Source organism: Seriola aureovittata, chromosome 21 (genome assembly GCF_021018895.1).
Source record: "Seriola aureovittata isolate HTS-2021-v1 ecotype China chromosome 21, ASM2101889v1, whole genome shotgun sequence".
In the NCBI taxonomy this organism is placed as follows: domain Eukaryota; kingdom Metazoa; phylum Chordata; class Actinopteri; order Carangiformes; family Carangidae; genus Seriola; species Seriola aureovittata.
In genome coordinates this window covers 8,671,958-8,812,668 of record NC_079384.1, presented here as the reverse complement: position 1 = coordinate 8,812,668, position 140,711 = coordinate 8,671,958, and the positions used below count along the sequence as shown (strand labels likewise).

At 38.8% G+C, this 140,711-nt stretch overlaps 12 protein-coding genes across 16 annotated transcripts in view; 8 read left to right on the top strand and 4 right to left on the bottom strand.

Moving 5' to 3' along the window:
- LOC130162300 (spidroin-1-like) overlaps positions 1-2,718 on the top strand; it is a 6,944-nt gene extending 4,226 nt beyond the window's left edge. The window contains exons 18-26 of the mRNA XM_056365988.1: positions 476-541; positions 632-703; positions 816-884; positions 973-1,035; positions 1,125-1,184; positions 1,272-1,310; positions 1,436-1,720; positions 2,103-2,159; positions 2,253-2,718. Of these exons, the coding sequence (XP_056221963.1) occupies positions 476-541; positions 632-703; positions 816-884; positions 973-1,035; positions 1,125-1,184; positions 1,272-1,310; positions 1,436-1,720; positions 2,103-2,159; positions 2,253-2,257 (716 nt within the window). The 3' untranslated portion in view covers positions 2,258-2,718. The remainder of the gene's footprint in view (positions 1-475; positions 542-631; positions 704-815; positions 885-972; positions 1,036-1,124; positions 1,185-1,271; positions 1,311-1,435; positions 1,721-2,102; positions 2,160-2,252) is intronic.
- A 648-nt stretch (positions 2,719-3,366) lies between these two features.
- On the top strand, positions 3,367-6,603 carry paqr4b (progestin and adipoQ receptor family member IVb). Its single transcript, XM_056366008.1, has 3 exons — positions 3,367-3,532; positions 4,624-4,842; positions 5,800-6,603. Exons 1-3 carry the CDS (start codon positions 3,367-3,369, stop codon positions 6,231-6,233), a joined length of 819 nt encoding a protein of 272 aa, XP_056221983.1. The 3' UTR covers positions 6,234-6,603.
- A 77-nt stretch (positions 6,604-6,680) lies between these two features.
- On the bottom strand, positions 6,681-13,253 carry pelo (pelota mRNA surveillance and ribosome rescue factor). The gene is made up of 13 exons (XM_056365994.1): positions 12,859-13,253; positions 12,315-12,407; positions 11,419-11,569; positions 10,899-10,989; positions 9,673-9,836; positions 9,061-9,121; positions 8,654-8,815; positions 8,525-8,571; positions 8,335-8,408; positions 8,171-8,242; positions 7,762-7,836; positions 7,622-7,653; positions 6,681-7,213 (listed from the first exon to the last, which is right to left on the bottom strand). The coding sequence occupies exons 1-13, from the start codon at positions 12,897-12,899 to the stop codon at positions 7,119-7,121; spliced, it is 1,158 nt and encodes a 385-aa protein (XP_056221969.1). The 5' UTR covers positions 12,900-13,253; the 3' UTR covers positions 6,681-7,118.
- A 187-nt stretch (positions 13,254-13,440) lies between these two features.
- LOC130162310 (serine/threonine-protein phosphatase alpha-2 isoform-like) lies at positions 13,441-20,225 on the top strand. The gene is made up of 7 exons (XM_056365998.1): positions 13,441-13,816; positions 15,036-15,167; positions 15,876-16,106; positions 16,837-16,941; positions 18,214-18,437; positions 19,103-19,237; positions 19,356-20,225. The coding sequence occupies exons 1-7, from the start codon at positions 13,762-13,764 to the stop codon at positions 19,449-19,451; spliced, it is 978 nt and encodes a 325-aa protein (XP_056221973.1). The 5' UTR covers positions 13,441-13,761; the 3' UTR covers positions 19,452-20,225.
- An 8,786-nt stretch (positions 20,226-29,011) lies between these two features.
- atp2a1l (ATPase sarcoplasmic/endoplasmic reticulum Ca2+ transporting 1, like) lies at positions 29,012-40,052 on the top strand. Of its 2 annotated transcripts, XM_056365982.1 has the most exons (24): positions 29,012-29,278; positions 30,293-30,310; positions 30,687-30,769; positions 31,829-31,933; positions 32,784-32,922; positions 33,681-33,761; positions 33,857-33,942; positions 34,079-34,376; positions 34,472-34,638; positions 34,741-34,829; positions 34,966-35,068; positions 35,165-35,296; positions 35,433-35,549; positions 35,650-35,868; positions 35,951-36,062; positions 36,517-36,740; positions 36,866-37,086; positions 37,213-37,415; positions 37,506-37,591; positions 37,695-37,828; positions 37,998-38,115; positions 38,252-38,369; positions 38,703-38,748; positions 39,728-40,052. In XM_056365982.1, the coding sequence occupies exons 1-23, from the start codon at positions 29,161-29,163 to the stop codon at positions 38,705-38,707; spliced, it is 2,976 nt and encodes a 991-aa protein (XP_056221957.1). In that variant the 5' UTR covers positions 29,012-29,160; the 3' UTR covers positions 38,708-38,748; positions 39,728-40,052. The 2 variants fall into 2 exon arrangements, with proteins under 2 accessions (XP_056221957.1, XP_056221956.1); XM_056365981.1 differs by lacking the exons at positions 38,703-38,748; positions 39,728-40,052 and having other exon boundaries at positions 38,252-38,377.
- A 49-nt stretch (positions 40,053-40,101) lies between these two features.
- On the bottom strand, positions 40,102-46,422 carry sult1st6 (sulfotransferase family 1, cytosolic sulfotransferase 6). Its single transcript, XM_056366002.1, has 7 exons — positions 45,686-46,422; positions 44,741-44,869; positions 43,267-43,364; positions 42,885-43,011; positions 41,943-42,037; positions 41,541-41,721; positions 40,102-40,756 (listed from the first exon to the last, which is right to left on the bottom strand). The coding sequence occupies exons 1-7, from the start codon at positions 45,861-45,863 to the stop codon at positions 40,644-40,646; spliced, it is 921 nt and encodes a 306-aa protein (XP_056221977.1). The 5' UTR covers positions 45,864-46,422; the 3' UTR covers positions 40,102-40,643.
- A 4,518-nt stretch (positions 46,423-50,940) lies between these two features.
- Positions 50,941-55,120, top strand: LOC130162298 (tectonic-3-like). Its single transcript, XM_056365986.1, has 14 exons — positions 50,941-51,440; positions 51,657-51,771; positions 51,856-51,953; positions 52,157-52,269; positions 52,384-52,492; positions 52,690-52,802; positions 52,890-52,928; positions 53,311-53,385; positions 53,475-53,594; positions 53,671-53,769; positions 53,875-53,978; positions 54,071-54,218; positions 54,419-54,553; positions 54,648-55,120. Exons 1-14 carry the CDS (start codon positions 51,161-51,163, stop codon positions 54,891-54,893), a joined length of 1,794 nt encoding a protein of 597 aa, XP_056221961.1. The 5' UTR covers positions 50,941-51,160; the 3' UTR covers positions 54,894-55,120.
- mto1 (mitochondrial tRNA translation optimization 1) lies at positions 55,052-60,872 on the bottom strand. Of its 2 annotated transcripts, none has more exons than XM_056365984.1 (13): positions 60,685-60,872; positions 59,767-59,972; positions 59,392-59,591; positions 59,153-59,270; positions 58,403-58,701; positions 57,817-57,929; positions 57,529-57,719; positions 57,154-57,284; positions 56,532-56,736; positions 56,037-56,208; positions 55,789-55,898; positions 55,446-55,603; positions 55,052-55,306 (listed from the first exon to the last, which is right to left on the bottom strand). In XM_056365984.1, the coding sequence occupies exons 2-13, from the start codon at positions 59,954-59,956 to the stop codon at positions 55,136-55,138; spliced, it is 2,058 nt and encodes a 685-aa protein (XP_056221959.1). In that variant the 5' UTR covers positions 59,957-59,972; positions 60,685-60,872; the 3' UTR covers positions 55,052-55,135. The 2 variants fall into 2 exon arrangements, with proteins under 2 accessions (XP_056221959.1, XP_056221958.1); XM_056365983.1 differs by having other exon boundaries at positions 59,767-59,969; positions 60,685-60,871.
- A 361-nt stretch (positions 60,873-61,233) lies between these two features.
- Positions 61,234-74,091, top strand: LOC130162293 (ataxin-2-like protein). Its single transcript, XM_056365980.1, has 23 exons — positions 61,234-61,957; positions 62,926-62,965; positions 63,503-63,559; positions 63,969-64,040; positions 64,163-64,322; positions 64,750-64,871; positions 65,139-65,230; positions 66,301-66,549; positions 67,208-67,659; positions 67,766-67,852; positions 67,964-68,077; positions 68,268-68,348; positions 68,500-68,561; positions 69,521-69,879; positions 69,981-70,050; positions 70,832-70,963; positions 71,369-71,432; positions 71,778-71,959; positions 72,099-72,240; positions 72,411-72,520; positions 72,800-72,979; positions 73,099-73,270; positions 73,381-74,091. The coding sequence occupies exons 1-23, from the start codon at positions 61,833-61,835 to the stop codon at positions 73,428-73,430; spliced, it is 3,174 nt and encodes a 1,057-aa protein (XP_056221955.1). The 5' UTR covers positions 61,234-61,832; the 3' UTR covers positions 73,431-74,091.
- Positions 74,092-74,100: 9 nt separating this feature from the next.
- Positions 74,101-81,163, bottom strand: adprh (ADP-ribosylarginine hydrolase). The gene is made up of 8 exons (XM_056365996.1): positions 80,970-81,163; positions 79,976-80,099; positions 79,596-79,704; positions 79,116-79,214; positions 78,926-79,031; positions 77,372-77,638; positions 76,051-76,265; positions 74,101-74,773 (listed from the first exon to the last, which is right to left on the bottom strand). Exons 1-8 carry the CDS (start codon positions 80,975-80,977, stop codon positions 74,625-74,627), a joined length of 1,077 nt encoding a protein of 358 aa, XP_056221971.1. The 5' UTR covers positions 80,978-81,163; the 3' UTR covers positions 74,101-74,624.
- On the top strand, positions 81,154-85,690 carry LOC130162311 (glycosyltransferase-like protein gnt13). Of its 3 annotated transcripts, XM_056366000.1 has the most exons (5): positions 81,154-81,288; positions 82,139-82,231; positions 82,884-82,998; positions 84,003-84,047; positions 84,164-85,690. In XM_056366000.1, exons 4-5 carry the CDS (start codon positions 84,008-84,010, stop codon positions 85,087-85,089), a joined length of 966 nt encoding a protein of 321 aa, XP_056221975.1. In that variant the 5' UTR covers positions 81,154-81,288; positions 82,139-82,231; positions 82,884-82,998; positions 84,003-84,007; the 3' UTR covers positions 85,090-85,690. The 3 variants fall into 3 exon arrangements, with proteins under 3 accessions (XP_056221975.1, XP_056221974.1, XP_056221976.1); XM_056365999.1 differs by lacking the exon at positions 82,884-82,998 and having other exon boundaries at positions 84,164-85,689; XM_056366001.1 differs by lacking the exons at positions 81,154-81,288; positions 82,139-82,231; positions 82,884-82,998 and adding an exon at positions 83,367-83,441.
- A 12,710-nt stretch (positions 85,691-98,400) lies between these two features.
- LOC130162304 (double C2-like domain-containing protein alpha) lies at positions 98,401-136,349 on the top strand. The gene is made up of 11 exons (XM_056365993.1): positions 98,401-98,787; positions 102,684-103,042; positions 103,475-103,554; positions 104,436-104,510; positions 104,734-104,843; positions 107,621-107,747; positions 109,876-109,935; positions 114,122-114,321; positions 132,747-132,828; positions 133,104-133,200; positions 134,855-136,349. The coding sequence occupies exons 1-11, from the start codon at positions 98,756-98,758 to the stop codon at positions 134,989-134,991; spliced, it is 1,359 nt and encodes a 452-aa protein (XP_056221968.1). The 5' UTR covers positions 98,401-98,755; the 3' UTR covers positions 134,992-136,349.
- The last annotated feature ends 4,362 nt before the right edge of the window (positions 136,350-140,711 follow it).

Sequence of the window (140,711 nt, the reverse complement as noted above, 5' to 3'; positions counted from 1 at the left end):
GGGAAATACACTCATTAGCTTTCTTGTATGGTAAATATGAAGCAGCTGGCTAACTTAACTTTCTTAGCTTTTGTACAGATTAAATGAACAAGATCCAAAATGTCAATGAATGAGCTTCAGAGATGCTGGTAGGTGGATTTTATTACCTTTGTATAGAACCAGACTAGCTTTATTCCCTCTGTTTCCAGTCTTTATGCTAAGCTAAGTTAGCCAGCTGCTGGAGTAGCCTCATATTTACAAGGACAGACCTGAGAGTTGTACTGATCTTCTCATCTAACTCTCAGCAAGACAGCAAGTATATTTCACATAATGTTGAATAGTTCCTTTAATAATGAGTCCATGAAAATGTGAATTATGAAATAAAATATTTTTTTTGTGCTGCATACAGACATACTCAAACCAGAGTATACAGCATGGATGCATTTGTTATTATTATATTTTGTAATTTATTTAATTAATTAAGTATTTTTTCCAGGTCTGGCTGTGTCACAATATCAGCCTGAACCTCTTGGACTTAATGGACAAGTACCAAGCAAATATGGTAAGATCCAGCAAACACCACATCTACCCATGACATTTGTTTATTCATTTGGTTTGACTTGTCATCTATGTGTGGCTGTTTCCTGCTAAGGTGGCAGTGAAGTTCCCTATGCACCACAAGCTCTTGGTTTCGGGGGTGACGCAAAATCTTCTGGGAAATATGGTACATCCTTTTATGTGTTTTTGTTTTTTCTCTTCTTGTCATATCAGTCTTTTTTTTTCCTCTGCATTTCTTAACATGCTTGCTAAAAGATTTCACATCAACCTCTCTGCAGGTAACCAGGGAGCGTACCGGTCGCAGCCCCTTGAATCTGCCTCTGAAGGCAGATCTGCTGGAGAATATGGTATTTTGTCATTATTGGTACTATTTACCAGTCTGGTTAGAAATGTGCAAACAAATTGTACATTTATCTTTATTTTTGCCTTAAACAGATCCAGCTGGTTTACCTTATGAGTCTCTGCCACTTGAGCCAGATTCACCTGGAAAATCTTATGGTGCGTCAGGGAAAGAGGTTTCACAGCACTTTATAGACTGTAGACCCCAGTCTCTTCTCATCTTACCTGTTTTTCTTCTGATTTCTTAGTGAAGGGAGAGCTACCGACTCCGGCAGTCGAAGGCGAGGGGATGTCTGTTGATAGATATGGTAAGTCTAGTGTGTATTACTGCATGGTTGTCTCTTGTGGATCCATTGATTTCAGTTAAATGTTTAGCTGTTATTTGTCACTTTCAGAAAATGTGGGCTACATAAATGGACATGTGCAACCCGAAGGTAAAACACGAGACATTTTATCTGCATAAATAATGAATTAGCAATAAAAACAGCATTGAAATATTTTACCCCATTCACTTATTTTTTCTCTCTATTATGTCTACCTATTTTCCTCTCCTCAATAGCTGTTGCATTTCCTGCAGCTCCCACTCCTAGCCCCACCTTGGCCTACCCCTCTGTCCCATCCTATCTGCCCGTAGAGTCCTTCACTCCTGATGTGGTGCCTGGAGCGGGTGTTGAAGACCTGCCCGATCCCGCGGGCACTGCCAGCCTCGGCCTTGGTTCTGCACCTGCCACAGAGACGCAAGGTGTTGTTCAGGTGCCTGAGCAACCCGATGACCTGCCACAACAGCAACTGCCACGTCAGATACACATTCAACAGCATCTCAAACTTCAATTTCACCCACAAGGCAAGTCATGGAGAGCTAAAAGCACTGCTAGACAGATCATCTGTAGGTAAAGTGGGAGGAAGAAATGGAGGAAGATGAAAGAGAGGATGAGCAATTCATGAAAGGCTGCATTTATCATTTATCTTCTCATCTAACTCACAGCTAAAAAAAAAAAAAAAGCCAATAGATGAATTTCCAAAAATTAGGGACTATTGCTTTTATTTAAATATGATTAAATTTAGCAGGAAGCATTAGAGATAAACACTTAAATTATTGGTCATTTGCAGGGACAGCTTAAGTTTACCAACATTTGAATCCAGGAATAATATTTAATCAATGTAAATAAGGATAAATATTAAACTTCTGTGTAACACTTTGCCTTGTTTCTTTTCTTTGTCTTTAGGAGCAAAGAATGGAAAATATGATTTGAATGGCTTCTTTGGGAATAGTGGCTATCAAGGTAAGAACAGAGTCAAACTTAAACATGGTTCAGTGTACTGACTTTCCTCAAACCTGCAACTCATCTTTGCACTGTACTCTTTTCTCCACACAGGTTAACTGTGCCGACAACGACTGGTATAACCTCTTTTTCTGCCATTGTATATTATTTTTGATTGTTTCCTAATTGTATATTATTTTTATTTTCTCCTGTCTGTCAAATAGTCCTGGTAGTCATATTTTTATGTTTTCTTGTAAGTCTAGAGATAAAACAACAACAATTTAAGCATTTTGAGTTGTTAGGTTTTAGTGTGAATTACCTTTTTGTCCTGCACTTACTCTTCACTGTACATGTAAAGAAGTGGTTGTTGAAGAAATGGAAGTACGGCTGCTGCATGTTTTCAGTGATTTCATTGAATCTGTCAGTTTTGCCTGGATGTTCTCAACTCAAAATGTTTCTATAAAACCTAATTCAGTCTAATTTATTTTGCACAGGAAAGGGTTTTTTACTACTTGTTGCAAGCATCTGTTTATTATTGTACAGTATTTGATTGAATAAAACCATCAAAGAATCCCAACAGTGAAAATGTTGCATGTGTGTGTTTCTCCACATCTATCATGTAACAGAAAAGGCAAAATGCATTTAATATATTTAAATGTACATTATAAGGAATTACCAGTACCAACAAATCTATGTCATTAAGAAAAAATAACCACCTGTTAAAGTGTTGTAATCCCCAGATCATCCTGTCTGCAGTGCAGTTATAAACAAGTGTAGGTAATAGGAGATTGTGTGCAGAGTACAATAAGAGAAATACAAAATATATCTATGTTCAGGATGAAGTTGAGGTGTGTGCGTGTGTTTGTGTGTGTGTGTGTGTGTGTGTGTGTGTGTGTGTGTGTGTGTGTGTGTGTGTGTGAGAGAGTTATGAGCTGCGACAAGGAGCAGCTGTGGCATTGCACGTGGCTTTTTGTGAGGATTACTCCAGCTTAGGAGTAAGAGCCGTTTGGTGATTGGTCCTACTGAAAGCATGCCACTTGGCCAGCTAAACAGGTTGCTTGCTTGGAATTACACCTGTCCAAATAATGGGTTTCAAGGACCATAGTTTCCGACTAGTTGTGGTCATGACTGCCGCAGAGTCATGAGTGTGGCCTCTTTTAGTATGTAGATGTAGTGAGGAACCTCTACTGTCAACTAAATGTAAGGACATTGGCTGCAGGAAGTAGTGATGGTGCTTAACAAAGGACCGCGGCTGTTGGACTTTGCAAAGACCCCTCCACACCTTCAGTTCAACAAATATGTCCTGACAGGTTACCGGCCTGTGTCCACGGCTCAGGACTGCCTCAGGAGCCTCTTCTATATGCACAATGAGTTGGGGAATATTTACACTCATGGTGAGTCCAGAAATTAACTGTGCATTGACTTTGCTTTTTCTCTTTCTTTAGAAATGTATGGCAATACGTGTCGGTCTGGACTAAATGTAAAATATCAATAAAAGTGTTGCATCTGCATTTCCATTAAAATAATCTGTTAAATGCATGGAGCAAGGTTTTCCCACCTTGCACCAAATCAAACCAATCACAGCATGAACAAACAAAACAGGTCACAAACGTCCACTACTCTCACTTGTAGCCCGTTAAGAACACTTGACAAGGCTGAGTAATAAGGATATAGGGTATTAGCTGTAATCTGCCCTGGGAATCTCTGTCCTGGAAATAACCTACTGTTAACTAGGTCTTTAAAGGTGTGTATTTGGCTGACACTTTTCAGCTGTGAATACCCATAGGCAAGTGTCTTGAGCAAAGCATCCTGGTTACACACACACACACACACACACACACACACACACACACACACAAGTTTGCATAGATGATGTGCAATTGCAGAATTAGTTTGTCAGCATCTTTGTTTTTAAATTTTGTGCTTTTAATGTAAAACATCTGAATTCAACCATGACCTCAGTTGTGAAAACACAAGCGAAGATGGAAACTTAACTGCGTGAGCCAAACTCGTGCAGCCTTAAACTTCCGAAGGCCTCTTCTTCGTGCTCCATTTTCACCTCGCCTATCCTATAAGATCATTAAGACTAACACTCTTACGAAGGTTAAATGAAGGGTATTAGTTGGGTTGCTCTATGCACGTAGCCAACAGCCATATGTTTCAGATTGTTCCTGATGAAAAACAGTGGAACAACTCTCATTAAATTCCTCATATTCATCTGCAAAAGGTGATATATGATTTTAACTGCTGTAATTATAATGTCAGGCTTAAATTATCACTAAGATGCCATTAACCAAGTCAACATCAGCATCCACCCAACATACAAATGAAATTATGTCTGAATCAGGCCAATAATGACTAATTATGTGTAAGTGTATCTATATCAATGTAGTAGATTTCAAACAATTTCCAGTTTCATGTCTTCCTTTCTCTTCCTCCTTTATCTTCTGTCCCCTATCAACTCCTCATCTTCCTGTCACCTCAGGCATCCCTTTTTTCCTTTTCTTGGTGCTACTGCCCTTCAGCATTCCCTGGATGGAGGTGGAAAGTTTCTGGATTTGTGTTGTCCACTACCTGGCCTGCCTCTGCCCCACCATAGGGTCAGTGGTCTACCATGTGTTCATGAACCATGTGGGAGGAGAACATGTGTACGACACCCTGCTCTCCCTGGACATGTTCGGGGTCTGCCTGGTTAACACCCTGGGTAGGTCGTTGAAGTCCTAGATTTCTCAGTGAGTGCAACAGTTTAAAGCGTATTCACTAAAAATGAAAGCAGTTTTTAAGGATAACAAGACTTCATGGTGTGCAAAAACCTTTTTGAAATTATGAAAGGCCTTTCTATCTCAACAACTAGCAAAGGCTCCCACTGTCAAGTTCCTACATGTTTGCATTTCTTATTTGAACATTTTGGGAGATGCACTTATTCACTTTCTAGTCAAGAGTAAGATGACACTGTCGATACCACTCTTATGTCTGTATGCAAAATATGAAGCTAGAGCCAGGAGATAGCTAACTTGGCTTAGCATAAAGATGGGAAGGGGAAAACAGCTAGCCTGGCAATGTCCAAGGCATCAAGCATCTCTTGAGGTCATTAATTAACATGGTATATCTCATCTAATTCATTTGTACAAATTCCAAATAGTAAAAACAAGTTTTGTGGAGGTTATGTACCAGACTATTTCTTGGCTGAAAGTATTGGCTACCGTAGTTTTTCACCATGAACTAGCCAGGCAACCTGTGGAAATCACTTCCAGCTAATCCAGCTTTTGTCATCTTTGAACATACAAAACTAAGCTAACTGACTGCTAACTGTAGCCTTATATTTACCACCCATTATACGAGCTTGGTATACTGGCCCCTTTATTGTTCTGATGTTACACAAAGTCAAAACTTGAGGCCTGTAGATTTTAATGTTTTTGCCCTCAAGTCTCAAATCAAGTCTGTAGAGATTCAGGCCAAGTAAGTCATATCACATATCAACAGTCAAGTCTGAGCCAAGTTCTGGGTCTTTATTTTTGTGACTTAAAAGTCTGACTCAATCCCATGTCTCACATCTACATGCTCTGCTAAAACCCTGACAACAACCAAGTCAATAATATGTGACTTCACTTTCGGTGACATTTTCGTCCATTCATCAGTACATCTTCCCTTTTCTCTCTAGGTGCACTTCCCATCATTTACATCACTCTTCTTTGCTACCCAGCCGTGCAACAGGTTGCCTTGCTGGCTTACATCCTCCTGTCAGCCTACGGGATCTACTGTGCCACCACAGCCCGCACTAACATCCTACGCCTGCGAGCTTTTGTCTGGCAGGCTTTGTTCCGCTTCAGCCTCTTCCTCTTCCGGGTGTATGGCAGTGGTGTGGGTAGCCCAAACTCCCTGCGCCTCTTTCTCATCATGGACTCTTTAGCTGTATTGGGAGGGCTGGTGAACATCATCCAGATTCCTGAGCGCTTCAGCCCGGGCCTGTTCGACAACTGGGGCAACAGCCACCAGATAATGCATGTCATGGTTATTTGCTCGATTGTCTACCTGCACTGGGGCACACTGGAGGATTTAGCCTGGATTAAGACGTACCAGTGTCCTACTGAATGATGCCAAGTGTATCACAGTACAAACATGCATGCACTTAAGGCCACGCTGATAGAAATGAGATTTAGGTATCATTGAGGCAAGAGGAGTATGAAAAGAAGGCAAGCTGTTTAAAAATGCACTTTAGTCCTAGCTGCTGAAATTCTTCACAAGGGAAGTTTGTAATTTGACATTTTACCAGAGAAGAATAAGAGGAACTTACAGTGTTGTAACTGTGAAACTCAAATATCACCATATCTTATTAAAAATCCTGAGTACACTTGATTTTTAGTTTGCTGAAATGCAGTAGTTTTGGGTCTTATTACCCATAACCAAAATAGTTTTTAAATGTAAAATGTAATTATTATATGTAATAAATTATATATTTTTATATCTTGCTCCAATTTTTATTTCATCCATGCATGATGTGATGAGAATGGTTTATGTGACAGAGTAAAATAACAAAAGTGGTTGAATGCTTCTGTTTAATTGCAAGAAAGATAAACTGTATATACACTTGGAAAGAAAAATCATTTTTTTCTATTGCTTAATGTTTCTTAAAACTAACAGTTTTCATTTGAAACTTGGCAACAAATTACATTCCTTTTGTTTGGCATTCTTATGAAGAGCTCTCTGGCATTTGCTTAACATGCCCCATCTCAAAGACACTCACCTCAAAACAAAAACTTCATCTAATTATGTGATATTATGGCCACTTTAGAAAAGCAGGTGTGTTAATTAGGTCTGAGAGATGTGTGGATATTGCAGAGGTGGAATACATAGACCATAACACAGCAGCTTTATTGTTTTATAACACACTGAGTCAACGCAGTCTTGTGTTATCTGCAACAATGGACGACCACCTTCTTTTCTCCAAATGATTTTTCCTCTGTGGTCCAATTCTGGGGATCAGTCTTCATCTGAGCTACTGTCATCCTCGCCCTCTGATAGGTCGGCGATGGGAAACCGCAGGATGGCAGCCACTCCGCTCAGCTGAGTCAGTTCTGATGAGACAGTGGAGGATAAATCAATAGGTGACAACACAGACAGTAAACAGGCTGATTTCATGTCTAAGTAGGGAAGTGTAAAGAGTGTGGGTGTAGTTGAGCAATTGTTTCTGTTCACTCTTCACTTCCTAAAGTGAGGATGTCATCAATAAAGAGAAAGTCAGGGCTTCACTCAACACATCGTCAGTGAATTCCTCTTGGGGCCACAGTCATTAAACATTTACAGTGCAGGCGTGACAGTATTATGTTGTGATTTTAACTCATACCGGTCATTATATATTAATCAGATTATAAATGATTTTGCCAAATAAATACTACAGATTGTGTAAATCTATTAAAAAAACTACTACTAGTGTCTTTTTTCATGTAGAATTAATAAAAAGCAGAAAGGTTTATGTAACTTACGTTCACCAGACACATGAAGGCTTGAGAATATTCTGCAAGAAAAAAAAAAAAAGATGGAGAAAATCATAAGCTTTATGCTTGGTAAAGGATATTCAGCCAGCTCTGGTGAATGTTAAAGTATTTTCAAAGTTGATTGGTACCTGACATTGCCGCCATTGTCTCTCACGCTGTCCACCAACCGAACGTAACGACTCCTCGTGGGGACGTCCTGATGTCTGGACACAAAGTGTAAGTGTGTTTACATCACAAGGAACCCTTGTCTGATAAATTTAAAGCCTATAGAGTTGCGGGAATATGTGAAAGAATACGTAAATAACAATTAACACCACTAAATGTGGATTTTTCATGTAATTTTAATATCTTAATCTTATTCTGAAGTTTGTGTTTATATAAAAAATGAGACAATCCAGGAGAAAACTGTTGGAAATGTTGGTTGGTGGCAGCTAAACAGTTTATCCAGCAGCTCTGTCTGTAAAAACAAACTTGTCAACTGCAGCCTAGACATAGATAACCTTAGGATGTCTGATAGGAGAATCTCTCAATACATACCTGAACAGCTTATCACTTATCAGCAAAGTGTCGATGGCAAGGGCATCAGCAGCTTTCTCCACATGAGCCACTCTGTGAGGATGCAAAGAGACAAAGGTTGTTGGATTATCAGAGTTAATGAACAAAGCTTCTGTGGGACACTGCCTGTTTACATCATCACTCACCCATAGAAAGCTCTGTCAGGCTCATGCTGGAGCATCTTATAGAAATCCTCTAGGGCTTTCACCTCTCCTGCTGCCTGGATGTTGCACATAAACAATATATATTAATAGTCACTTTCATTCCAAGTTTAGAGCATTTGCTTACAGGATGATGTATAAAGCAAGCTCCCAACTCACAGGGTGCATTACTCACCTTTGTGTCAGAAAGCCTGCTTGTCACTGTGGGATCAGAGAGGATTTCTGCAAAACACAAGAATTTTACAATGCTTTCACTTTGTGATAAGATTTGATTGTTTTATTCTCAGAATCCACCAGCTCCTACCTTTGAGTGAGTACTTATGACCCGAAGACGAGTGGACCAGCATGAATTTGGGGCGATTCTCCAGCAGGATCTTGTTGTCCTGCCGCACTGCCTCTTTAAAGAGGTAAGTGATGAACTGGTCCCTCACAAACCCTGGACTGGCAATCAGGAAGCACTTCACCACTAGTGGAAGGCAAGGAAGACACATCAATACCTTAACTTGTCAAGTTTAATTTCGTGAAACAGCAAACAAGCAAAGATTGTGTGGTAACAACAATAAACCACAATGGTACCATAAAAACATACAATGCAGTAGATGTGATAGGAACAACAAACTAAAAAAAGGAGAAGAGTGTAAAACAAAACAGGAACATGCTCCGTTTGTGTATGCAAGTGTTCACGTGCCAGTGTCTACACAGCAGCCCTACCATCAAAATTGATGTGCCGAAGAATCGCCTGCATCACAGCCTCATAGAACCTCTCCAGCGCCTGCAAACAGAGACAAATACACCAGGTGCAAGTACTGAGAGATAAACTTCACACTTGAAAGAGGAGTAATCTTACTCTCATGACTGTTATTATGCACCCAGCACACACACTCTGTCTCTCTGCCTCTTGCCATAATGCTGATTCTCTTTGTGATGGTAAGCTTTAGTTTGATATGTTCACTGAATATTGTTATATGACGTGATTTTAAAACTAGATTATATTTATAAATGCATTTTACTTTCATGATTTTACTTACTGTAAACGTGGCAATACACTTATAACTGTTAAACATGTGTAAATGTATATATCTGCTGACCGTGTTCTATTCAAGATGCTTCTTATGCTAAAGTAGTCTTCATCCAAAAACACGTGTTGCAAAAGGAGGAGAAGGGGGTGGGGTGGGGGGGTTGCATCTTGCAATCAGGGTTGTCACACTACCCAGATTTGCTGACTTTCTTCTCCCATCAATCCACCCTCCATTCAGTGGTCTATCTTCATAATTTAATATTCACTATTAAAAACAACACTCGTCTTTCTGTGCAGTGGGGTACCTTCTCGTGCTGAGTGCAGCTTCCTCTTCTCTTGCGAGGAATGGTGACCTCCACTTTTGCACGGAGCAGAGTCATGGCGGGTGTCACCAGCACCAGGTTGGCCAGACCCTCCTGCATTACCACAGCTGCCACATCTGCCTTCTGGGTTGCATCACATGCCTGCTCTAAAGGGTGGACAAATCAACAATAAATAGATCATCTGAGGGGTTGGGTACTTCTTGCAGTTATCAACAAATATGTTATTGCAGTTTTAATTTTAATTATTGTATTTCACTAATAAGAGGATTAGTTCTAAATTTGTGTAATTGTGTTGAGTTATTGCTAAGTATTTCAAAGATACAAATCTCTCAAATTAAATTCACATAAATGTAGTGAAAATTACTGCAGCAACGACTCAATGGACCACCACTCCTTTAAATACATGAACCCCATCTGTCAGCTATGAACTTCCCTCCTGTTTCTCCGTAGTCTGTTTCCATGGCAACACACTGTCTCTGTTTGTTATCTAAATAAATTAACAAGAGGACTGTGCATTTTCTGTAAAAGTCACCCTGTCAGTCAGGGTATGCAGACAGAATTAGCGTTGATATATTTAGTTAACTCGTGATTATTGCTTTCGGGAATAAGCTCTTGCGGCCTGCAGTTGAAATAGTAATTTTAAGTCAGTAGCTGGCATAAAAAGAGATACTGTTCGACATCTGTAAGCATTTTTCTGACATTTGGACTCCCTGTGCTCTTTAAACCATATTGGCTCACTTCATTTAGTTGTCTGACAGAAAGGGGCAAAGAAGGTCTGTGTTTTGTCAGAATGAAAATCTGAATTCATTTGGTAAAATGCTTAAATTGTCCAAGACTACAGTGGCTAACAGCAGCATTAAAACCAAATGCACTGTCCAGAACAGTCCATGTGGAAAGTAACCCAGAGTCATCAAAAAAAAGCAAGCTTCTTCAAATATCTGAAATGTGTTTCTGCTGGGAGTCTCTAACATGCAGCTTCTTGGGTCTAAGGAAACAGTGGATGAGATTTAGACAGCTGCGTGTGCAGTTGCTAAAGCCTGTGAAATTCTGACTAGTAAACAAGATACTTGTGAATCCATGTGACTACTGTTTACAGGTCTGGGTTGATGTGCAAGTGAGAAGTGAGAGCTTAAACTAACCAAACACAAGGATGAGACAAATTGACAAGTTAAACTAATTCAACAAATTAAACAGTAGCACCTGCTTACCGATTCTATCCAGCACAACACTGTCCCAGTTTTTTTTAGCTAAAGTGAACTTCCTGTTAAGCTCAAGCTCAATAGTGTGGTAAGCCCCCATCTGAAGAGTGAAGAACACAACATAATCAAAACCTCTTTTCATTTCAAACAGGAGTTAACATTAAGACCAACTAGGTAGAAAAAAAAACCTGCAGCAGAGGAGACAGAGTATACTGCCTGCAGTGTAATACATTGGTGTATACTCTTCACATTTTCGTGCAAGAAAAAACAAAACAGTTCTGCTTAAATTAATAAATACAAATAAAATATATGACTGCCCATAACCCTGTCTTAGCTACAAACCCTAAAAAAACTGTAAAACTGACTACTTATCAGACATAATTTACATGTGTAATGATCTTTAATTACTCCTGAAATCTTAATTTCAATCCTTACTTCACTAATTTTATTACTCTAGTTCCTGCTCCACTTTAAAGCTTCTAAAAATATGTCAAGGCTACATCTGTCAGATTATTTAAACATCTCAGACCTTGACATACTGGTTCTCCTCTATGTTAGTGCCCTTTACTCTCAGCTGGCAGGCCTGGGAGTCAAAGTCGATCGTCTCCACACATATAGTAAGAGTAGTGCGAACTCTGGAGCTGCCCACGCTTCCAGTGGTGGACTCTGTCTGCACCTTCCTGTGGGAACAAGGGAAAGGGACTTTAGCAGTGACTCAAATGAAAAGTTGTGTGTGTGTTTTTCAGATCAAAACACTGAGACGCAGACAGAAAGAGTGACAGAAAAAGACAGACTGTATGCCTTTAACGAACAAAGCTTTATTAAAGCTAAACTAGACACAGACCTACGAGCTTCACTGGGGTATTGGAAACATTACATCTTCATACTTGTGTTTGGGTTGTGGCAAGACATAAAGTTGATCTACAGCTAAATCAAGAGCGCTCAGTTGCTAGTTTTCTAACATTATGGTGTCTGTGCCTATTGGGTACATAGTGAGGCATTTAAAGAAATATTTAACAAATATATTGTTTACTGGTCTTAACAGAAATTGCACAAATCAAAAAAACTGTTGGGACTCCATTGCAGATCTGTACCTGGCTGCATTGATTATATTGGGTGCATATTGGATGTCTTGCAGTGACTGTAATGAAGTGATGGAAGCTAAACCTTGCCTTGATACAAATAAAAACATTGACAGAGTAGCAGATTTTAATCCTGATCGACTACAATTAGAAAGCTTTTGATGTCATTGTAAACTCTGTGTACATCGTAATTAGGAGGAAAGTAGCACTGATAGATGATAAATGAAACAATTTGAGAGAGATGCTGTGTTGCCAGATCTGCAGTGATTCAAGATCACAAAGCAAACATCCTTCTCCATAGGGCTAGAAAACGGTCAGATAGATGGGTGCTATCACCGGTTACCTGATAGTGGAGGCTCTCAGGCTGTCCCTCACTTGCAGCAGGTTGTAGGTGTGCCACATATCCTCTGCCTCCTCTGGCATCAGAGTCACCTGACTGAAGAAGTGTACACAATCAATATTATAGCTGACTATAGATATGATCTTACTGTATGATGTCAAGCCATTATTGGGGGCAATGACATAGATGGTGCAATGATGCAGGAGCAACCAGTAATTATGGAGGCTACATCAACTATATCACAGTCAGGGGATTGTTTGTTTACTCACTAAGGGGTCGTAGCTCAGTCATTAAATGTAAAACTGTATTCACAGAATCTGAGTGAGTGCCACAATCTATGCCCACATAGTAACGTTTCGTGTCCAATGTTATTACCGCTACATGTTAACAATATCCGTACTAAATCAAAACTCCCTGCGTGTCTGCTGATACAGGTGAACGTAACTCACATATGGGCATTTACTAAGACTAAAATGACACATGTACAGTCAGCTGTAAAGTGACATGCTGTTTAGCTTGCTAACTTTAGCCATCGCCAATCACTCACCCGGCATTATCTTTTTCAATGTCTTTATGGATCAGCTTCATGGTTGGATGGTTGTATGATATAAACAAGAGTATTATGAGCGTAAAATAGATAGGTTCACATTTATCCGAGTCGGAGTCATGTTTATCATAGAGTAAACTAGCAAACTAGCTAAGCCATCTCTGTGGTTCAGGATGAATCACTCGGCGTATGTTGCCAGGCGCTGGGACATTGCGTCATGTCGTCAATTCTTCCCATCTTGATCACTTCCGTGGGTGTCGCTCTACTGCGCAACAAATACAGAGCGATACAGACACGGATATTTGACTAAATATGGATAAAGGCTATGTATTCTGCATTGTTTGATAAAATTCTCAACTTAAGACCAACAAAACGTCAAATATATCCGAGAATGGTTGTTCTTTTTACATTGTGGTTTGAGATAAGTAAATGCTGACGGACGTTGCAAACAGCCAATAAGGGAAAACAATGGGTCCCGCAAATACCGCCTACTGGCAAAATTGACTAATGGATACGCGGCAACTGTCGGGCCACTTCCGTTCATCCTCGCTTTGAGCTAACGCTCATCTAGCTTTTTTTTTGTCGATGGCATGGTGCTACTAGCTACGGCAGAAAGAGCGTTCACACGAGAAAATACGAATACTTAAAGTAAATTTGGATATGTAATGGAAAATAGCTGATTAATGCTAATTTCTGAAGTACATGTTAGCCATCCCATCTTCAACAATTCAGCACCCAGCCTCAAATTTTGAGGTTGCCTATTCTGCCCCAAGGTTAGCTAGCTAGCGGGCTAACGATAGCCGATTAACGCTAAACTAGTTGAGCTAACGGTTACTTAGTAGCTAGTAAACAGTTACGACGTTTTGAATTCGCAGAAGTTGTAAGAAACCGACGAGGAATAGCATGGCAGAAGCCGATAAGTTGAACATCGACTCCATTATACAGCGTCTGCTGGAAGGTAAGAGTATTTCGGTCGATATTATTCACCGAGGTAGCCATCTTAGCTAACAGAGGAGGCTAGACAACGGTAGCCAGTTCTGAAACGTTACTGATTTAAGTTCATCTCCAGCTTCTTCTTAACGAAACACAAGGGTTTAAATTGTGTAGGTTATTTGTAGCAATTTAACCGTCGTTGTTCCTACTCCCCCGCAATAAATATATATGTTGTATTCTGCTCGCTAAATATCCACACATTACATTGAGAGTTGGTGTCGATAACCCTCAATTATCATTTGAAAAATAAAATGTGAAGCAGTTTGCATCTGAACTGATGTTAAACTGGAAATTCGAACATCAAAGGTTGTGTTTAATACTGTACATCGATAGGTGGTATTGTTTGAGTTACACTTCGTTGTCCTGTTGTTTATTTTGCTTGTTATTTACACCCAAACGAGTTATATTTAAAGGCGGGCTGAGAGATGCAATTTTGAAAATTCCCCATATCCCAGTAAAAGCACCTTGGGTGCTATCACGAAGTCATGAGTTATTCCAACATTCACTATTTATAGGGCAGCGTCAGGATTTTTCTCTAAATTACTCCCTTTTCTCCTGTTATTTGTTCTGGCTGAGTTTCGCGCTTAGGACAATTCTTATAACTTTGTGACTGTTAACAAAACTTAACATCATATATTTTCCATATCTGACAATGGTTGCAGATGAATACTTATATTTTCTGTTTACTTAGTAAAATTCTTCAATCATCCTTTCGTCCACTTTTCAGTATCTAACTGAAACACTTTTTTAGAGCTGCAATGCTTAGCTGAATTGATTAGTGGATTGAAAATGGATTGGATATTATTATTTTTTTGCTTTTGACACTTTGTAGGAATAGTCCTTACTTACAGCCCTACATATTTTATATATTTATGTTGGCTCTGTTGATGGAGGAAAGTTCATGATTGAATACTGAACAGCATGCAGACTCCAAATTAAAGTGCCAACTGTCCATGGCAGTCTGCCATGTTTTGCACAAAATATGTCAATTTTATTTAGATATAAAATGCAATATCTCCTTCTGTTCTCAAAAATACTTACATTTTCAAAGTATAAATTTGCAAACTTTTTTTGAACAGCATCGTTCTACTGTCTACTGTTTTACTTTACAAATGAGAAAGAATAATAAACCTTTTTGTTTCCAGTGCACAATTTCTCACTCTCGTTCCATTTTTCCCTCACAGTGAAAGGCTCTAGACCTGGCAAAAATGTTCAACTGACAGAGAATGAAATCCGTGGTCTCTGCCTCAAATCCCGGGAGATCTTCCTCAGCCAGCCAATCCTGCTTGAACTTGAGGCGCCCCTCAAGATTTGTGGTGAGGCTTAGTTGTGTTCTTTAGAGTCAAGGGAATTCTCAAATGTGGTCACACAGCATTTACTAACACTCTTAGATGGCTGTTGTAGCCTAGAGTGCTGGGGTATAATGAGAAAGCTTACATTCACATTATGCTGTGTATTCTTACTACCTAATGCTATAGAATTTTCAAATCTTAGTTTAAGATCTTGAGAAAATGTTTAAATTCACAAGACAGTATACAGTGCATGGTTGTGACCTTACCACATAATTACAGAACTGAAGGGATAAACAGATAATATAGGCCTGCCAGTACAGTGCTGTTTTGCACTTATATTCTCCCGGGAGTTGCCCTCCTGTGTCATACTGCTGATGCCAGTTAATGAAGAATTCTAATTTAAAGGAACACCTTGCAAATTTCAGTTACTGACCAATTTTGAACTGCAATGTGAATCACCAGCATGCTCACACTAAATGCAAGCTGGCACATTCAATTAGTTATCGTGTCATCACAAAAAATAAGTCAAGCAACACAAGAGTAACAGTGTTCATTTAAAATAATGAATGGCCAATCATCATATTCAGTGTTGTTAATTTGCAGGGTGCCAACTGTTGTTGTACCTCTATCCAAGTCCCTTACCTTTTGTTGTGCTCATACACACACAGAATGATAATCATAACTTTGACCAACATTGCTGTGTCCACTGTTTAATACTGTTTGTCTCACCAGGTGATGTTCATGGGCAGTACTATGATCTGCTGAGGCTGTTTGAATATGGGGGCTTTCCACCAGAGAGCAACTACCTGTTCCTGGGGGACTATGTAGACAGAGGCAAGCAGTCCCTGGAGACCATCTGCCTGTTGCTGGCTTACAAGATCAAATACCCAGAAAACTTCTTTCTGCTGAGAGGAAACCATGAGTGCGCCTCTATTAACAGAATATATGGCTTCTATGATGAGTGTAAGTTGTGTAACATACACAGATAGACACCTTACCAACCTTCCACTGCTCATTGGTTAGTCTTTAGGCCTCAGTGTAGTTAAGATAATACAGTCAATGAGACTCATCTTGATGATCATTTACTTTTTTTCAATATTAAAACTAAAAAAAAAAGAAGAAAGTAAAGCAAACACAGACAAAGATGGATGTGTTTTTTTAGGATTATTTTTTATCAGATATTCTTTGTAAAATTGATGTTTGTTTTTGAGTAATCCAAAAGTGTATCCAACATTATTTTTTATGACCCTAGATATTTTATGACATTTGATATGTATTGTCTGTAGTAATCCACTTCTTTATACAGATTACACTGGCTGATATACATCAAATTCCCTCAACGTTTTCATTAACCATTTATCCATTCATACTCAGAAAATCAAAAGAAACATTTTTAATAAATTATGAATCTGATTTGGAGTTGTTCTTTTGAAGCTTATGAGGAAGCTGGCTTATTAGCTGTAACAAAATCCAGAGCTACAACACAGATAACCTCTCAATACACCAGGCTTTGGGCTAAGGAGCATGATCAGGCAGAATGGGTCGTGGTTAGTCACATGCCTTTCTCTGCTGTTCACAGCCAGGATTATGTAAAACGTTGTTTCTAATGTGATGCAATGGGTGCAGCAGCTGTTAAGATTTTATAGGCCCCAAGATTAGATTGTGACCAAGTAATTGTGGTTTCTTCCCACAGGTAAAAGGCGATACAACATAAAGCTGTGGAAGACCTTCACCGACTGCTTCAACTGTTTGCCTGTTGCAGCCATTGTTGATGAGAAGATCTTCTGTTGCCATGGAGGTATTCTCATCAAACAATTCATTTGGCTTGTATCCAGAGCGCACACACACAAACTCGCCTCTTCACTGTTGTTACTATCAACATAATGGCCAAAGGCCTGCAGGACTGTGGGATCTTAATTTGTTCGAGTCTATTTATATTTCCTTTCCCTGTATGAGCAGACTTGGCTTTAGAGCCAGGCTGTTATTTCTAATCACATGCACTGATAACAGGTAGAAAATAATAAAACATTTTATTATAGCTTTTATAGTAGATTGGACCTATGACTGTAACATTGCCAGATTAAGTGTGTACCAAGTTACCATAGTGCTTCTGTCCAATACATTTAGTGGTTTCTAATCATGTAGGCTTTAACACAGTTCATGTCTCACAAATTAATATATTATATGTGAGCTGGTAATGGTCTTAAACAGCAAGATTTCAAAGTTTGTTCAGCTCAGAAAGAAGCAAAACTACAAGGAGTGATTTTGATTGTAAAAAAGATGCAGATTAAAGACAAAAAACAAGCACATTCGATTAATTAGAAAGAAAAATTTAAGTAACATGTTATTTTTGTCATCATTTTGCAACTAGTTTTGCAACACTTGCAATACAGAAAATAGCATAATGAAATGGACCTAAGAGTTCAGACAAAGTGACACCAACAGTCGGTCACAGCTATCTGTCTGAGACGCACTACACAAAATATGTAAACATGCACTCATAATCATGAGGGTAGACACCACCTCCCTCTTCGAACATAAAGTTACATAAGAGAAAGCACACAGAAAGGATATTGTATGTGTGCTTGAGTTATTTGTTCAGCACACTGCATTTAAAGCTTCAGTCCAACCTTTTTTTTTTTTAATCACAGCAATGTTAAGTATATACTTGAACTTAAGAAGTTTCTTTTATAGATTAAATTATCTGTATTTTTGTGTCTCATCTGATCATAATGTACATATAGGCCTGCTCCTCTATCTAGGGCAGTACATAAAGTAAACAATTTTGTTACCTGTTTGTTTACTTTTAAAAGATCAAAAATATTTCTTTTTATCATGGTATTGGTTTCAATCATATTGTTCAGCCTTATTAAGGCCTAATGAGAAGTTTGTCTTGGGGTTTGGTGACATTTGTCTCAACCAAGTAAATTCTTCCATTACTAGTAATGTTGTTGCATGTCAGATTAACCCAGGCTCCCTTCTAATTGCCCATATTTAGATTTTCTCCTATAAATCCTAAAATAAAAGCGAAGAGTCGACCTGCTTTCTAATGTGTAACTCTCTTCTCCAGGCCTATCCCCAGACCTCCAGTCTATGGAGCAGGTGCGAAGGGTCATGCGCCCCACTGATGTGCCTGACCAGGGCCTCCTCTGCGACCTGTTGTGGGCTGACCCGGACAAGGATGTGCTTGGCTGGGGTGAAAACGACCGTGGCGTCTCCTTCACTTTTGGTGCCGACGTGGTCACAAAGTTCCTCCACAAACACGACATGGACCTCATTTGTCGGGCCCATCAGGTCAGTATAAGACCTTGCTTCTGAAGTTAATGTTTTTTGAATGGGATTACAAAGTGGTAAAGATGAATAAAACAAGCAAATAAACTAAAAGGTAAACCACCCCTCTTTGGTACATCTTGTTGGCAAAGTTTGATGTGGAACTCAGGGTTAACTTAGACCAATGTTATGGGGGGATAGGAAGTGTAGTTTTTGTACCTAGTTACATTAACAAGTAGCCAATGGTTACTAGATCTATTAAACATGGTTTCAGTTTTCCTAGTTTTTTTCTGTTGTGTATCTTTACCTCCTCTATCCACAAGTGCAAAACTTCTTGAAGGTAAAAGAAGGGTACAACTTAAATCAACAAACCCTTGTCCAGATGTTAGTGAATATTTGAAGGTGGATCTGCTGAAGTACTTGGATAGCATCTATAGTGCAGTGGGACCAGCTGAAAACCTGTTAACCATTTCAGCGCAGTTGGATTCAGCTCAGTTTTACTGATAACAGGTAGGCAGTGTGAGCAATAGAAATGTATTTGTCATGTATTTTGTCGTTTCATAAGTCCACGGTAAATTATTTACAAATGTATGGTTCTGTTTTTTACCCTGATTTATTGTATCCAGGAAAGAAATGATGAAAACTGGCCAAATTCAACTTGCAACAACATATCATGTATGTGTTTTCAGGTGGTTGAGGACGGATATGAATTCTTTGCTAAAAGACAGCTGGTGACGCTGTTCTCAGCCCCAAACTACTGCGGTGAGTTTGACAACGCCGGAGCCATGATGAGTGTAGATGAGACCCTCATGTGCTCATTCCAGGTAAGCAAGAGCCCTCCAAGCCAACATTTTCAACCTGGCCCACCAAGCCAACATTTTCAAAAATGAAAGATTATGATTTGTCATGCTAAGTTTTGTCAACTTTGTTTCACTTTCACAGATTCTCAAACCTGCAGACAAGAAGCTGTTCTATGGCGGTGGAGGGGGCATGGGCTCTGGTCGCCCAGTCACCCCCCCAAGGAAAGCTAAGAAATGACACCAGTAGTTTGCCCTCGACCTCCGACCCATCCCTCCTGCCCTCTCTACCTCTCTTCTCCTTTCTTTCACCAAACAGCCAGAAATCAAACCTATACCCAGGGCTTTTTTCCTTTTTTATCTGTACTTCTTAAAACATTTAATGTTACGAATTGTCTGAGTGAGTGCGTGCGTGCGCAGATGACAAACGCGTCTCGTCTGCCGGTGAGCATTAAAATCATGTGTGCACGTGTACATTTTGTGTGAGAGTATTAGAGATTTATACTTTCCCCTCTCTTACCACTCTTCCCGTGGAAAGGTTGAAACCACAGTGTCTGTCTGTACAGTAATTTTGACTGAAAAAGCAGGGTTTGGGAGACAGTGGGAGAATTGCTGACATGATGAATTTGGCAGCAAACCCTGCCTGCAGGTTGTGTGTGTGTACTTGTGGAGGGGGGGAGTATTTTGTTTTCCCTGTCCTCTGTACTGTAAAATCTCAAACACAGGTATGTGCATGTGAGCGTGTGCGTGCATGCAGTGTCTTGCCCCTATCTGCGTGTGATGTCTCAGTATCCTTAAACAGGAAGGAGTATGTCACCTTGTCTCACAAGAGCAAGCACATGCTTACTCACACACACACACACATGCATATGACTCTTCAGATTCATATGAGCCAGAGCTGTAAAAACCCCATACAGTTTAGGTTTGTACAGATTTGATTACTTGAAAGAGATTTTTTGTGAATTCGTTTTGTAGTCTTTCATCAAGTTGACCAATAAAGCGAGAATCTGAGCTACACTGTCTACTTCTCATTTTTTTATTATTATCCGGTATCAGATATAAAAGATAAATGTGTTGTAATTAAGCATTTGCAAATAACTTGACAGCACAAGTTGTATGGAGACCCTGACTATTGATATTTAATCTAAAATAGATAAATTAGATTGTGAAATTAGTCATAAATGCACATATTTGAGTTTTGACAATTTGTAAGATTGAATTGTTAAATGTTTTTTAATCCTCCCTCTTCTCACAATGACAGTTTATTGCAGTCTCATTTTGTTTCTTCTTTTTAATGTTGTTTTTTGGCCATTTCTTGACTTTATTATGACAGGGACAGTGAGAGACAGACAGGAAAGTCAGGGGATGACATGCAGCAAAGGGCAAGAGTTACATTCAAACCCAGGCTGTTGCGGCAAGGACTGAGTCCAAATGGTCTGCACTCTACCAGGTGAGCCACTGGGGCGCCCCATTCTGATTTTATTTCATGACCGTTAATACACAATTTCATATTGGGTATTTTGTCCACATCTGTTCATATAATTATTAGCTTCATAATGACTTATTTAATAGTGGCCGCTTTTTTGATAGTGACAATACACATTGATTGTCACTGTAAATGTGGCAGTGCTATCCAAAAGGCCCATTTTGATCTGTTGTCCCGTGGCCAGTTAACTAAACTAGATTAATGAACTAGTCAGGATTTTTGATGATTTAGTGATCAAATGTTATTGTGCGAAATTATTTGATCATAAGTTTTCAGTATTTTTCAAAGCAACAAATTAACAATTTCTTATTTTATCAAGACTCGAACAACAAATTAGTCAAGAAATTTACCAAACGGGTAGTTTAACCTGAATACTCAGATAGGAGAGATAGACAGGTTTGATATTCACCTTCCAAGCAATATGCTTTTGAGAACAATGTAAATTGACATTCAGTTTCAGTAATTGCTGCTGTCAGTCATTATAATGTCCAGCTGTTGTCCACAGGGAGGCAGTGTTGCGCTCCTTTGACACCATGAGTCAGAAGATTCTCATTACGACGAGGCAAAGACACATAGGAGAGCTGTTGTTTAGGACATGATCATTGCTTTACATTTCCCCAAGGCAACATTAACATTTCAAGTATTTGCATAAAATGTAAGAATACTGGTCTGCTATTGCTGTAGTTGCAATATTTTGTATCAAATCCCATTTCCATTACTAAGTTGTCATCAATGTAAATAATATTTTTTTAATAAGAGTAATGTTCACCTCCTTTTGCTCCACAGGGCCTGTGTTTAAAACTGTATCTCTCTTTTATGTTCTTCAATCTATATTTACCAAAAAAGGATCAAATTTCTTTCTTAGGCATTTCTCAGGCTCTTTTTGCATTCATTCATCTTCCTGTCATCAACACCCTTTTTCAAGACGCACTGTCCATCAATGTGCCTTCCTTTTACAGGACCAATGAGGTGAGAGGTGAAGGGTATAGCTGAGTGGGTTGAGTGTGGACTTAAAAAAAGCCTTTTAAAATGAAAATTGATTTTCTGTAATTCTCTGTATTGTAGGTTGATATGAATAACAGTAATAACAATAACAATAATAGTTTCAGACAGCATGATTTCCAGATAAATATTTGTCAAGAATTAAGAAAAAAGGAAATTCATTACAAAATTGTTAACCCATTTATTTCATAACATCCTGATGCTGAAACCATTGTTACCTTTTTCAAACCTCAAAACATACTGTGGTTATGATAAAAAGATGTTTATGAGGCTTAAATATGTATGGGCCACATTCATTGCAAAACTGCTTTGATATCTGGCCAGTGGGTGGGGGTGGGGTCCAGCGTCATTCTACTTCAGGAGTACAATCCTCTGTACATTTATAGCAGGTCGATGGAGACTTAAGGTCACCCGTGGTCGTCAGGATTTGTCAGTGGCTATGTGGTCTCAAATTCTTACTGTGGCACTTCTACAGGATTATGTTTCTCAATCTTGTGTTGGTCAGTGAGTCTTGAGGACTCAGACGTGACTGTGTTCCTCGTGTGAATAGACTTGCTGTATTCCAAATTTTTAGAAGAGGGTAAAAAAATGTTTAAAATTTGGACATAGATTACTGGAATCTGTCCAATTTTGTGACTGCCACATTCACTTCAGTCACAGTAATCAACCCAAAAATAGTGTCTCGGTTAGATAAGCTTACTCAAAATAGACAAGACATTGAAGATGTAGTATATTTCCAAGAGCTCATCTTTCAGATGATACCAAATACTGTACATACTAGTTCATACAGCTATGCTGGCCTGAAACACTAAACTGTTGAATTTATGACTGGCTATTATGAAGCTCCAGACTGATTTTGTTCATGTGCAGACATCCAAAAAAAAACTTACAACAGTAGTTTTATGAAACATCATTGCCTTAATAGGTGGAACTGTGCCAGTAGCATACGGTTGATGGTGTGGTTTTGTATTGAATGCTTGATGATTCATCATTAACACTAGAATACACAACTTAATTTGGTTGCTGTGCATTTAATTTGTTAATCACAAGAAAAAAGTGAACCCAGATGAAAGAATTTTTACTAAGCAAGCAAGAACCCGAGGTAAAAGGAGCATCTGTATAAGTATCTACATACTTAAGTATCTGTTGAAAAAACTGCTGCAGAAGTGAGTATCTTCGCTTGTGAGAAAAAAAACACATTAAGGTAAATAATCTAACATACACTAGTGTTTGGTTTGAGAATTGGTGAAATATATACCAACACAAAAATCCCACTCCTTGTCTCATTAGTATGATCACAAAATTCCCATGTAGAGGCTATATCAATATCATTAAAAAATTGAATAAATAATAAACGCATAAATGTAGCACGATAAACGTAACTAACTAAAAGTACAGCTTTTTCACCAAAAATGTGTTTGACTAAGAGCAAAAAGTATCTTCAACATGCACAATTTACTCAAACTGTTACTTGAGTACATGTAACACAGTAAATGTAACTCATCGCTACCAACCTCTGTTCATACTAAAGTAGAAATAACTTCTCTGCAATCTTAATATAGAAATGCCTCTTGCTGCAGCTAAGTAAAATCGGACTTTATCTGATCCAGTAAAGCGAGCGGGATGCTGCGCTTCACTCCGCAGATGCTGAGTTTCCCAATAAGAAGTCTTTGCCTGTATTGACAGCGCTGGCCTTTAAAAATGCAGACCCAGCTAAGTAAATGACACTCCATCAATAAAATGAAAGCTACTTTTGATCAACAGGCTCACTTTCCTGTCAGCTCCCCTGTGGCTTATATAGTACAGCCCTAAGTGTGAGGAATGGTGTGAACAACCCGGAACTCTTCGGCCCAATGTACCACACCGATATTGATGACACTGTGGAGTCAAATGTGTCCTCCAGCATCCTATCTTATTTTCTGCCCATAGTTGAAAGTTAAACTTGCGAGCCTGAACTAAAGGTCCAGCATTCTGAAATAAAAACGCTGCAAAGCTGTCGTGGTGCCATGCCCAGCAGCCCAGTGTCACCTGCTCTATTTATATCTCGCGAGGAATTCTGGATTCAGAGACTCAGCTGCCACTTCTATTATTACTATTAGCTAATGCTGTAACAAGTACCCCGCTAACACTGACGCTGTAGCTCCTCCATCCATTGCCTTATTGCCCAGTACTAATTATGTCCTTACAACACGTGTCCTATGTTATTAGATTTTATGTTGGTGCTCCGTGAATGTTTTGGCATGTGGATAAAACTTAAGAATTGTAGGAAACCTGCAGTTTATGGATGCAAGTTAGACTAAGATGATGCTATTGCAGTTTTAACTTGTTGCTTAGAGCCAGTCTGAGAGTTTTATTTTAAAAAAGAGTTTTAAGTAATATTATAATTTGTTACTTAGACATAAGAATTACACTCCCAGATGAGCATATTAGTTGTCTTTCATAATACTAGAGAAATTTAAGTGTGTTCATGACTAACAACTGTAAATGAGGGTTCTTTCATTTTACCATCCACCCTGAAATTTATGATTTTCATCAGCTGGGCAGCATATAACAGTATGCAACCGACAAAATATGCTGTTAATGACAATAACCTTCTTTAGGAAATATGTCAGTTTTTCCTGGCTCCATGTCTTTAAGTGACAAATGTCGCCTTGTCCCTCTCACTTTGCTTGTACTGTGCAAGTCAGCAGAGACAGACTTAGTTGCATAAGATAGCTGTGTGCGTACAGCTGCACTACCACAGTACTTAACACTTGTACAGAACTGGGAACATGTATAGAGTTCACGAGCAGAGGAGGGAGGGCTCGATGGGTTAAGGCGGCACATGGTGATCCCTCAGCCTGGCACGAAGGCGTGGCATGTTAGCGACATGGTGGGAGTTGGAGGTGATGGGTGTCCCAGCTTGCAGGGGTTTACGCTGTAGTAGTCCCTGCACACACGGGCTCCTGACACTTCAGGGATAGACAGAGGCGGAAGATGGAGGGGAGTGAGGGAGAAACCTTATCCTTCTGGGATATTGAGTTAAATGTCACTGCTCTGCCCTGAGGGAGACACTGACAGGCCGACCCCTATCACAGCCCCCCCAAATCTCAGAGGTCAGAACGGCTGTACAACAGCTGAAGCCTGGAGAGTGGCTGGGTGAAACAGAGATGGGGACACTGGCAGAACAAAATGAGTATAAAATGTTTTATCATGTCCAGGAACAAAAAAAAAAAAACTACTGTCAAATGTTATTCCTTTTTACAGGTAGGCAAATTGGACAAATCATTTTAATATAGTTACACATTTGGCTGGTGAGTAGATATTTTGCCATCTGTAGTGTGGATTGTAGATTCACATGAGTTCATCACACTAATCACTCTCATTATATTTTAAATGACAGTTGAATGAAAAATTAAAATGATACATACACTAAATACAGTTCAATATTTACTCAAAGCCTAATAAAATGTGCTACATAAATACGTTTACAACATAAATGTTTATATGATTATATACACACTCTTTGTAGCACACTCTTTTCAAAAGATCTGGGATGATTCCATGGTCTGTTTTCGTACGATGCCACCACTTAAAATATGCATCAAAGCATTAAGAGCTTTCTGTGCTTGTTGGTTGCCACGCTTTTCTCCATCATGGATAATTTACTGTACTTTTTGGGGAAGGAATTGCCCCTCACCAGCAGGCCAGAGGGCTGAGTCAGTTGGTCACCAGCAGCTGACTGGAAACTTGAAAGCTGCCACAAAAACAATTTCACATTTTAAAGATTCCCTGTGAAGGAGCAGCAGAAGCATGTTTGTGTTACTAACAGGCCAATACTGTATATGTCCTCATAGTATATTTACAGTAAGATACTCCACATGTACTGCAAATATCTGAGGTTTCGATCCATGGAATACATCTAAACATTTATGCTATATATGTTTATGTAATAAATCCAAAATTATTGTGTAGAAATGTATCTCATTTGTTTGGGAAGACACTCACAAACACAACAAAAGAGAAAAGAATACTGATGAGTCATAAGGATCTTGTAAGATAACACAATATGCAATTAAAGAAAATTACATAGTTTATCTCACACACGCACACACACACACACACACACATATATATATATATATATATATATATATATATATATGTGTGTGTCTGTTGCCTCTGAAGTATATATATATATATATATATATATATATATATGTGTGTGTGTGTGTGTGTTCATGTACATGTGTGTGCACGTGCATCTGTGTTTAAACTTTTCTTTCACTTTTTCACTATTTCCAGACAAACTACTGACACACTCACTGACAGTCAATGAGGGACCTTCTGATCAGAGAGACTGTCCTTCAGCTGGACAACCTGAGTTACGACCTCTATTACTGGAAGCATCCACTCTGCTGGAGAGTCCTTGAGCAAGTCAGTGAATCTATTTCAAGACTGCCACTGTTTACATTCATTAATATTGTATAAAACAAATCAGTAAAAGCAGCATTCTTTTACAAAGATTGAAGAAAACAAACAGATCTGTGAGCATAAGAGAAAAATCTCACTGAAACTCTGAAGGAAATAAATGACATACCAAGTTGTAAATAAATCATCCATTGGAGTGATGATACGGTTAGAATTAAAAGCACATTTCACCATTCATTCTTAAGTTAACCGGCTAGAAGGGAATCCTACACCTCACATTATGGTCGTTCGCACCATGATGTGAGTTGTTGAAGTCATGTTACTTGGCTGCCAGGTAGTTGTGAAGATCATCATTCAACTGAAGTTTAAGTTGTTGTTTAAGTCTAAATAAATAACAGTTACAAAGCTGGATCATAGAGGAATAAAATTAACAGTGTTTGTCAACTATAAAAGATAGAAGCTGACATAGTTGATTAAAACTGATGTGATAAAGATAAAGAGTGTAAATGATAGTGTTGTAGAACGTATCAAAGATTTGAAGGGCTGCATTGTTACTATGCTACTCAGACGCAGTAACTGTGCCATGGGTGATACTCTGTCACAGCTCCCTGTTGTGGGAAAAGCAAAAGCAGGACATTGCAAAACTTTACATTATTCACTGTAAAGTCACCTTTCAATTGGTTCAAATTTCACAAACATGAATAACGTATGTTGTTAGTTTATGCCATACATCAAACTGCAATTTTTTTATTCTGTAAGAAACTATTATTTTCATGTAAATTAATCCATTAATAATTTTTCCAGTTATTTTTTTTATTTTTTTTATCATTTAGGCTATAAAATGATTAAAATAGTAATAAATGTAAATTTTACCTGACTCCAAAGTGATTTCTAGTTTGTTTGGTGAACAGTCAAAAAACCTGACACTATGCAATATGTTTGACTTTTATTTATTTTATTTATTTTTTGATAATCAATATTTTTTTTTATTTCTGTAGACCAAATAATTCTACAGTTACTGAAAGTTATGGCAAGTGTGAATAATGTGTCAAAGTAATGTACACAGTTTACAGTTTACTCTCATTAAACTGTGAACCTCACATAACTTTTACTGAATGTAAAGAGACAGGTGGCTTTCTAAGGACAAGAGCAGCTGTTTTTTCTGTTTCCATTTGACCTGATTTGTTTGAATTCGCTGGCTATCTAGTCTATGATGGCCACATTTTAAGTGACAGTGGCATTCAAGTGAAATATGACGCAGTAAAATCAAACACCAACATACAGTATAACACTAATGATGATCCAGATGACTGACACTGAAAGCAGTTACATTTTTTTAATAGGAGCATTTTGACCAAAAATAACCTTTGAAGAATGCAACTTGTGCAACTTTAGAGTAAAGCCTGTTTCACACAGAAAAAAAAAATCTTTTGTGGGCTGGCACTGTGCCACTGCACAACAACTAACCCAGTAATAAATAGATTGCAGCAAAATGTGTCCTATAGCTGTCAAAAGTGGCGAGCAGAGACCACTGCTGTTCTCACAGGAACACCTGTCAGTTTATTGATTAGCAACAGCAACTTGAATTCCTGTCTACAGAGGACTCAGCACCACCCAGCAACCTGTTTACTGCTCTTAAAACAAACAGTAAATCATTGGAGTCTGTGCTCAGCATTACACCATTCAGCTTTATTCTGAATTTTCAAGCTCTATTAGTTTTAACTAAGCGAGGACTTCTTGATATGCTGTTGTGAGAAATGAGAGAAAGAGATCAAATGACAAGTGATCAAAACAGATTTAAGACTAAAGATAAAAAAGACTGTGTCGAACCATTGAGCCCATGTATACAAAATAAAAATTTTATTTTCTCTGTTAAATCATGTGGATATTTGCTTTCCCAGTATAACAAATTCAATGCTCTGACTCCACCACAAGAGGCCATTGTGCCTCGCTGAATGGCACTTTGTGGCCGGATCATCTGTCGTACATCTACTTAGACCGCACCATATCCCCTTGCTGCCTTCCCTTCCTCATAAAAAAAGAGAAATAAAACTTGATCCTCCTGTATCTGCAGCCGGGGCTTCTCCTCTGTGGTGCGATAGTATGACAGGCTGGCTGTCCTCTTGACATTCCTGTCCCCCCAGCGATCATTCCTCTACTACAAACTCACTTTCTTCTTTCCTCTATCAATCCCATGTCTTACTTAACTCTGGTGTCTCTGTTATTATGAGTAGTTATTGGTTCTGTAAAACTTGAGATATATGTAAACACATTGATGAAGGTAGAAGATTCAGCTCTGTTGCACAAAGCTCTTGTTACTGGTCTGAGCTTTTTGTCCAGTCACTGAGATCTTCACTTGCCTATGTGCTGACATGTCTAACTCACATTGTTCATGTAAAAAAAAAAAAAGCCAACTAATTCCTGTACTGAATTATTAGTCTACTATTTCCCTCATACTTTGTCTCACTCTGTGTGTAGTTCACTCCTGTCTCTGGCTCAGCTACCTTCCTCAGCAGAAACCAGTTGAGCCATCAGTCAATGCCCCCCCCTCCTCTGGATGATCTTCTGTCTCACTCTCTCACCTTCTCCCTTCGTCTTATTCCACTGACCATGCATGTTCCAAAAACAGATCTCATTTTCATCCGCAGTACGACCCCCCCCCCCCAACTCAGCCATTGCACCACCACTCTCCTGCACTACCTCCTTTCCAAATCCAAGCCTTATCCTCAGTTCCTGTCCAAGTCTACCATCTCACCTCCCCATTGCTCCACCTCGAGCCCCACCCTCACCTCCCCCCCACCATGTCCTCCCATGCTGGAATTTGGGGGCGTGTGTCGGTGGGGTGTCCACCAATCCTGAGCCCTTCGGGGGTATAAAACCCTGTGCATGTATGAGCTTATTCGCTCTTTCTGTCAGTCCAGCACTCCTGAATTGGAGGGTGCCACACTTTAAGGTGAGGGTGGTGGACCAAGATCCTGCAGAGAACAACAAAGAAGTAAAAGAGCGCGGATAGGCACGGTTAGACGGCCAATCCCTTGTCTATCCAGAAAGGATGGAGAACGCACACACAAAGGTTCCGGCAGAATGCCTGACTTTCTTCGGGGTGAATGAGGCTACCGGTCTCTCCCCTGACCAGTTCAAGAAGAACCTGGAAAAGTTCGGCCACAATGGTGAGAGAGTGGGCATCAGGGATGGGGTGGGAGGCCTTTTGAGAAAGACTTTGTAACATAGAGAAACTTCTTAATTTACAGTTAAAGAAGAATGTGAATGTTTGCATAAAGATATTCCACAATGTGCAATGTGACTTTTGCTAAGATAGCTACTGGAAGTTTTTTTTTCCTGAGGCAACACCAGTGCAGTTTCCACAGATACTTGTTGAGTCGAGCTGGGTTGAGATTTTGCATGTGATGCTTTTTTAGAGAGGAGTTGCAACAGCTGGTAGAAATGCAGAGACATTGAGAAGCAGAGACTTTGAGGGCTTTGAAGGGCTATTTAAAGATAGCCAAAGAAGATGGCTGGAGAGCGAGAGAGACAGGTGATGGCTCAAGAAGCTTCCTGGGTGATATATGGGGCGGGCGTTAACAGGAGAGGTGGATAATTTTAGGCCAGGCAAAAAAGGGAGGTCCTTAGATAGCTTACGCTTAAATGATCCCTAACATGATTGCTAATCAATAACCAATGCAGTGGTTATTGATTAGCAATCATAAACAGCAAAGGCTTTGTGATATGGTATTATAGTTCAGAAGCATCAACGTTCTTGGTTTCACACTGTTTCTGCTGCTCTTTAGTGAGCTGCTATTAAGCATAACATTTTGTTTTGTTTCAAAGTGAAGGAATTTATAGAATGAACAGCCACTTCAGGAAGGCTTTAGGCCTAGATTGGGAATCAAAGGAGGCTATGACGATGTCAAATAATAATACAATACAATAGCCTACAGCATTTAAATTCAGTATGAAGTATGAAGCCTCAGGACATTTTGAAAAGGTGGATGTTAGGGAGATTGAGAAACCAATGATCTTGTGATCACATTTGCTATCTTATAACAGCAAGGAATAACTTTTCTCCCAAAGTTTTGTGAATAATGTTTCTCAATGAACATGAGGCATTTTAACTAACCATCTTTTTTTCCTGTCTTTCTGCCTCCACATTCTTCTACCTCCTTCACCTTTGTGTCCAACTCCAGAGCTGCCCGCTGAGGAGGGTAAGTGTTCATCCAGCCACATTGACAAAATGTGTAAATCTTCCATACACCTGGCATGATCCAGAAAGGTTGTCCACCATTACTACTCTGAATTGGCCTTCCTCCACAGAGGGGTTAATAAAAACACGCTGGCAGCATTTTGATTGTGTGCTGCCCACACTTCATTGAAATTCCACTTGCTACTGGACATCATTAATCAGTCACTTGTAATGTCTATTATATTTGCACCATCGTCATTACCACCAACATGCTACAGACTTGAAACACATCCCTTTTTTTTTACACAAATACACTCTCACTTGCACATTTTCATAATTACATTCACATTTTGTGATTATTTTCTATTGATATATATTCATCTCTTTGTCTCTTTCAGGTAAGAGCATCTGGGATCTGATTGTTGAGCAGTTCGAGGACCTGCTTGTCAGGATCCTGCTGCTGGCTGCCTGCATCTCTTTTGTAAGTAAAGAAGTGTTAATTATGTCACTTTAAACTGATTAATCCTATCACACCATTTTAAGTATCAGTAGGATACATATTAGTTGCAACTAACTCCACAAGCCAATGTCATCACGTGGCACCAGTTTTTCCAGTATCTCAAACAGTTGAAGTGATACTCGATATTCAACCAGAATGAACTCTGGCCCCTCTTTACATTCTTGTATGCCATCTGGAAATGAGTATTTAATTGCATTTCATTTTTAATCCCACAAGGAGGAAACCTATCACACAAACTAATCCAGTAAACAAGCGTGATGTAGTTCATCATTTCTCTCTGGCCAGTTTGTCAAGACAACTTCTTAAACCCCCTCCAAATCCCTCCACCCTTCCGTGTATTTTTGAGGACAACAACTTGAGAGGAGGGAGACAGATTGCGAAGGCTTGTCGGAGGTGTATTAATTCCTACACCCAGCTTTCACCCCTTCGGGCAGCTGTCATGATGGCCTTAGAAGGCGAATATTGAGGAGCCAGTAAGAGACGGGGGTCAGGAAAGTATAGGGGGGCTGAGGGGTAAGGGTTTATTTTAAGAAAGCCCCAAGCTGAGGAGAGAAACTGAATCCTTCGGGAAAGGTCAGGCCTGAAGGAAGGAACGAAGGGCCTCCACAGAAAGAGGGTTGAAGTCAGAAGGAGCAATGAGTTATGGGACATTGAGATCCAATTATTAACAATTACATAATCATATTATGACATACAAAAATATTACCCAAATAACTGAGCTTATAAAATGTTATTATATTATCCAAATATTATGTAAAAGCATGCTAAATGCATACAAAACTATAAAAGCCCTCTAAATACTAAATTCTCATATTATTCGTCTATGACACATTATATACAAGGTTACGAACCTGTGAGGAGTCCTGTCATTTAGGTGCAATGAAAATGTTTAAACAATGTAATTAGTCCATTCAATACAAAGGTGTGGGGACGTGTGCATGCTGTTTGTCAGGAGCAGTATGGCCTGCTGTCGCTGCTGTCTCCACTACACTGACTCGCTCTTCATCGCTTTGCCCTCAGGTGCTTGCCTGGTTCGAGGAAGGTGAGGAGACCGTCACCGCCTTCGTGGAGCCTTTCGTCATCCTTCTTATCCTCATCGCTAACGCTATCGTTGGAGTGTGGCAGGTCAGTGACGAGGCCACAGCACATTGAGCAATAAGGCATATCCATTGCAACGATGACAGAAAGTACACAGGGTCCAGTTACTGCCATGTTCTCCACCCAGACGTGGTTGCTCAATTGGAATACTATCACTTTTACAGCCTTGAAGGTCAAAATAGTGCGTGAGGCTGCTACCACGTGGAACAGACTTTAAGTAAACAATTTTATTGGCTCAAAATTATATGCAAATATATCAATACATGATATTATATGATCATTATGAGAATATTTTGGTATTTGCAGACATCATGCTCGATCTGTTTTGACAGCAGGTGATGGATTATTCACAATATGCATATCATGCTTTCCTACATGCATGCTATTAGGTTACTAGCAGCGCTAATAGGCATCAGTCAGTGAGGGAACATTACTGCTATCACATCCTGCCCAAGTGTTGAAATCAGCTGCTCCATTCCTGTTTTTCTCATTAAAAACTGCTATATTATTTCAAATATCATCTCTGAACACAGCATGTTCGTTTTAAAAGACAGACAGAAATCTGCCATAAGTGTCGTGCTTTAGCCTAGGCTGGAATAGTGCATTTGACCTACTCATATGTCATCAGAAGATTGTGTATCAGTATGTAATTGGTGTGTATAATGACTCAAAGCCCGTTAGAGGACATTGCCATTACTAGACCAAGGACAAACTGAGTATAGTTTACATTCAAGCAACCATAAACAGATACATTGATATCAGTTGTGTGATAGTCAGTGTGCATTAAGCCTGTTTTTCACTTAACTTTTTCACAATTAAACGGTCACACAAAGATTTAATAAGTGTGACTCATGCTTTTTGTCTGTGTGTGCCACAGGAGCGTAATGCTGAAGACGCCATCGAGGCTCTCAAGGAGTACGAGCCTGAGATGGGCAAAGTTTACCGTTCTGACAGAAAGAGTGTGCAGATGATCAAGGCCAGAGAAATTGTCCCCGGAGATATTGTGGAGGTGTCTGGTAAGAAACTTCAAGATTGTTCATCGGTTCTCTCTGTTAGTGGAATGTCTGTCTGCTCTGCAAACATTCATGTCATGGGGAATAATATCCCTATTAGTCACGGTCTTGTCAGTTATATCAAACAATATTCACTGTCTTATTACAATGTAGCGGTGAAAAGATAAAACACACATCCCATGAGGGAAAGAAAGACAGACGTAAATTCAGGATATATGTGTCTGATGGCAGAGACTCGTGTCTGTTTAAGGCAACGAGAGCAAGGCAGGATGGAGTAGCAGTGCTGTGAAAACGTGCTGACTGAAGGAAAACAAAATTATGAATATAAATACCCTCCCCAGCACCTGCCGCACCTCTTCTCCCCCTCCCTGTCATTGCCCGCTTCTGTTCATTTGTCAGCATACACCCCCCCCCCCCCATTAGGCCTTTCACTTTAACTTTTGCCCCATTATGAAGTCCATGGATTAGTGCAGAAATTTAGCGAGCTGTCTGAGCATTTGGTTCTTATTCTGGGAATCATTTACAGTTTTATTAGTAGTATTATTTTTCAGTGACAAGGATTGTGCCTTTTGAATTTATTACAGTCACTTGGATGTAATTGGAAATAATTACATAGGAGAAATTCCCTGACCACACACTAGTCCAAAAATAAACACAGTCTTTATATGTTTATTTATAATGTCAATAAGAAAAATATTAATGAATTCTAGAAGAAATAACAACAATTAATTTTATTCATCTCTTCTCTTTGATACCCACAGTCGGTGACAAAGTCCCCGCTGACATCAGGATTGTTTCCATCAAGTCCACCACCCTGCGTGTTGACCAGTCCATCCTTACTGGTAAGATTTCAAGACACCTTAAATATGCAAGTACATGTTTTTCTGTCCTATCTCCATGTGCAGTTTTGAGTAAATCTTCCTATTTTCTCTCTCAGGTGAGTCCGTCAGTGTGATCAAGCACACTGAGGCTGTTCCCGACCCCAGAGCCGTCAACCAGGACAAGAAGAACATGCTTTTCTCTGTGAGTGTCCTACCACCGTCAGTAATTTAGTAATCTTCACTGTTGGAGCTGTGTTTCAAGCATTTTCATGTTATTTCCATCATTACCTGTTTTGTTTTGTTTTTTTTTTACCGTTCTCCTCTTCTTTCTTCCATAGGGCACCAACATCGCTGCTGGCAAGGCCATCGGTGTGGTTGTGGCCACCGGAGTGTCCACTGAGATTGGCAAGATCCGTGACCAGATGGCTGCCACCGAGCAGGAGAAGACTCCTCTGCAGGCCAAGCTGGACGAGTTCGGCGAGCAACTGTCCAAGGTTATCTCCCTGATCTGCGTTGCCGTCTGGGCCATCAACATTGGCCACTTCAACGACCCCGTCCACGGTGGCTCCTGGATCCGTGGTGCTGTCTACTACTTCAAGATCGCTGTTGCTCTGGCTGTGGCTGCCATCCCTGAGGGTGAGGGAGTGGGGAAAAGACAGGACAGTGAGAAAACAACATGTGCTGTTCCATCGCTGTTTATCAGACTCACAGTTTTCACCAATGTCTCTCAGGTCTGCCCGCTGTCATCACCACCTGTCTGGCCCTGGGTACCCGCCGTATGGCCAAGAAGAACGCCATTGTCAGAAGCCTGCCCTCTGTGGAGACCCTGGGCTGCACCTCTGTCATCTGCTCCGACAAAACTGGCACCCTCACCACCAACCAGATGTGTGTGACCAAGGTGTGTATTTAATCAAAAAGGAAATCGTGATGCAGACAGTTTGCCCACAAAGCTAGGCTACTTAAGGCACAATAAAAACTGTCTTTGTTTCCTCCTCCACAGATGTTCATTGTCAAGGGTGTTGATGGCGACCATGTTGAACTTGATGCTTTTGACATCTCTGGATCCAAGTACACCCCCGAGGGCGAGGTGTAAGTTGGTTTTCATTGCTTTTTATCATCATTTAATTTAGCCAAAATCATTAAGTCATTATAAATGCACATAAACCATCACTCGTTTTTTTTGTGTCTAATTTGTTCTGTTCTTTATCTGTTCTTTATCCATCAGTTCCCAGAGAGGTGGCAAGACCAACTGCAGTGCATACGACGGCCTTGTTGAGCTGGCTACCATCTGCGCCCTGTGCAACGACTCCTCTCTCGACTACAACGAGGTAAAGCCATAAAGTCACATAGTGTGTTTGCTATACTGATGCCTGATCACCCTCCACGGATGAACCAACTCTCTCCATCGCCCTCCTTTCCTACAGTCCAAGAAGATCTATGAGAAGGTTGGTGAGGCTACTGAGACCGCCCTGTGCTGCCTGGTTGAGAAAATGAATGTGTTCAACAGCAACGTGAGGAACCTGTCCAAGATTGATAGGGCCAATGCCTGCTGCGCCGTAAGTTTCCTCATTCTGTTTCAGCTAATTATGAACCACTGAAAAACACTATTAGTTAGATCAGTCTTACTTCCTCCAAAGAAGTAGAGTTTTTAGTGTTTCATTACAACCCTCTTTTCTCTGTATCTTCCAACAGGTGGTCAAGCAGCTCATGAAGAAGAACTTCACCCTGGAGTTCTCCCGTGACAGGAAGTCCATGTCCGTGTACTGCTCTCCCACCAAGGGTGAGGGTGGTGCCAAGATGTTCGTGAAGGTTAGTTCCGGCTTTCTTCCCTCTCACAGCTGTTTGATCGGACACCTTCACTTTTACTGTACTGCATTCAACTCCACACAAACTACTCCTTTCTCCACAGGGTGCCCCTGAGGGTGTGATTGACAGGTGCGCATATGTGCGTGTTGGCACCACCCGCGTTCCCCTGACCAATGCCATCAAGGACAAGATCATGGCTGTTATCAGAGACTGGGGTACCGGCCGTGACACCCTCCGTTGCCTGGCCCTGGCCACCCGTGACACCCCCCTGAGGCCCGAGGAGATGAACCTTGAGGATTCCACCAAGTTTGCCGATTACGAGGTGAGAACACAACATACTGACGGACTAGATAAGAGGTTGTATGGATACAACTGTGACTACATGTAAAAATCTCTCTCCTCAGACTGATCTGACCTTTGTTGGCTGCGTGGGTATGCTGGATCCCCCCCGTAAGGAGGTCTCTGGCTCCATTGAGCTGTGCAGAGAAGCTGGAATCCGTGTCATTATGATCACTGGTTAGTAATATGGTTTGGATAAATGATCAATTCAGAAGACTTCCATGTTGTAGAATATTATCAATACACTAGTACCAATATCAAGGTATGGGTGTTTGTATGTGTGTTTTACATAGTAATTACATGGTATTTGCTATATTTTGGCCATTATTTCTATTTTGAATTTGCTTTTATAGGGGAACTCTAATATGTAAATGTAAACAAAAAAAAGTGTAGCCCTATCGGATTTAAAAGTATTTTATAATGTTAAAAGTAAACACAGTATACTGCATATTCAATTCATCCTTTCTAAAAAGCCACTTGGCATTTTATTGGATCATTTTCCTCATCAGTTAAACAGAAATTAGCAGTATATTGAAACATCCATTTTAAATTTTTTGTGTCCACGTTTTAACTGTATCTTCTCAAACATTTCACTGACTCCCTATCAAACTTTTCCATCTCCACATTTCAGGTGACAACAAGGGAACCGCCATCGCTATCTGCCGTCGTATTGGCATCTTCTCTGAGGATGAGGACGTTTCTAGCAAGGCCTACACCGGACGTGAGTTTGACGATCTGCCCAGCCATGAACAGCCCGAAGCTGTGGTCAGGGCTTGCTGCTTTGCCCGTGTGGAGCCATCCCACAAGTCCAAGATTGTTGAGTTCCTGCAGGGTCATGATGACATTACTGCTATGGTAAGAGCGCAGAAGAGCTGGACTGAGTCATTGTACTGTCAGTTGTCCTGTCACTGGTTTTGTGCTAGGATTTACAGCCTGTAGAAGTAATAGTAATAACTTGTGCTTCCTCTCCTCCCACCAAGACTGGTGATGGTGTGAACGATGCCCCTGCCCTGAAGAAGGCCGAGATCGGCATCGCCATGGGCTCTGGCACTGCCGTTGCCAAGTCTGCCTCTGAGATGGTCCTGGCTGACGACAACTTCTCTTCCATTGTGGCTGCTGTTGAGGAGGGCAGAGCTATCTACAACAACATGAAGCAGTTCATCCGTTACCTCATCTCCTCCAACGTTGGTGAGGTCGTCTGGTGAGTGGCCTGTGTAACACACACTCTGATCAACACCTAAACACTATCTTTCAGCCATCTTTCTCTGTGTCTCTGGCTAACCTTGTCCTTCCCTTCGTTCTATTATTCCCTTTTTCACTCTGTCAGTATCTTCCTGACCGCTGCTCTGGGTCTGCCCGAGGCTCTGATCCCCGTCCAGCTTCTGTGGGTCAACCTGGTCACTGATGGTCTGCCCGCCACCGCTCTGGGCTTCAACCCCCCTGATCTGGACATCATGGGCAAGCCCCCACGTTCCCCCAAGGAGCCCCTGATCTCTGGCTGGCTGTTCTTCAGATACATGGCTATTGGTGGTAAGTAAGACTCTGGACATTGTGTTTGCATTAAGTTTAAATGCAGGAAGAACACTTACCTGCACTGACACTGTTGCTTATCCCAAACAGGATATGTCGGTGCCGCTACCGTTGGTGGTGCTGCCTGGTGGTTCCTGTACGATAGCACTGGCCCTGGTGTCACCTACCACCAGCTGGTCAGTAATTGCCTCTCTTTTATGTTGTCTTTAACAAAAACTCACATGCAGATGCTTAATAACCTAATGTTCCAAATAACTTAATAACCTTTCCTCTGTACAGTCCCACTTCATGCAGTGCCACGATGAGAACGAGGACTTCACTGGCGTTGATTGTGATATCTTTGAGGCTTCTCCTCCCATGACCATGGCTCTGTCTGTGCTGGTTACCATTGAGATGTGCAACGCTCTCAACAGGTAATACTTCAAATATGTCGGAATGTGTTTACAGCTGGTACAGACAAACACAATTGTTTAGAATATATGAATTACTGTGTTTAACACTTGAAACGACTTGAATACGTTGGGCTTCCAGTTCACACCACAGGTATATATTCACTTAATTCCTTGTCTTTTCTTTTTCAAGCTTGTCTGAGAACCAGTCTCTGATCCGCATGCCCCCATGGAGCAACTTCTGGCTGATTTCCGCCATGACCCTCTCCATGTCTCTGCACTTCATGATCATCTATGTTGACCCACTGCCCGTAAGTCAGACGTCGATGCTCTGTCAATTTTGATTTAAGAGCTATGTGTGTAAATCTCACAGTTTTAGGGATTATATTGAGGTATTGTCCTCTGTAGTGTCCCAACAGTAAAGACTCACTCTCTTTTGCCCCCCAGATGATCTTCAAGTTGACCCATCTGACCGTTGAACAGTGGCTCATGGTCCTGAAGCTTTCCTTCCCTGTCATCCTCATTGATGAGGTGCTGAAGTTCTTTGCCCGCAACTACGTTGAGAGTAAGTAACTTCACATTTTTACACATTCACTCTAACATATATGTCTTATTTCCTCAGATAAGAAATATAATTTTACTTTTACTTCATGATTAATTGATTAATACTGTCATCATTTTTTAAATGTAATTATTCATTAATGCCTTAACAGTATTTAACAAGTATTTAACAAGTGCAATCCTTCATCTTACTGTAATTTTATTCCATTACATCATCTCTCCATCTGTCTACCTATCCATCATAAATTTAATAATGCCTGTTTTCTTCTGCCTGATATTTCTCATCACTGTCTCTCCATTCCTCATTAACTCACTTAACCCTTTTTTTGATTTCCAGAGTAAATTCTGTCAACCCACCACCATTAGCCTGTAACTAAAGCAAGGTATTCCACAGCTTGCACTGCTAGTAGCTTTCACTGTGTACCTATAGTTAGTGTGCAGGTTGTTGTTCTGTTGCATATTTTACTGCTCCAATGCAGATGTGTCTTTAGTGGTGTCTACATATTATCAAACTCGTGTTGATGACAACCATGCAACAACATAACTGGAAAGTGAAGGAATCAAGTGGTCTGTCACGAATTGAAAAGGTGGCATAAGTGGGTCCCTGTGATGCTTTCTGTGTCTGAGCTCTCTGTTCACTGTTATTTCTTATGTCATATTGGCTTATGAGTTGCCTCGGCCACCTCTGAGTTGCTGCTGTCGGTTTCAGCATTATAATGTGTCTGTTTAGTTGTTTCTGTCTGCCTTCTGGTAGGTGCGTGACCAATGCCTGTTCTGATATAGAGTCAATGTCCCACAAAACTCTTTGGTAACAATTTATTTTAACCCAGCAATTTAGCATTGTATATAAACTTTTAATAAATGGTTCATAAGACATTAAAAGTAATTATGAGCTGATAAAAGATCTTATGAAGTGTTTATGGATGTTGTTATAAACTGATTTAACTCTTAACCTGTGACACATCTGTAATTGGATGCTGGTATATGAGCAGATAATGAATAACAATATAACAGACTTATAATTATAGAAACTATGTCTTTATAAGATAAGTTATAGTTAATTGAGTCTGATATCAGCTTATAATTAATTCTAATGTTTTAGAAACAATTTATTTGTTTATATATAAAAGTATTTATTAAAATAAGCTGTTACCAATCTTCATGTGTAAGACCCTCATTGGATAAATCAAAAAAAGCAAAAGGTTATCTCATTGGGATTAGTTCCATTTTGGGAAAATTTCCTACACTCTGATTTGATAATGTTCATATGTTTGTCTACAAAGATAATTTAAGTCTAGTTTTATTTAATTGTCATGTGTCCATACATCCTTTCCCTCTGTGATTTGTCTATTTTCTCTTCAGCAGGTAGAGTTGCATAAATAGAGATGTAGAAGAAGAGGATCTTAAGGGTTGGAGAGAAAGAGGCGAAGAAGAGAAAAAAAGAAGATCTCAACCAAAGAGGGAAGCCATAGTGAGCCAACCAATAGAAGAGAGAGGAGAAAACACAGGAAAATGTACAAAAAAATACAATAAAACATGTCAAAATCTACATAAAAATAGTCTCTATATAAGGAAGAATATTGAATAAAAATGAAGGGAGGTATCCCTGCTGATAAAGTATTAAAATATTTAAGATTTTATTCTAAGAAATAAAATATGTATTAAAAGTGATTTTTTGTTAAACTTGGATATTCTCAGCTGTTGCGTTTTTGTGTCCTCTGTCCATTTTCATATGATTGACTTTCCAGCTCATTACTTTTATTCTAGTCTTTGTTGCTCATGTCTCGTGCAGCCTCCCTGCTTTGGCTGGGCTCTGTACAGTGTGGTGTAGGGTTGCAAAATGACTTCATATGGGCAGAAAAAAAAAACACGTCTCCAGCTGCCAGCGCCCTCTATAGGCTTCATGCAGTCGGGGGACTCTTGGAGGTCTCATGACATAAAATGGGCATGTCCACTCAGTCACAACACTTTTGGTCTTATATATTGTTTACGTGATAAGTTGCAATAAAGTGATGATTACAAACTCATGTACTTTGTATTGTGGAGCACATTTTTATTGATCCTTTCCACATAGATTTGGATGACTTTCCTCTGTAGCTACACATCATGAGGTTCAGTGATTATGGTGTTTAACATCGAGACTTGAGGAGTGAGTCAAACATTTTTTTCTTTTTATTCATCGTTTGTTTTGGTTTTCCGCATTCTGAGAGCTGCACAATGCCACTGTCATCGGTCTTTGGTTCGCAGAGCTGCATCAACTTATAAAGCCCAAAATCCATTAGATGAGGGTCCTGAATGGTATGTTGACTTCCTTCATTTGCTGTTCATAATCTTCATCAAATATCTTTGATTGCTCAGGTGTGAAATGGTTTGTCCAATCACCCACTTCACCTGTAAAGAAAATAAATATACAGAAGAAAATACAATAGTGTTAGCTATATAAAGCAATCACTGTATATGCTGCAATTACTAAAAAAAACTTAGAAGTAAGTTCGCAAATTACTTCCCCTAAAACCATCTATTGTTGAACATTAGGGCTTCATGTAAATATTATTTTCCTTAGCCATTCATTTTCCCATTATATTCTCAATCAATTGAAACATTATTTGGTTTATAAAATGTCAGAAAACAGTAAACATTTCCAAACACCCAGAGATGATGACTCCAAAACTCAAGAAAGTCAAATTAGTATCCTACAAGATGAGATGAAAAAGCTAATCATTTCATGTGAGAATCTAAAAAAAAAAACTCAATTAAATAATTAACAGATTATCAAAGTAGTTTAAGAATGGACTAATCACTTGAGATATATTGAATATGAAGTTCTACAAAAAAAAACAAAAAGAAAAACAAGCAAAGGCAAGGAATACAGAGACCATTAGGGGGCACTGTTGGGCTGACCAAAGTGAAGTACAGGAAGAGCCGTTGATGCTGTTGCTGTTGAGTTTATGTTGGCAGGACGGTTGATGTAACTGCTTGAAGTAATAACATTTTCCTTGTATTTTATCCTGCCTTCTCCGTGTGTGTTTACAGGAGTGGGACATGGTGTTCATGTTGCTTTTCATCCACTGCAGATCAGTCATCCTCATTTTGACACATGGGGCTCTGGGATCTCTACATGCCTCTACATGTTTAATTATCTTTGAGTCTTGAGACTGAGAGCAGACTGATTTACCTTTTCTCATGAAGGGAGAGATGGACTGATCAAATACAGGTGTTGGGATGCAGGAGTAATTGGCCATCGGGTTCTCCTTCATGTTCTTAAAGGACGTGAGCTCCACAATCCGATTGATGACCTCATCAGAGACCGACAAGTCCAGGTACCTCATGATGCGCTCGACTTCACGCCGAGGATTCTGGGGGAATAAATAAGACTTTTGGTGAAGGAATTAATTCAATTACATAGATATATTTTGGTATTTGTTTTAAAATGCACTTCTTTTGCTTGCTTTAGACAAAGTAAAAAAAAAAAATTGATCCCCATTTCAAGAACATCAGTTACAGCAAGAATAGTAATAACAGTATAGCAATAGCATAGCAAGAATCAGGTATGTATAGCGTGATTTGGTGACCTGACCTCTTTCATATCCTCATAGAAGAGGTAAAGAATATTCCTCTTCTCTCTCTCCACCCAGTAGCCCTTCACGTGGTCATACCAGGAGCCCCACGACACTGTACCAACAAGAGAAATCATAAAAATGTTAATCCCCCTCCAGTTAAGGGTTATGCCAACTGTGGCAATGAGCTGAAGTTTGTTAAGAAAGATTTTACGGTTGTTTTAGAGTAATTGGGTACCACTTTCTAATGTTGATAATTTACTTATCTTTTTAAATCAGTCATCACATGTCATTATTCAGTGTCTATTTGCCAGATGGTGGAAAATCTCTTTTGGTAATGTTTATCCTCTCCCAGCATGACATTTGCTTTTTTGTTTATTTATGGATTGTCGACTTTTATAACTGCAGACTTCATGGTTAGAAAGTCAGTGAGTGATAACCCTTTAATAACAGTTTGGGTTTTTTTGGTCATTTGTTGTCATGTTTTCTGGCTTCCAGACAAATGTGATTCCAATATTCACTCTCATTTTAGCTGTTTTTGGTCTCTACCAACTCCCGAGGAAATATCTGGTTCGTTAGCTGCTAAATACTCCACTATGTTCATCATCATATAATGACAGCTTAGCAAATGATTTATCAAACATTAATAAAGGTGTCTCAATTGAAAGTGAATATAGTAAATACTAACGATTTTACATATTTCAAAACCTGATCATTTGCAACAACAACAACAAAAAAATGCATCTGTGGAAGTAAGATAGCAGCTGGTTTATTGATGGCCACATGACACCAAAGAAGAAATAAAAACAGTTGAAATTTGTAAATCTGAAAGAACGTTTTTTAGGAACAAGTATTTGTCTGGTGGTAAATTCTTGGCTCAGTAAGAAGCTTTCGTGCAAATAGAAATAACCAGTTTGATTCATGGTAAAATGACACTGAGGAATGTGAATTAATCTACTTACACTCTCCTCGCATGAACTTGTGAATGTAGCCCTCCCAGGGCCCCGGTTCAGGCTGAGTCAGATTCATACAATCAAAGTAGTAGTAGCTCACCAGGTTATCTTTGGCATTGCGTGCCACGTAGATAGCCTTCAAACAAGAACAGGATAGACATAAATAAAGGGATTTATGAGAACAATACAAAGAGCAGGTCACTTGATAAGTCTGTTGTTGAGCAGCATTGTATTGTTAACCTCTTACCCCATTTACATGCATTGTGTCATGAACGTTTTACCCCATTAACATGCATTTGCCTCAAAGCCCAAGACAATATAATTCAAGGCAGGATCTTGCAAAACTGCAGGATTTCACTGTCAGTTGACGCTGTCAGATATCAAGTCTTACTTTGCACTTGTTTTCCCAAAATCCTGGAGGCACCAACTGAAAAGGAAGATGTGTTTTGATAACTCTTGGGGGGCCCATTTCCTTCAGAAGATCAAGACCTGAGACATGAATTTGGGGAGATGGATACACACATATGAAAGAGTTGAAACACACTTTGCAATTTTCCACCAGCCTTTTAAAGTTACGTTACTAAAAGATTTCTTTTCAGAGATTTTGTTAAAGGTACATGTAAAAAACAAATTGCATTTTGCTATAACTAAATTTGAAACCATGATGTTTAAACTTGCAACATAATTGTTGTTATTATCACCGATTTAAATGACTCACTTAGCATCTTTTAGCTCATCGTTTTGCTTGTGTAATTTCAGTAACGTTTAAGAAAGACATTTTGGAAAAATATTTCCGTTTATGCTAAGAGTGGGATAAGAAGATTGATACCACTCGTCTCTGTCTATTGCATATGACGCTACAGCCAGAAGCTGGGTAGCTTAGCTTTGCATAAAGACTGTAAACAGTCAGCTTGGCTCTGTCCAAAGGTAACAAAATGCAGCTCCCCGATAGCTCTGATAAACAAACTGTGTCTATCTCACAGTGACAAGACTCTCAGAAGTCAATGTCAATGAAGAAATAGTGCAGCACATAATCACCTGTGAAACCGCATTTGACTTTTTGTAAAATGTTAAAAGTTCAAACAACTATATTTTGTTTTTGTTTAGATTAAACAAAAGACTAGTGACCAGCTGGTGGAATGGTGGAAACCAAAGTGTTTGTTCATCAGGTGTTCAGAAACAAGACTCTGAATGAATGCTAATCCTGCTCCATGTGTGACAGATGTAAGCACCATAAGGCCAGTAATTGCAGCAATAGCAAAGTTTTAAGGCTTGTGTTGATACTTGTCTGCCTCCAACAATAACAAATGAATAATTTAGGGGAGTACGGATGGGTAATGCTCAACATGATACCGCTGCAGAATCCAGGGACACTGATTCAGAAATTCATGTTTCACTAAAATCTCACTCCACTATTATTTGAACAACTATATTGACTTGGTTGCTTGTTTTTACTTTAGCCACCAGCAAAAACTGCAGTTTGTCGCTGGGGAAGTCTGGGCACTGTGGCACTGATCGAGATGTTTATGGGTTAATAGCTCATTAACCCTGATTAAGGCGGAAGCAACAAGTGGTTATGAAAACATTCCTCCAGGAATTGGATTTGTGAGTTCTGACATCGCACAGTCAGACCTAGTTGGACAGAGTGGCACCAAATAATAATAGAGGAGTTTTAGCCAAAGATAGGGGACACAAAGTGCACTTGGAATATTTTCGACAGAAGGTGCAAAAGGAAAATACAGGGCGAAGTAGAAACAGCCCAACCTCCAAACTGAATCACAGAAAATCACATTTATTACCGAAATAGAATTAAAAATGTGTAAATACAATCACATCAGTGCGATCATAACCACATAAACACACACCTGAGGGGATGGGTGGTGGGGAGCAGATCTCTAGGAAAGGACTGCGGACGGGTGTGGGGGCTCGTTTACAGGCCTCAGCATCTCCGTTGTGAAGAAGCAGGTCAACTATCTCCTGGGTCCACGTGGTCCCTTATGTCCCAAAATCACAACAAAAAAAAATCACACTGAATTAAACGAATAGGATGCTCTCCGTGTATTTAATCTCGCCATTTTGAGGAAATATCCACTCTCACTCTCACACCCACACCAAACCTCAGTCGTAGATATGCACCTGTATCCTTATAACAGCAAAACTATTTTTTTTTTAGCACTCATTCTTCATCAGACAGGTCTCTTGAATTTCATCACCATCTGCCCCTTAAGTGACTCTCTAGACTAATTTCCTGTTTTACTTTGAAATTACTTCCTTGTGTGTTTGTTGGTTGCTTTACTGTCTGCCTTGGTGTCTGCGTTCGGCTCCCTGTCTGTTTCTGCCAGGGTTGCAAATATATTTAATTTATGTAACTTTCCTTTGATTTTCTATTTGTTTTGTCAGCTTCGCTACATGATGGGTTCATCTTTTTCTGTGTTCTGTCATACACGCTTTATTCCAGTGGTGGAGAAAGACTGTTATACTAAATATATTATATTATTGGATCATTGTTAGCGTTGCCTAATGTGTAAGCAGCATTTTACTAGTTGGCTGAGGCAGAGCTAATTTGACCTTTTTCATTTACTTTTGCAGCCAGTGGAAGTGGAAGCATAAAGAAGCAGAAAATGTAAATACTGGAGTAAAGTACAAGTATTTGTACTTGAGTAGATGTACTTTACCTTCCATCACTGATGACAACTATGGGAAGACTAACAGAGCTTTAACAAAAATACATGTCTACTCTATAAAGACTACTCACTTAGAGATTTACTGTATATGAACAAAGCTGCATCTGGCAGCAGCTGTCTGAATACCTGCTTTGGGGTAGGTGGCGATGAGGAGGTCTGAGGGGTCTGGACGGAAAGCCCAGATGGAGTCCCAGTTGTTGGCGATGTAGCTCATGAGAGGAACTCCTCTGACCTGGATGAGAGGGAAGCGAGTGATGGAGGCGCTGGCTTTCTGAATGGCCTCCCTGTAGGATATCTCTGACATGTCTGACACTGTCAAAAGTTTACTCGAGGAAATCAAGAGGCAGAAGTCAAAATCCGACTGTAAAAAGACTGGAGCAAGGCCAGTGCAGTGGTTCCTCCGGGAGATCCTCTCTCAGCTGGCTTATGGTCCTTAGTCAAACACTTACGGCTGCACTGCTTTTGTACACCACAAATTCCAACTGTCTGCAATCCTCTTCCTGCGTGTTTGTCAGAGACCACAATCACTGCATATGAATCACTCTTTCATTATCTTTTCCTTGTGTCCTTCTGCTGGCCAGAGATGTTTTGGTTTAATCTCCTCTTGATTTTCTCTGGTTTTCAGCCAAAATCTGAATCCAAAGGCAAGAATCTGTCAGTAGGCTCTCCCCAAAAAACAATCTCTCCTGAGCTCCCTGCAGCTAAGTGCCTCAGTCACTTTAAAATGTGCCTGTATTCGTCCTCCTTCTATCTTTGTAACCTGGCTGTCTGAGTGCTGGTACCTGTGATCACTGAAACTTGAACAGGCAGACCTACACTAAAGTGCCCTTATGTAACATTCCCAGTTACGTATGAATTGCACATTCCTGATTCACAATACTATCTCAACTGCTTCCAATGTAATTTGAGAAAGGAACGAGGGCGGGCTTTAAAAGAACTCTATACAACACAGAGAGGCAAACTATAATCACACAGAGAGAGGACAAAAGAAAAAGATTGCACATTTTTTCTGCTAGCTCAACAAATTACTATGTTCACACTGTGTTATTTCACTCATGCCACTTGCAATTTCTTGTTCTTTTACCAAAGAAATTGTTGTCGCAGCAAGGGGTTTGAGTTTGTGTCAATAAAAACCTATGTGGCCACTTTTTATGCATAGATTGCTAAAACACACCTTTGGACCCAAACTTTTAAAATCAGTAACATGATGACCTGAATGCAGTAAAGAATTTGCTTGGCAAAGGTCTGTGTTCATATGTATTCAGAGCGCTGTATGCTCAGTTCAGTCAGAAGTTGTTTTAAATCTACATTCCAGGATTTCCACACTTAATTTCCTGGCCAAGGTAAAACAATGTTTTCACTCAAAATAAACTCAGCTCAGCAGTTGCCTGAGACATTTAACAAAGGACACAAAGTGCAGAAACTCTTTGGAATAAATGCTAAATTTAAAGCAGAGGACCTTGAGGACAATGCTTGACTTTGAATGCAAATTTACATGAAAGCAGACCATTAGAATTCAAAACAGACTGAGTGAGTGTGAAACAAAAGGATAATACCTATCACATGTTTATGCAACATTTCCTGTTGATCAGATATAGGCTCCACATTGTCTCCATGTGGAGGCTGAAACGGAAATCATTCCGCACAGAGCCGTAAGTGAAGAATAAAGATTCAGTCAGACAGACCAGAAGAGGCGAAATGAGAACCTCAGGCAATGGTTTTATATTCCATTATATTCATAATTTTTATATAATTATTTATATTTTTACCCTTGATGTCACGTTTCATAATGTTATTTTTTATTCATAAATCCACTTATTGTCAGTCACATGTGCACTGCCTCTCTTAGAGTAGCAAGCTCAACAACTGCTACCGGATTAAGCCAGTTAGCCTCTCTTAGCTTGATTAACAACTAATTATGTATCAACCAACTAAAGGCTTAATTTGATAGCATGTGTTGAACTTTCTTATGTGACAGAGACAGGGGGCACCACTATCATGAAAATCATGACCTTTGAGAAGGTCCCTTTAAAATTAAAATGTCCATAAACAAATAACTATATCAAAACTCTGTTATTATGAAAATTAAGGATGAAATAACTCTCACCTGAGTTTTAATAATTTCTACAATTGTTTTAGAAATTGTTACGTAATTTCTATTTATCTAATATTAAACACTACAGGTTTCCATATACAAAACAATAAAGTAACTTTTGCAGTTGGATTCATTTTCAGTATACTGAAATGGTGTGTTTACTTCATTTGTACTAGTGCTTTTTACTGAGTGATGAAGTTTATATATTCAGTCTGCTATAAAAAAAATAGCCATATACTGTATACTGTATATTCACACTCAAATCCTTTGACAATCATTCAATGATTTACTGACTCAAACAAATAGTTCCTCGTGGAGCAAAAGGACAAAATGTTTTTCTCTCATCTAGGAGCTCTCCAGTACCACCACCGTTTCCTATTTTGGCTAGTGTGCAGCTCCAACAGAGAAGGTAAGTATTTATGGAAAGAAAACAGCAGTCAAATAAGACCCATTAATAAAACAACAGCCATTAAAGATTAAGAAAGAGAGTGATAGTGACTGAACTAGAGGTCAGGGGCATGTTTGTCATTTTTTTTCCACAGTCACAGCTGTAAAATCTGCATAGAAGCAGAAGGGAACAGCACCTTCACCTTCACCTTCAGCTTCACGTGATGTGATAAAATGTTAGTAACTTTAGCTGCTAAATTGGCTATTGATTATAATATCAAGTTAAATTATAATATTTTCAATTACATTAGCTGCTAACTTTGACCACAACAAATCTAATGTTTAGATCAAATTAAAAATGTCATTAACATTAGCTGGTAAGGAAGATGACAACAACACATAAAATCAGTAACATCAGCTGCATAGCTGTTTGGCTAATAAACATTTAATTTCCTGTTAAGATGAAAACTTTTCAATAACTTTAGCTGCAATGTTTGGCCTAAACAAATGTCATGTCAGGGAAAAACAGAAAAATGACAGCAACATTAGCCACTAATTCTTTTCTGTTTGCTGTAGTATTAAGAAACTTGTGGCTGAAGTTGGACTGTAGTTGACCTACCAGGACCATTCGAAACCATTTTCAGATTCATAGTTTCCAGCGTTTACTCCAGTATCCTTGCTGTTATAGATTTTGTCTCCTCGGCTTCCCTCTGCCTCTCTGCTTTTCTCTCCTTGCCCTCTCTCCATTTCTGTTGCAGTTGCAAACATGTGTCTTTCAAACAGCCTATGTAAAGTTGGCAAAACATATTCAAAATAGTTCTCATGAATTTAGAAACATGGGTATTCATTTATTCGTTCATTCATTGTTGTTACTTTACCATGACAGAAGGTCCTGCCAACTCTGCGTCTCCCATCCATCTAGCAGAGAGGAGGAAAAGCCCTCAGACCCGACACTGAGTCGCACAGGTCATTTATTGACATGCAGCCTATAAGTTTTGCTTTAGTTTTACCACTTCGATAAGGGTGAACATTTGTGCTGCTTGACATGCTGGGTAACTGTGAAGATAAATGATAAACTGTAAAGTCAAACCCGTAAATGAGACAGAAATGTAAAGGAGAAAAAAACAACTGTAAAAAAAAAAAAAAGCAATAAAAATAATAATAATAAAATACTGTGAGTGAAGAATAAAATCTTAAGAGAAACAAGACAAATCAATTGTGCTGTTTTGATTATGTAACACAGTCAGGCTTTTTTCTCTCTTATCCGTCTTTGCTTTCACAGTTTTCTCATTTATTTTCTTTTCTCAAATAACCGCCCACCGTTCAGGGTTGAGTGGTAAAACCCAGCATGTCTCAAACCAACCCAGTGTGTTTTCTGTCCCATAGTTACCTGGCAGTGGGGTTAAGGTTGTTTTCTTTTTTAACCCAGCAGTTTTTTTCAGTGTAATAGTAGTTGTGTTTAGGTAGCAGTATTGGTAGTGATAGTAGTAGTGGTAGTAATTTTTATTCATTTTTTACATTTACATGCTTCTAAAGAGGCATCCACTTATTTTACAAATCAAGGTCAGTTTGCTTGACAGTGAGTAGTAGTCTTGTGTCATGATCAGCATTCAACCTGTGAAAACAGACACCATTTTCTGTGCTCTGCAGGAGCTTTGTCAAATTTGAAAAAGTCTTGAGTCAGGCTCGAACCTTCAAATATTTGCCAGGAACCTGGATTATATTATATTATATTATATTGTATTATATATTATATTATATCATATTATATTATATATATACAATCCTTCTAAAACATCTATCTGGCAACAGCATTTTGATTGAAATATGGGCTGACCTCATAAATGAGTAAAAAAAAAAAAACAAGAGCACAAGTCGGATCTGAGGGAACATTTTGTTTATCTGCACTCTGCAGCAACACAGGGTGCTGCTAATCTCATCATGGCCACTGAGGCATATGAAGTATTTCATGAGCAAAAACAGCAAAGCAAAATAAACTTATGCAGATTGTCATGGATTCTGTTCATACAGTGGATACCACTGCTCTTCCATCACTATTTTTCAAAATACACACAGTAATTTGTATAATTTGGGCCTGCTGCTACTGCAACACAAACACCCTAATATAAAAACAGTACATCAGAAAGTTTAATTTCTGTAAATAACTGTATTGACCTTTTTATGTAGAATTGGCAGTATTTGCACATAAGAATCTGTAACTTTCTCAATTTTCAGGGATGGGGTGAAGTTGGATCAGTATAACTCAAGTATTACCTCAGATATCAGAAATGCATACACCTCACCCCCCCTCCCCCCGCTGGGACGTTCAGATCACAACGTCCTTCATTCCAGCAGCTGTCAGACTCCACAACTCCTGCTCTTCCTGACCATGTGCAAACTTGCACTTTTTCATGTACATATCGTGTGTATTGTGTATATTGTATTTATTAGTGTATATTTGGTATATTTTTGTTGTATATTTCAATAGATGTTTATTCTATAGATGTTTATTTTCTGCTGTGGTAAATGAATTTCCCAGTTGTGGGATAAATAAAGTTAATCTAATCTAGATAAAGTCAGATTTGACAATTATATACTGTGGATTATGCTGCTACGACATACAATATATGCAAGCATTACCACTGAAAGTTGACAAAAATACACATGTGAGAAGATGGATGGTGTATAGACTACCTTGAGGAAAAGATGTGTATGCAGGCTCTGATCTCTGTTCGGTTCACCATTTGTATTTGTTCTTCTGCTCGAATTGTGATATTTTGATTCTGGGTATACCAGTTCTGACTTCATGAATTCAAGAAGCTGAAAAAATGTCGCTTCCTGTCTACTACCGGCTTTACGGTAGAATTATATAGAAACGGAAGTCTGCATGACAACTTCCTTGGCAACCAGAAGCTTGTTCTCCGGTGTATTTGTGTTCCACCTGTTCAGCTAAATACGTCACTTAATTTTAACGTTGTTTTATTCTATTTTATGCATTAATGGGTTTAAAGCTATTACGAATGACGTAGGCGAAATTTGTTCGGCTAACTTTTAACATTAGCTATCTAGCTAACCTGCTAAGCTTGAGTCCGCATTGTTCACCATGTCTCTTTGAGGAGATGAACTCCCGCCGGTGGTGTCGTTCACTTCACATATTTATCGCATTGTGTGCACATTTAGCAAACGCAGCCACAGAGTCGGGGGTCTCCTCAACCGTCAATGTCCGCCCAACAAACGCGGGGCCTTTGAGCTCCGCGACCCCTGCTCCTGGCAGTACAGAGGCCGTGGACTCCACCAGTGTCGGCACCACAGAGGTTTCTGTGGCTCCTACTGTTCTGACTGAAGCTCCCTCTGCACCAGCCTCCACACCTACCGTCCAGCCTGTGGTGACTCCAGAGGGTAACTTACTGACTCTTGAATAAACCCCATGAGCTAATTACTTCAGTCCAGCTACCTTTGTTTTTATTCTGCAGCGCTCATAAGTTTGTCAGGCCAAGCAAGCCTCTTGTTTTGATGGTTTCATAAAAGTTTTGCTCTTTTTAAACCAGTGAATCTCTAACATTCTGTAATTTTACACAAAACTTATTAACACAAGTCATTTCTGTTGTTTTCCAGGTTGTCTCTGTGATTTAACCCCTGATTTCTGTGACATTGGCTGCTGTTGTGACACAGTTGATTGTGGTGTTGCTAACTTGAGTACAGTTTTCACTGACTGTCCACAGAAAGCCATGTAAGTCATGTGCACCTGCACTAAAGTTGTAGCACATGAAGTGCACATTTTCAGAATTTAAAAGAGTAAAAATTTATTTTACAGATCCGGAGTTTGCATCGAGAAATGGCTGATTTACCGGGCTAATGTTGATTCATCTCTTGTCACTGTGACTGACTCCTTGTTTTGTGTCCGGTCTGAAGGTAAATCAATATAATAAGAACAGATTAATTAATAAATATGGTGTAGTTAGACCTTAAATGATTTAACAATCACCAGCTCTATCACCAGGGGAATCAGTGATAAAGTTAGATCTAATTTCACAAAAGTGCATCAGTAAGCAACATATAAGCATCTGCCATGAATGCTGTTAAAAATCTGCATTTTTCTCAATTTGTCTGAACAGATAATGCGCCCCAATCTCTCCAAGCTCTACCTGAGTATCTGGCTTTAGGGGATTCATACCACTTCTCACCACCAGCACCTACAAGCAGCAGCCACAGCAGAGCTTTCTACAGGGTAACAGAAGATTCCTGCGCACAGTATTGTATCTCAAGTATTAAAGGTGCTAAAACTAAACCGGGGTGTGTATTAATAATAATGAAATGCAAATAAGATTCTGTTTCTTTGTAGGTTGATGATGTTATCCAGACATATTTCTCCAGCTCGTCTGTGCGGGGTCTCCTCCGTCAGCCGTCTCCAGGAGCTGCTGCTGCATTCTGTATCAGCCGTAACCCTGCAAGTAAGTTCACGACACAAAGTTTAAGCAAACTGCTGAGCATCACAGTGTAGCAAAGTTTCCAGGTCGTCTCGCTAAAGTTTTGTGTCAGGGACTTCCTCCTGTCAGAATTGCTATAGGTAAAGAATATTAGATCTATATATCACAACCATATTAAGTAAGTATTAATCTAATTACCCTCTGTTTTTCTTTGCTTGTAGAGTTCTTGAGGTCTGTATCTCTGTCTTGTACTCGCACGTTGACTCCTCAGTCCTGCACCACAGACCCAAATCTCAACGCCCGCTCCTACTTCTCTGACTTAAGTCTGATCAAGGTCAGCAAGTCTCCCAGCACTAAATGGTTAATTACTGGTGATAATTTCATAGCAGAAAGGCCTAAGATCAATATTTTTTTATTACAGATTCCAATAGGTGAGATGGCAGAAGTGTCAGACTTTCTGGTAAGTCACTGATTGTACATACAACTCAAACCCATACATGACATTAGCAGAAACACTTTTAATTTAGACTTCACATGCTTCTGTGCAAGTTGATGAACTGTCAGCCCACAACATCAGCTGCCCTTGGAATTAAACCACACGTCTTACACTATCTACAGTATGAAAACTGTATCCGAAGCATAAAAAGTAAATTTTTTATAATTTAAAATTTTTATAATTTTTTATATATATATATATAAATTATTGCTGATATCCTTGGTGCAGATTCTTTTAATGTAAAGGTACAGGAAGTGCATTTAAAATAAACCTTTAAATCAGTGGTTAATGCCAAAATAACATGTCTTTTGTCTTAGAAGGTAAGACACTGTATTGACTCTTTCAGATCCCAGTTACACCACTGTCTGAGTGGCCTGCACCAGTTCAACAAAACGGCTCCTGTGCCAATGTGGTAAAAAAGGTGAGTAGCCACTCAAATGTTTTAAATCACATGAATTCAACATTAAGAAAAAATCAAACCCATCCCCGCTTTTTCTGACTTTCCTTTAGGTGGAGTTTATCGTAGGATACACAGGAAGAGGAGAACTCACGTATTCATCTGTGAACATAGTCTTAGCTGATGTGGAACCAAATCAGTTGCTGTTACAGACACACTCTGTGCAGTTCCAGGTAGCCCATTAAAGCCAAAGAGAGACAATGAAATATGAATTCAAACATTTGCATTAATGCCATTTGTCTCTTGCAGCTGGCAACGCCTAGCCCCACTCCAGGAGGAACAATCCCTGCAGTAGGACTCAGAGTCGGATCTCCTGTCATTGGCCACTTTAATGGAAATGTGTCAACTGTATCCTCATCATCAACCAACTCCTTAGGTTGTTAAGTTATATTTTAATTTAGCCAGCTCGTATTAAGTTCAATCATGCATCATGGTTCCTTGACAGTGAGTTAGCTGACCACGCTGAAGGTGTCTCAGAGTGGGGAGTGTTCCTCTGACCCCAACAGACGAACGCCCATCCTCTTCCCACACAACACCATCACTGGCTGCACATTCAGGTGAGCCCACACTATCTTTCTTAGCCATTATCATCTCTTGAGTTTTATTCATTCGCTCACAAGTCATTTCAATGTCTCCATGTGCTGTCTAGATCCCCATCTAGTGACTGTTCAGAGCTGCAGTCCCAGATTTATGGGATCCTGCAGGGACTTGCTACTCCTGATGAGATCGCCATGAACTCGGGCTCCCAACTGAACTGGACAAGAGTCATCACCCAGAAGTGTCCGGACAGCTTGCAGGTAAATCTGAAACAGCAAACTGGAGTATTTAAGGAAAATAAAGGTTTAATTACTGCTATGTTTTTGTGACCACCGATCTTACAAAGTTGATGCACTGTGCATGAGTACAGTCGGACTTGATGATCATGAACTGAATAAAAATGTAAAGGAGCTGTTTCTGCTCCTCTATTCACAATCATTTATTTTGTTCCCCCTCTTAGGAAACATGTGAATTAGGCTGCCTCCTCCCCAACTCCCTTTCTATCCGAGTGCTGTGGGCTCGCCAGGGTCGCTTAGACTTCCCCCAGAGCTACATCTTGGGAGCCAAATACCTTTTCAAGTGTCAAAATTTCAAGGTAGGCCAAAAAAGTTCAAAAATTCTTCTTTTCTGTGCAACACGTTTCACATCTAGAAAAATGTCCAAATTCTCTCCTCCTCTCTCTTTTTCAGTGTCCTATGTCGTCCCCTCTCGCTCTAACCACTGAAGTGACGTTTGCCGACATTACAGTTTACCCAACACCCCCCAGGGGCTTGCCTCAGCCTGACTGGACGTTTCCGTTTGGTTTCTTCACTAGAGGCAGTGCTGAGCTGGACGGGCACATTGTTATTAACGGCAGTGACACCGAGAAGGTCACATGGAGTTTAATGCTGTTCACAGTCATGTTGCTAACAGGATTAGAATTCTTCACCGTGTAGCTGGATACTGAAGGTAACAGTGGAGCAGTTAGAGAAGTTTTCAGGGCTTCTTAATTTGAGGAGAGAGTATTAGAATTTTATTTTGCTGAGCCTTTTTTTTCTTTTTACAATATAAAAAGTCATCTTTCTTAGGTAAAACATGAAAATGGTCCATATGGTATCATCCTAAAATACCTTAATTTATGTGTTTTGTACATTTTCAGGAATAAATACATTTTTACAAGACAGTTTGAGTCAACATTTTACTGAGGTAAAGATGTGTTTCTTGCACACAGCTCCTCTTCTCTCTCCTCTTTTTGGTCGGGTTGGTGTCTGTGCGTTCCTCTTTCCTTTTGTCCCGTGTGGCGGACATAGCAGAGGAGATTGACTACTGCAGCAGGAGTTATACCTTGCAAACGTGTTGCAGCACCCAGCTGGAGGATAAAGCATAGTATTAGTTGTACATTAATTCATTTCTATGTAACAGCACAAGAGTTAATTAATTTAGGTCTTTGAAAATATAAAAAAAGATTTTAAAAAATTGTTAGTAAACAATATATAAAATGTACTTACAGTGGTGGGTCGAACTCTGTCCAGAATCTCTCTGACTTCCCGAGAAAGTGACACTGGCAGAGAGAAATAGTCTATGTCCTGTGGGAGAGACATGTTCTCCTCCTTCTGAATTCTCTCAATCTCTTTCTTCTGGAGGTCACAGTGAGGCTTGTACACAGCTACATGGCAGACAGGAGAAATGTTTTATTGAGAAAGAATTAAGTATGCAATGGTAGCTTTAAAGGCCTTAATACAAATGCAGCATTTTGAGGCACTGCAGAAAGATAATTGAGCTAAGAAATATGACAGACACCAGTGACAGTGAATTTATCACAGGTGTTAATTCCTAGAAATCAGCTTTTACCCTCTATCTTGAGCCTTTGTGAGAATTCCGTGTAAGGTGAAAGGCACTCTGGGAAGACAGATGCCAACATTTCAAAGGACACGTCGCTGTACTGCAGCATGTCCACACCACTGGAAAATAAAGCCGCACAGCAACATTCAGGACCCACAGCTGACTACAGGTGTACTCTGGACAGAAGCTTGGGATGAAAATTTGCAGCGTGGCGGACATGATCCGTCACACTGGTGATTCCACATATTGTCACCTACGTCAGAGTCGTGTTCTTGTTCTCACTCATAGGGATATCGGGCAGCTTTTTTCTCCATCTGTTAGTGGACAGAACGAGAGCCTGGAGTGCTGCCAGTGCATCCTGCAGACTGTCCCGCACTCTCACAGCCTCCTGGTAACGCAAGGAGGACACACATCCCACCTCCTCAAACCCTGACGGATGAGAACGTTTGAGAGGAGAAAAACTCAGACAGAAAGTAGAACAACACCTTGTGGAACCCCTCACGACTCTACAAGTTGTCTTACATCCGGGTGGGTGAAAATCAGAGAAATAAAGGGATTTACTGTGTTCTGTGCATGTGTAATGTTAAGTGGCATCATAATGTTTTAAGTGGCATTATAATTGATTTGCTTACACAACAACCAAGGTAAAGGTACAGATCATTTTTATATGACTCAGCTAGGCTCAAAAATTGGAGCTATTTTACTGCAACTCATGCTGCTACAATAACTGAAGTCCTGGACGCTGTACCTACCTTTCATAGTGAGGCGGCGGTCAGCGTTGTCTGGCCTTAGAGAGGTTCGATACTCAGCCCGGCTGGTAAACATGCGGTAGGGCTCTGTAACGCCTCGACCCACAAGATCATCAATGAGAACTCCAATATAACTCTCGGTTCGAGACAACGCCACTGGAGGCATGGAGAGCGCCCAGCGGGCAGCGTTCACTCCCGCCCATAGCCCCTGCACAGACAGAAAAAACATTTTCCTCAGGTTGAAATAGTTTCTGTTAGAAAAGACATGATGCCACCATGGTGCAGTTCTACCACTGTTTTTAATACTTGCTATATGTGAGTGTGAGTGTATAAATAATACTACTAATAAATATATGAACAATATTTTTGTCCAATTACAGGGCAGGTTTGGAATGAAACAATTGACTGCTGATACTGATAGGTGATATTGTTGGAAGCAGTAGACTAAAACTTGGGCAACATCGCTGCTGCCACAAATGAATTGACATTACAGAAATGATCAGCACAATTTTGTGGAAAACACATTTTAGAGTAGAGGAGCTGTCCAGTCAAAGAGGGAAATTATCACCGAGGTGATTTGATGTTTTTTGACTCTTAATTGCTAAATTTTTAAAAATGCACCTACCTGTGCAGCAGCCTCCTCGTACCCTGTTGTTCCATTGATCTGACCGGCCAGAAAGAGACCTTGAGTGCTTTTCACCTGCAGGGCAGGGCTCAGCTGAGTGGGACACACGAAGTCATACTGCACGCCATAACCTGGAAAAGACAAAAAACACTCACTGAGATGTTTAACTGACCGATTCATATACTACTGTATAGTCAAGCATGAAATTTCATTATACTGTACTTTTCTCATTCAAAACCCTTTAAATGGGTAAAAGACTGACTGAGCTGTAGCCTGTAATTTCAGGGGTGAGGGTAGATGCTGTATCACTGTAACTCTCTGCTTTTAGATCTACTGTAAATCACTTGTAGATCAAACAGGATTCAGTCAGTGTACCAGGTGTGTGGATCTCAGCTCTATGCATGGCGGGGATTTCTCTGATGAGGCGGAGCTGCCATTCGGGGGGCATGGTCATGGATAGACCCTGTGGGTACAAAAGGTCAGAGGTCACCCCCTCAGGCTCCAGCCACACCTGGTGCCTCCGTCCTGGAAAGCGAAGCACTCGCGACTCGATGGAGGGGCAGTATCTGTCAGAGACAAAATCCAGAGTTAATTCCTTTTGAGTCTCAGAACACACTGAGCAGATGTCTTTTTGTGTGTTTGTGTGTGTTTGTGTGTGTGTACCTGGGACCCTTGGTGTCTTGCTGTATGTGACAGTTGAGATGAAGACTCTCTCTCACCACTCTCTCCACAGCAGGAGTGGTACTGGTCAGGTAGCAAGGCAGCTGCTCTTCAGGCTTCAGAGTGTTTGATTTAAGTAAAGCATTCATTAGTTAGAAAGGACAATTATTGAAAAATTAATAGGAAATAATGTACAAGCCCTTAGTTGACAAAAGGAAAACATCTTATAGTCAGCACATGATAGATCTTCTAGACTTGAAACTATGAAGCTGTTCCTTTAATATTAGTGTTAAAAAAAACCTTTTGGTCAATCATCAACTCAACTAATTTAACTAATTAACTTTTTGGAAAATAAAATTTTTGTAAGTGAATTTTTTAATACTTTAACACATCACTTTGGGCTGTGGGTGAATAGAACATGGAATACTGAAGAAGAAAGAAAAGATTATACCGGCCTACACCTTGCTGTGTTTGTATTCTCAAAGTTAGATATTAATTTGTCACACTTTTTAACATTTTATAGGCTAAACAATGAATTCATCAATAAAATAAATGAAGTACATGGTAGAGTACTTCACATAAACTTTACCTTGCAGCGTGTGTGTGTATTAAGGAAGCTGAATGGAGTTGGATGACTGTCAGGGGGATGAAGCTGAGCCAGGTCAAGGTCAACTGAATCCTTCACAATCCTGGGAGGCGTACCAGTCCTCAGTCTGCCTGTCCTTAGCCCCAGCCTTTCTTTCAGTGTATAGGATAGCCCAGCACTGGATGGAGCATCTCCAATCCGACCCCCGGGGGACGTGTTTTGGCCCACGAAGAGGGAGCCAGACAAGAAAGTACCAGTGGTAAGAACCACGGAGCGGGCTGAGAGCGGGTGAATTCCATTCGCTGGGGAGATGTTGAAAGAAGTGCAAAAGGATCATAAACTGATTAACAGTCTAGGTTTTCTATCTGTAATAACCAACCAATATTGGAAAATATTGGAAGTGTGTGAAAGTGCACTTTACCAGTTGTCACATATGTTAGAGATTATTGTCAAATGTCAAACTTAGTAGTTCTAAACTAAATCAAAGTAAAACTGTGGTTGTCAGTGCATCAGTGTGTTATTCATTATTCCTTTGCCTACTAAAGATTAACATTACATGAAGCTGTATTTTTAATCACTGACCACAGTGACAGTACATTCAGTATACAGCATAAGCTAATTATTGTAATGGTGGAATAATAAATATATATATATATATAAATATATATATATATATATATATATATATATATATATATATATATATATATGAATGGGGTAAACATTGACAGATAGCTGTCTTTTAGTCCCTACCCAGACGTATCCCTGTAACTCTGTGGTGTCCGGGCTCCTCTGGGTTTGGTTCTGTTACCAGCAGCTCCTCCACCGAGCCCTCCAACACTGTCAGCCTGGGAGTGGACAGCAGCTCAGACTGAACCAAAAACAGCAGGCAGACCCGTAGACAGTTAATGACATTTTTTAGTTAATTCAGAGTAAAACATTGTGTCACACCAAACACAACACAGGCTTTTTTACATGTGTGTATGTGAGACCTGAATGAATTCGCGGTAGCGTTGGCGGTCCAGCTGGGCCCTTGGGCCCCACACAGCAGGGCCTTTTCTACGATTTAGGATGGAGAAATGGATCCCGGCCCAGTCTCCAGCTCGACCGCAAAGCCCATCCAGAGCATCTACCTCCTTCACAAGCTGGCCCTTCCCTATTCCACCCAGAGATGGGTTACAGGACAGGGCACCTGGGGCAATGTGAGGGAAGAAGGAGAGGATGATGAACAGCTTAAGAGTCAACTGTCTGTTTATACACTTTGATAGAAAAAAGTTCTCAGTCCACTTGTTCAATCCAAAATCACCAAACCTTTGCAAATAAGAAGAGAGAAGAAAGATTTTGTAACAAAGCCCTTTTTCTCTCACCGATCGTGTTTATTTTCTGTGTGACCAGAAGAGTCTCAGCTCCCACTCTGGCTGCTGCTGCCGCCGCCTCGGTCCCTGCATGACCCCCACCCACCACAATGACATCATACTGCTGCCTGGTAAGGTTACTGGCATGTCTGGAAACCAGGGACAGGAAGCTCTGCAGGAGGGGGGGCTTCTTTGTCAACATGTGAGATGCATACCTGCTGAAGTCAAGTTTAGATGGTCAGAAATATAAGAAAGATAAACAATAAACTGCTTTAATTCTTAGTTGTGTAGTACTTACTGTATTAGGCCTGGCAGATAATTGACTGGTATAATGACTTTATATGCTGCTGCTAACATACCAGCATATAAAGGGCAAAATAACATAAAGGAAAACACTGAATGAGGAACTATGGTGGTCCAAGGCTTATTGGTCATAGCAGTAAATAAGCAATCACTAATTGTAAGAGCAGATTTAAAGGGGCACTCCACAGATTTTACACATAAATTAAGTTTACTCATCACAAATTCTGCTCATCCTGTGAAAACAGTTGATGCAATCAGGGTTTTCTCTTTGCTCAGGATTTCAAATTTTAACAGAAAGTCTGCATTACAAACTGGATGTAAGGGACATGAAAGGTTAGTATTTAGGAGGCAAGGGAGTCGAAAGACACAGAAGATTGGTTGCATTATGGGAAATGCAGGCTTGAGCTTTCAAGTTTAGATAATAAGTGTTAATCTACCAAAGATCGCAGCATATAAATATCACTTAGAGTTATAAATTCTATGAAGATGTGTTCTATTTATCTTTAAATAGGATCAGAAGAACACTGATGTTTATTTTCACAAGTACATACACTCAACAGTACTGCATTTGTACGAATGTATAGGTCCACTGCAACTACAATAATTTCAAGAATTAAAGATACATACAGTTTGTTTGGCAGATGAATGAGGTGACGAATGAGGTCCTTTGTTTAATTTCCAGGTTGCTGGCAGAGGGATGAAAGATTTGAGGAAAGATCAAGACCCTTGGGAAAATGTAAAAGCTCCTGCTATGTAACACAAATGCTCTTCACGGAGGCAGCCATGCTGTCTGCAACTTCCAGCCGTAATAACTGCAGTACAGGCTCACTCACAAAGCTTTTTCGCTCTGTCTCGTCATTGGCTGTTCTTATCATACGTTATTGATGAATTCATGAATGAAAATGAAAAAATAAAGCAAGCAACAGAAACATACACATGAAAAGCTGAAATAAATAAGTATCAAGGCGACATTCGTAAACAAAACAATACTGGTGTTTTGTGTGGTGAGTGCCACGTGTACAGTAGATAACATTCATTCTTAATCTCAGAGATAAATTAGGATCGATATAATATCGATTCCATACACACATTATTCCACGTACGCGCGCTCACCAGTGGGTCAAAGGCGCACGCGCACGTCAACGCCCCCTCCCCCTTCCGACCGGTTCCTACTCAGCCGCGCGCGGATTGAGTCAAGTGAACCTACCGAGAGGTGGTGTTGACCAACCGCAGCAGGTTTTCAGTAAGAAACCTGAAAAATCTAACTTTCTAAGGCAACTGACAGTAACGCTAAGACCTTAATTTTTAACGGAAGGGTCCGCGGTGCCGGAGCTAAGGCGACGCGACAGAGAGAAGAAAGTAAATCCCGGAGGGAAAGCGCCCGAAGTGAGCTTGAGGATCAAAGCTAATGCTAACTTAGCCAGCCATTGCTAAATAATTATACGGAAACTCGTGTTATTTTATTAGACGCTTGCTTTGACATACGCATTGTGGTTGCAAAGTGGGAAGTCGGGGGGAAATCTGTTAAGTTATATGCTACATTTAATTTAAATAGCGAGGTGTTTTGCCTTTCCATTTTAGGCCACAAGCGACTGGTATTCACTTGGCGAGATTAGCTACAATAGCCGGTGTTATTGAGGTTACACCGGCTCTACGCTCCTCAGGACAGGTGATACTGTTAAAGATAGTTCACTGCTAAAGGAACTTTACATCGGGAGGTATCAGTGTTTATAAGTTAGCTTACACTTGGTACTGTCTAAGCCTTGTGCTTCGCAATGCTGAAACAACAGCAGCAACCCGGCTCAGGCGGGAGAAAAGCGTCAAACGGAACCTCGGGCCCCGCCGGTATGCCTTCCCCAGTCAGCGGCATCAACAGCGGCAACAGGACACCGGCCGGGAGGTAAGCGAGCGGGGGGACTGCCAGGACAGTCCGGGGATTGTCCTGTGACTCAGAGGCCTACCGGTTAAAGCGCTGTGTGTCAGTGGGCGTGTCCCGGTAATAGAGCGTCTCTCCAATCCAATGAAATCAGTTTGTTTTAGATTGACACTGACTGTTAACCAATCAGAATGCTCACATTGACCCGAGGTGAATTAATGGGGTGGGTCCAAGTTTGGTGAAAGCAATGGGTAGCAAATCAGCACAAAAGCGATACAAAGTTTATCTGGCCTGTCAGTGCCAGATAGGGGACGTTGACGATAGAAAAGTGTTAAAAATTACAACAAGACATCTTTGTAGCCAAGTAAAGCCTGATATAAAAACCTTATTGTTAACATCGAAAAGATTTTACGACCAGGACAAGGTCATATGTGGTCTAAATCTCTGAGATGAGTGTGTTTACTGAACTCTTTTCAGCTTCGTCTCTTTGTTTTGCGCCCGTGAAAGTGGCTAGCAGTGATACCATCCCATGCGTGCATTCTTTATGGGGGTGCATTTAGTATTCAGATGGATCTTAATCCATTTACTGAGTGTGTCAAGATGAGTTTATTCCTCCAAAGCTTGTTTCCATTTCCATCTAAGCTGGTTTATATGGTGTAGTTTTCTCTTTTCCTCTTTTTCTTGAAGGTGGCAGGTGGAAAACTTGCAGTAAAATATTATATGCTGACAGTATCTCTAAAGGAAAAATTGATAATAGGAGATACTAGAAGGACCCATTATGGACTGTGGATAGAGATTTTCACTGCAGTATACATGTTGATTTGAGAACTTGTCAAGCCTCTGAATAAGCTTGTCACTTTCTTTTTGGCTAGCCATATTTGTGTATGTTCAATGTGGAATGTGACACTGCCTTGACAAGCTTTGAAAACAAGTTTTGTACCCCTTTCACTTTCAAGTTGACAAACAAGTTTTCACTGTGCTTTTTCACACAGGAATCGAACTTCTGCAAAGCCATCATTCCAGTCATCTCCCGTGAGTATCCTGATCCAGATTAGTTCATCACCTTTTAGTCCACATATTTAAGGAGTAATAACATACATAGTTGATATGTTGAAAATATGCTTGTTTCTTAAGCATTCATAATTCAAAATATAGGGATGTTTTTATTCATGTGTTTACGAACATCACTGATGAAAAATACATTACAGAAATAGAAAATAATGTGTATATGAACTGTCAAATCATATCTCTTTGAACAGTGATGACAATAAATAAACCTGTGACAACAGTTCATAGGAATTTCCTCATGTAGGTTAAACTTCCGTTCAGTGCATAAAAAGTGGGTCTCCTGTGTAAAAGTGGCCTCAGGAAGTTTCTGTAATTCAACTCCTTACCTTAGAGTTCCCTTGTTCTTGTAATGGATTAGCGTATTTAATTAGTGGCTTACACTATGCCACAGTTACTTTTATTCACCATCAAACCATGTTCTTTCAAATTCAACACTATATGGCAATTTTTATGTAATGAAACGTTGTCTTGATGGATGCTTTTTAATGTTTCCATCTGCAGGTTTTTGAGGGTGTGTACAACAATGCGAGAATGCTTCATTTCCTCACAGCTGTTGTGGTGAGTCATTTGGCTTTTTGTCAACGTCCTTCCAAGACCATGATACCTATGCTAGAGAAGTTAACGTGCATCAACCCCGGAGATAAGATGTAACCTACCTACTGCAAAGCTACCTTTTCTGTCATGATCTGTTGTGTGTGTCCAAGGACGTGAAGGGTTATAGCAGCTGGCAGAGGTTGCTGGTTAAAATTCTTTGGCTTTTTTGGCTGGGTAAAAATTATATATATTTTGTTGAAAAGAGGCAGGCTATACATCCTTCTGTCAAAGCTACCCCTGATGTGTCGTCATGAAATGTGTACAGTATATAGGATACAGTATGTGTGCACGTTGAATGTTGTGTTGGATGAAATTTGGCTTGGAGTCACTCTCCTGGTTAACAAGGTTTTAATAAAATCTTTATCTCTTTTAGGGATCTACCTGTGACATAAGAGTGAAGAATGGCAGTGTATTTGAAGGCATATTCAAGACTCTAAGTTCTCGGGTAAGAAGTTCATGTTAAGCAAACAGGCACACATGCACTTCCCTCTACCAATTTAAGGAAGCACCACAAATATTCCTGTAAGTCCTCAAATTTCCACTGCCTTGTCAATGTTTGGTTTTTAGTGTGAGTTGGCTGTGGACGCTGTACACAAACGCACTGAAGAGGAGGGATCAACATCAGTCCTGCCACGGAGAGAGGACATCACTGACACTATGATCTTCAGTCCTTCAGACCTGGTGACAATGATCTGCAGAGATGTCGACCTCAACTATGCCACCAGAGGTACAAACACACACATGCTGGGGGTTTTGGTAAAGTAATAAACACAGGCCTGCAATGTATTTTTTGCAGAGATATATAGTTCCTTCATAAAAACAAAACAGCAAAATGCTAGATTTAATTGTAAGCATTAAGATTACATTCAGGCTAAACACATCCTTGATTTATAGTAAATGGGGTTTTTAAGTGTTGTAAAAATGTTTCTAGGTTGATCATTTGTCAGTCTACTGTCCTGAATGTACCTCTTGACTCTTTATTTGCAAGGAGAAAATACGAAAAAAACAACTGCAATATGGTTGAAAAATAAATGGTAATATAATTTTATATTTCGAATCAAAACCAAATGCAGGCTGCAGACAAATCTTGCCCAAAGAGACATTTTTAGAGTGTTTCATCTTATCCTGTCTAATATTGTGTCTTTGACTTTCAGACACCTTCACAGACACAGCCATCACCTCCACCCGCGTCAATGGAGAACACAAGGAGAAGGTCTTGCAGAGATGGGAGGGAGGAGACAGCAATGGAGAGAGTTACGATCTGGAAAATGATGCGGTGAGTTGCCCTGTCTCTTCCACTCAGAAACACCAATTAACCATCTAATGATATGAATGCCCTTTAGAGATGGTATAACAATATACACCTTCAGTCATGTACTTTCAACACATACAGCCTCTTATTTAGCTGATTATTCATCAAAACATAAATCTTTTAAAACAAGTCGACTATTAATCTGATATGCTGAACTGTTCTACTACTAAGTATTGTTTTAAAGCACTGATTATATTACTACCCCATCGCTCTCCCTGTTTTTCCCCTCAGTCCAATGGCTGGGATGCCAACGAGATGTTCCGCTACAATGAAGTAAAATATGGAGTCACATCAACATATGATGCCAGCCTCTCCATGTATACGTAAGTTGCTTTTGGGAGTAATAATAAATAGTTATAATAAATTGTTGTTACTACAACAGGCCAAAAACTGCATAAAAACACTACAAATAATGTGAAATAAAGTTAAAGATCTACACCATTTTATTTTACATATTTTTGCTCTATTTGTTAATTTTTGGTGAGGAGACTAGGAGAAAAATATTGCTTAGTGCTTATTTTTTGTGGTAATCAAACTGGCAACGATAAGTTATCAGAATTAGATATGAGCAGTGCCAGCCTTTACATATCATACATATTGCATCAAGATAAAGATGTTGTATTTTATTGTAGAATTACTTTTATCTATAAATTACTGTTTTCCAGTTGAGTCATTGTTGACTGGGATTTTACAGATTTTCACCATAACCAAATGTTGCACCACTCCTACTGATTTCACATAGCTTAAACTATAAGATGTGCTCAGTAGAGTGCAGGGCTCCACCAAGGCCACTGTCAAACAACATACACCAACTTTAGAGGAGGAAAACTTCATAGTAAATGATCTGGATCTGCCCCAATATTCAATGGGTTCTTCCCTGGGTCATGCCCCATTGCTCCACCACGTTTGATGCTAATCGGTTCAGTGCTTTTTGTGTAATCCTGCTGACAAACAAACAAGCCAACACACACGGGTGATTACATAACCTCCTTGGCAGAGGTAACCAAAGAGGAGGGACATTTACTTTAATCAGATGATGTATCACTTGGAGTGAAAACCTGCAATCTGGCCTCCACTTAATTTCAGTTGGAGCTCTTTTCTTAAAATTGACTATACTAAACTATCTACTCCTTGCATCATATGTATTCAAGCTTGATGTATAGACAAAAGTCAACTTCAGCTAATTCACAAGGAAGCTTCCTTGGGTAAGACTCTGAATACTTTTCAGCTGTGGAGGGGGACAAGTAAAATGGAAAACAAATGTTTGGGTCAGTAAGATCTTCACATTTGACAGGTTTTTGGTCTTTGTTTTGGCTTTATCAATTGTTTTAAAGGTTTCTGTCGCTTCCTTACATTCTGTTTCTTTGTCCCACTTTTCTCTCTCGCTGCCCAGTGTGCCACTGGAAAGAGGAAACTCTGAGGTGTATCGGCAGAGGGAGGCACGCGCCGCTCGCCTGGCCAGTGAGATTGAGTCAAGCCCCCAGTATCGCCATCGTGTGAGCCTGGAAAATGATGAGGGCAAAAGCGAAGAAGACAAATACAGCGCTGTGGTGCGGGATGGCAACGATCGGGAGAGGGGCCGCGAGAGTCCCCGTGACAGAGACCGCGAAAGGGGCCGAGACAGCCCTGGAGCCAGTAACAGGTGAGAGGAGACACTTGTAGAGTGTTTGTCAGGCAGGGAGATAGTGGTGTTCATCTTGCTGTAGATATTGGTTAACATTTCATCAACTCTTTTCGAGTACTGGCCCCACCGACCACTATTCAAGTTACATATTTTCCACCATCCACTGTACTCAAGGAGACTTGAAAGTTGCAATAACTCTTGCACCAACCCCAGCTACAGCTGAACATTTTTGAGAAATACATTTCAGAATAAAGGAACAGAGAAATTACAGTGTCTGCTGTGTGTGAAAGGCTGTCACCAGTAAATTCTATGAACTTCTTGATTCTAAATTGTGTCATCATTTGACATTAACAGTCTCTGGAGATTTTGATTCTCTTGGTTTAAAAGTTGAAGGTCAAAGTTCATTCTCGATGCTGGAAACAGCAGCTCACAAAGCAATGTCATTTTAAGGTCCAGTTTTCAGTCCCATCACACCATCAGTTCAAGTAGAAAAACTGAGGAAGATTGTGTGATATGATCAAAAGCTCCCTATCAGAACAGCTACTAAATGGACTTTGAGGTGAGATTGTTTTGTCAACTGCTGTTTCAAGGTCAGAAATGAACTTCTGAAAATCAGTTTTGTGGTACAGTATTTTTTCCTGTTCCTCTTGTATGATACATTTTCTTTCTGTTCCAGGGAGGGCAAGTACATTCCATTACCTCAGCGTCAGAGAGAAATGAACCGGGAGCGAGAGCGAGCAGAGAGGGGTCCTGGTGGGCCTCAATCCCATAACCGTCTAAGTGGAGGTTACCGCTCCACCCCTCCATCCTCCTCTTCCCCCAGACCCTCACTGCCCTCTGCTGCGGGGCCACAACCTGGTGTTTCCCCCTCAGAGAGAAGCAGCCCTCTGTCAGGCCGAGGCGGTGCCTACACTCCCCACCACCCCCAGGGAAGTCCCAGCCCAGGCCCGGGTTCTGGCCCTGCCAGCCCATACACACCTGCCTCTCCTGGTGGACCAGCACCTACACCAGCCTCTGCTTCCGCGGCCCCTTCCCCGGCCAGCCCCCCTGCCCCGCACGGACACACAGTCCCTCATTCCCACTCACTCCCACACTCACTGTCTGACGCTGGCAGGCCTGTTAATGGAGGTGTGTGAACTTGTGTCCAAAGTGTTTTCACAGCATCTGTGCATGTTGCCTGTGTAGTATGAATGGTCTGAAATCAAAAACTAAGGAGATTTTTTGTGTTTTTCAGTCTCTGCCAGAACATCTCCTAAAGCCCAAAGACCTCCACAGTCGAGCAGGACAGCCCGCACTTCAAACTCACACAATCAATCTACAGGTATAAGCTGCAGTCAAATCCTGTTAACTGCTGTAATACAGTCTCCTATATTATTGATGAACTTTGCAGAAAACGTAACCTTTATCTTTTTCTCCATCGTGTCCCCTTCAGCTACTCGCTCTCCTAAATCAGGCTCTTCCCAGGACACACCTTATCTAGACACATCTTCTGTCTCCCTGCCCGCCCAGAAGACGTCTGGCCCCGCCCCTCTCTTCCCTGTAGATGGTACTGTCTCACCTCTCGCCTTCTGTTCTTGTTTTAAAGAGTTTGAAATCAATGTCAAAATCATTTGTATCCTGTGATGACATGAGCTTCAATGAGACAGTCACCTCGTAGCAGTGAGCGACGAGTATTGAAGGTGGAATCTAATGAAGCGCTACAACTAATTAGCTTGCCGTTTGTCTCGTCATTACAGTGAATGAGATCCTTGGTGCAGCTGCAAAAGAACGTTCAGCCGAGAGCCCCAGCAGCACGGAGGAAAGCAAGAGCAGTAAAGGTGTGTTTCAAATTGGTACTAGCTAAATATTGGAAATAAATCATAAAACTTCCACTTGTGCCTAGTTGCATGTCCTGTGTGTTTTTGAGAGCATGCGCTGACTTCATACTTTCACATTTTCATTAACCTTTGTTTCCTGTCTCCTCACCAGCTCCATCAGTGCAGCAAAGGTCGCAGATTGAGGAGCTGCGGAAATTTGGCAAGGAATTCAGGGTAAGAGTTCAGTTGCCTTTCAGTGAAGTGTGAAATTAGAAAATCTGTGACCAATCAAGGGGCCACGTCCTGAGACATCACCGTAGCCTGACTTCCCCTCTAAAAAAATCACTCACGTCTTATCCATTTGGTTGAGATCGTCAACAGTAATCACATGACATTGAGTGCTGGTTAGCGTACTCAGTCTTTACTGGGTGCTGTAGAGATCAGTCAGGACATTGTGCCACTGAAGATGTACTCACTTTAATGCAACATGTTTAAAACTTTGTTGTACACAAGGGACTTGGGTTTCTGTAATGCAGTTATTTGATTGCAAGGTGTGTTTGTTGTAGTACTGCAGTCACCCTGCTAGAAGAGGGAAATCCAGACATATCTAAGAAAAATACTTGTGTGACGTTTTTTGGAATTTTAATTTTTGCAAATCTGCTGCAGCACTTTTGTTGGACATTTGTCTTCATCTTTGCCTGATCACAAGATTTGGTAACAAGTTGTAAAGGTGCAGTAAAATGATGTGTTACTCTCCGGATCAAAAGCTAAAAAAAAGTCTTGAATTGACATGCCGTTAGTGTTATATTTATGCTTACATCTAATTTAAATGCTGAGACAACTTGTCAATTGACCAATAATCACTTAGTCATTCATAATTGTCATTTTTCAAGAAAAAATTGTAAATAGCGAGAATTTTTTTGTCCTGTGTGATGGTAAATAGATTATTTTTGGTGGTTTTGGACAAAATAAGCCTCTGAAAAACATCAGCATAGGCTTTAGGAAATTTTAATGACATTTTCACCATTTTCTGACATCCAAAGTCCAAAAGGTTAATGAGAAAATAATCCTCAGATGAATCGATAATGAAAGTAATTATTAGTAATTCCTTTCTCTGGTTTTATGATCACCTTCATCCAGCTTCACTATTTTCTCATTGCCTCTGTACTTATATGCTTCTCTCTGTCTTCCAGCTCCAGCCAAGTGGAGGTAGCTCGAGCTCTCCCAGCTCTCCAGCAGCAGCAACCCCTCCTGCCGTCAGTGAGGTCGCCCAGCCCAGCGCAGCCAAAGCCTCATCATCAGATGCTCACCCTGCTTCAGACCCTAAACCTCAGCCTCCAGCTCCCAGCCCCTCTCAGCCCCAACCTCAGCCTTCACCAGCTCCTGCTGAGGACCCCAGCAAGGACACCACAGCTACATCTGGCACCGCATCGGCTGCCACCACAGTGCCTGTTTCAGACAGGCAGTCGCCAGCTGCCCCGCAGCCAGCCAGGACCCCGGGAAGTGAGGAGGCCAGGTCTGAGACAACGGAGCGGACGGAGGGTGTGGCAGAGTGAGTCTTAAGAATAATTACTCATTGTAAATTATTTGATTTTGCTTACTTGTGGCATTGTGATTGTCATTTGTAAACACACTTTTTTTAATATCTTCTAGCCAAGTAAAGAAATCAACCTTAAACCCCAACGCTAAAGAGTTCAACCCTATTAAACCTCAGATGCCTATGGTAAGTCAATTTGTTCTTGTTAAATCCTTGAAATGTGAAAATATTGTCAGCTTGGATAACTAGAGGGTACTTGTGTATATATATGATGTGGTTTGAAGATCAGAAAATGTAGAGAAGTTAACTTGTTACCAGACACCCACATATAGTACACAAGCTGGAAAATTAGATAACAAAAATGAAAAGGTTACTGTTCTTCAACCCTTTTGATTACAGTCACAAACCTGGTCTCCTCTTGAAAGGCAGCTCACAATGAGTATAAGAGATACACAAGTTATAGAGGCACAAACGCGGCAGGAATGTGTGTTTTTCGCTTCATCTATGTTATTGGCATCAAAAGGGAATATAAGGCCTGGAGCAGTACCTTTCTGTGTGGAAAACACTGTGGAGCCACAAGTCTGAAACAATTCTGCGTCAACAGTTGTTGCAGTAATAATGGGGATCCTAAAATGTTGCAGACAGAACCTGGAGACTTGGAGCTTTCAGACAATGTATAATTTGTCAATGTTATGTCAAGATTGAGTCTGGTACAGATCAAAACATACGTACCTACGTAAAGTAGCCATGGGTGGGACTGTGCATTTAAGAAAAAGAAAAAAAAAGATGAAAAATGCTTATGTTCGGTCCAAATCGTTATAGCAGCAAATATTTTACAATCAAAGACCTGTTGTAGCTGTGCTATTATTTTGTTTACTGCAACACTGAAAAATAAAACGTGCTGAAACCCTTGTGGTTAGCTAAGTCACATGCAGATGTATTTACCTCTGGCTCTGTTACTGTACAGGCGAAGCCCAACACTGCGCCCACTCCACCTCGGCCGACTCCTCCAAGCCCAGTGGTCCTTCACCCAGGTGGACAGGGACCGCTCTACACTGCCCCCTACCTCTCTTACGTCTCGCAGATTCACTCTGTGCAGGTACATGAGCATTAAAACTTTTACCTGGGTGGCTGCGTCTCTCATCAAAGACATTCCAGTCTTTGTTCAAAGTGTTTAGAAGGAACAGCCATGCCATCACTTTTGTGCCAGACACATTGGAATTTTTAAGTACACGATTTCAGAGGGAAAGTTTTATTTAGTAACCTAGGTCATTTTAGAAAATCTCACTCTTATAGAATATTTAAAAAATCTGTAAATACTAACATTTGAGAAGCTTCACTCAGAGATGTTTTTTATTGGTATTTTGCTTTGAAAGTAACTGAAATGGTTATTTGATTATCAGAATTCTTTCCAATAAATGTTGTTTTCATCAAATAATCCCTTCAGCTTTATATTCATTCCTCCCAATATAGTATATGTGTTGACCTCGGTTCTGTTTTTCAGCCACCACCAATGTATCAGTACACCATGTCTACAGTCAACCAGGGAAAATACCCCAGGACCAAAGGTAAATGCAGTGTTTTCTTCTCCAGTGCTGCATGTCTGAGGTTTTAATTTGTTGTTTCCATTTGAAGTTGCTTCTAGAATAGATGCACTGTCAGTTCTCTGTATATCAAAGGCTTGAAACACACTTCACAGAAAACAGTGCTGAGACTCGAGCTTTTCACTTAAACCTTAAATTATGCTTTTATTATGTTCCAGCTCCTTGAGTTGCTGTGTATTATGGAGGTGTCATACTACATAAACTAGCAAGTTGTTATAACTTGCGACAAATATTAAATATTTTGGAAAACTGTAAGTGTACCAATATGTTTATGTTTTTAATGTCTTGCTTATTATTTGCCTTCATCAGGCTCAGTAGTGGCCCCTCGCTCTGACCATGGTACTTCAGCGCCCCCCATGCTGCAAGCTGCAGCCTCAGCAGCTGGGGCCCCGCTGGTAGCATCCCCCTACCCTCAGTCCTACCTTCAGTACAACCCACAGCAGTACGGCCAGCAGCAGGTCATCCAGGCCATGACTCCCTACCCTGGACAGGTACGATGTCTAACCCCTATAATTCAGGTTTCAAATTGTTAGCAGGGAGTTTGAATTAGCATTAAAGAATACATTAAATATATCATATATAAATGTATTAAAATAGTTTCATTTGTTCCTGTCATCTCTCCCTCTCCAGCCGATGTACTCCATGCTGCAGAGTGGAGCCAGGATGATAGGTCAAGGCGGGGGTCCCCATCCACAAGCGCTGGGACCCCCAGGAGGCCCCCAGTTTCAAACACAGGGAGATGGACCTCAGGGTCCACAGCAGGGCATCTACGGTGAGGGTTGCCAAATGTACAGAGTAATGAATGAGAAACAAAAGTATCTCTATACAAGGTTCAGAATATTCAGTGGTATTAAGTATCTGTCATCCTGTTCCCACTCCTGTGTTTTCATTGAATGTTTCAAAAGCATTTCCCAAGACACTGACTTTCTCTTTTCTCTCTAGCTCCACAGTCCTTCTCCCACCACTCGGGGGCAGTGCATCAGCCTCAGCCTTCCAGCACCCCAACTGGCAACCAGCCCCCTCCCCAGCACGCTGCACCTAGCCCTGGACAGGTTAGATACCTCTACGGGACTGCTTGAATATATGTAGACAAATTTGCTAGGTCCCATTTCAGGGACTGGATCTCCCAGTCAGCTTTTTTAGACTCATTGAACTTGAAATGTAGACTTTATAAGGTCTAGTGGAGTATAAAAACACAACTGCTTTTGTGGAGGAGGCACAGGTTCAGCCTCGGAGGGACTGACCTTTTTGAAGGCTCCAGTTCCAAGGACACATCAATGATTCATTTGTGATCTCTTAACATTTTTTTACATTGTGATCTCTCCCTTCAGAACGCCCAGTCAGGCCCACAGCCACAGTCCTTGTACCACTCAGGTCCCCTGTCAGCACCCACCCCACCCAACATGCCACCAGGCCACACATCTCCACAGGGCTCTTACCCTATTCAGGGTTACAGCATCCACAGCCACCAGGGCATCCCACCCACATACCCCCTGGGACAGTTGACACAGGTATGGATCCACAGTGCTACTTATTTATCATTTATTATTATATACATTTTTTTTAAAAGTGTTCCATCTTTTGAAAAGTTTTGTCTCGATCTAAACTTGTCACTGTCCTGCCCCCCCAGGCCCACGTACAGGGAGCCATGTCGGGTCCCCACCACTCGGGGAGCCACGGTCAGCCCCAGTTAGTGATGTTACAGCCGCCCCCTCAGCAGGGCCCTGGCTCAGTGCCCCAGCACCCCCAGCACGGACCTCAGCAAGGAGCACATCAGCACTTCTACATAGGACATCCACAAGGTATGAGCCCTAATGCCTAAAATAACCCCCCCACCTGAATTATCAAATAAAGCTGATTTTGTTCAAAGTGTAGGATTTACAATTTCAATTTCTGTGTTTACCCACCACAGCAATGCAGGTACAAACGCACCCTGCTTCCTTCCATCCGCCTGGAAACTAAATCCCCTCCAGACCAACCCCCACCCTCCCAAACTGCCCCCTGGAATGAGCCCCAACATCCCCACTTCCTGCTGGATGTGAGGCCCAGACTGAATGCAACAGACAGGATCGCACAGAGGAGAGAAGAGGACAGAAGTCTCACAGCACCTTATTCTTCTGCTGTAATGTTCTTCATCAGTACAAACCTTGGTGTCAGCTCCAGACGAGAAGGACCTTTTTTTAATGTTAACGATGAAGGTGGCAGACTACAGCAGCAGCGTCCGACCCCTGCTGCCATCCTGCTCTTCTTTCCGACTTCTTCCCTTTTCGGGGCATCTTGCTGGGCGGACCAGTCAGAGAGGAAAGAACACGGATGAAAAACAGCAGCAGACACTTCCAGCAATGTGTTTTTAGCCTTGTGGGGTTTTGTAAGTACCATGATACAAAACACAGACTGTCGTGGGATTCTCATGAATACAGCATGAAAGGAGGGATTTGTAGAGGAGAGGGGATTTTTAGCAAATCTTTTTTTTCTTTTCTTTTTTAACTTGATCCAGTAGTTAAAACCACCCCTTTGCCCTTCTTCTCTCCTGTAGGAAAATATAATTAATTAAAAAAATGGACAAGATGGACAAAAAAAATATTAAAACAACAATGACCAAAAAATAAAGTTTTCAACTCAACTACAAAGGTCTGTTTGTATAATTTATTGTATGATTAATTGTGCTTGTCTGGAGTATTGCAGTTACAGTTATGCTCTTCTCTGCATGAAGTAACAGTTAACAGCTATAATGAGGCACAGAAATATATTTTTCATTAGACAATAACAAGAGCACTTTTAATTTGAAGCTCGCTAAGCATTTGCTATTATGTCAGGCAGACAAAACGAAGTAATTATCTCCTAGGGGACTTATTGTGTTCTCTTCACATTCTCATTAGCTTGGATTCGTTGTGCTCAGTGGTACAACTCTGCATGTTAATTTAAAACGGTCACTAGGGGGACCCCTTTGTAACCACCAACCTCGGTGCCAACATCAGTCCTTGATATGACTTTAGGTTAGTGGGACACTCTGCTTCCCCTTCAGGCAAGTATGACACCACACTTTGTGGTTAAGTGACAGCGCTCAAGATCGTCAATGTGTCAGTGTGTGGCCTACTTTCCTCCCAGTGCAACATGTTGGGACACACACTTTCAGCACGGCAGGTTTTGATGGCCTCAGTGTGACAGGGCATAGAGCTGCTCGGCGCTGCGCTCCAGTCGGTCCCTGTACTCCAGGTTGGAGTAGTTGCCTTCAGGGACCCCCTGTGTGCCATTGAGGAGGCCCCAGCAGCAGCAGGCAATCACCGCTGTGCTGTCGCTGTCGCCTGATCAGGAAGAAAAGTAGATGGACAGAGAGAACAGCATGAGAATTGAGTTTTTCACTGCAACTGTTTGCACCTATTATTTCATAATTGTCACATGTTCGGGAAACCTTTTAAAGTCTTGCTTTAAAAAGTCATAGTGTATATAATATGTCATTTTTGTGTTCAGATGGTTTTGCTGCTCAAGAGTGACCAAAAAAAGTTAATGGAGGTTTAAATTCAACAGAACCATATGGCACTATAGTGCAAAATGTCTTCATTGGCTTCCAGATGTCTTTCACCTAGAAGGTACTCTTACCAACTTTAGGGTCACCGACAATTAATAAGCAGATCGCTGAGGATATTCTAACAATATCAACATTCATCATGATATGTATTTAGGTTAGGGAAGTCACATATTAATCTTTTGTTTATCAGGCATTATTGCACAATACTATTAAGTCAAAAGAGGAAATCTAGTGGATATTTATTGGTAATTAAGATGACAAATTATGTATCACTAAATATAACTTAAAAATTTTGATGACACATAGGTACATTTTCTAGCCTCAGTTCAGTGTCTCAAAGGTCAGTTTGAGGACACAGGCCTGTCAATCAACACACTTGTTTTTAGGAGTTAACACTACCACCATTAGGGAGGTTGCATTAATCTTTAGTTATGTCCAAATTCATTGTTTTAACATAATGACTTCAGACTGGGCAAAACATTGATTGCAACATCTGTTAAGGTGGTTTAAATTCCCACGGTTCTTAAGCAGTTTTTTTTTTTTTTTTTTAAATGACAACCTTTATATACCTAAAGATAGACCTACCTATACACCACTTGCTCAGTAACCATTGTATGAAAAGTTTCTTTTCCACTTCATTTGTGTAGGCTCGACAAAGCTGCCTTTATCCTCAAGACAATGACAGATGAGGACCAATTAGAGTGCAGACCATCAGTCCATATGGCTTGTCTGAGCACAAGTGCTCTGACTCTAGATGAGACAGACGTTGGGAAAAACATCTCTGTTTAAAACATACGGAGAGGAATGCTTGCCAGAGTGCTGTGGTTATCAGACTAAACCAGAAGGCCTGGTTTACGCAAAAGACCAGGTTCAATACTAAAAGAGGTTATGATTGGGAATGGTAGTCGTGTAACCTAAAGATACACTTCAGAAGATTTACTTTAGATCAGAGATAATTGAGATCAAGTTTTGGTGGATTACGGTTAGGGAAATACTTCCCTGGCAGCCAATAAAAGTACACCAAAGAGAAATTTTCTTGACTGAATCTCTGACCTCCATGGAAGCCCGCTCTGTTCATCAGCTCCTCCCAGTCTGAACCCGCCCCCAGCAGGGCATCGTAGGCTATCATCGGAGCGTCGTGGCCGCTGCGTCCCGCCCAGCCCGACAGGCTGAAGCTCTTGTAGGCTTCGTCCCTCTCAGCTGGGTCGTAGGAGGGGGGCCAAATCACAGGGCCCACCCCGTTGGAGATGCCCCTCAAATCCAGGTACCTGTGGACAGAGGTCAGAGATTTTCCTGACATCCACGCTTTCCTCCGGTGTTAGGTGAATCTCTATAAGTGAAAAGTAATGAGTGTTTCCAAGGTTCACTGACACACTGATATATTATTTTTACTATATATAAGAAGTAGAAACACCTGTTTTTATCAGTGGTACTTACTGATGGAGTAAGTGGGCAGGGTATTTTTTTATGCTTTGACATCTCCTGGACTGCACAGATTGTATGATGTTGGCAGAAAAAAGTGCTTCCTGCGTAATGCCCTGACCCAACATCCTGTTTTAACCAGATAAACTGTTCGTGCGTCAAATGAAGCACACATAATGCCATCAGAATTAAGTTCCTATATTTCTATACATTTATTATATTTAATATTTTCTTAATGTCAATTTATCCATGAGAAGACCAAATCCAACCTGGCATAAAGTCAGTTTGTACTTTCTAACCTCCCTATACTGTCTGTGGCTTTCACATTCAAGCCCATTCATTCAAACTGAGGATGTAAATAATTATAAAACAAATTTCATTTCTTAAAAAGTCACAATAATTTCATAAAACATCTGGGTGCTATAGTTAAAAAGTAACTCAAACATGAGTAAATTGTTCATTTGTTGGGGATTATTTTCAGTGGGGAGTAATTAACATTTGGTGTTAACAGCATCAGGACAGTGTGCGTGAGATTGATTTAAAAATAAACGATAGTGCCCGTGTTCATCATAATGAGGGAACGCGTTTCCCAGCACAACGGTGTGTCTCGCTGATGTATCTTTATCAGTGGAGCTCTACTATAACAATTATGAATCAGCTACATCAGGTTTGGAGCAGCTGGATCGTTGCTGGTTTTGTTTAAATAAGAAAAATATTGAATATGACCAGACTTAGTAAGACTAAGTAAGAAATCTACTTGTGTATTTGTATTATTGCTATTAGGAACAATAGCTTAGAAGAAAAATGAGGTCACACCACTGCACTCAAACTGACCACTGACATTTTAGTGCAAATCTCATGCCATCCTCTATTAACCTTGAGACTGATATAGGCTAACAGAAGTTGCTGATGTCGGAAACCTGGAGTTGAATACAACATGACAGCCTCATACCACTGCCACTTGTCACAGAAGTAGCCCCAGTCTCTCTCTGTCTCCTCCACAGCGAAGCCTCGACCTACAACGAAGTTCTTTGCTATTGGACAGGCCTCGTTGATCAGGCCCAGACCCCAGGTCGTGATTGGCCTGCGCTGGACGGCGTAGGCGGTGAAAAGGGCTGATGCTACGGCTCCCAGGAAACCGGTAGGGTGGGGATGGGTCATCCTCCCTGTCTCCACGGCAACCGCCACCAGCGATAACAGCTGATCAGGCTTTGGATACCTGGCAGGGACATAGTATTAAAGTCTATATCAGCTTTTATTATGGAGGATATATAGAGAAATGTGGATTTGGATACACATTATATTCACAGTAATGACTTCTTTCCAAGCTTTAATTGAGTTCACAGAATGTCCATGATGGTTCTGGATGATGTTTTAACCCTGCAACTCTGTTATTTATTTGTTATTTTCTGCTTAGTGATCAAAGAATGTACATTTGCTGCATTTATCATAAATTACTTTGGATAAGAACAGCAGCCGAATGCCTCAGCTGTAAATTTAAATGTGAAATGTTCAATGTCAAGTTGTCTTTCTGTTTCATATCTTTTGGATATTTTTCCCTACATTTTACCGACTAAATAATTAATTTAGAAAATAATCAGAAGATTAATTGATAATGAAAATAATTATCATAAAAAAGAACAGTAAGGCAGTGTATTCCCACTTGGGTCTGAAATATGGCGAGTAAGTCTGTAACCTCAGAGTTATTTTGGACTCTGACCTTAACTTGGAAAGTCATGTCAGTAACATAAGAAGGGCAACTAAAATCTTAAAAGTTAAAAGAGGGTTTGTATGTCACACTGATTTGAGAAACTCCTTCATATTACCAGGTGGGAATACTTTCATGCTCTCCTTGCTGCCTGATGATTTGAGCTGTGTCCACATTCAAAAGCAAACTTATAATGTTTCTATTTTCAGAGGTTTATGACTCCTTATATTATGTCTTGATGTCTTTATGCTCTATGTAAAGCACTTTGAATTGCCTTCTTGTTTAAATGTGCTATACAAAGAAACTTGTCTTGCCTGGAGTTACTCTATGTGTGTGTCTTGCGGCATGGGTCCTTACTGTCTTTGGGTGGGTGGGTGTTTACACGTTGATTGTAATCTAAAACACATTGAGTGTACTTGTATGGGAAATTGTTTTGCCTTATAAGATTATTGCAAACAAACAAAACCAAAACCCTGAGGATTTCAGGAGACAAAGGAAAAATGCTAAAACAACAGAGAGTACCAATATTTGCCAACAAAGTCAAAATCAATCTGTAACTTATTGCCTTTTCGCTATTAGTCCCACGACTTGAGTTACTGCATACAGAGAAAAATCTTTCAAAAAGAGGCTTTAGTTTGACTCAGTTAGTCATTAAGATGCCCTGTACCTGCTCAGGAAAGCAGAACTGCAAGGTCACTGACAATTAAAAATTAATAAACAAACTCATGGAGAGCAGAAGCAAAAGACAGAGTATCCAAACTGAAACTGAGTTAGTATGTACTTATTCTCAGGTCTTACATCAGACCAATGCACATAGACCTCATGGCCGCTCCACAGCCCGTCCCCTCAGGGTTATAAGGCACTCTGTAGCCTCCTTCCTCCCCAGGCTTCAACTGGGACACACCTAAAGGGAAAATAAAGTAAGTCAGATCTCTGCCTTTACCACCCATGAATGTGATGTGTTTGAGAAATTTAGGCTTTCTCTCACCCAGAATGCTTGAAGGCCCTGGTTTCCTCCCTTCCATGTCTTTCATCCCCTCCACATATCGAGCAGCCACCTCATGCAGGAGCTCCTCCCCTCTCTTGCCTGCGAGGGGGACAACACAGACTTAACTTGTTCAAACTGCACACCCTGTCCATATTAACATTTTTAAAGATGTAACATTTGTTAACAAGGCTGGTTGTTTGCTTTTTTCAAAGTAAAGGTCAAGTTGAAATTCTGCCATCTACCTTCCACTTGTGCGGGGCCGTAATAGAGCAGCAAATCAAGGGAAGACTGGAAATTAGATTTAACCTTTAGTTGTGGCTCTTGAAGAGGAGGAAGGTGTGGTGTGTTTCCTGATGAGGCCTCATCAGAACGACACTGACTATCAGATCAATCCAATCAACCCCTCGTTTGAAACAAAATGGGAAAAGGAGAGACAGGAACCGGAGAGAGCAAATGGGCTCAATGTGCTTTTGACCTCACCACTCGTCAGTCCTTCAGCAGTTGCCAGATGCAGAACTGTGTCGTCACTCACTGGCCAGTCAGGGAGCTCAGCCTTGATGTTCTTCAGACCACCGAGCTCCTTCAGCTCCTGCAAGGACAGACATTCATTGTCTTTACGAGCAGCTCAATCATAATTCAGAACAGAACTAGATATTGTACAAAGGACATCATCAATAAAAATTATGATCGAAACATGAATCCTTATAAATTCCCACGTGAATAAAATAACAGCAAAGATAAACTCTTCATCCTTGTGTTGGGCTCCTTGAAACCCCATCTAGGACCTTTTGCATCTGGAGGCCCCTGGACCCACTTTGCTGTCCGACCCACTTCTTTTTCCACACTGGTCCTGCACTGACCTGGTGAATAGCTGGTCCGGACTCATTGTACTCCCACAGCTGGTTTCTGTATCCAATAGCATCACCAGCACCACTCAGTAGCATGGCTGCCTTATAGTACTCCAGTGTAGCAGATTTTCCCATACTGTATATATATATATAAAAACAAACAAACAAAAAAATATTTTAGACCATATGCACAATAAATAACTCCAGAAGAACTCTGGAATAAGCAAATTACTTTTTTAAATTTTTTACAGTACATATAAAGGAACATATACTGAGGAGACACTTTGTAAATGATCTGCCAAGTTCATTTATTTTCTAGAAGTGAAAGTTTATGATAATGTATATTAGATATTTTTCATATTTCAATTTTGAAAACAGTCAAATCATTGCTCCTCTCATTTCATCTTTCCTTCTTGTGTTGTGTAGGTGAAATAGACTATTGTGTGTCTCAACCACTGAATCCAATTACACTTAGAGTCTCCAAAAGGCTGGTTTGTTGATGCCTCTTTACGTGGGGTATTGCACGGAAGCAAAGTTTGATATGTAGTATTTTTGAAAAGGTCTCAGGCGCAGGAAACACATCACAATGCTCACAGGAAAATGTTCAGCGACTGGTTCAAATTAATTCAAACTCTCTCCATGTATTCAAAATGAAACTAATTTTTTAAGTAAATAATTTTAAACTAATACTTACTAATACATAATCAGTTAGTACTGTCAGTAGGTTGTACAAACATGGATCTGTAAATACTTATGTTAATGCATATTGTTATGTTAAGGGATATTCCAAATGAATGTCTCCAGAAACTATTTTTGTAACTACATTTGTAAAGTCATCTCAACATGTTCAGACACGACATATGGAACCATGAATTCAACCATCGATCAATCATAAAAACGAGTCAACCTAAACAGAAAAGTTACTCTCTGGCTTGATTTAGAGTCATTTAAGTAACATGTTGCACATGCTGCAGGAAATCCTTCATCCATGCTGTGGCAGCCTCACCGGGCCATTGCTGCGCGTCGTCCCCCGAAATCAGGTTTCACGAGACGGTCACACACATAAGCTGACACCGGGGCTGCAAGCTGAAGCGGTGCACTCCTGGCGCTTCCTCTGGGCTAGGGTGTTTGTTGGAAGTATTTTCTCAGTCCCAGGAAGAAAGGCCTAGAAAACAGCAGCGTTCATTCACTGAAGTTATGGCACGCTCGCTTCCCGAACCCGAGCCAGTGAGCTGGCCTTCCTGAAAGCGTGCTGGCTATAAAAAGACGCTGCAGCAAACCAAGTTTAGCTTTCCAACTGGCAAGATGGAGACATAAAGCAAATGGTAAATGTTTTGTGTAACATCGGGATAATCATTGACGAGTTCCCCACTCAGTATTTTCACAGCTGCACTGCACAGATCTGTGTTTGATCCATGTGAAAACTACAACTTCGTATTTGTTGAATGAATTATTAAAGCTTAACTGAATTGCAACTTTACTTTAGGCTGCAGAAATGTATACCAACACGAGTGGTGCATCAATTTTGAGATAATAGAATATTTTATCTACCTTTTTCAATCACTTTTCAATAATTAATTCACTCTGAAACTACATTTATTTTAGAGTATTGATACCAATAGAGATAGCAAATTAATTCATCATTAACAGAATATGAAAATAACACTGGTCATATTCACATAAAAGAAGAGACAGAAACAGGTGCAGAATTATACAAGCGTCTACAGCCATGCCACTAGCTCTGGAAAGCTGTGCTAATGTCAGCATACTAATGTCACTCACAAGGACAATGTTCACATCCTGATGCTGAGCAGGTATAGGCCTAATGCTAATGTTATGCTAATGTTAGTGTTTTGTTGTCCATGAGCATTTTAGCATTAGTCAAGTGTTGGCTCTGCCCACAGTTTTCAGTAGTTAGGCTTTAGCTTGTTGCACCTGAAAACAAAATAATTTGATGAAAAGGGCTGAAATCTGCTTAAAGCCACAAAGTGGAGTGTTGATTCTCAGTGGAATTGGCAGGAGTATCACCAGGCTTTAGGCTGAATGACATTGTTTTTAACACACTGGAAAACAAAAATAGTCTTGTCCATTCCTCTCTGTTTCTGTGTGTCTCTTATCCCCCTCTCTTGCTGTCAGGGGTGAGTAACTCTATCTCTGTTCTCTCTCTCTGACCAGATGTTGAACTATGTGCAACCCATGGCTAGATAATCCAGGCAGATCACAGCCTGAGAGCTTCCTCTGTTCTCCATCTGCTGGCAGTCAACCCAGGTGGGAGGAATTCAATATTTAATATTTATTTTATTTATTTATTTATTTATTTAATTTAATATTTAATCCAGTCACTTCTCAACAAAGTCCAACATTGAGCTTGTCATCCACTGATTTCATCCAACAGAGGATGATCAGCGTTAACTTAAATAGTCAATATGAAAGAATTGATCCAAACCCTGTTAAAGGAACAGTTGAAATACACTTATATGAACTTTCTTGCAAAGAGTACAAGAAGATCAATACCACCTGTCTGTACAGTAAATAAGAAACTGGAGACAGGGGATGGTTAGCTTATTTTAGCATAAAGACTGTAATCAGGGGAAAGAGCTAGCCTAGCACAGTCCAAAGCTTTAAAAATAATCTGTCTACTGGCAGCATTACCTATCTCATTTTTTCGTTTGTGTGTTTTTACAGTGGATTAGGTGCCAGACTATTTCTTGGTCTATGGGTTAGTCCACCAGAAACCTATGCGATCCTACTGAAGCATAAATCTTTCAAAATGGATCACGAATACAGTTTCATTTAAAAAAGAAAAAAAAAAAGAAGCAATTTCCTGAAACACCTGGGCATCAAGATCTGGTTACTATAGGTTTTAGCCAATGTTACTCAAACAGCAGTAAATTGTGTTTTTGATGGGGACTACTTTCAGCTGTGGATTTGATGCACGCACGAATTACTGACGGACTGTGTGTGTGGGATTCCCTCAAGAAATACAACAGGGCCCATGTTTATCCAAATGACAGAACATGTCACCTAGTGCAAAGGTATGGATTAATATCTGTTTTTAATAGTTTCTGGACAACAAAGCATAGGGCACAGAGAAATAAGCTATATCATACTTTGGCTACACAGGTAATACTGGTTAGGATCAGTTCATTGTTGATTTAGGTCTTTTCATGTGGGGTGTGTTGACAAAAATGAAAACAGATAGAAAACAATGTTCCAAATCGGTGTAAGAGGAGCAATCAATAAAATAGAACCCTAGAATTCTAGGACTCTGTGTGTCATAATTTATATAGAATGATGATGTCACTCTATGGAACTTTGCCACAGAACTTTGCTACAAAACTTTGCTCATTTAGTTAAGATCAACAACAGATTGACACACGCATTGTATCACTTGAAGTTTTTAATTGGAGACAAAGTTTTTGAGGACTTTCAATTTGTAACCAGTCTGTAATTTGTTGATTTACAGACCAGCTCTCTGGTAAGTTAAGTCTGTAACCCTGTTGTAGTTTATCATTCCTTAATAATCTAGTTTATAATTTACATGTTAACATAACTTTGCTGTTGACTACTTTTTTTTAATCACTGTCATAGTGTTAAATTAAATGTTTTGATTTGTTCTGCAAACTTCTCTAAGAAGTTGGTCTGCAGTGGAAAGAAAAAATATGTGAACCCTTTGGAATGACCTGGTTTGGAGTCCAGGTTTGATAAATCCTGACTTCAGTTAGCTTTTTGGGTTGAGGGGTTCACATACTTCTTCCAACCTACACTGTGGATGTTTCAATGATGTTTTCAAAGATTTTTATGTTATTAGTTAAAATAGATTGTGTTTGTTCATAATTGTAATTTGGATAAAGAATTTAAACATAAATGGAGATTGATTCTGAAGGGCTCATTTGCTTTGTGTTGCCACTGTATATATATATGTAAATTAAATGTAAAATTTGAGGGTTTCAGAATTGAAATGTAAATATTTGTGGTAGAATGAACAACACTTTGATATTGTAAGATAGCGTTTGACTTCTTTGTCTGATCTTTTTAGTCAAAATGGACGGAAGAGGAGACGGAGAGCACAACGGTAGAAATCGTAAGTACTTGGTTTATCTTCCTTTTCTCTGATATTATGGCCATTTAAGGTTGACTGATTTACAGCTTCATTCTATTAATCATAATGGTAACATAATTCTCTAACTGATCTTGCAGGGCCGAACTTTCCCCGTCAGTTGTTTCCAAGAGTTGATCGGCCACCAGCTGATCAGCTTAATGCTGGAGTCATTGCCTGGCTGGAGTTCCTTTTTAATAATGAACTACAGGAGGAGGGCTTTGCATTCATACTGGAGATTGTGGAACCCGAGGATGAGGAACAACATGACGACAACAACAACAACAATGAAAACGCTGACAACAATGAAAATGTTGAAAACAATGACAACAATGCCAATGATGAAAACAATGACAACGCGAATGATGAAAACCCTGACAACGACAGCAATGAAAACAACGCCAGCAGTGGCAACCGTGACATTGCTGTCAACCTCAACAATAATGATGACATACACAATGATAATATAGATGACAATGTTGACAACAATAATGGACATACATATGCTGGTACTAGTGCTGGAGTTGTTGTTGACCAGGGTGTAGAGGAAGATGACCCCCTGCTTGGACCATCCAGGAGGAGGTCAAGAGAGGAGGATGGACAGAATGCTGTAGAGGAAAGCAGCAAAAGAATCAGGGGGTGGGACGGGTTTTCTGACAGCAGCACTGACTGCAACTCTGACAGTGACAACAACACTGACCATGACAATAATAACACTGTCAGGAATACTAGAAATAGCCCTGACAAACATGCAGGTGCTGATGCTGAGGTTGCTGAAGAAGACCCTCTGCCCGGTCCATCCAGGAAAAGTTCAAGAGAGCTTGATACAGTAGAAGATGAGAGAAGTGATGAAAAATCAAGACTATGTTATGAGTTTGCAGACGACACTGTTACAATCAGAACTAACAGAGATCTTGCTCACGGTAGTAGCAGCATTGATCCAGATGATAATGCAGGTGCTGCTGAGGAGACAGGCGAGGAAACCAACCAGCAGGTGGAGGAGGAAGCCACACAGCCAGGACCATAAAGGAAGAGGTCAAGGAGAAAACGATGAAGGCGAGGACAGGGAGGCATCAAAAATATTCAGACGTTAAGCTGAGACGCCAGGGATGAAGAATGACAGTGACTGTGACTGAATTTTACAGTGAGGTTTGGATTTTAAAAGGGTTGTCTCCTGTCTGCCCTGCATCCCCAGAATGGATACAGGTCAGACAAGTTTTACCTTTACTTGATTTTCAGTCAGTGTCTGTATAATCTGGACAGTCTATAGTAGTGTCCGAAATACATGTACATTAAATCAGTCTAGGGGTAAGACACGGACAGAGGGTGGTTCCTGTAACAGCATGTCATCAGCCCACTTTTGGCACCCATTCGCTGATCGTCCTGGAGGGGGATCCCTCTTCGAGTGGGCCCTCCCAAGGTTTCTTCCTTTTTCAGCCTCTTAACTGGGCTGTTTGGGGGAGTTTTTCCTTGCTCTCATTGAGGGTCTAAGGTCTGGATGGGTGTCACTTTAATTTAATTTAGCTTTTTGGATATCTAATGTGGGCATTTAATTAAAACTCTGTTCCCTCTGTAAAATAAATAAATAAAATAGAAAAATTGGATTCTGAGACTTTTGTTGCCTATATACAGTAAATGAATGTCCTCTGTAAATTTCTGTCCATTACATTCAGGCCCTTATCAAACAAGCTCACACAATGCTGATTAAGCCCATCAGCACCAGCTAAATCTCTCTGGATATCACAGTATACTGTAGCTCTAAATCTGGTGTATGTAGTGACATTACTGTGCTGGCAATATGTTTTATGTTAACCAGCAGTGACTGGTCTGTCATGTGCACAGGACGAATCTGTCTTCAGTTCAATTTTCGAAGAAGAAGCTATTTATTTAAAAAAAAATTCTGTGGGTTTAAAGTTTGTCAACATGTGTTTGTAATGATTGACCCATTAGCAGGTCAGCAGGATCGAAGAGATTATTAATTACCAATGAATCCAGAGTCAAATAGGCCTTGTAGCTGTGCCAGCCATTCCACAGATCAGGTCAGAACCACACGTACATAAGTAGGGTGCAGAAGGAATTTGGCCTGGTGCTTACATACTGCAAAATAGAAGATCTCACATGTGGATCTTGTGGAGAATTAAACCCACTCAGTTGCCTTGTGTGTGGAATAGGTTACCTGCATTTGTAATTTGACATAAAACGTAATGAGGAAAATCCATGGTGTAAATTATAGCATAAGCCCTTTCAGAAGAGAAGACATAACACATTCATGGAAATCTGCTCAACCCAGAATCACTGATTTATTTAACTGAAAACTATGTCTCCGATTTCACGCATAGTGCAGGTTGGCCACTGCACAGAAAGACAGTAGCGATGGGTTGGCGATGGGTGGCGGCGATCTGAGTATCAGCACCATTGTTCTACCAGAGGACTCCATGAGCTCCAAGCTGCAGTGTCAGCAAGCGTCCGTCCTGCTAACATGTCCTTGGGCGAGACACAGCTCTGTTGTATCTGACCCAGTGCTCTGACCTGAAGGTGGATGGAAAAATGTGAAAAGAGAATTCTCCCTCGGGGATCAATAAAACATTACATCACATTAAAATCATGTTTTCTGCTCCTAAATCCAGTTATAGATGTAGCCTAGGCTTACAAAACCTGTGATCTACTCATCAATCTGATGTGCTCCACAGCGCTTCCCTCCACAGGGTGGCATAGTTTCACTGCAACACACAAACTGTGGCTTTGAAACAGACTTCATGATTGACACTGGCAGCTGGTGGATCCTGATGCCAGACACTGATTCCCCATGGCTGATGCACATGGTCAGTCTTTGCTACCAGACGATTATCATCAAAGGGGAAGTGCAGATTGCGGAGGGAGATGAGGTATCAGGAGAGAAGCAGCCTGTGGGCTATTTGTCACATGAGTTGTCAGGGTCCATAAAGGCCGATAGTGAGCAGAGCCGGCGAGAGGCACAGTGGTGAAATAAAAACAAATGGTCCATGTTCAGATATGCCTGGGCAGACTGTGGTGGTGTACAGTTTCAGAGTTTATCACTATGTCACCATTGCTGTAGCTGAAGGACCTGTTGTATTACACTGTGTGCATTTGAATATGAGCTCTAAAGAGCAAGTTTGATTAAATGCACACAGCACTGTAATTTAAAGCTATAGCTTGACATTGTGTGACATATACTTATTCTCTGTCTTGTCAGGAGTTATAGAGGGAAGATGAACACTACTCTTATGTCTATCAAGTCAATATATATAGCTACAGCCAGCAGCTGTTTAGCTTCACTGTGAACTTTAGACGTGCTGGTAGGCAACCAGGCTAGCTGTTTGTACTACTGTTTCCAGTCTTTATGCTAAGCTAAGCTAACCATCCTGACAGATAGGAAATCGTTTTTGATCTTTTCATCTCAAAAAGATGTATTTCCCAAAATATCAAATTATTCCTCTAACTTTTGTGTCAGTTGTAACTTGCAATGGTTTAGATTTTTTCTGTACTTGAAAACAGCACTGTTGGTATGAATGGTTATGGGGGAATTTACATAGACAGAAATGACGCAGTTTACACTCGCACCTTGACAAAAGCCCATTATGCTAAAATCTGCATGAATTATGAATGTATGTGTTTCCCTACTCCTGAAAGTGTTTTGGAGACAGCTGGAAACAGGATAATGAAGAAGCCCATTATGTTGTTGTACTGCAGCCAAACCAAACAGCACCACAGATATCCCCCACTCGCCACTGCTAATTATCAAGCCAGAGACATTTCTTCTCATGTGATTATAATGTTTTTTAAATTGCCCCCTTTGGCACGGTTGAGCTCCAGTAAGCTACGCTGCTTCTCCAGTGGGGTGGTTAGTTTAGTTCTGCTTGGCGACAGGCAGAAGGTACAGTAAGCTTGACTAAGCTTGACAAACTTGCTCCCAGGTTCCCTCTTAGGGATGAGGGATGGAGTGGATGCGGATCACATGTGTGCTGGGGTAATGTGTTGGCAGCCTCGACAGCCTGAGAGCAGGATGGGCGATGCAGCAGAAGCAAATCCTTCTTCTGATTGGATAAGACACTCATTGATTAACTAACTGGAGTATTTTGATAACCATTAATCATTATAGTCATTTTTATAAGTAAAAATCCCAAACATTCTCTTGCGCCAGTTTCTCCAATGTGAGGATTTTTTTCTTTTTGTCTTAAATTACATTGAACAGAATATTTTGGGGTTTTGGACTGAAAAAACAAGAAATTTGAAGACATCACCAGAAATTATACTGAGCATTTGTCTTATTTGATCAATGAATTAATAAAAAAAAAAGCAAATGGTCAATGAATCAATCATAAGTATTTATATTTGGCAGCTGGAGCCAGAGAACATTTGGCATTTTTTCTAATGAGATTAGGAAGAGGATTAGGACGATTAATCAACGATCAAAATAGCAGCAGCTTGTTTTTTTCCTGAAGATCGACTAGTCAACTGATTGTTTCAGCTCTAATTTTCTTTAGGACTGTGTATATCATAACTGCTGCACTGTGTATCGGTTAGAATTACTTTTGTATTTTGTTGTTAGTGCTATCTGCAGTCGTGTTTTCATATTGATGCAGTCATGTCTTGCTACCTTTCTGTTCATATTTGAAAAATGAATAAAATATTAATTAAAAACTAAAGAAAATAGTCATTTGTTGCAACCATAGTTTGGTTAAAATCATTGTGATATATCACTCTTCTCTACTCATCAATCTCCTACTGTGGGAACATAGCAGAGGAAGAAATGATATCTCCTCATCTCTCCCTGCTGCTCACATCTAACAACATACCCCCTGATGTAGAACTGCTCTTTTCAGAAATAGCATTAGTGTTGGATGTTGGGTCCCGTGACGGATAAAGAAATGGTTGGGTGGTCGAAGGACGAACTAATAAACCTCCCTCTGAGCACCAGTTGGAGTGACCGTCGTCATCCCCCAACCCCAGAGGCTCCTGCTCAAAAACCCCTCTCAACCTCCTCACCCAGCACCCCCCATCCACACACCCCCCACCCCACCCCAACTGTGGCGGGCCATGATACCCGAGTGCTATTACAAGTTCCAGTGTTGCCTAGCAACTGGCTGGCAGATAACAATTGGCGCTGTACATGGTGGAGATTTAACACTGTTTATGGGGGTGTCAGCATGTGTGTGTATGTGCGTGCATGCGTGTGTGGGGACAGCGGGAACTAGTGTCTGAGTGAGTGAGTGGCGTGTGTGTGTGTGTGTGTGTGCGTGTGTGCGTGTGTGCGTGCGTGCATGTGAATCCATAATGACTGACATGGTTGTGTGCGGATGTGTCACCAGTGTTATGTTTCCCCCACAGCTTCCAGGCAATAAACTGTAAGCTCAGCCTCACAGTGGTGTTTATAACAAAACAGATCACCAACTGTAGCGAACAAAGAAGTGTGTCGGTTGTTTAGCCTTCCCTCGCTGCTGTAAATGAGGTGGACAAAATAATAGAAAGACCTGTCAGTATAATGCAATACAGCAACACAAACTACAACCTCCAAAATGATCATACAGTTCAATCAACACCTCCTGCAAAACAATTTTAATAAAAACTGAACCTTCATGAAGTGAGGATTTATTGGAGGACTGCTGTATTAGACTGCATTAGTTTTATCTAAGAGCACCTAATAAACTGCCAAGTGAGTGTAAATCTTAATTTATTAGAGTACAGCCCTTTATGCCAGCAGCCTGTCTCAGAGATTTGTCTTCTGAGCATTGCTATGAAAGCACAAGTGCACTACTGGGTAATGAAAGGTCACTCTTGAAGTTAATGTTCCAGGCATCACTTGGTTGTCATCTGACAGACTAATTCAGTTGTTTTGAAGAGCCACAATCATTCAGACTTGATCATTGAGATGGGAAAGCTTGGCTTGACTAGATAATACTTCCCTCCTCCTTATACCCTTCTCATTTGTCTTGTTTTCTCACCCTTAAATTAGACACTGAAATTGCTGTTTAACATTTAACAGTTGGTTAATAATAGATGAGGGCGAGGTGTAAATGGAAAGGAATGCTGATTGTATAATTTGTAAGGTAAACTGTGGATGGGGGGGGGGGTTACATATATTGTTTGTAAGGATTTTTAGATGTCTGTTTAGAATATTAATGTGTTATTGTCGTCATGAAGTAAAATGTCTCACAGGACACCACCTAACACTTTTACAGGCCTGTCTCCTCAACCGAGGCACGGCACGCTGATATTTTCTCCAATAAATCCTGAATCCCTGAGGAATTTCAAAAGCGTTGTGAGAGTGAAGGAGGTGTCCCTGATGTATAAAGTCAATATCTCAACAGAGCGGGAATAACTCCAGTCTCCTCGGTGATGCATTTTCTACAGGATTTGATTATTTTAATGTTTCCTGGTGAAGGCCTCTATTATTCTTATATCCAGTCATTCAGATATTTAGGGAGATAAAAAAAAAAAAAAAGACAATTTAAATTCTCTGAGATGATCACAATAACTTTCGGCTTCGGAAACGTTTATCTTTCAGCTCATCTCTTCTTCCTCTCCCTGTCCTGCTCGTCCGTCCTCCCTCTCTGTTTCTCTTTTTTTTCCAGCTCTCTCCCGTTTTCTTTGTCTTGCTCAAAATTATAATTTGTTAACACCGCACTTCAACAGACTTGCTGCTTCCAGCCCCGAGCTTATGTCATGTTTTAAAACAACCGAATAATCATGAAAAACAGAACATCAAATGTCACAACAGCATTTTGTTAATGTTTATTAATTGAGTTTTACATAATTAGGGCCTTGTTTCATGCATGTTACACAGCTTGTCTGTCACCGCCTCAGTCTAAAATTAGCATGTGTCTGATATTTCCATAAGAAATTCATCACATTATATGTCACTCTCTTATTAGAGCTTGTTATCTCAGTTCATACACATGAACTCTGAGGGAGATATTTTTCAATCTAGAGATAAAATTGATCAGATAACATAGAACCAGTTAGTTGGTTGATGGCACTGTTTTTTTTTTTTTTTATCTTTTATTTTTTTTTATAAAAGTAAAGTACCTCATAAAGTTCAGACTGCAGCCTTGAAACCCGTCATTAGCATACATGTGGTTAGCGGTGAAAAGTTTACAAAACCTTGTGTTTGGCCTTGAACACTTCATTTAATGTTTAAATAATAAAGCTTGAAGTACAGACTGCCTCGGTTTGATAAGCGGTTTGACCATGGCACCAAGCCACTTTCTGTACAAAATATTCAATAAAACATTGAATATTTAATAATCATTTTTCTTATTTATTTTCTTTTGATGACTGAAAACCAACATCAGACCAAAAATCTTCATTTTCAAATGCCCTTTCAAGCCTTTTTGCATATCAATGTACTTTTAATAGAATTCAGTTTTGAATGTGGCTGGCTGCAGATCACCTGGGGCTGTATGTATGCACTCTTGAGAGAAAAAAAGGAAAGCCAGTCGATGCCATGCTCCCATTTTAAGGCAACATTTCCACACTTTACACTTTAGCTCAGATTTAGACATTGCTGAAATAACAGCTTGTCAGTTTGCATTTTGTAAGCGAATGTATGCAAAGCTGTGTGGGTTGGAAGTGACGCAGGAACCTAAAAATCTCTAAATGAAAATGAATATTATGACTGATGTGCAAAATACTGTAAATAATAATACTGAAATATTCATTTATTCATTTTGTAATTGAATTTAAACAGACCGTGGCAATGACACCTCCGCAACTACAGATTGAGGCCATCTGTGATAAAACCAAAACAATCTATGCCAGCAGGAACATGTGTAAATGATTGAAGCAATGATTGTATCATATTTTAAACAATTATGTTTGCTTTTCGTTGTAAATATTTGCTTTAAATAAGCAATGAACAGTCCAAAAGTGCATTTCAAACACAATCCGGTGGCTGAAGATGACCTGCAATCAAATTTTAAAAAAGATGTCTCTGGCTTTTTGGCTTGTGTGCAAGCTTGTCTCAGTTCTGACAGGTTAATGTCTTTGAGTTGTGAGCAGTTAAACCAAATTGATCTTCAGCTCTCAGATAGTTTCATTTACAGTAAGTATTTTTAAAGGCCTGAAAAATAAAAGCTCTCCAGTAATTCACAGGGAAAAGACAGTTTTGAGGAGAAGAAATGTTTTTTTGATTCTTTCATGAAGGAGAAAGGAAGGAGAATTAACATTGAATGGGAATCAGTGCTAACATTAGTAAGCTAGGCTACTAAGCTTCCTCTCTCTGAGAAGAATACAAACCAAACAGCACAATGGGACCTTCCAAATGCTGAATATTATAATGGGTCAGGCAACTTAAATCGCTAACATTTGATAGCTAACATATGGGCAGACTGCTGTTTGTCAAATGTCCAACCAGATGCTTGAAGCTTAGACTCTGTTTTCAAAAATATGTCCAAAAAATATTTTATTCTTATTTAAAGAGCAACTCTAGACAAATTTATTTTTTGTTCTGCTCTGTACACATAGTCAACAATGTACATATTTTGTGTAAAAAATATTTTGTGCTTTTTCTCCTCAACATGAGCTAAATGAAAATGAGAATTCACAGGACCTTCCCTGACCTTGACTAAATGGGCAAATCTCAGTCCACTGTTGAATTTTGTAAATATGCTGAGAGAGAGAGGCTTTTTGCAGAATTTCATGCTGTAATTACCTTTTCAAAACTAGAAAGTTATGCACAACACGTGCAGTATGATTATAGTATATTTCCTTACACAAAAAGTATAAGAATCATCATGTGACTTCTCAGATTTCTCTTGTGACCCCTTTGGGAGATGAGGGGTGGGGTGGGGGGGATCCTGAGCTTCAGGCTGTGATACAAGAAACTGGCCTGATATGGCAGAAACAGAAATCTGATGTCCAAGTAGCATTTTACACCATTAAACACTCAGTAAGTAACAGTAAAAGTTGAACTCCAGTTGTTGGGCAGAGATGAGAAGCCATTACTGTCCACTAATACTGGGCAATGGCAGTCATTTTTAAATAGCCGCCACTCCTCAGTAATTTCCTCATTTACTTGAATAAAAAACTTAGTGAGCCGAAGCAACTTTGAAGTTATGTTCATTCCTGCTTTACCCACAAAGTTAGCCTGCAGGCTTGTGTATATTACGGATCTCCATGATATTGATTTTGTGCAATATCACATTTTATCTAATAAGTCCTCAAATAGTGGCGGCGTTCTTTTCTTGCACACAAGATATTACTGTACGTGATTATATGATATACTGTCTGCTAAATTCCCTGCATAGTTTTAAGCATATGATTATATCAATAGGCAGAGGACACACTCACACACACACACACACACACACACACACACACACACACACACACACTTCATACATATACTTAATACACACAATCCCGTCCCTTTATCATGGCGAAATGTACAGACAGTGACACACAAACATGCCTATTGTGGGAATCTGCACATTAGGCTGCAGGGTTCATAAGCTGCTGCACACTCATCTGCACACGTCACAGTCGAACATGCACTCATGTAAACTTGTTCTACGCCCTCAGTGACTGTTCCAGCGGCTTCTCTCCATATGGAAACCAAGGCCGCTCGCTGAATGACTCCGCCAGCAAGCATTTCATCAGTGTCTATCACCATGCAGCACATTTTCCTCTAGAAGAAGTCCTCTGAAAACAGCTCTAAATGAAACAGCTTTAAGACACGTTTCATGTTTGGTCCTTTGCCTCCATCAGACTAATTTGCACCTGCATGAGTGGGCATGTAATAATACGTTCCTCAGTCAGCGACTGTCTTGTCTCTTGATGTAAAGCTCCATAGGGGATAAGTTGGAAAAATACAAAAGGTAACTGGGACAGCACCCTGGATGATTTGCAGTGAGGAAAGGGACATCCTATATGCAGTAATACAATATGAAGCTCATTTAGATGTTCAGTTCAGAGGAGCACATGCTTGAGGCTAAAACTTGGTGCTGTTTCCATTTATTGTTTCACACTCCCTTGACTTGACTTATGAAGTAATATAAAAAAGGGTCTATATATTTTGCCTCAAGTCTTTGCTTCCTTTGGATCTTTGTGGATGATCCTGTCATTAGATCGAAGGAGCAAAACTTGCAGATTGTGAATTCTCTTGTGTTCATTCTTCCTCTTATTACATATATATAAATCATCTAGAAATTGTCATAAAACTTGTGTGAAGTGTTTGGTTGAGTGGTATTTCGTGCCTTTAATTAAGACAGGCTACTCTGTTTCTTTGAGAAAAATGTCAGCACACCACTTTTGTGAGGCTTATTAATCACTTCTGCAGTTACTGACTCAGAAATGAAATGAATAAACGCCACAGGTCTAGAATTATTATTATTTTAATCCATGTTTCATGAATATGTTACTCACAATACGCTCTTTTCTATAACTTTAATTTTTGTTAATTGGCAGTTTCCTCTCCTAACACTCTGCTGGCATTACAAAGCTGCTGAAGGTCTTATTTCAACATTGCTGTCAGCCCCCCCCCCCCCCCCCCCCCCCCCCCCTTTTCATTTTTCACATACAGGTGCATTCAGAGTTCATTCATGTCCATTTGACACATTTTTAGGCCAGTGAATCATCATCTCATTGAGTGATAATACTGAAGGAGCAGTCTACTACAGTGCTGTGAGAAACTTGAGCCTTTTTTTTCCCAATTGGTGCACGACGACCTCGAAGTCACATGGCTGAGAGTCAGAGAGAAGAGGACCTTGTTTCCTTTATACTTCTCGCCTATGTTTGCCATTCTTTCATTATCAAAGGAGCTGCAATTTCCAGTTTATATTGTGTAGAAAAATATAGTCTGCATTTGTGTTTTCGTAAAAGAGTTTGACAGTTTTTTTTCTTGATTGTACATTATGTGCTTGAGGAATGCTTTACCTCTGCCATCGGAAATAAGAAAGAAAGAACACCCTGACACACACAGAAAAAAATGTTTTTACTAACTCAAGGAAGTGAAGTTGAGAAAGTAAGGTTAAAAGTTTGAAGGTTCTTATCCAAACTGAATAACAGATATTATAACAGTTTATTTTATGTTGTTTTTACTGATAATGAATCATGGTCACAGACTTTACATAAAACCTAAAACACACAAAGACGCTGTACATTTGGACAATCTAAAAGGTGCAGGGAAATCTTATTATATACAAACTAAATATGTTCTTGTTTCATCTTTAGCTTTATTTTTGTCCATTTGAACTAATGAACTAGTTCAAAAATAATAATGTTTGATTAGATATGTAGAAAACTAAAGATCTATAAAATCTAGAGTCAAAAGGCTGAAGATACTAGGCTAGTTAGCTTTTATTAGGACTAGATTATGTGGTGTTTTTGTTATTTTATGATTAGATTTAGCCTATGCCTTATTTATGTGGTAACAACTCAATTATTGAAGCATCAAGATGTTTTTTTTAAAAGTTATGCCTCACTAGCTAGAATGCAGTCACTTCATTCTGGTCTTTACCTGTGTTGTCTACTTTTGTTTGTCTTTTTTTCTACACACATTTTAAGGTAAGATGTCAAAAAGTCTGAATCTGGTCTTAACTCAACTTTGACTGAATATGTATGTATGTGTGGTTAACAGCATGGCTCATTTTTGTTCTGTTGCTTCACGCAGTTTTGTGTGACTACACCAAGTAGTGGATGTTATTGTTATATTATTGCATCAGTGTTTTACTGCTTCTTGCTTCTTGTTGCTGTGCATGATTTGTGCTCTTGCGTCATGTTAATTTTGTTGCCATTGTTGTGTTTTGGAACATTTTGCCAAAGGACTGTGATTGAAAATGAACCTGCTGGCTAACACTGGCACAGTTACAGAAATGCTGAATAATATCCACTTCACTGAAATATATCAACTACATGCAAGGTCCTTAACCAACATAACAAATTGCCCAATAAAATGAGAGTATGTATGAAATCTGAAATTAACTATGACATTGCACCCCATATTTATTGTTCACAATAGCCTACATCAATTGTCTATTTATACAATATAAATTCCTCTCACTTAATTGGTTGGAGAAACTGTTTGTCTCAGTGTTAGTCATCTGTCTGTAACGAGGCCAACTGCTTTGCTGATGTCATTTGTTCTTCTAAGAGCCATGGTGGACATTGTGGTCAGCTGTTTTCACTGAAGCACTCACGCCCGTCCCAGACATAATTGCCGTGGAGGGAACATGTAACGACTATGCATATATAATGAGGAGATTTTCAATCCTCACAAACAGGAGGCAGCAGAGTAGAGATATGAGAAGGAGGAGGGAAGTGGAATAAATCCCAAAACGCTGATATAAGGACTGAGGGGTCTTTTGACAGAGTTGGCAGAGTGGCGCTCTAAATATCAGTGTTTGTGTTTGTCTGTGTGTGTGTGTGTGTGTGTGGGTGACTGTGTAAATGTGTGTGGCATGAGCTGTTTGCATGATAGAATGGGAGCCATCCTTCTCTGGAGGCTTATGTGCACTATATTACTGTGTTAATGCATTCAAGCCTGTCTGTGCCATGGCATCAATTTAATAGAACCAGTACATACATGCGGGTGTGTGTGTGTGTGTGTGCATGTGTGTGTGTGTGTGTGTGTGTGTGTGTGTGTGTGTGTGTGTATGTGTGTGTGCTAGTGAGTGTGACAGAAAGAGAAAGAGAGAGAGAAGTGGAGAGGGGGCATGAGATAAGAAAGGGGGAGAGACATGAAGAACACTATTGAACAAAGACATCAAGCACTTTTTGAAGATAACACGCAAAAAAAGCACCAGTAAGTCTATTCAACAGCCTGTGCTGTGTGACAGTTTTCTTCTCCTTTTTTTTTTTTGATAGACAGAGAGTTTTAGAGTGTGGACTCTGAAAAGAAAGAAGCCAAAAAAAGAGAGAGGGACAAGTCAGATAAGAAGAGACAGAGAGACAGAGACACCAATTTTGTCCCCTCAATAGACGCATGGGGGAAATAGCATGTTTCCCCTTGTCTATCACTGACTCAAGAACCATTAGCTTAATTATATGGAAGAACTGAGACTGAAGAATGTGTGTGTGTGTGTGTGTGTGTGTGTGTGTGTGTGTGTGTGTGTGTGTGTGTGTGTGTGCGCGTGCATGCGTGTATGTGTGTGTGCGTGTGTGTGTGTGTGTAGGTGTGCGTGTGTGTGTGTGTAGGTGTGCCTGTGTATTTGAGAGAAAGAGACAGAGAGATTCAGACACAGTGTATTAGTTATAATAATAATAATAATAATAATAAACATGCACACAAAAATGGAATGATTTAATTAGATGTGTTTTTTTCCACTCAAAGTTAACACAAAGCCTGCATTTAATAAGAGATGCTGTTTGTATATGAGTACATGTATCACTGACATTATGGGGACGTAACTAATCTCACATAGTCACCTTATGGGGACTCATCTCTTATTTGGGGACACACAATGTAAACCACTGAATATTAGGGTTAAGAATTTTGGACTTCAGTGCCAGGTTTTGCTGAGTTTTAGGGTGAAGGTTGGGCATGTTACACGGTTAAGGAATATTTCAACGTTCAGGTCACTAGCTGAGCTTAGCATAAAGACCCCACCTTGCTACCTACAGGGGGCACGGTACTCCCTGCAGTAACACTGAAAGTTGTCATTGGACATAAATTGTGCGATGTGGGTTTGTACTGGGCTGGAAAGGAAGGTACAGACTGGAACTATTTCTTGACAAACAATAGTTTATCCATCCTCCCAGCCCCTCTTGAGGCACGATGTTACCAAACCTTGCTGTGACAGCAAAACTTTAGAAAGCTCAGGAAAAGAAATAACTCCAGCACTTAACTTCCCCTAAATGCAGGGGAAATGGCTTGTTTATGTATTTTCATAATGGATTTTAGAAAAACATTTGGCATTCAAACAGTTGGAAGAGAAGGAAAACCTTTTGTTAATTAGTCCTTGAAGCCAGGTACAAATAACCAGTTTGTAAACCCTTTAGAATTGGCTGAAGTAGCTCCATTAGTGTAAAAATTGAATTTTATTTTGGTGTATCAGGCAATAAATCAATACTTGTTCACAGGGTAAATTCATTGTTCTTACTATATCTGTGGGGACCAAAATGCTGGATCCCACGTTTAAAGGGCTGTTTGAGTGTTAAGATGTAGGTTGAGTGTCAGGGTTAGAACTGGGTTTAGGTTGGGGTTAGGATTATGGTTGAGTTGTGATGGTTAAGATTTGGGTAAGGGGCTAGTGAATGAATTATGCCACTAATGGGTCCCCACGAACATAGTGAAACAGGGATGTGTGTGTAGTGGTGGTGGTGGTGGTGGGGGGAGATGCAGGAGGGAGTGAGGCGAAACAGTCACATGCACAACAGACTGTCAAGGAATAACTCCCTGCTGCCTCTCTCTCTCTTCCACCTCACTCCTTCTATCCTCCTTGTCCTCCTCCTCTTCCTCCTCCGGCATGCCGCTCTCCTCTCTCCCCTCTCCGCTCCCCGTTTTCATCTCAACTTGAACTATTCGTGCATTTAATTTTTAATGATACGTGTAGAGCTGGCTCAGTCCTGCTCTCCCTCTCTTCCTCTGTCTCTCTTCCTCTATCTCTTTTCCTCTCTCTCTCTCTCTCTTCATCACTCTCTCTACTCTCCCTCTCCCTCTCTCTCTACTCTCTGCTCCTCTCTTTGCCACCTGTTAGTCTCCCTCTCTTCTCCGCACTGGAATCCCCTCTTTTTTTATGAGGAGTTTCACACTTGCGCTATCACTGAGGTAAGTCAACATTTCATTCTTTTATTCAGAGAAACATCTAGGATGAATCTGCTGCCAAGGCTGGGAATGTTGTCATTCATAGGTATTTTTTCCCCCTTTTATTTCCCTGCACAAAAGGCACTTTTATGCACTGTTTTGTACTTGTCTGTTTATTTGATTCGTGTATGTGTGTGTGTTTTCTTCAGCATGAGAGAATGAAAACTAATGCAGTAAAAACCAGGCTGGCAGACGGACACATTTATTCTGCATCATTCTCACACAGCAGACAAGTGCAACATGTGGCAGTCTGTTTTTGTATCATTTTACCTGCTCCTTCACTTTTTTTTCACAGTTTCCAACACAGAGACATATGAGTCACACACTCTCTGTCTCACACATACACACACATGCACACACACACACATTGAAGTTTACTCATCCTTGACAGCTTGAAAATAACTTGGCTCTAATTGACAAGTGCTCACTGTCACTGTGGTTAGCTATAAATGATGTGCTGACTATCAAGCTCTAATGAGTGGCTACACTTTGCGGCACTGTACTATACCATCTGCCTGTCAGCCAGCAGCTTGTTATTTAAAGGTGAACGGAGCCCGCTGCAGGGGCCCATTGTATGTAGGACACAAGAGAAGAAGAAGAAAACCAGCCGAAAGAGAGGGAAAGAGAGATCCTCACATACCTACAGGTGGAATAATGGTGTCTGAGAGAGACTGATGGAGAGATGGTGATAGAGAGTGGAGACGAAGAAGAGAGGTGGATTAATAAGGTGGAGATGAGAAGGTAGAGGAGTGAGCTCAAGGGAGAGAGTCCCCATGCCTGTGATATGACTCTAATGTAAAGTGAAGGAGCTAAAACAGGAGGAGGGGAGGCACGAAGATATTCCTGACTGCTGGCTTCTGGCAGCTTCATTCCTCCCTCTTGAAGCTGGAAACCTATGTAACCTCACGGATTTACGCCATGCATAATACACTGTATTGTATGTGGTTGCATAACTAACAGCCACAGGGTTGCTGTATGTAGCTGCTGTGGACAAGTTGGGCCATTATCTTGTGGCTTATAGGGATTATGTAAAGTAGCTCAGCCATGTGCTCCAAGGCTAAGACTCATGTATGTAAACGAGCGTTAGCCACATAGAAAACCTGTGAAGTGTGAGGGTGAAATATGTGCCCTATTATTTTTGAGTGTGCACTACCACACGTCTCAGCAACAAGATGATGATGAAAAGAGAAGATGAGAGAAACATTCCAGCTGGCAGCATGAGAACGATCAATCATGAGCTCCCCCGGGAGCTTCTGCTTCCCTGCGAGCTGCAAGCCACCAGGCCTGCCGGTTGTAGGCTACGTGTGCGGCTGCTGCTGCTGATGCTGCTGCTGGTGCTCAGGCGTCTCTGGCTTACGGCCACATCTGCTAGGACTTGGAGGCGACTGACTGCGCACATTATATCAACAGACACTCACTCACAAATCTGCAACAGCTGCACAGCGTGTGTGTGTAGTGAGATGAATTAATGATCTGACAGAAGTGTATCTGTATGTACGTCAGCCTACATGCTTGTGTGAATGTATTGCTATTTTTGTGTGTGCCTATTTGAAGGATTATATATTACTCATAAGCACAATCATTCTATCTACTCATCCGCGTTAATTAATCTTTCAATCAATTCTGGTCATAATCATCATCATCACAGGGAGTTTCATTAACTTGTTCTCCCCTTCTCCTCATCTTGCAATCTTCCACTTAAGATTATTTCCTTCTGTGGGCGGCTTCAGTGTTGTTTTATTGTTGTGGGAGACTGAAATAATATACTCTGGCTGTGATAAGCGCCGGTTTATCTCTCTACATTCATCCAGCTCTTATTTGAAAAATCACAGACTCTCGTCCTGAAGTGCATCAGTCAGAGGTTATCTCTGCGCAACTTAATTGAACAGTGTTGAACTCTGACCAGATCTTCTTTGCTTCAGAAGTCATTAATTGTGCTATTCTGGTCCATAGTAGCACCAAAATGGCTGCAGCTGGTTTTCAAAAGGCAAGATGTCCATCATTTTCCATTCCAGAGCCAGCACTCTGTCAGAGTCCTTTCAGTCAAATGAGTCCAGGAAGTTTGCATGCTGGCACGCAGCGGTGTATTTCAGAAGTTTGTTTCATCTCCAGCCAAGGAAAAGCGGGATGAGCTGTGATGTGCATCACACACTGTTGTGCTCACAGCAAAGAGACCCGACCATACATGACAAATGACCCTCACTGCTTGTTATTCTGCTGAAGGTCAACAGTCAGAGGCAACAATTTCAGAGACACTTAAGCCAGGGAACCATTGGTCATGTTGACTTCATTTTGAAGACTGAAGGGTCTGAAATTAATCTGTTTACTGGAGCACAGCGGTGCAGTGGTTTGCACTGTTGCCTTAGAAGGAAGGAAGTAAGAAGGTTCTGGGTTCGAACCTGCAGACTGACTTTGTTGGAGTTTGCATGTTCTCCTCATGCCTGCATGCATGGCTCTCCTCTGGGTAGTCTGGCTTCCTCCCACAATCCAAAGACATGCAGGTTAGGTGTATTGGTGACTCTGAATTGCCTGTGAGTGGTTGTTTGTCTCTTTGTCAGCCCTGTGATAGACCTTTCCAGGGTTTACCCGGCCCAATGTCAGCTCCAGCCCCCCTGTGACCCTAAGCCAGGGACCAGTTTCCCCTCTGTTTCCACTCTTTATGCTAAGCTAAGTTAACTGGCTGCTGGCTGTAGCTTCATATTTGCGATACAGACATGAGAGTGGTGTCAATATTTTCATCTAAGAGAGTGAACAAGTGTAGGTAGAACTATTCCTTTAATATGGATGCAGGTCTGAGATGATCCATTCCTCTGAGTGGATGAGGGTCGTTAATAAAACACTTGCTCTGATTCCCACGTATTTCTTTTTGTGGGGTTTACTTTCAGATCATTCAGACTAGTCAGTACTAGTCTCGTGGCTAGTCCTCTTTAAAACCTTTCCAAACTTCGCAGACATTCAACCAACAGATAACACAGAGGAAGCTCAAATATTCACTTCTCTCTTTCAATTGTTTAATGCAGAAAGAGCAGAATGCAGTCCAAGCGGGGTGGGGGGGCATTGAGGACAGAACGCCCCCTCAAGGCCTGCTGTCTTTAGACAACAAAAGCTGTGAGATATTTGTAATCCACCCCCCTCTTATTTATTTTGGGAAGAGAGCAGACACATCAGCCTTGTGGTCAACTACATTCCCAGCTTCCACAACTTTATATAATCATCAGGACTCTTCTCTCCCTCCGAGTACAGTGAAGAGCGATCCACCCTGTAAAGACTTCATCCCATAATTACCTGTCTGTCTATGGAGGATTGTTAAGTACTTTAGATAACACGCATGCCTCAGCAGCTTACAGGCACTGCAATTTCACTAAGGATGATTAGGATACGGGGGAGACCCCTATTGTCCATTATCCTTTATCCACCCTGATAGGCTTGAGTTTATTCAGATGTAGTCAATTGAAATGCAAATTCGTGCACATCCTCGGCTGTATTTTGTCATCTTATGAGTAATGTCTTTCTTTCTCCAAGTCCTAATTATGTTGAAGGAGTTTTCAACATGACAGCAGTTTGAGATAAAAGATTCATATCACAAGTTCTTATTGTTGACTATATGGCAAATGAGAAACTCCCATTAGGTGTGATGATATCTCAGAGATGGCCAGATGCAGGAAAAGATCCTATTCATCACAAGTCATCTTATTAAGCTCACTTTGTGTCACTGGGTATTGTAGAAGAGAAATTGGGAACACGGCTCATATCTGTGGATCAATGTCTTCTTTCTTGCTTGGTCTGAATGCATTCCAAAGTTTCAATTGTTGAGTTGCTGAAAAGAAATGTGATTTAAATTTCCGTCTCTTTCCCTCTAGACCTATGACTGTGCGAAAAGGAAAACGCTTAGGCATCTCCATCCAGGAGCACATGGCCATCGACGTGTGCCCGGGCCCCATCCGCCCCATCCGTCAAATCTCTGCTTACTTCCCTCGTCTCTCACCCACTTCTTCCTTCTCTGAGCCGCTCTCGCCCAATCAGGTGGCAGCTCCCACCACACTCAGCCCTAGCACTGCAGGTCAAGGGGAAGGGGCAGTTGGAGGGGGAGGCGGCAAAGGGAGCAGCGGCCTGTTGTCACCGTTATTAACAGGGGGGGCAGGTGGAGGGGGCTCACTGTCGGCCATGAGCAGCATGGACACCTCCATTGAGATCGACAGCTGTGACAGCGATGATAACAGTGAGTCACCTGAAAGTAATGACCTGGTTTCACTGAAGCTTCTTGACAATAGAAGAGAAATTATTTCAACACTTATATGAATTTGGGAGAAAAGGCCTAGCACAGAATTAGTTATCAGCCTCAAGGTTTCTGTTCTAGCACAAGTTCACAGTGATAGTGAAACAATGGGTCTTTAACGAAAGTAAACAAAATCAGGTTTCTCATTTCTAGCTAACAACCACTGACATTGTTGGCTCAAATGACAACTACTACTATAATGTTGAACAGTTCCTTTAAACTAACAAAGTGTTGAGGCATGGAGACAATTGCTGCTGGTCTGTAGGTTGTGTTTCCCCCTGCCATCATTCTCCATCGCTATTCCAGGCAATGAAGTCATCAGGACAAAAGCAATTAACAATGTAATCGTATGACTTCTTATTAACTGCCTTCCAGCCTCCCTGGGAACATTAGAGTTTGACCTACTGTATGAGAAAGCCACCAGCTCCTTACACTGCACAGTCCTGAGAGCAAAGGTAAGTACTCTCCACTGAAAACTCCACCAGAACCACCACAGGTAGTTTGTCTTGCACCAATACAAAGTCAGTTCTACTGAGAATAAGTTATCGTTTAACTTTGTGTCAGTTGTGTTCATGTGTTCAACCTATGACACCAAAGATCAAAACAACAAATTCTGTTTTTAGCCATGCTAGAGGCATAGCTCCAGGGATGATAATGTCTTGGTTGGCGCACTGCTTTGGTCCAAACTGAAATATCTCAACAAATAGACAATGGCTTGCCATAAAATTGCAAAGATATTCATGGTCCCCAGTGGATGAATACTTGTGAGTTTGGTAATCCTTTGACTCTTCAAGACTTTCCTGCTGTAAAAAATAAACTTGTAGGTCATCTACGCAAACAGATTATTATTATTATTATTATTATTATTATTAATAATTATTATTACATTTTGTTGTTTCATGACCTCCAGTGGCTATAAGAGACATGATGGGAGCAAATGTTAAATAATAGTCAACATTATTTCCTATTTCTACCACAATGAACCTAAACAACCTACACTGGCCACCATTAGGTTGACATTTTTCATGAAATGTCTCAACAACTATTGTACTTTTTGTTTAGTGCTAATTATAAAATGTTAGCATTCTAACACATTAAAGTAAAACAGTGAACATGGCAAACATTTTACCTGCTAAACATCAGCATCTGACCATCGTCACTGTTAGCATGTTAGTGTGCTAAAATCAGTGTTTACCTCTGAGCACCCCTGTGTCTAAGCAGAGCCGCACAGAGCACAGTTTTTAATCCTTAATGTTTTACGTTGTTTTAAAACAGGCTGTGAGGTTTCTGTATTATGTCAGATTAAAACATCTTATATCCTCTCTGTGTCTATAAGGGTCTGAAACCGATGGATTTCAACGGTTTGGCTGATCCTTACATCAAGCTGCATCTTCTGCCAGGAGCTTGCAAGGTCTGATTTTAGTATCAGAGCATCATTTTGATTGAAAAAGACCATCAGAAAAAGAGTGCACACTTAATTCATTCTATAATTTTAGAGTTTCAGAGACCAGTAAATCTGCACTGAGGCAAAATGAAGCATTTGTTTTTCCTGTTGCAGTTGTTTGCTGTTTGCAGCTCTTGGAAAAAGCTTGGGGTTACATTATTGTTTTCCTCCCCCCCGCTGTGATTTACAGGCCAATAAACTGAAAACCAAGACTGTTCGCAACACGCTGAACCCTGTGTGGAACGAGACACTCACTTACTGTGGAATCACTGAGGAAGACATGTATCGCAAAACACTCCGGTAAATGTTTACTGTAGAGGCTTTCTCACTCTTGTCCGCCTCATTTCCTGCCTGTCTGTTCTTTTTTTCCCATCAGAAAGTTGACTCCTGCTTACAAAGGATTTCTTATCCTATATCTCAATCTCAGAGTCTTTATCCTTTCTCCGTTTCACTATGTTCCCTCTCTCCTTCCATCTCCGCTGATTCTTTGATCCTCCTTTGTCACCTCACCTTCGTTCCTCCCTGTCCTCACATCTCTCCTGTCCACAAGGATCAGAGAAGATCTCCCCTCATTCCTTCTAAACCACCCTTTTCTCTTTTGTCTTTCCTTCCCTCTCTCTCCCCCTGCCTTTCTCTCTTTCCAAGTTGCAGTGACAGATTGAGGTCAGACTAAGCACTGCAGGGTGTTTTAATTTCATTGACCCCCTCCAGAGGTGACAAAAGCTGCGAATTGTATCTGCCTGTGACTAAAACTTTGCCATGGCACACGTGGGATTTAAATAGGATCGACGGTTGAGGTCTCGGGGGAAATTAGAGAAACTGGATCCACCACTGGCCTACGACACTGTGTTAATTCAACAGAGGCATTTAAAGATCAGGAGACAGAAAGTTTGACCTATTGAGACACGTAAACATGTTGAAGTTGTCCCCTGCAATGCACTGATCTTACAAATTGTTTGCCAAGTAATTTTTTTCAGGGACTGAATGTGACCACCTTTTCACATGCATAAATCTTTATTATGAATAATCCATCCCATAGTTCAGCCATCTTAGGGTAGGGCCATTCTTGTCCCTAAGAATGTGACTAAAAGGGTTTCTTTCCAGACTTACAAAAGAAATCCATCACAGGAAAGGTAGGTTTTCCAATTTCTCCTCTGACAGCAGCTTCATTCGACCAGAACTCAATGCAACCAGGAGATACGCCACATTTGAAAAAAGAGCTGAAGCCTCATTTTTTCTAGCCTGGAGAAACTGCAGCTACATATTGTTTTTAATTCTCCAACTTCAAAGCTGCAGCAGTAGGTAACAAACTGCAGCATATTCTCTGAGGGTTCATAAAACGGAAATGTAAGAAAATGCAGATCTTACAGTATCAGAAGAGTTTAAATTGCATATTTATATTCCCTTATGATGACAGGATAATTCTACCTTAATATCTCATCATATTGATCTATTATCTCATCTAGTTATCATATCTAGTTTTGACTTAGTAACTTAATATTTTCACTTATCTCAGAGATACTAAGTCAAAATCATGAGATAATGAGTTAAAATTGTGAGATACACAGAAAGAATGAGATAGAGAAAAATTATGACTTACTAAATAAAAATTATACCCAGTCACAATTGTGACCTTTTATTTCATAATTTTGACTTCTTAAATCAATATTTTGACTTATTATCTCATCATTTTAAGTTATGTTGATTTGAAGCCGCTCACAGAGTTAGACAATGATCCATGAATTCCCATGTTCTCATTGTGAGCAGGTGACTGCCTGTGACTGTGGCCGTCCACTCTGGTGCCATGAGATTTCTCTCCCTGCTTTACTGACATTATGAAATCTTTTTGATGCAGGAAATGTGTGCATTACTTCATGCTGTGTAACTGCACTCGTTGTACCTTCACCCATCGCTCCATCCTCAAGCCCCTTTGATCACAGACTTTGCTTGTATATCTATTGCACCATCTCTCTACTCTCACCGCTGACTGACTCGGTCTCTCTTTATTCTCCTCTGCTCTCACTTCTTTTTTGCTTCCTACCCCAGTCTTTTCTGTCTTTTTTTCCCTTCCATGTTCTTTCTTTCCTATTTCGCTGCTATTCGACTCTGAAGAGTTCTGGCTAATAAGCTACAAGACTAGAAATTACTTCTAGGGATGTCAACCCATATCTGGTGTCCCCAGGCAGCTGGCCTCCTGCACCTTTCACATTCCTTGCAAAACAATGTTTTATTACCAGACACTGAAGGTAGCAGGTGACTGCAAGGTTTCATTCCTATGGTTATAAACTCAGTTAGAAGTCAAGTAAAACAGCTGATGAAAAGGAAGCATGTTCATATCTGTATTTCTCCTCTGCCAGATGCATTCTTAATTTTCCTCTCCTCCTCGCATGTCTTTCATTCACATTTACATAAAAGACAGACAAAAGCAATCATGCTGGATTCCAGTTAACCTGTAGCATACTGATTTTTTCACATCTGCCTATAGACATGCACATTTGCGCGCATAAATGACTCTTCACGGACACACACACATGCAAATTTAAATAAATTCTTCAGTTTTTATCTCTGCCTCTCACCCACGTCAGTCCATCCTTCGCTCGGCAGCTTTTGATTTCACATATGCAGCCTCCCTCCATCGCCTTCACTCCTCTCTGCTGCTCCCACCCACTTACGCATTTCGAGTGACATAATGGCAGGTGCAAAAGTTTGCCAGGCCCATAAATATGGATTGAATTAACCCTGCAGATGCACTTTCACACTATCTGAATTCCCACGGGAGGGAAAGAGGTAATTACTGTGTCTACAGATGCTGGCTTTAGACATAGGTGATTTTTCTGACTGTGTGCTCTTTAATGTGGGTCAGGTTTCTGTCAACAATTTCCTTCCCTCATTATAATGTTGTCACAACATTAAGAATAATTGAATGAGTCATAAAATGCTGTTGTTTGACTACCGCCCTCCCTCACAAAAGCACACCATGTTTCCCTTTCTCCTCATCTTTGTCTCTCGCTCTCTCTCATTAACCAACATCCCCCACCCCCCTGAATCCTACCCCCACCCCTGTCTCTCACTCCCAGGGTGTCCGTGTGCGACGAAGACAAGCTGACACATAATGAGTTCATTGGGGAGTCGCGGGTGGCCCTACGCCGTGTGAAGCCTGACCAGACCAAACACTTTAACATCTGTCTGGAGCATCCGCCTCCTGTGAGAAGAAGAGCAGAAGAGAGGGGGAGCAGAAAGAATAAAAAGAAGGATAGGAAAGAAAGACTAAAAGGAAGGAAAGAGGATAATGAATGTGTATGATGAGAGAGATAAATCACTGGAGGGTACAGTAATATTCAATATATTAAGGCTTCCTGTCTTACTCACATTCTCATCTTTTAAAGTAGAAAAAAAAGATGGAGGAGGGGCAAAGGAGGACAGGAAATGCGACAACAGGGAGGCATTAAAAATGTCGATATACACTACCAATCCACTTTCATGATGACCACACACCTGGGTCTCATGATAAAACACCAATGTGTCTGCCATATCGATCGAAAAAGAACTGGACAAATGCCTCCCAAAAAGGTGCTGGACAACATGTCCCAAAATACCTCAACTCACTCAAGATCACCCCCCTTTATTTGACATTAAAGACTGATCAATGCTGATATTGATATCAGAGTAAACAGGAAATAAACAGGCTGGTTTGTAAATATTTAAAGCCAGGATCCCTCAGATATGTTTGATACTGTTTAAGAAAGAAACAGAACAGTGAACCTCGACTGAAATGACATTCTTATGAATAATACTAAATAACACTAACAGCTGCAGTGGTACCACTTTCTAATACAGCGCCGTTTATTACGAATTTTCAAGTTGTAATTAATGGCTTTATTAATAGTTAATAAATAATTAACGAATGCTTTATAAATAGGAACAAAATTTGGGTTGCCATGTTGTGAAAAAAAAAAAAAAACTAAACTACTGTCTTTTCTATTTGGTAATAATGCATTATTAAATGTTGGTAATCAATAAATGCTTAGTAAGTTCTTAATAAACTACTTTTTCACAACCTGATGACACCCAATTTTGTTTCCTATTGATGGTTTAACTGATCTATGGAGCATTAATACATGATTAAGCTGTTAGTAACAACTTATTTCTTTATAAAGGATGTGTTGTTAGAAAGTTGTACAGCTGAATAAAGAAAGGTCATGGTCTAATATGCATAAAAATCATCCTGTGCAGATACTTTACATGGCCTAAAGTATGTGGACAAATATGTGGACACCAAAATATTACACCCATACATGATTTCAAAGCCACAGGCCTAAAACTGCTCCCTTAACACCCTCAAGTCTTTGGAGAAAGCTTTCCACAAGATTTGGGATCTAGCTTCAGGGATTTGCTCTCATTCAGCCTCAAGAGCATTAGTGATTGTTGATGGGCAATGAAGCCTGTCTCACAGTCTCTGTTAAAATTCATCAAAAAGGTCTTGCTTATGGTTGATGTCAGGGCTCTGTGCAGACCTGATCTTCCACACTAAACTTGGAGAAAACCAAAAGAAAAACCAAACTGTTGCCACAAAGTTTGAAACATACTTTTGTCTGAAATAACATTGTGTGCTGCAGCATCAAGGTTTAAGAGCCCAAACCAAGAAAAACAGTTCCAGTCCAAAAGTAAACGAAGGACAGGTGGGTCCACATGTTTTTGGCCACACAATGTATAATGGATTAAGCCAATATCAGCTGGTGATATTGGTCCACTGACATAATTGAGATGATTATTGCCTCCTTTACAAATTACAAATATAAACTAAACAGAGAACAGAGTATCACATCTATTCTTATAGCCCACAAATAGCTTTTTGTGCAGGCTAAATGTCAGCTGGGTCAACGTGGGAAAAGGGTACACAGTAGAGTGGAGGAATAAAAGGTGAGGAGAAAGAGCGAGAGGAGAGGGGGGCCGGTGGAGTGTCAATAGAAAGAGAGAGAGATGAGAAACAAATGGATTAAAAAATAAAAGTGGTGGAGAGCGGGGGGCATGTGTGTGAAAAGAGGCAGGAGGGTGCTGGGTTTTTGTTCTTTATGAGTTGGAAAGGGCTGTTGGTATTAAATTGGCCCTCTGAGGCCGGTGGCCACTCTGCGATCAAACGCTAAACCCCCTTCTGTCATCCTGCGAACCAGACACTGTGTCAGACCTGTAATTTTCAAAGTGGCCTCACCCTTGACACATCCATGTCTTCCTCTTCAATCTTTCCTCCTTTAAGCTGCTTGTATGGCTTTTCTGTCAGTCATACCTCATATTATTTATCTCTTTCTCTCCTTTTTGCTCTCTATACCTCCAGCTGGCATCACCAACTGCGATGAGCACAGCCCTGAGAGGAATCTCCTGCTACCTGAGAGAGGTGAACGCATGACTCCTCTGTCTGTTTTGGTCGACGTGACCCTCCTTCCGTCTGTCTGTCCACTCAGAGTCCAGCTTCCAACCTGTGCTAAAAGACTAGACCCAGGTCACCTTGTCCAGTATGAAACTAAAATGACTAAATGGCTCCAAAATATTTTCTCTGTGCCTTGGATTTGCTCTTATCTATGGCAAGCAACATTCTTAGTAAACCAATGTTACCATTAATTAAGCAAAATTAATACACAACATTTAGATGATTGTTTGCATGATTTGCACATACTTTTATATTTAATTATACCCAGACTTGCCCGTTAAGATGTGTGCCATTAAAATCAAAGCAATTAGCACAAATTGAGTATACTAATACTTCACATCACTGCTAACCATCTTGCAAATCATATTAATGTATGTTCTCTACTGTTCCAGGAAATTTTTGGTTTCCATTCCTTTTCTGTGAGACACAAAAATCAATTAAGTCACTTGAGTGATGTAATCCATTAAGCCAGCATTAATTTATTGTTATGAGGTAATTAAGTGCAATAGCCTACATTTCAAATCACCCTGTGGTTAGACTGGTTAATTGAGTTTGATTTTTGTATCACAGAGAAATTAATTACAAATAATGGCTGCCTGATGTATTAATATCTACGTAGCCTTATTTCACTGTTGTAGGTGGTCGAGGTGGAGCAAAGTTACAAATATATATTGCTAGGCATTGAACCATTCCTGGAAGACATTTTTGAGTATAATTACATCTTAAAAACCTTACTTTCTTAAAAAACTAGGAAAAAAATCTGTCCGTGCAGTAAGAATACTGTATTCAATGAGTTTTTACTTTTAGATATTTTTGTAAATGTTCTAAAAAGGAGAAGAACTGTGAAAATGTCGTAGAGGTCAGATTTCTTCACCTTCCTTAAAGAAATTAAAGATTTAAAGGACTCAAGTACAGATTAAGTAACTTGATAAGAAGAAGATTTTGTGCACTGGAAATGTATTATATTTCAAAAGATCACACAAAGTAACTATATACATAGTAACTAGAGCTGCTGAGTAAACAGTGCCATATTTGCCTTTGAAATTCAGTGAAGTAAAAGAGTAAAGTAGCAGTACTTGAGTAAATTCACTTAGTTACTTTACAACACTGAGTAACACAAGTGGAGATGAGCCAGTATTGTCATAAAATTTGCAAACATTGTAATGAGAGAATGTCTGACATTTTGACCTGATTAGAGCCATTGTTTGATTGGCCAAGTGGAATAATTGACCAATCATTTCAGCCCTAATAGTTAATTTATATAGTGGCCCATGTGTTTATGTAATGCTGCTACTTCATGACTCAGCTCAGCTTGACTAATCTATTTGAGATTAACCATCTTTGTTGTGTTTGTCCATACTGTTTATTGTATTTCTTAATTTGATTTAATTTAATTTGATCTTTTTGACCTTTTCCAATGTATTCTTTATATTTATCCACAAATTTTCCATTACTCATGTTTTTTAAACAAAACATGAGTAACATTAGCCACTACAAGCTACTTGTCATACCAGACCAAATAGGGTTGTAGCAGCAAAACCTGATTGGTCAATAGTGTTTTTTTTGTTATTACATATGAATTCAATCTTTTATTATATTTTATTTTTTTTTAACAGGTCATAAAAATTGAAAGATAATTTCTAGTAAACAAAAATCTTAGTGTCTCAGGTTTTTTAACCACAGAGATGATTTTAGAGCCAGTTGTCTCATCATATATTTGGGTAAATCACGGAAGCAGCTAAACCCAAGGACCAGTGTAGTCCTTTAACTTCATTGGAGTTAAACAGCTGCCTCTGTGTTTCTCACCATATTTAGGGTTGTTTAATGTGTCTGCTGATCATCCTGTTTTCTCGCCTCGCAAACCCACCCACAAATTCATCTCGTTCCCATTGATCTGTCACTGTGTGTGTTTGTGTGTAGCTGTGTGTCGCTGTCTCCACGCTAATGCCTGTTTATTTCCACCTCCCTAATGAGTTGCTCTCTATCGATCTGTGAAGGTCTGAGCTGTTTTATTTGCAGATACCTGGTACAAATTATCCTCAAAAACTGCGAGTTTTAAAGTCTCCTACTCGTTGGCGACAGATGGTGAATTGACTGTTGGCAGTAATGATAATTCCCATAGAAAAACAGAGGCAAGGATAGGGAAAAGACTGAAAAGAGAGAATTAGGAGAAAGAAGGGGCCAAGCTGTTGAGACAATTAGAAACAGAGAGGGAGGAGCATGCAAGAGTGTAGGGTGTGTGGCATATTGATCGCCTTGACTGTCCACCTATCGCCTGAAGATAAGACTTAATGAGAGACTGAGGAATCTAAAGTAGAGACATTCAAGGAAAAATATGCTACAGGAGTAATGGAATTCATATTAAAGTTATATTATAGGCAGTAGAGCAGAACCTTCTCCAGTTTCTGTGGTGAAACAACACAGATAACTCGGCTGAAAATCCTGCACCTGCAGTGATGAAAATTCTTAAATAGCAAACATGCATCTTTCCTATAAATAACATACATACATTTGTGCTGTTGGCCATGACGGTGAGTCACGCTCTTGTGAGAACATCGTCTTCCCCTTCTTCACCCTCTGTCACTGCTTCCTCACTTCTTTCATCTGTCACTTTGAATCTACTCAGTTGCTCTGCTTGTTGTCAAACGCTTTGCTAACAGTTTGATGTTGTCCATGGAAAATACTCAGGCCACAAGCGACAAAGTGCATTAATATGACTTAAAGGCTGAGGCTTTGGTTTTTTTTCCTAGACAGGTCTTTGCCATCGGACCGACTGCACTCCTGTTTTGTTCTCAGTGACAGTGATAGCTGGCTCTGTCTCTCAGCTGTGGCAGATGAGCTCAAATGTTAGATGAAAGTCATAGTGTTCTTTAGATGAGTCTGCTTATGAATGACAGAAGAGAGATGAGCCACATCACAGCGAGAAACACAAAGTACATTTTAAAGCAAGACGTATGTAAACTTTGAAAGAAGAAATGACACACTTTTCCTCATAATTCAAAGCTGAATTCATAGACAATAAAAGTCACCCAGGGTCGATTCAGTACCCTCAGGGCTTTTGCAGCTGCAGCCTGTATGAACAGTAACATATAGTGGCTAATGTGTAGAACCTATAAATGATAGATATTGCTGTATAGTGAACATTACTGACTCCTTTTTCTGACTTGATGATTCTTCTTCACTTGTATTTCTGCTGGTATGCTACCGGACCAGAATAAAGGGGTCCAGATAAAGCATCAGGTTTTGGGTCGGGTTTGGGCCATTTTGTTGTGTGTTTGTACAGAGTTGGACCAGGTCCAGGCTTAATGATTTTCATTTCTTACCTCTTGGATGTTATGTGTTGCAAGTAGACATGCAATAGCAAATGGGATGAGTAAAAGGGCGTAGACAATGCATTGCATTAGCCTGATAAGCTAACGGTCAACAAATGAAATAAAGCAGGACCATAAACTTGAGTCTCTGTGGTGTTTTGGGTCTTGGCAGGTTTCGGCAGTAACAGTTTGGTTCAGACTGGGCAGGTCTTAAAGACATGGTGGAATTCAGCTGGAATTGTGTTTTAGGCCTATACAGAAGTCTATACTTTTACAATGTTTTAGCATTCATCCTGTCAACTTGTGGCAAATGTAGCCACTGTTCACCAAACGTTGGGCTTATTTTAATATTTGCTGTGCCCCAATAGACAAACCTGCAGTGTTTCAATGGTTTATTTTCACTGCAGCCTTAAACCTACATCAATTGATTTTTTGGTTTCAGTAAAAACAACACTGACCTATTATCACCTCATTAAGTTGATATGTCGAGTATGTTTACAGACAGCTATGGCTTTTGCACATTGAACAGACACAGAGCAACATTGGCATTCATTTGAAGTCACTGCTTGAATCCAAAAGTCCAGGGTTCGTCAGTATGAGAGACCCCATTACACTTACTCATTTAATCCACAGGTAATACATAAAAAATATTGATTGCAGAATAGTATGAATATTATTGCCTGTTTCATCAGCAGGTCATGGCACAAGGCTCTGATGCATCATGTTCAGGCATCATTTTAACTCTGAACCTTAAGTCACTAATTTACCAGCTAGTTGTGCAGCTCATGCACCACCTCCCTGTATTTTTTCTTCCTATCTGTTATGTTCTCTCTCTCCTTCAGTGGGAGACAGAGCAGCAGAGAAGTCTAGAAGAGCGAGGCCGTTTGCTGCTCTGCCTGCAGTTCCTCCCTCCGGCCAGTGACAGCGATGTGAAGGGCGAGGCCAAGGAGAGGACTCGTGGTGGGCTGTGTGTGGGTGTAAAACGCTGTGCCCACTTGGCAGCCATGGATGTCAACGGCTACTCAGACCCCTATGTTAAAACGTAAGGATGACGTCAAACCTCTGACTGAAAGCCATGGGATTTATATGCATTGTTGTATTTGATTAAATGAAGTGGAAAAATGTTTGTACATTAATGAAAAACAAATGATTATTTAACCATCAAATTTAGCATTTAATTGGACACATTTATAAGATGAATACACAATACACACAGCTTAGACTGATGGACTGTCAATTCACGATACTAATTTCACTAATTTCCACATGACCTATCCAGTTTCAGTCTCCCCTCCACCATATTACCTGTCGTTGGCTCATATTGACTCCATGAATCACCTTTTGTTGTCCCTCATGAATGATATATGACTTGAGTTAACCCCCACATAAGGTAATGGTGATAGATGAGAGCAGCTTTCACACAAGTGGAAGCAATTGTGAAATATATCACTCATTCATCAAGATAATGAGAACAGTGTGTGCGTATGTATTGGCAGCCTTCAAAGTGGACTGAAAGGCATGACATGATCTAATGTTATGGGCGTATTGTATCTGTAGTGTATAGGAGATGCCAGATTAGGAAAAGTCGGGTCGGGTGCTATTATTAATATTATAGAGGTCCTCTGGAGTTTCATTACTCAGTGATGAAAGAAAAGCAATACTGTGTGTGGGTTTGTGTCTGTGCTAGAAAGGGCAGAAGGTTCCTGGCCTGAATGATGCACCCTGACAGAAATGGACAAATGAGCTTTAAAATCCCCTTCTTCTTCTTCACTCTGCGTACTCCTGAGTGCTGGTTCTGACTTTGAGTTTGTGTCTGGAATAAGAAGAACATAAATAATCTCCCATCACGAACATAAACACGCACATAAAGACGAGCATGCCACCATGCTCATCTCACCTCAGTATACACTCAAAGTAAAGGACGTAGGTTTGGTCTCAACACTGGTAGGGATGCGACAACACCGCAAACCCTCCAAAATAGAGATATAAGCTTTTAAATGCAGTCAACCAAAAGGTTTATTAATATAAAAGAACTGAATTTACATTCAGCAATGCCCATATGTAACTGCAGTATATGGACGTCAAAAGCTGCATAGTATAATAAGGCATTAAATATCATTAAAACGTCATAGTGTCATAAGGCCTAAAATAAAAAAAAAAACATAACAATATAATGAGCCATAAAAATGTCAAAAAACGTCATAGTATAGTAAGGTATAAAACGTCATAAAAACGTCATAGTATAGTAAGGCATAAAATCATCAAAAAACATCATATTATAGTAAGGCATAAAACGGCAAAAAATGTCATAGTATAGTAAGTCATAAAAAGTCAAAAAACCATCATAGTATGGTAAGGCATAAAATGTCATAGTATAGTAATGCATAAAACTTCAAAAAAACTTCATAGTATAGTAAGGCATAAAAAGTCATAAAAACGTCATAGTAACCCTCCAAAATAGAGCTATAAGCTTTTAAATGCCGTCAACCAAAAGGTTTATTAATATAAATGAACTGAATTTACATTCAGCAATGCCCATATGCAACTGCAATATATGGACGTCAAAAGCTGCATGGTATAATAAGGCATGAAATGTCGTAAAAACGTCGTAGTATAGTAAGGCATAAAATGTCATAGTATAGTAAGGCATAAAACGTCATAAAAACCTCATAGTATAGTAAGGCATAAAAAGTAATAAAAACCTCATAGTATTGTAAGGCATTAAATGTCATAGTATAGTAAGGCATAAAAATCATCAAAAAACATCATAGTATAGTAAGGCATAATATGTCATAGTATAGTAAGGCATAAAAAGTCAAAAAACATCATAGTGTAGCAAGGCTAAAAAAGTCATAAAAACATCACACTATAAGAAGGCATGAAATGTTGTAAAAATGTCATAGTATAGTAAGGCATAAAATGCCAAAACATGTCATAGTATAGTAAGGCATAAACGTCATAAAAACCTCATAGTATAATAAGGCATGAAATGTCATAAAGATGTCATGGTATATTAAGGCATAAAATGTCAAATAACGTCATAGTATAGTAAGGCATAAAAATCATCAAAAAACATCATAGAATAATAAGGCATGAAATGTCATAATATAGTAAGGCATAAAAAGTCAAAAAACGTCATAGTATAATAAGGCATGAAATGTCATAGTATAGTGAGGCATAAAAACTCAAAAAACATCATAGTATAAGAAGGCATGAAATGTCGTAAAAGCGTCATAGTATAGTTAGGCATAAAAAGTCATAAAAACATCATAGTATATTAAGGCATAAAACATCAAAAAACGTCATAGTATAATAAGGCATGAAATGTCATAGTATAGTAAGGCATAAAAAGTCCAAAAATGTCATAGTATAAGAAGGCATGAAATGTCGTAAAAACGTCATAGTATAGTATGGCATAAAATGTCATAGTATAGTAAGGCATAAAATGTCATAAAAACATCATTGTATATTATGTCATAAAACGTCAAAAAACTACATAGTATAGTAAGGCATAAAAAGTCATAAAAACATCATAGTATAGTAAGGAATAAAAATCGTCAAAAAACATCATAGTATAATAAGGCATGAAATTTCATAGTATAGTAAGGCATAAAATGTCATAGTATAGTAAGGCATAAAAAGTCATAAAAACGTCATAGTATAGTAAGGCATAAAAATTGTCAAAAAACATCATAGTATAATAAGGCATGAAATCTCGTAAAAACGTCATAGTATAGTAAGGCATAAAATGTCATAGTATAGTAAGGCATAAAATTTCATAAAAACATCATGGTATATTAAGGCATAAAACATCAAAAAATGTCATAGTATAGCAAGGCTAAAAAAGTCATAAAAACATCACAGTATAAGAAGGCATGAAATGTCATGGTATAGTAAGGCATAAAACGTCATAAAAACATCATGTTATATTAAGGCATAAAACGTCAAAAAACGTCATAGTATAGTAAGGCATAAAAAGTCATAAAAATGTCATAGTATAGTAAGGCATAAAAAGTCAAAAAACGTCACAGTATAAGAAGGCATGAAATCTCGTAAAAACGTCATAGTATAGTAAGGCATAAAATGTCATAGTATAGTAAGGCATAAAAAATCATAAAAACATCATAGTATAGTAAGGCATAAAAATCATCAAAAAACAACATAGTATAGTAAGGCATAAAAAGTCATAGTATAGTAAGGCATAAAAAGTCAAAAAACGTCATAGTATAAGAAGGCATGAAATGTCGAAATAACCTCATAGTATAGTAAGGCATAAAATGTCATAGTATAGTAAGGCATAAAACATCAAAAAATGTCATAGTATAGTAAGGCATAAAAAGTCAAAAAACGTCACAGTATGAGAAGGCATGACATCTTGTAAAAACGTCATAGTATAATAAGGTATGAAATGTCATAGTATAGTAAGGCATAAAAAGTCCAAAAATGTCATAGTATAAGAAGGCATAAAAAGTCATAAAAACGTCATAGTATAATAAGGCATAAAATGTCATAAAAACATCATGATATATTAAGGCATAAAACGTCATAAAAACATCATGTTATATTAAGGCATAAAACGTCAAAAAACGTCATAGTATAGTAAGGCATAAAAAGTCATAAAAACATCATAGTATAATAAGGCATAAAACGTCATAAAAACATCATGATATATTAAGGCATAAAACGTCAAAAAATGTCATACTATAGTATGATATAAAAATTGTCAAAAAACATCATATTATAATAAGGCATGAAATGTCATAGTATAGTAAGGCATAAAAAGTCAAAAAACGTCATAGTATAAGAAGGCATGAAATGTCATAAAAAATGTCATAGTATACTAAGGCATAAAAACATCAAAAAACATCGTAGTAAAGTAAGACATAAAATGTCATAATATAGTAAGGCATAAAAAGTCATAAAAACATCATATTATATTAAGGCATAAAACATCAAAAAATGTCATAGTATAATAAGGTATAAATGTCATAAAAACATCATAGTATAGTAAGGCATTAAAAGTAGAAAAAAAACGTCATAGTATAGTAAGGCATAAAATGTCATAAAAACATCATTGTATATTATGTCATAAAACGTCAAAAAACTACATAGTATAGTAAGGCATAAAAAGGCATAAAATGTCATAGTATAGTAAGGCATAAAAAGTCAAAAAACGTCATAGTATAAGAAGGCATGAAATGTCGAAATAACCTCATAGTATAGTAAGGCATAAAATGTCATAGTATAGTAAGGCATAAAACATCAAAAAATGTCATAGTATAGTAAGGCATAAAAAGTCAAAAAACGTCACAGTATAAGAAGGCATGACATCTTGTAAAAACGTCATAGTATAATAAGGTATGAAATGTCATAGTATAGTAAGGCATAAAAAGTCAAAAAATGTCATAGTATAAGAAGGCATGAAATGTCGTAAAAACGTCATAGTATAGTAAGGCATAAAAAGTCATAAAAACGTCATAGTATAATAAGGCATAAAACGTCATAAAAACATCATGATATATTAAGGCATAAAACGTCATAAAAACATCATGTTATATTAAGGCATAAAACGTCAAAAAACGTCATAGTATAGTAAGGCATAAAAAGTCATAAAAACATCATAGTATAATAAGGCATAAAACGTCATAAAAACATCATGATATATTAAGGCATAAAACGTCCAAAAATGTCATACTATAGTATGGCGTAAAAATTGTCAAAAAACATCATATCATAATAAGGCATGAAATGTCATAGTATAGTAAGGCATAAAAAGTCAAAAAACGTTATAGTATAAGAAGGCATGAAATGTCATAAAAAATGTCATAGTATACTAAGGCATAAAAACATCAAAAAACATCATAGTAAAGTAAGACATAAAATGTCATAATATAGTAAGGCATAAAAAGTCATAAAAACATCATATTATATTAAGGCATAAAACATCAAAAAACGTCATAGTATAGTAAGGCATAAAACATTATTAAAACCTCATAGTATAATAAGTCATAAAAAGTCATAAAAACGTCATAGTATAGTAAGGCATAAAATGTCATGGTATAGTAAGGCATAAAAAGTCAAAAAACGTCATAGTATAAGAAGGCATGAAATCTCGTAAAAACGTCATAGTATGGTAAGGCATGAAGTGTGATAGTATAGTAAGGAATAAAAAGTCATAAAAACGTCATAGTATAGTAAGGCATAAAAATCCTCAAAAAACATCATAGTATAGTAAGGCATAAAATGTCATGGTATAGTAAGGCATAAAATGTAATAAAAACATCATGGTATATTAAGGCATAAAACATCAAAAAATGTCATAGTATAGTAAGGCATAAAAAGTCATGAAAACGCCATAGTATAGTAAGGCATAAAAATCGTCAAAAAACATCATAGTATAATAAGGTATGAAATGTCATAGTATAGTAAGGCATAAAAAGTCCAAAAATGTCATAGTATAAGAAGGCATGAAATGTCGTAAAAACGTCATAGTATAGTAAGGCATAAAATGTCATAGTATAGTAAGGCATAAAAATCGTCAAAAAACGTCATAGTATAGTAAGGCATAAAAATCGTCAAAAAACGTCATAGTATAGTAAAGCATAAAAAGTCATAAAAACGTCATAGTATAGTAAGGCATAAAAATCGTCAAAAAACATCATAGTATAATAAGGCATGAAATATCATAGTATAGTGAGGCATAAAAGTCAAAAAACGTCATAGTATAAGAAGGCATGAAATGTCGTAAAAACGTCATAGTATAGTAAGGCATAAAATGTCATAAAAACGTCATAGTATAGTAAGGCATAAAAAGTCAAAAAATGTCATAGTATAGTAAGGCATAAAAATCGTCAAAAAACATCATAGTATAATAAGGCATGAAATATCATAGTATAGTAAGGCATAAAAAGTCCAAAAATGTCATAGTATAAGAAGGCATGAAATGTCGTAAAAACGTCATAGTATAGTAAGGCATAAAAAGTCATAAAAACGTCATAGTATAGTAAGGCATAAAAATCCTCAAAAAACATCATAGTATAGTAAGGCATAAAATGTCATGGTATAGTAAGGCATAAAATGTAATAAAAACATCATGGTATATTAAGGCATAAAACATCAAAAAATGTCATAGTATAGTAAGGCATAAAAAGTCATGAAAACGCCATAGTATAGTAAGGCATAAAAATCGTCAAAAAACATCATAGTATAATAAGGTATGAAATGTCATAGTATAGTAAGGCATAAAAAGTCCAAAAATGTCATAGTATAAGAAGGCATGAAATGTCGTAAAAACATCATAGTATAGTAAGGCATAAAATGTCATAGTATAGTAAGGCATAAAAACTCATAAAAATATCATAGTATATTAAGGCATAAAACGTCAAAAAACGTCATAGTATAGCAAGGCTAAAAAAGTCATAGAAACATCACAGTATAAGAAGGCATGAAATGTTGTAAAAATGGCATTTTATAGTAAGGCATAAATTGCCAAAAAACGTCATAGTATAGTAAAGCATAAAAAGTCATAAAAACGTCATAGTATAGTAAGGCATAAAAATCGTCAAAAAACGTCATAGTATAGTAAGGCATAAAAATCGTCAAAAAACGTCATAGTATAGTAAAGCATAAAAAGTCAAAAAACGTCATAGTATAGTAAGGCATAAAAATCGTCAAAAAACATCATAGTATAATAAGGCATGAAATATCATAGTATAGTGAGGCATAAAAGTCAAAAAACGTCACAGTATAGTAAGGCATAAAATGTCATAGTATAGTAAGGCATAAAAGGTCATAAAAACATCATGGTATATTAAGGCATAAAACGTCAAAAAACGTCATAGTATAGCAAGGCTGAAAAAGTCATAGAAACATCACAGTATAAGAAGGCATAAATTGCCAAAAAATGTCATAGTATAGTTAGGCATAAAACTTCATGAAACATAATGTTATATCAAGGCATAAAACGTCAAAAAACGTCATAGTATAGTAATGCATAAAAAGTCATAAAAACGTCATAGTATAGTAAGGCATAAAAATCGTCAAAAAACATCATAGTATAATAAGGCATGAAATGTTGTAAAAATGTCATTTTATAGTAAGGCATAAATTGCCAAAAAATGTCATAGTATAGTAAGGCATAAAACGTCATAAAAACATCATGTTATATTAAGGCATAAAACGTCAAAAAACGTCATAGTATAGTAAGGCATAAAAAGTCATAAAAACGTCATAGTATAGTAAGGCATAAAAATCATCAAAAAACATCATAGTATAGTAAGGCATAAAATTTCATAGTATAAGTAAAGCATAAAAAGTCAAAAAATGTCATAGTATAAGAAGGCATGAAATGTCGTAAAAACGTCATAGTATAGTAAGGCATAAAATGTCATAGTATAGTAAGGCATAAAAACTCATAAAAACGTCTGGTATAGTAAGGCATAAAAATCATCAAAAAACATCATAGTATAGTAAGGCATAAAAATCGTCAAAAAACATCATAGTATGATAAGGTATGAAATGTCATAGTATAGTAAGGCATAAAAAGTCCAAAAATGTCATAGTATAAGAAGGCATGAAATGTCGTAAAAACGTCATAGTATAGTAAGGCATAAAAAGTCAAAAAAACGTCATAGTATAAGAAGGCATGAAATCTCGTAAAAACCTCATAGTATAGTAAGGCATAAAATGTCACAAAACGTCATAGTATAGTAAAGCATAAAATGTCATAGTATAGTAGGGCATAAAAGGTCATAAAAACATCATGGTATATTAAGGCATAAAACGTCAAAAAACGTCATAGTATAGCAAGGCTGAAAAAGTTATAGAAACATCACAGTATAAGAAGGCATGAAATGTTGTAAAAATGTCATTTTATAGTAAGGCATAAAACGTCAAAAAACGTCATAGTATAGTAAGGCATAAAAGTCATAAAAACGTCATAGTATAGTAAGGCATAAAACGTCAAAAAACGTCATAGTATAGTAAGGCATAAAAAGTCATAAAAACGTCATAGTATAGTAAGGCATAAAAATCGTCAAAAAATGTCATAGTATAGTAAGGCATAAAAAGTCATAAAAACGTCATTGTATAGTAAGGCATAAAAATCATCAAAAAACATCACAGTATAGTAAGACATAAAACGTCAAAAAATGTCATACTATAGTATGGCATAAAAATTGTCAAAAAACATCACAGTATAGTAAGGCATAAAAAGTCATAAAAACGTCATAGTATAGTAAGGCATAAAAATCGTCAAAAAACATCATAGTATAGTAAGACATAAAATGTCATAGTATAGTAAGGCATAAAAAGTCATAAAAACATCTTATTATATTAAGGCATAAAACATCAAAAAACGTCATAGTATAGTAAGGCATAAAACATTATTAAAACCTCATAGTATAATAAGTCATAAAAAGTCATAAAAATGTCATAGTATAAGAAGGCATGAAATGTCGTAAAAACGTCATTGTATGGTAAGGCATAAAATGTCATGGTATAGTAAGGCATAAAAAGTCAAAAAACGTCATAGTATAAGAAGGCATAAAAATCATCAAAAAACATCATAGTATAGTAAGGCATAAAATGTCATAGTATAGTAAGGCATAAAAATCGTCAAAAAACATCATAGTATAATAAGGCATGAAATATCATAGTATAGTAAGGCATAAAAAGTCCAAAAATGTCATAGTATAGTAAGGCATAAAAATCGTCAAAAAACATCATAGTATAATAAGGCATGAAATGTTGTAAAAATGTCATAGTATAGTAAGGCATAAAAATCGTCATAGTATAGTAAGGCATGAAATATCATAGTATAGTGAGGCATAAAAGTCAAAAAACGTCTTAGTATAAAAAGGCATGAAATGTCGTAAAAACGTCATAGTATAGTAAGGCATAAAATGTCACAGTATAGTAAGGCATAAAAAGTCATAAAAACGTCATAGTATAGTAAGGCATAAAAATCATCAAAAAACATCATAGTATAGTAAGGCATAAAATGTCATAGTATAGTAAGGCATAAAAAGTCAAAAAATGTCATAGTATAGTAAAGCATAAAAAGTCATAAAAACGTCATAAAAACATCATGGTATATTAAGGCATAAAAAGTCATAGTATAGTAAGGCATAAAAAGTCATAAAAACGTCATAGTATAGTAAGGCATAAAAATCGTCAAAAAACATCATAGTATGATAAGGTATGAAATGTCATAGTATAGTAAGGCATAAAAAGTCAAAAAATGTCATAGTATAAGAAGGCATGAAATGTCGTAAAAACGTCATAGTATAGTAAGGCATAAAAAGTCAAAAAAACGTCATAGTATAAGAAGGCATGAAATCTCGTAAAAACCTCATAGTATAGTAAGGCATAAAATGTCACAAAACGTCATAGTATAGTAAGGCTGAAAAAGTCATAGAAACATCACAGTATAAGAAGGCATAAATTGCCAAAAAATGTCATAGTATAGTAAGGCATAAAACTTCATGAAACATAATGTTATATCAAGGCATAAAACGTCAAAAAACGTCATAGTATAGTAAGGCATAAAAAGTCATAAAAACGTCATAGTATAGTAAGGCATAAAAATCGTCAAAAAACATCATAGTATAATAAGGCATGAAATGTTGTAAAAATGTCATTTTATAGTAAGGCATAAATTGCCAAAAAATGTCAAAGTATAGTAAGGCATAAAACGTCATAAAAACATCATGTTATATTAAGGCATAAAACGTCAAAAAACGTCATAGTATAGTAAGGCATAAAAAGTCATAAAAACGTCATAGTATAGTAAGGCATAAAAATCGTCAAAAAACGTCATAGTATAGTAAGGCATGAAATATCATAGTATAGTGAGGCATAAAAGTCAAAAAACGTCATAGTATAAAAAGGCATGAAATGTCGTAAAAACGTCATAGTATAGTAAGGCATAAAAAGTCATAAAAACGTCATAGTATAGTAAGGCATAAAAATCGTCAAAAAACATCATAGTATAATAAGGCATGAAATGTTGTAAAAATGTCATAGTATAGTAAGGCATAAAAACGTCATAGTATAGTAAGGCATGAAATATCATAGTATAGTGAGGCATAAAAGTCAAAAAACGTCTTAGTATAAAAAGGCATGAAATGTCGTAAAAACGTCATAGTATAGTAAGGCATAAAATGTCACAGTATAGTAAGGCATAAAAAGTCATAAAAACGTCATAGTATAGTAAGGCATAAAAATCATCAAAAAACATCATAGTATAGTAAGGCATAAAATGTCATAGTATAGTAAGGCATAAAAAGTCAAAAAATGTCATAGTATAAGAAGGCATGAAATGTCGTAAAAACGTCATAGTATAGTAAGGCATAAAATGTCATAGTATAGTAAGGCATAAAAAGTCATAAAAACGTCATAGTATAGTAAGGCATAAAAATCGTCAAAAAACGTCATAGTATAGTAAGGCATAAAAATCGTCAAAAAACGTCATAGTATAGTAAGGCATAAAAAGTCATAAAAACGTCATAGTATAGTAAGGCATAAAAATCGTCAAAAAACATCATAGTATAATAAGGCATGAAATATCATAGTATAGTGAGGCATAAAAGTCAAAAAACGTCATAGTATAAGAAGGCATGAAATGTCGTAAAAACGTCATATTATAGTAAGGCATAAAATGTCATAAAAACGTCATAGTATATTAAGGCATAAAAATCATCACAAAACATCATAGTATAGTAAGGCATAAAATGTCATAGTATAGTAAGGCATAAAAAGTCAAAAAATGTCATAGTATAGTAAGGCATAAAAATCGTCAAAAAACATCATAGTCTAATAAGGCATGAAATATCATAGTATAGTAAGGCATAAAAAGTCCAAAAATGTCATAGTATAAGAAGGCATGAAATGTCGTAAAAACGTCATAGTGTAGTAAGGCATAAAAAGTCAAAAAAACGTCGTAGTATAAGAAGGCATGAAATCTTGTAAAAACGTCATAGTATAGTAAGGCATAAAATGTCAAAAAACGTCACAGTATAGTAAGGCATAAAATGTCATAGTATAGTAAGGCATAAAAGGTCATAAAAACATCATGGTATATTAAGGCATAAAACGTCAAAAAACGTCATAGTATAGCAAGGCTGAAAAAGTCATAGAAACATCACAGTATAAGAAGGCATAAATTGCCAAAAAATGTCATAGTATAGTTAGGCATAAAACTTCATGAAACATAATGTTATATCAAGGCATAAAACGTCAAAAAACGTCATAGTATAGCAAGGCTGAAAAAGTCATAGAAACATCACAGTATAAGAAGGCATAAATTGCCAAAAAATGTCATAGTATAGTTAGGCATAAAACTTCATGAAACATAATGTTATATCAAGGCATAAAACGTCAAAAAACGTCATAGTATAGTAAGGCATAAAAAGTCATAAAAACGTCATAGTATAGTAAGGCATAAAAATCGTCAAAAAACATCATAGTATAATAAGGCATGAAATGTTGTAAAAATGTCATAGTATAGTAAGGCATAAAAATCGTCATAGTATAGTAAGGCATGAAATATCATAGTATAGTGAGGCATAAAAGTCAAAAAACGTCATAGTATAAAAAGGCATGAAATGTCGTAAAAACGTCATAGTATAGTAAGGCATAAAATGTCACAGTATAGTAAGGCATAAAAAGTCATAAAAACGTCATAGTATAGTAAGGCATAAAAATCATCAAAAAACATCATAGTATAGTAAGGCATAAAATGTCATAGTATAGTAAGGCATAAAAAGTCAAAAAATGTCATAGTATAAGAAGGCATGAAATGTCGTAAAAACGTCATAGTATAGTAAGGCATAAAATGTCATAGTATAGTAAGGCATAAAAAGTCATAAAAACGTCATAGTATAGTAAGGCATAAAAATCGTCAAAAAACATCATAGTATGATAAGGTATGAAATGTCATAGTATAGTAAGGCATAAAAAGTCCAAAAATGTCATAGTATAAGAAGGCATGAAATGTCGTAAAAACGTCATAGTATAGTAAGGCATAAAAAGTCAAAAAAACGTCATAGTATAAGAAGGCATGAAATCTCATAAAAACCTCATAGTATAGTAAGGCATAAAATGTCACAAAACGTCATAGTATAGTAAGGCTGAAAAAGTCATAGAAACATCACAGTATAAGAAGGCATAAATTGCCAAAAAATGTCATAGTATAGTAAGGCATAAAACTTCATGAAACATAATGTTATATCAAGGCATAAAACGTCAAAAAACGTCATAGTATAGTAAGGCATAAAAAGTCATAAAAACGTCATAGTATAGTAAGGCATAAAAATCGTCAAAAAACCTCATAGTATAATAAGGCATGAAATGTTGTAAAAATGTCATTTTATAGTAAGGCATAAATTGCCAAAAAATGTCAAAGTATAGTAAGGCATAAAACGTCATAAAAACATCATGTTATATTAAGGCATAAAACGTCAAAAAACGTCATAGTATAGTAAGGCATAAAAAGTCATAAAAACGTCATAGTATAGTAAGGCATAAAAATCGTCAAAAAACGTCATAGTATAGTAAGGCATGAAATATCATAGTATAGTGAGGCATAAAAGTCAAAAAACGTCATAGTATAAAAAGGCATGAAATGTCGTAAAAACGTCATAGTATAGTAAGGCATAAAATGTCACAGTATAGTAAGGCATAAAAAGTCATAAAAACGTCATAGTATAGTAAGGCATAAAAATCATCAAAAAACATCATAGTATAGTAAGGCATAAAATGTCATAGTATAGTAAGGCATAAAAAGTCAAATAATGTCATAGTATAAGAAGGCATGAAATGTCGTAAAAACGTCATAGTATAGTAAGGCATAAAATGTCATAGTATAGTAAGGCATAAAAAGTCATAAAAACGTCATAGTATAGTAAGGCATAAAAATCGTCAAAAAACATCATAGTATGATAAGGTATGAAATGTCATAGTATAGTAAGGCATAAAAAGTCCAAAAATGTCATAGTATAAGAAGGCATGAAATGTCGTAAAAACGTCATAGTATAGTAAGGCATAAAAAGTCAAAAAAACGTCATAGTATAAGAAGGCATGAAATCTCGTAAAAACCTCATAGTATAGTAAGGCATAAAATGTCACAAAACGTCATAGTATAGTAAGGCTGAAAAAGTCATAGAAACATCACAGTATAAGAAGGCATAAATTGCCAAAAAATGTCATAGTATAGTAAGGCATAAAACTTCATGAAACATAATGTTATATCAAGGCATAAAACGTCAAAAAACGTCATAGTATAGTAAGGCATAAAAAGTCATAAAAACGTCATAGTATAGTAAGGCATAAAAATCGTCAAAAAACATCATAGTATAATAAGGCATGAAATGTTGTAAAAATGTCATTTTATAGTAAGGCATAAATTGCCAAAAAATGTCAAAGTATAGTAAGGCATAAAACGTCATAAAAACATCATGTTATATTAAGGCATAAAACGTCAAAAAACGTCATAGTATAGTAAGGCATAAAAAGTCATAAAAACGTCATAGTATAGTAAGGCATAAAAATCGTCAAAAAACGTCATAGTATAGTAAGGCATGAAATATCATAGTATAGTGAGGCATAAAAGTCAAAAAACGTCATAGTATAAAAAGGCATGAAATGTCGTAAAAACGTCATAGTATAGTAAGGCATAAAATGTCACAGTATAGTAAGGCATAAAAAGTCATAAAAACGTCATAGTATAGTAAGGCATAAAAATCATCAAAAAACAACATAGTATAGTAAGGCATAAAATGTCACAGTATAGTAAGGCATAAAAAGTCATAAAAACATCATGGTATATTAAGGCATAAAACGTCAAAAAACGTCATAGTATAGCAAGGCTGAAAAAGTCATAGAAACATCACAGTATAAGAAGGCATAAATTGCCAAATAATGTCATAGTATAGTTAGGCATAAAACTTCATGACACATAATGTTATATCAAGGCATAAAACGTCATAGTATAGTAAGGCATAAAAAGTCATAAAAACGTCATAGTATAGTAAGGCATAAAAATCGTCAAAAAACATCATAGTATAATAAGGCATGAAATGTTGTAAAAATGTCATAGTATAGTAAGGCATAAAAACGTCATAGTATAGTAAGGCATGAAATATCATAGTATAGTGAGGCATAAAAGTCAAAAAACGTCTTAGTATAAAAAGGCATGAAATGTCGTAAAAACGTCATAGTATAGTAAGGCATAAAATGTCACAGTATAGTAAGGCATAAAAAGTCATAAAAACGTCATAGTATAGTAAGGCATAAAAATCATCAAAAAACATCATAGTATAGTAAGGCATAAAATGTCATAGTATAGTAAGGCATAAAAAGTCAAAAAATGTCATAGTATAAGAAGGCATGAAATGTCGTAAAAACGTCATAGTATAGTAAGGCATAAAAAGTCATAAAAACGTCATAGTATAGTAAGGCATAAAAATCGTCAAAAAACATCATAGTATGATAAGGTATGAAATGTCATAGTATAGTAAGGCATAAAAAGTCCAAAAATGTCATAGTATAAGAAGGCATGAAATGTCGTAAAAACATCATAGTATAGTAAGGCATAAAAAGTCAAAAAAACGTCATAGTATAAGAAGGCATGAAATCTCGTAAAAACCTCATAGTATAGTAAGGCATAAAATGTCACAAAACGTCATAGTATAGTAAGGCTGAAAAAGTCATAGAAACATCACAGTATAAGAAGGCATAAATTGCCAAAAAATGTCATAGTATAGTAAGGCATAAAACTTCATGAAACATAATGTTATATCAAGGCATAAAACGTCAAAAAACGTCATAGTATAGTAAGGCATAAAAAGTCATAAAAACGTCATAGTATAGTAAGGCATAAAAATCGTCAAAAAACATCATAGTATAATAAGGCATGAAATGTTGTAAAAATGTCATTTTATAGTAAGGCATAAATTGCCAAAAAATGTCAAAGTATAGTAAGGCATAAAACGTCATAAAAACATCATGTTATATTAAGGCATAAAACGTCAAAAAACGTCATAGTATAGTAAGGCATAAAAAGTCATAAAAACGTCATAGTATAGTAAGGCATAAAAATCGTCAAAAAACGTCATAGTATAGTAAGGCATGAAATATCATAGTATAGTGAGGCATAAAAGTCAAAAAACGTCATAGTATAAAAAGGCATGAAATGTCGTAAAAACGTCATAGTATAGTAAGGCATAAAATGTCACAGTATAGTAAGGCATAAAAAGTCATAAAAACGTCATAGTATAGTAAGGCATAAAAATCATCAAAAAACATCATAGTATAGTAAGGCATAAAATGTCATAGTATAGTAAGGCATAAAAAGTCAAATAATGTCATAGTATAAGAAGGCATGAAATGTCGTAAAAACGTCATAGTATAGTAAGGCATAAAATGTCATAGTATAGTAAGGCATAAAAAGTCATAAAAACGTCATAGTATAGTAAGGCATAAAAATCGTCAAAAAACATCATAGTATGATAAGGTATGAAATGTCATAGTATAGTAAGGCATAAAAAGTCCAAAAATGTCATAGTATAAGAAGGCATGAAATGTCGTAAAAACGTCATAGTATAGTAAGGCATAAAACGTCAAAAAACGTTATAGTATAGTAAGACATAAAAAGCCACAAAAACCTCATTGTATACCAAGGCATCAAAAGGCATTAAAAGTCATATTATAGTAAGGCATAAAAACTTATTAAAACAACACATTATAATAAGGCATAATAAATGACATAAAAATTCAATTCAGTTTCAATTAAATTTTATTTGCATAGCACCAAAACATAATACAAATTTTTCTCTTCGCATTTTACAGGGCAAGGTCCAGACCTTAATTTTTTATATAGAAAAACCCAACAGTTTCCACAATGAGCAAGCACTTGATGACGGGTGGAAAAAAACTCCCTTATAACAGAAAGAAATCTCCAAAAGAACCAGTCTCAGGGTAGGTTGCCGTCTGCATTGACTGGGTGTCATATTATAGTAAAGCACAAAAAGTCATAAAAACGCCATAGTATAGTAAGGCATCAACAGTCGTAAAAACGAGATAGTATAGTAAGAAATTCATAAAATGTGATATTACATTAGCTATAAAAAGGCATAAAAACAACATTGTATGGTTAGGCATAGAAATCTAAAAAACATCATACATAGTATAGTAAGGCATGAAAACATCATAGTATAGTATGGCATAAAAATATCATTAAAAAGTCATGGTTTAATATGGCAGAAATATTCAAAACAAACAACATAGATAGGCATAAAAACATCATAGTATATTAAGGCATAACATCATAGTATAGTATGGTATAGAAATGTCATAAAAAAGTCATAGTATAGTAAGGCATAAATAGTCTTAAGAATGACACAGTAAAGTAAGGCATAAAAATGTCATAAAAACGACATAATATACTAAGGCATAAAAACATCATAAAATCTACATAGTAAAGTAAGGCTGAAAAGGCATAAAAATGTCACAGTACAGTAAGGCATAAAAAGGTATAAAAACAACATAATATATTTAGACATAAAAATATCATAATATAATTAGACATAAAAATGTCATAAAAACGTTATATTATAGTAAGGCATCAAAAGTCATAATAACAATATTGTATGGTAAGGCATAAAAACATCATCGTATGACAAAGTATAAAAAGTCCTAAAAACAACGTAGTATAGTAAGGCTTAAAAAGGTATAAAAACAACATAGTATATTAAGGCATAAAAACATCATAATATAGTAAGGCATCAAAATGCAAAAAAAACAACATAGTATAGTGAAGCATAAAAGCTCATAAAAAAACAACATAATATAGTAATACATAAAAAGGCATAAAAAGTCATAATATAGTAAGGCATTAAAACAACATAAAAACATCATAGTACAGTAAGGCATAAAAAGACATAAAACATCAAAGTATAGTAAGAAAAAAAATTATTGAAATGTCATAATACAAAATATTAAAAAACAGTACAGTAATTATAGTAAACTCCAGACACAAAAGGCCCCAGGCCTGGGAATTCATACTATACGTAAGGCATAAAAAAGTCATAGTATAATAAAGCATAAAAAAGTGGGTTAGTGTTGTCAATTAACCTAATGTGTATTTCTTTGGACTGCGGGAGGAAGCCGGAGTACTCTGAGAGAACCCTCGCATGCACAGGGAGAACGTGCACACAGAAGGGCATCTAGACCAGGGTTCGAACCCAGAACCTTCTCACTGTGAGACATTATAACCACTGCAACACCGTGCCACCCAATGAATAAATCTTTGCATTGTAAAACATAAAAACATCATAGAATAATAATAATGATAATATGACTTCACTCTAAACATAGTGCAAACAAGTTCACTCAAATACCTAATAATGCAATAATGCAAATAACTAATAGGAAAAATTCTATCCTCCCAAAATATTGGTAGGGACATGTCCCTATTGTCCATAAGCAAACTTACACCCTTGCTCACTGTCTACCTTCTCCTTTCCCGTCATGCCTCAAGCTCAAGTTTTCCCCCTCCTTCCTTACATCACTGAACCTATACATACATCCCTCACACATCCACAGTAATACATCATGCACCTTGTTTCATTTTGGATGCGTGCTTGCATCTTTGCCCTTTGGCAGGAGCTTTTTCTCAGATGCTTTGTTGTGTCTGAGAGCGAGTGGGAACATACGCTCCCCGAGCTGTGGGTGGTGGGTGGAAAGCGAATGTGAATAGAGATTTTGCCACGCTCCTTCCAGCTGGCTTAAAAATATCCCAAGAATTTAATGACAGCTCGCAAAGGGATGCTGAGCTTTTTCAATCTGTGCTGTGTTGGTGAAGGAATTACTGATCCTCACACTCACACAGGGCTATTTTCACAAATAATAAATAAAAACATTTAATGACTGTTAGGACATTTTTTATTATTATTTGCTTGCCTTCTGAGAGTTAGACGAGGATATTGCTATAACTATCTGTTTGTTTAATAAGAAGCTAGCTTAGCGCAAAGATTGAAAACAGTGAAACATCTCCTAATTATTAAGTTTATTAATTGTAAAAAAACCATTCTGTTCCCGGAGTATGGAAACTGGAGACTTGAAATAGCCAAAAAATAGGCACAGTAATGGTCCGTTAAACCACATTGGGACATTTTTACAACTATTCTTATGAGTAATAACTTTTTCAAATCACCTTTCAGGGGAGAAGTCACTATGAATGTAGTAAAAGAGTGACATAACAGGAAAATACACCAAATCTGCCCATCAATGACTGCAACTCCTGAGTGAACGTAATTATCTATATGCCCGATCTTATTCTGACCTTTAGTCATAGCTGGTATGTGCAGTTGCCCTTAGTGCTTTACTATTCCTTTTAGCAGTAGCTTATCTCTTTTGAATGATAATAACCAGACTCATATATGATGGTATCACATTCCTCTGTCTCAGGTATCTCAAGCCAGATGTTCACAAGAAGTCCAAGCACAAAACAGCGGTGATAAAAAAGACTCTCAACCCAGAGTTTAATGAGGTAGCTATCCATGTTTGAGTACGTGCATGTGAATAAATGTGGACGCGAGAAGCACATTTGCAGTGGCTGAATGTAAATAGACAAGCTTATATTGTCCTCAGAGACACTATACTGCATACAAAGTTTCTGTAAGACAGCCAATTACAGTTTTCACATTAATGTCTTCTGCTTCATTAGTGAGTATTTTAGAGGTTTGTATGTAGAGGTGTGTAGGTGTGATCTTCTGACCTCTGCTCTTGCCCACTCATCCCTTTGCCCTCTTTGTTTCCACCAAGGAGTTCTTCTATGAAATCTCCTTCTCAGAGTTAGCCACCAAGACGCTGGAGGTCACGGTGTGGGACTACGACCTAGGAAAGTCCAATGACTTCATAGGTGAGTTGACACCACAAGCATTCAGCAATTAGTAAATTCCTGCTGGCGAATTTTGGAGCACTGATCGGCCACGTTATGAGCAGTCTAATAACATTGTACCCATGGCAGATGTTGCCAAAGATATTTTAGGATGTTTTCTATTGCTATCATCTGAGTGCAGCACTGTGTGTAATTTGCAGGGTTTAGTCGCCAAAAGGGCGTTAGTGACATTTTGTATGAAAATGAGCTTCACACTATACTTGTTCTGTGAGTGGGAGTAAGTCATTTCACAATTTCAATAACTTTTTGCCTGCTTCTACTTTTCCTGGGAAGTTTTTCTTTCTTAAAGTAATTACAGGTTAGGTCTAGGGTTTTTCATTACTTTTTTTTATTTCCAGAAAATCCTAAAATAAAGTCAAAACTGGCAGCGTGTTAGTCTGTCTCTCAGTACTTTCAGATTTCCCATCCCTGTTCATGGCACGTATCCCAAGTCTACTACTAGAGGTAAATCGTTAAAAACAGGTACATATATAGTTTACTTAAAAAAAAAAAAAAGGCTCAGTCGTCTCTTGAAACTCCTGAGCAGTCAGTCAGTCAAACAGGAGTAGTACAATTGTTGGGGACTATTTTCATCTATGGATATATAAACATTTTGTGCTCTGGTGAGTATCTCCAGCAGCAGGACTATTTGGAACTGAGTCAAACAGTTCCCATGTGGATCGTAATGAAGGAACCTGTGTTCTAGTGCAGTGGTGTGGCTCACTGATTTGTTTTTAATCGTTTTTAGAGGTCTGCAGCACAGAGGAAGAAGTTATTAAGCTTTGGCTACACAGACAACACTTGTTGGAATGATATTGTTGATTTAGTTTTTTTCAGGGGTTGTTGAGAAGTAGAAAAATACAGAAAATCATCAGATGTAGTTAAGTTTCTATTGAAAGAGAATACTTCCTTGCTATTGAACTCAATTAAAAACATGAAAGTATTAGTAAATGTCCATGAGCATCTGAAACTGAAATTGTGGAATGAGTCTACTTTAATAGGTAGTCAGTCTGTGATGACAGGAAGGCTAACCTGACTTAACTTTGTTCATTTTATTTTGTAATTTCCACATTTTTCTCTGAAACGGTCCAGTTTGAACTCTGTCAGCTGTTTAAAGATCACATGCAACAGTGATCCGGTTTCAAAAACGGTATCTCAGTCACTTTTATTGTGGGTACATCTTAAAGAGGCGACTGCGAACATCTGATCTGAACATCATATCTGACCATTTTTGTAATCATTAGACGCCTTGGGTCTCAGTCTTTAATTTCTTTTGAAACGGAAATGGAAATATTTTCCTGTCTATAAATAACCACACGAGCAACTAGGGATAAAAGACAACAAAATATGCAATTACTGCCAATACAACAGCGCAGTAGAAAATAACACCATCTAGAAGATTTTCAATAGACCCAAAAGGTGTCGATTGAAGCTACAGCTAATTACTCTCCTAGCAATACACAACCTATTTAGGATCAAAAGTAATATCAGACAAAAACACTAATGCCAGCATGCCATTCTGGTAATACATTTTGTTCATTTTCTTTTACCTGCTACTCGCTGTTTGTCTATTAAACTTGAACTTTCCTCTCTGCATAGATTGACTGATATTATTTATTGGTTCTGCACTTGTCAGGGGGTGTGTCCTTAGGGTGTCACTCACAGGGAGAGACTCTGCAGCACTGGATAGACTGTCTGAAGAACAAGGGCAAGAAGGTGGAGCGCTGGCACACGCTGACCAACGAGCTGCCTGGATCCACACTGCAGGAATGAACTGAGCCTCTTCCACTGCACTGACACTGGAGAGACTGCCTGAAGACTCGGGATGGGAGACGTTTCATCGCATGCTCTGAGGATTTTCTGCATGTCTATGATGGATTCATATCCTACTTACTTTGTGTCATAAATGAGTTAATAATTCATAACAACATACCCAAAGGGGTCACATGCAGAGATCAATACTCTAATCTCAGATCTAAATAGACCTGATGCAAATCTGGGAAACCATCCCTACCACAAAGCTATGATTGTGAGAATTTCCATAATCATATTCATAGGGATCTATGTCCCTTTTATGGATTGTATGTTAATCTAAATGCTCCTCTGCACTGCTCCAAACTGGTCAGATCTCAATAAATGAGAAAAATTGAAATCGTTCAAGAAAGTAAAATGAGGGAGAAAGTTGGAATTATTCTGCGCTTCGACTCTCATGTCGTCTCTCATGTCAGGTTTGCTCACTCTTATTAAATTTGGTCTGCTATTTTTCATTAACTGCTGACATTAAACTCCACTATTATGACCATCTGTTTCACAGCGCACATACCTCTCCCTTGCAATAATGATTTGCCTAATGCTTCCGAAGATTTCCAAGTGGTCTTAATACTGCCAGACGTTTTTGTATCTATTGATCTGATTGCCATTTGATTGCCTGCAGACAGCACAACCTAATAAGATAATTGGTTCTTCCATGTTGATGGTTTGTGTCAGTTATTTGCATGTTTGGTGTTGACGCAACAAACTTAAATGACAAATATGTGCCAGACTCTGCTGCAGGATGAAATGTTCATCATTGTGTTGTTCCCAATTCTCCTGAGGTGTGTTGCTCTGATTAATTAAATTTAAACCAAGGGTAACAGTTTTTTTTTTTTCTATGTTGTTCACAGTTGTTTGATGTGTCAGCTCAAATATCAGTGTGTCAGTTTCTCGTTGACGACACGTTGATGTTAACCTACTTTCGCTTCACAATCCTTCGTTTGTGAGGATGAGGATGGTGGTGTAATTAACAGAAAAGTTTCAGAGCAGTGGAGAGTTGTGCATGGTCGTACTCTGTCAGACAGTAAATAAAATCATCAGCCCTTGTTTGATATCTGAATAACAAATATGAATGGTGTGAAGAGCACAGTGTTGTCTGGTAGCTCTCCATCTGCTGCTTTACTATTGATTGCAGGTTTTATTTGTACTCGGTCTTGTGGTAAAAGAGGCATGCTGAAAATACCAGTGGTGTTTATATGTAAATATATATTGTGTTTCACTTGCTTTGGATGTTTGTCTTTTGGAACATAAACTGTGCATGGTTGTTTCTTTCTTTTTCTTTTTTTTCTTTTTTTTTTTGCATAAAACATTCATATTGATTTATTGCGTGTATCCCTGAATTTCTATTATATTTGCTGGTTCCAAAGTGTCAGCAGCTCAGGCAGTCCAATAAAGCCAACGCTGCCACCTGGTCTTCAGAGTCTGCAACTGCAGCCTCTTCTCTGACAGTAATGTAAGCAGAAGTGATCATGAGGTCGTGGCCGAGGAGCACAGAGGCACAGGTGTAGGAAAATCAATAAAAGCAACATTATTAGTTTAACTCTTCACACTCTCACATTTGTTTAAGAAAAGGAAAAACACAAAATCTGTGATTCTATCATTGCCTATGATCAGTCAGAACTTAACCTGTAACCTTCAAACAACTATATAGAAACCTTTCAATAATAATAATTACAATCTTACAGCTAACAGTGACATTTAATAACTACTGAATACTCATTAATGAAATTTAAATACCACTGAATGTACTCTTTTTAAATATTTCACTTTTAAAACTATCTTTCTGAACTAATGTGAAAACTTTAAGCAGGCAATTTCAAAAATTGTATTAATGTTGAAGTCAGATTCAAAAATACAAAAATATCCAAAATACAAAAACCTATATTCAATTTGCTGAAATTTAATAAGTTAAATTCTGATCTAAGAATTCAAATCAAGTCACAGATCAAATTAGCCCACAGCCAAATTGGATTATTTAATCCAGACACCAAATCTGAGGATGACAAATGAAAACTACTTTGTGACAGAGGATGCTTTGTAATTCAGGCCGATTGGACACTTTGATCACATCATGATTAACAGAACATAATTTGATTGGACAAGGGTCTTATTGATTCCAATCAGACTCAGCTGATATAATCAGTGGCTCAGATACTTATAAATCGAATTTCACCAATCCAGTTTGTGCAACCTAATTTAATTTTGTGCTATTGTTACCTAGATGTGAGTTTCTTCTTTTCTTATCACCTGTGTTATTGATTCCTGCAAGATCTATTGAACTTCTCGCTTGTTCCATTTGACAGTGAGGTCAGGACCAGGACATCAGGATGTTTTTGGTAAACATGCTTCCAGGGTATATGCATGGATAGATCGACAAGCTGTGAGGCTCACCATGAGCCGACCGAGTGTCTGACTCAGAAGCAGAGTCATGGACGTCAGGACAGAGGCTCCGTCTAGAATTCAGATAGAAAAGAAGGATTAGGAAAAACACCTGAAGCTCATTACAGCTATAGTTTCTGATTATTGTGCATTTTCTCGTGTATCTGAGCGGGAAATAAGCTCTTTGTGAAATCTAAGAAGGCTACTACTGTTTCATCTTAGTCACTGTTTGTTCCTCCCTGCACTCATCAAAATCAGCTGCACCCCTGGATGTCTGTCCTCTACAGAACCTGTCAGTAGAAGAAAAACAATGTCTTTATGATACAACCATTACCGTTATGAATACTAATTTTTTTTAAAGTGCAATGAATATATAATCCAAAAATGTGTAGTCCAAATTGATCATTTAACCATATTATAAAATTATAAAACAAATTAATATAACAAACATCAACTAGAAAAAAGGAAAGAAAAGAAAGAAAGAAACAGAAAAACAAATAATTAGGAATTAGTTTCTCATGCTGTTTCTCATGATTATGTGAAATATCCCAATCTAAGATACTTTTTTATTGCTGCAGAGTTCAAATTTAAATATTCTACATTGTGCATTATTTCATACACATTTTCCCGAATTTCAGCCTGAAATATTTGGTATCTTTGGTAACGTTAAGAGTTTAAAAGAAGTTCAGCAGGTTTGAACAATGTTTGGCAGCACAGGATGACTGACGTCTGCATCAAAGCAAGATGAACATAATGTGATTTTCAAAGGGATCTAAAAGACTGTCTTTGGTAACCTTTTCCAGAGTGAAGTTTTAACTAAGAACAACAAACCTGCCTTGCACTCAGACTCATATGAAGATATTCAGAAGCTACTGTAAAACCACATAAAGCCTTAAAATTGACTCAAATCTTAAAATCGACTCTAATTTCCACAGGTAGCAGATGTAGAGATTGTAAGTTTGAGGTCACACACTCTCTCATGTGAGAACTACTGAGTCTGTGTTTGTGAAGTCATTTTGAAAGCGTTTGTGTAAACACAGATACAGAACATTGCGATAGTCCAGGTCCAGACGTAATAAGAAATATGAGTCTTTGCAGATGAAAAAAAAAATCTAAATTGATGTAAAAAAAAATTGAAATGGATCTAATCTTGTGCATTTTATGAAGCTGCAGGACAGAGGCCCAGCCTGCTGATTTTATGATCTAAACTGAGATCACAGTGAAAAATGACAGAGGACAATAAACATTCAGCCTTGGACGCAGCTCTGCATTTTAAACGACAGCAGCGGTGGCCTCCTCATGATAAAAATGTTTAATTAAAATCAAATGATCATCAGTGTCAGAGGACGCAATATCATCTAAAAGAAGAACTCATCAGGATATAATCATATTGACAACATGATGGCCTGTAAACGGTCCTCAGAAGATGAAAAAACATGGCAAGCAAGTACTGTAGAAAACACTCCCTCTCTGGTGCTGCAGACAGACTTTAATATGACCATTAAAATAATAAAAGTAGTTATTTTTGCTCAGGGAGGATTAATTTAAAATCCAGTGGTTTAGTAGATTTCTGTGAAACCACAAACGTTTATTTAAAGCTAACCCCTATCTGCTCTGCAGGGACCAGCACCAGCGGGACTGCAGGTTGAGAAAACACATCATACGTAACCAGCGTTACTAGCAGCACATCGCGTCACAAAACCGTGTACTTCCACACCAACCTACTGGCTGTCTGACTCTCTGAAAGGGTTTTGATTTTCATAATCATTCACATTATTGTTTGGTTTGGTGTTATTTCAGTCCATGTTATTGAGCTATTGTTTGTATCAAGATTAAAATCACAAATATTCAAGCTGAAGTCATCTTTGCATGATCATGTCATAAGAATAGAGCTGACAGCATCACAAACAAGTGAATCTGCGGCGATGCCACTGAAAACAAAACGTAAAAAGAGTGATGAAGACGCCACAGAAGGAAAGTCCCTCTGGATACTGCAAACAAACTAAAGAGCCTTGATGGAAAATATTGCAGTTATATTTCGCACAGAGGGACGGAGCTGTGACTTCACTCTGTGATGATGAGTTGTTTTCATTACAGAGCCAGCAACGAGCACATTACTGCCACCTAGCCAGGACTGTGGTGAAAAGTTAGACGCTGCAGCGAACGGAGTGAAGTGTGACAGTCGTGCTGTACAGTAATAATGGGTCGAATAACAGCCTGAAGCTCACGTCACATTTTTAATTAAGCTACATTTGTTTAGATACTGTAAAGGTACTGAATCACAACTCACTTCCTGAATAGATTTTAAGTGGATTCCATCGTTTCCTTTGGCCCTAGTGTCGCACGTTTATTAGTGTGAAATTTCATTGTGGGCTTGGAATCATTTGCAAGACAAACTTACCCTGCATCCAAACACCACATTCAAAACATGTTATGACTTTAGATATAAAATACAAATAATTAATCATTCATTTGTCTCTGATTTTGAGGGTGACAAACATTCAGCACTTAGTGGCAAATTATTCACTGTTTACAGATTGAATCAATTATTAATTAAGTCTGTAGAGAAATAACAAATGTAAATTATGTTTGAAAACAACTGAACGAAGGAAACGTGATGAACATTTCCCTTCGTTCCAGGCGGCGAACCTTCCAGAGTGTAAATAATTAAATGAATGTTGGCTGAATTCCATTTAGCTGCTTCAGGTTCAGGGTCCTGGTATTGTGCATGCTGGCTCATTATCACAGTGTCATGGCTTACTGGGACACTTGAATAGAACAGAGCCATTGTTGATGTTATTACCAGCACCTGTGCTTTTCCATGTCTGCTGTGGAAAAAGGCCCCATCAACAGTTTTAGTACAAAACTTTTATGACAGACATTTTCATCTGTCACGACAGTAAAAGCACAGATGTAACACATTATATTAATGACGGTCTCATCCCATTTAGGTTGATCAGAAAGGCGTGCCGAGCTAAGCCAACATGCAAAATGACAGAGCCATAGAGTGCTGTCATAATTAAAGTGATTGGTTACACCTGTGCTTTTACTGCCAAGACATCTCAGAACATCTGCTTTTTGACAACAAACTTCACAAAGAACTATCAGTCAAAAACGAATAGCGAGTCTGAAAACTAGAGCTGGAAAATTGTTGTGTTGACAGGTGTTGAGAAAGTCTCTGAAAGTCCACTAGTAGCTGTGTACACCAGGCTGCTGTCACTGAATGAAATACAATAGGTCCCTGTCAAAATGAGCCACGGATACAAATTGAATCTTTCATGTGGAAACTGTTGACACTTTCA

Excerpts from the sequence above, each read along its gene's own strand:
- mto1 (XM_056365984.1), bottom strand. The coding sequence starts at position 59,956 with ATGTTGACAAAGAAGCCCCCCCTCCTGCAGAGCTTCCTGTCCCTGGTT. Across the intron at positions 57,930-58,402 it reads ATACACACACACGCTGCAAG|CCTGAAGAGCAGCTGCCTTG; the intron begins GTAAAGTTTATG and ends AACACTCTGAAG. Across the intron at positions 56,737-57,153 it reads ACGAGGAGGCTGCTGCACAG|GGGCTATGGGCGGGAGTGAA; the intron begins GTAGGTGCATTT and ends CTGTCTGTGCAG.
- pelo (XM_056365994.1), bottom strand. The coding sequence starts at position 12,899 with ATGAAGCTGATCCATAAAGACATTGAAAAAGATAATGCCGG. Across the intron at positions 10,990-11,418 it reads AGGAGAACCAGTATGTCAAG|ATGGGGGCTTACCACACTAT; the intron begins GTCTGAGATGTT and ends TTCACTCTTCAG. Across the intron at positions 8,243-8,334 it reads CCTGACAGAGCTTTCTATGG|AGTGGCTCATGTGGAGAAAG; the intron begins GTGAGTGATGAT and ends GCATCCTCACAG.
- LOC130162298 (XM_056365986.1), top strand. The coding sequence starts at position 51,161 with ATGAACTCCCGCCGGTGGTGTCGTTCACTTCACATATTTATCGCATTG. Across the intron at positions 53,386-53,474 it reads GTGCCAATGTGGTAAAAAAG|GTGGAGTTTATCGTAGGATA; the intron begins GTGAGTAGCCAC and ends ACTTTCCTTTAG. Across the intron at positions 54,219-54,418 it reads AGTGTCCGGACAGCTTGCAG|GAAACATGTGAATTAGGCTG; the intron begins GTAAATCTGAAA and ends TCCCCCTCTTAG.
- sult1st6 (XM_056366002.1), bottom strand. The coding sequence starts at position 45,863 with ATGTCAGAGATATCCTACAGGGAGGCCATTCAGAAAGCCAGCGCCTCC. Across the intron at positions 44,870-45,685 it reads CGCCACCTACCCCAAAGCAG|GGACCACGTGGACCCAGGAG; the intron begins GTATTCAGACAG and ends TTGGGACATAAG. Across the intron at positions 43,012-43,266 it reads TTTGGGAAAACAAGTGCAAA|GCTATCTACGTGGCACGCAA; the intron begins GTAAGACTTGAT and ends TCTTGTTTGAAG.
- LOC130162311 (XM_056366000.1), top strand. The coding sequence starts at position 84,008 with ATGGACGGAAGAGGAGACGGAGAGCACAACGGTAGAAATC. Across the intron at positions 84,048-84,163 it reads AGAGCACAACGGTAGAAATC|GGCCGAACTTTCCCCGTCAG; the intron begins GTAAGTACTTGG and ends CTGATCTTGCAG.
- paqr4b (XM_056366008.1), top strand. The coding sequence starts at position 3,367 with ATGGTGCTTAACAAAGGACCGCGGCTGTTGGACTTTGCAAAGACCCCT. Across the intron at positions 3,533-4,623 it reads GGGGAATATTTACACTCATG|GCATCCCTTTTTTCCTTTTC; the intron begins GTGAGTCCAGAA and ends CTGTCACCTCAG. Across the intron at positions 4,843-5,799 it reads CTGCCTGGTTAACACCCTGG|GTGCACTTCCCATCATTTAC; the intron begins GTAGGTCGTTGA and ends TTTTCTCTCTAG.
- adprh (XM_056365996.1), bottom strand. Across the intron at positions 76,266-77,371 it reads TTCTGTGACAAGTGGCAGTG|GTACCTGGATTTGAGGGGCA; the intron begins GTATGAGGCTGT and ends CTCTGTCCACAG. Across the intron at positions 74,774-76,050 it reads CAGAGCGGGCTTCCATGGAG|GCGACAGCGACAGCACAGCG; the intron begins GTCAGAGATTCA and ends CTTCCTGATCAG.
- LOC130162304 (XM_056365993.1), top strand. The coding sequence starts at position 98,756 with ATGAGGAGTTTCACACTTGCGCTATCACTGAG. Across the intron at positions 103,555-104,435 it reads GCACAGTCCTGAGAGCAAAG|GGTCTGAAACCGATGGATTT; the intron begins GTAAGTACTCTC and ends TGTGTCTATAAG. Across the intron at positions 114,322-132,746 it reads TCAGACCCCTATGTTAAAAC|GTATCTCAAGCCAGATGTTC; the intron begins GTAAGGATGACG and ends CCTCTGTCTCAG.
- LOC130162310 (XM_056365998.1), top strand. The coding sequence starts at position 13,762 with ATGGCAGAAGCCGATAAGTTGAACATCGACTCCATTATACAGCGTCTG. Across the intron at positions 13,817-15,035 it reads TATACAGCGTCTGCTGGAAG|TGAAAGGCTCTAGACCTGGC; the intron begins GTAAGAGTATTT and ends TTTCCCTCACAG. Across the intron at positions 19,238-19,355 it reads CCCTCATGTGCTCATTCCAG|ATTCTCAAACCTGCAGACAA; the intron begins GTAAGCAAGAGC and ends TCACTTTCACAG.
- atp2a1l (XM_056365981.1), top strand. The coding sequence starts at position 29,161 with ATGGAGAACGCACACACAAAGGTTCCGGCAGAATGCCTGACTTTCTTC. Across the intron at positions 33,762-33,856 it reads TGACCAGTCCATCCTTACTG|GTGAGTCCGTCAGTGTGATC; the intron begins GTAAGATTTCAA and ends TTTCTCTCTCAG. Across the intron at positions 36,063-36,516 it reads CCGTGTCATTATGATCACTG|GTGACAACAAGGGAACCGCC; the intron begins GTTAGTAATATG and ends TCCACATTTCAG.
- LOC130162293 (XM_056365980.1), top strand. The coding sequence starts at position 61,833 with ATGCTGAAACAACAGCAGCAACCCGGCTCAGGCGGGAGAAAAGCGTCA. Across the intron at positions 65,231-66,300 it reads GCCAGCCTCTCCATGTATAC|TGTGCCACTGGAAAGAGGAA; the intron begins GTAAGTTGCTTT and ends CTCGCTGCCCAG. Across the intron at positions 67,660-67,765 it reads TGGCAGGCCTGTTAATGGAG|TCTCTGCCAGAACATCTCCT; the intron begins GTGTGTGAACTT and ends TGTGTTTTTCAG.